The sequence below is a fragment of the Neovison vison genome, chromosome 11 (genome assembly GCF_020171115.1).
Source record: "Neovison vison isolate M4711 chromosome 11, ASM_NN_V1, whole genome shotgun sequence".
Classification (NCBI taxonomy): Eukaryota; Metazoa; Chordata; class Mammalia; order Carnivora; family Mustelidae; genus Neogale; species Neogale vison.
Genome location: NC_058101.1, coordinates 203,919,759 through 204,063,937, shown reverse-complemented (window position 1 = coordinate 204,063,937; position 144,179 = coordinate 203,919,759). Strand labels below are relative to the sequence as shown.

The 144,179-nt window shown below is 38.2% G+C and overlaps 1 non-coding gene across 1 annotated transcript; it reads left to right on the top strand.

Moving 5' to 3' along the window:
- Positions 1-36,246: 36,246 nt before the first annotated feature.
- On the top strand, positions 36,247-36,349 carry LOC122890755. Its single transcript, XR_006381180.1, has one exon. It is a non-coding gene; the product is annotated as a U6 spliceosomal RNA (small nuclear RNA).
- Positions 36,350-144,179: the final 107,830 nt, after the last annotated feature.

Below are 144,179 nucleotides of genomic sequence, written 5' to 3'. Positions count from 1 at the left end.
TCATACCACTCTGTATGTTAACTAACTGGAATTCAAACAAAAGTTTTTAAAAATAATTTCAATTCTTAGTCATAGGGTTGAATGTCTGTATTTATATTTAAATATCTATCTTCTGGGGCACCTGGGTGGCTCAGTGGGTTAAAGACTCTGCCTTTGGCTCAGGTCATGATCTCAGGGTCCTGGGATCGAGCCCCATATCGGGCTCTCTGCTCGGCGGGGAGCCTGCTTTCCCCCTCTTTCTGCCTGCCTCTCTGCCTACTTGTTATCTCTCTCTCTCTTTCACATAAATAAATAAAATCTTTTACATCTCATCCTCATGATACCTTTCCTGCATGCCTATTCTGTATCTCCAAATTTCCAATGAATATATTTACCAACATATTCCAGATAATCCTAAACTCAAAATGTGCTTCTCACATCTGCTTCTCTTTCTGTGTCCCTGTTCTACCATCCACCAGATTTTCCAGAACAGAAACCAAAGTTTATTTCCTCCATTTAATTTAACCCAAGTAAATACATCCAACTGGTGACAAAAACAGACCTCTGTCTCATGAATTTTTCTAATTTCTGTTTTCTCCTCTCCGAATTCCTTTTTAATTCACTAGATTTTGCTATGGTTTTCTATTATGCCCTCTCGTGCCTTTATCCCCCACCTGTTTCTCTTGTTATCATAATAAAAATTTTCTAAAATTCTGATGTGATTATATCACCCATTAACATGCAATAATTTGTACCTCAAAGAGCTCCCAGTAACTAGAAGAAAAATTAAAAGACCAAAGTGATTTACAAAAATATATATTATATGGGGAAACATGAGGTAATCATGTCACAGGTAAATTGGAAGAGAAAATTGCATAATATAAAAAGTAAAATTAATTTATATTTATGTAGAGACAGGACTCAAATTTGACTCTAAGCTTCCAGGTAGTGAAAAGAAGGAAAAGAATATCATATATAAGATTGAACCCTTTCTCATAAGGTATTTTTTTTTCCTTAAGAAGAAAGTAGGTGCTTATAATATGGCATCTTGAGAGAGATTTCTCCTGTGGATTCTCACAAAGCCGAAGTAATGTTATATAGTGGTCAGTGTCCTCAGAAACAACTCCACAATCAAATGCAATTTAATATGCCATAATGGCAATGTGAAATTCTCTCTAAAAACTGGGTACATGAGTTGTCAAAGAGCAGCATACATAACTTACTAGGTTCTCTGGTCTCTGGTAAACCAGTTTTATGCAGTGATAAAAATCCAATGTTTTTTAATTTACCATTTTGATAATTTAACTTAATATATATCCTGCAAGCAATACTCCATGTGTATTATCTAACTTTTGTTAACTTTAGGCAGCAGCACATTTTGGGTTGTGTTTTCTAACAAGTGCCTGTAATACCATTTTTTTATGGTTTTAATTAAGAACAGATCTATTGTCCTTGGTGTTGAACTTGAAGGGTGGTAAGATTTAAAAGGACATGAGTTCATTTTTTTTTAATTAAGAAGACAAATTGACTTGTATCTGAACAGATTACTTTTTAATTCCCTATAGAATTTATCAAAAGTGAGTACCCGAAGATAAGGTCAATATTTCCCTCAGAAACTAGTTTGGGTTTATGCCAACATCCTAATTGGTAAATATGTAAATTACCTAGGCCATAATATACAAAATATGAATAGAAGAAAGATATAACTATAATACCTTAAAGAATGTAATTAATAGTGACTTAGGCATGAAAGATCTAAAAGTTTATACATATTCTCCGTCAGTATCTATTTTTATGCAGGTGTATATTCTCCTTTGCTTCAAAACTTCTAAAAGTTGGCTCATCTAGTCTTGTCTATCCTTTCCTCTCTCCTATTTCCCCCTAAAGAAGAGTATGTTGACTTTACAGCAATAGGTATTCAAATTTACTCACATTCATAACAGAAGTGACATCTTCACAAAGATTAAACCCAGTATTCTGTGGTTCACAAAAGTTATTTTTGTGTTCATAAAAGACAGTTAGTAGCAAAATAAATACACGGCTACCAAGCTAGCCTGAAAGCACGACCAATAAATTTATTTGTATGAACTTCAGAGTAAATACTGGTACAGGTCTCCTTGACTTATCATGGAGTTGCAAGTATTCTAAGTTGGAAATTCTTATCAAGTACCTAACCTACCGAACTTAGCTTAGCCCAACTTAACCATGCTCAGAACAGTCACATTATCCTACAGCAGCGCAGAATCAGCTAACACAAAGCCTATTTGATAATAAAATGTTGAATTCCTTATGTAATATATGTATTCAAAGGATTATGCCGTGCACCGCTAGCCTGGGAAAAGGTCAAAATTCAGAATTCCAATTTCTACTTAATTCCAGTAGAATTCCAGTTTCTACTGAATGGGCATTGCTTTTTCACCATTACAACAGTGGACATCGTTAGCTGAACCATCCTGAGCCTAGGACCAGCTGTAGAAGGATGGCCAGACTGTTAGGAAGTTGCTCAGGTTGCCAGAGGACTGTGGAGTAATCTTTAGTTTCATGTCTTCTAGGGGAAAGAAGAGAAAAATAACTCCTTTTAAAAATGTGCCTAAATCTGCAATGTGGTCCTCTGAATGATTTTTGTTTCTGTGCATATTGATTATGAGGATGGCTGAAATCTCAAATCAACTTTGCTACTCTGAGCTAAAAATGATATTCCTAGATGTAATTTAAAGATTGCACCAATCTCCATGAAGGCTATAATTTAATTCAAAAGAATGCCCCTAACTTATTACTATATTTACTGGTTGGCAGATGAGTTCTTCAAGTACGTATTAGTCTTTGCTGAAAGGTGTCTAGCGCACACGTTGAAAATATCACTGGCTCGTCCATTGTCCTAAATCACCCTGTTTCTCTATGTCGAAGAACTCACTGTGGAACTAAGGCGAGCTCATTTCACCCTTCATACCCGCTGGAGTTTGCCTAACAGCTGCGTGTACTCATAGTCATTGGTGAGTCTGCAGTCCTTCGTTAAAATCTTTTAAGAGTGCACAAACCACACTCTGCTGCTAGCCGATTAGACGAAACTCATGCCGGACACTGCAAATAACTGATGGTTTGCAAATTACACCATGCAATGGGTCTCCTGCACATGTGGCTTTGTGTCCTGGGAGTGATTTTCAGCATCATTAGGCAGAGCACATCATTTCCCAAGTAACAAGGAATGAAGCACATACAGAAATTGACTTGGCATCTGTTACATAAACTTTCTGTTTTAGATTTGCAGAATTTATGTAACGTTGGAACAAAATAATACGCTGTAAACATATTTGTGGTGTCAATTCAATTTCCCTACAGTTTCATTCTACAGTGAACCCTGCCAAGGGTTTATCTGGCTGTTAACTTTTATGAACTGTTCTTTTTTTAATGCAAAAATATCTGTTCCTTATTTTTTAATTTATTGATTATTTTTAGCATTTTTCTTCTGCATAACAGATGCCAATATGAAATTTAGGAAGATTGTAAATCACTTAACATATTTGAAATCATTTTTACAAGTAGCTTTTGAAATATCCACAACTCTCCTACTCCAAAGTTAGTTTCAATGAAAACTATATAAAAAAACTATCATTTATATACATAGAAGTTTTAGGTACATAAAGATTTTATAGCTTTTCCTTAGTAAACCCATCTTAAAGCCACATTTACAGATTTGTTAAAGATTCTTTTAATCCTCAGTCACAGCTTGCATTTTTTAATCTTGTATCATGTCATGACAAAAGCATTCACTTCAAGTGTACAAAGGTATTCAATAATTCTGAAAATGAATAAAAGGAGTAAAAGTTTGAAAGTTTAAAACTGCTAAATAATAGAATGGTCATAGCTTTCTTATATTTATTTATATTATTTAGATTCTTCCTAAATAAACCACTAAAAATTCTGAAATATAAGCTAACTTTTTTTTGTTTTGTCTATTTCATAAACTAGCTATATGTTATATAAGTGATTTATATATTTAAGCTATGAATGAAAGGCTTCCAATGGTAATGCTTTGAAAATTCTCATTGTTCAGCTATTTCAAATACGAAAAGAAGAGTTTTTCACCATTACGAGAATAAATTCATTATCTTTTCTACTCACTGACTTAGGTGAACAGTTGGGAAATGATGAAGTAGACTTCTACATTACAGTCTATTTGCATAAGAGTTAATGGAATCAAAAGTCAAAAATACTGATGCTACTGTTGTCTTCGGGTAGAGAGATCAATTAAAACCTCAACATCATTTGAAAGAGATTGTTTTTATAACCTAAGAAGAGATCTTCAGAATCATTATAGTTAATGGGTGAATTCAGGTCATCTTTGTGGTCAGACTGTGTGCAGACTTCTTCTTTTTTTTTTTTTTAATTAAACTTTCAAGAACACTGTTTCTTAAAAAATGGTTCTAATATTACGACGTAAATTCAGGACCGCCACCAGCCCACACGGGCTGGATATGTTGGAACGAAGCAGCTCATCCTCTGGAGAAGGCAGCTTTGTGCAGGGGCCATGGCGTAACCAAGGATGTCAGGTGGTTTCGCTTCTCCTCCCCGGTGCAGCCGGCGCCCCTTGTTCAGGGAGCGGACTGCAGCAGTGTGTGCGGCACGTGGGCGGAACTGTCGCTTTCACGTACAGGAGGACACATCCTCATCTTTCACTATAATCATTTCCAATATCAGTGTAGTTGGAATCGACTTAATGAGTTACTGGGCAGTTACCGCCTCACGACCCAGAGCAGCAACTTTGGGTGGGACGGAGACGCTGCCAAAACATTTGGTGGCACTCTGATCCTTTCGGTATATCTTATTTGAACTTACAGTATTTTATGAGCAAATTGAGCTAGTAATCACATAGCATGAAATGTTATATAGAATATTAATATTTTCCTTTTTCTCTCTCTTTCCTTGGATTTACATGCTGTCATGTAAGAAATACATTTAAATGACATCCTGAAATATATATATTTAATATTATATATATATTTCATATGCTGTCATCCAAGAAATACATTTAAATGACATTCTTAAATATATATATCTCATATTATATATATTTCATGTATTATATACCATATATTTCATATATAGCCATTAGAGTATAGAAGGATGTCCAGAACTGCATTGGCCTATTTGAAATCTCTCTCTGAATTAGTTTAGTTTTCATGCAGATGGTTTTTTCCCCCAGCTGACTAATATTTGAGGGCAAACGTACCATGCAAATGTGTCTCAGCTTCAGGTGGCCGTAACTGAACCGATGAAGTATCATGAGAAAGGTTGTGTCTCCTGTGGGAGGGAAAAGGCTGTCAAAGTCTTGATGGTACTTCCTCGTCTTTTATAAAGATCCATTTCTCCCTTGCAAAATTATTGTAAAACAAGAAGTTGAAATCTGCTACTGAGAGGCCGGGCCTCTTCCCCCTGCAGAGCTGACAGCCGAAGGAGTCAAACCAAAACCCAACCAACCACGAACATCTCAGTGTGGGCCAGAAGGTCCAGACACTCTGGGTTCCTCCCTCGTGTTACTTCCCTGACTTACTTGGAGGCCGGTGAACACACAAGGCGGGGCGCTGATCGTTGCTGTCTGTCCTGGGCAGGATCAGAGCAAAAGCAGAGGGCTGCCTCCAACAGCTGCTCACCAGATCAGTGAGGTTACCTGGCATGGCCAGTCTCTCGGGGATGCCTGAGAGCCAGCGTCCTTTCGTCTCATGCTAATTCTGACTTATGCATATTTCAAATTAATACAAATCAAATCGGTGCTTTGCGTAGTTTTTCCTTTGAATCACATCGAAGTCTAAAACTGTTGCCCACGACAGCTCCCATGTATTTTTTGTAGAACCACCCCTCCCGACTATGCTGTTTTACTCTGTTCCTCGGACACCCAATCCTTGCATTTAGTCCTGCAGCAGGAAAAATGTACTGAAGTTGATGCTGAACACTCCTGGTGTAGGTATTGGGAGAAATCGGGACAAAGTCGGAGTATCAGATATAGCCTTTTCTTAGGAAGATATTCTGGGATTTCCTTCTTCCCTTTCCTTCTTTCTTTCTGGCTTGTGCTTGTGGGTGACCTTCCTTTCTGCAGCTGAGAGCTGAGAGATCCAACTGTGCCGCATCTCATTCGAGTTGGCATTTGAGGCCCCAGCAACATTCCCTGTTCATTCGGCTGCTCACAAGCTGTTATTAGTGAGTTTCCAGAGGTTCATGCCTCAACATAAACAACTCTTTTTCTCTCTCTTTCTTATCTCCCTCCTCTGCTGCCAGGGATTCTCACACAAAACCAAACCATCTTACTTTAGATTTGGGATCAGTTTCCATGCTTCCTGGAGCATTTTTCAGGGATTTTATCATATACTTTGCAAACCACTAATCTAGATTGTATCATTCTTATTTGCTTTTTTTAAAAATTCAGATATTTATAGATTCTTTTTTTAAAATTCCTGTATAGTTAACATACAATGTTCTATTAGTTTCATGTGTGCAACATGTACCATTCTTGCTTGAGCAGTTCAGTAACATCCCCTGTCACCGGCGATGTCTCAGCCACGCAGCAACCAGACACGCCCGCTAAGCTCTATTCACATGTACAATAGCAGGTGAGGCGCGTATCTCAAACTGAAATGCGTTGGCATTGCAGAAGAATGTAGTACAATGAGACTTGTATTCTTATTGTATTCTGGTTGTGTTCTTATTATATTCAGTGTCTAATTAAAACCTCCACATTTTTTTCTAAAATTACTTTCCTGCATCATATTCAAAAGTACATTTTGAATTAGTAAACATTTAGTTACTCAGCCTATAAAGAGCAAGGAATGTTTGTTAAGACAGTTTATATCTAATCTAAAATATTTGAAAATAAGTTTACAACTAATCCCATTAATAATTTGAAAAACAAAACCTTCATTTGTTCATCGTTGATTTTTAGGTACTTTTCATGGCCCAATATACTTAAAATGAAAAGAGTTTAAGAACGTGTGTGAGGTTTGAGTTTATGTGATTCCAGTCAACATTAACAAGCTTATTTTGGTTTTATTTTGCTTTCCGATTTATATCATGTGAGGATGCTTGTGGTTTAGGAGAACTATAAGTGCTTTCAAATTCTTTTAAAAATGTTTAATGAAATAGTCCCAGTTTAGTATCATTAATATTTAAACTATAAAAACGGAGTCTCATGAGAAGATAATCAAAGACTATAGCCACTTTAGGGAATCAACAAAAGAGCGTACTCTTGCCATGCTGCCCAGCGACAAGTTACAATTACAGTATTAATTTTATAGTTTGAACCAAATATAATTGTTCACAGAAATGCATGCTTTTATAGCAATGACTGCTGTAACAAAAGATACTGCCTTCTGAATCCCTCCCGTTTTCTTTCAAAGAGGCCTCTAAACAATAAGACCATTATCTGCATTTGTTTGCCTAACCATGAAGCTGGGTCTTGGATACCTGGATTATGAAATATTTTATTATAGTGCCATGGGCACTGTTGGTGTGGGCCATGTGGACTTCCAGGGCTTGAGCTCTATATTTGGCACTGCTTTGCTATAAATGGGAGAACTTCCGATTTTAAATTACAATCTCACCCTATTCCGATGCAATGAGACACTGAAGCCATACTTACTGAGCACGTGTTCCAGGCACTGTCCTAGGCATTAGGTGTAAAGCAGTGAACAAAGACAGACACAAATCCCATTTTTTATGGACCTTACAACTCATCTAGAGGACACAGACTACAAAACAACAAGTAAATAGATATTAAGTCTTTGGTCATCCTAAGGGCACACAGGGTGGTGTGACAGGGAGTGAGTGAAGGTGAGGCAGACAAAATTAAATAACGTAGTCATGAAAATTCTCTCTGAGCAGGAAGCAATTCGAGTTGAACCCTGACTGATGGCACAAAAGTGGGCACATCCTGACATGGGGAAGGGCTTTCCTCGCCATGCAAAACAAGGGCAAGGTGAGAATCAGCTTGGCTGTCTAGAGATGGAGAGAGAGCAGGTGTAGGGCAAGGTGACTGAGGGGCAGAGCAAAACAGGAGCCTGAAGGACAGGTGAGGGCCAGCCTTGTAGGTTTGAGGAGGAGTTCAGACTTTATTCTAATCAAAATAAATAGTATTGGAGGGCTTGGGGTAGCAGAGTGACGTGTTTTAATGTGCACTGTGAGCAACCACTTTGTGAACCACCTTGCAGACTCTTATAAATTTCCTAAATACTGTTCCACGCATCACGCTGTCTCTTCAGAAGACTGAAATGTCTCATCAGTTTCATCAGAATGAAATGACAATTGTCTACAGGTTTTCCAGCCCTTCCACCATGTGGAGGCAATCAACTCGCCAAACACAACTCTTACCAAACCCAAGTTCCCTTCCATTCCAACTCGTCTGCTCAGGATTTCCCAAACATACTGTGTTCTTTCTCACCCATCACAGCCCCTCCTCTGAACCACTCCATCCCTCGATTCTTCTTCCCAGACTCTTCCCATTCTTCCCTTATCGATCTGAACATTCATGTAACTGAGCACATCATTCTTAAATTGTTTTCTACTTTATGATCGATTTGACACTTTGTATCCTTATGTTTGGTATTGAGGACCAAGTCAATCAACCGAACTTTGCTGACTGGCAACTGTAATTGTATCTTTTTTCTTCTACCATCACAAGTACATAATTCTTAATGTAACAGAAGCTCTTAAATCCTTGAAATACTGTAATATGTCTCCTCTTTGATCAACATGTGATTATCTATCAAAACTTTTGATTTTTTTTGCTAAACTTTAAATGAATAGGCACTTTTCTGAGACGTCTAGTTGAGCTGGGGTACAGTCCTTGATAATGAAGTAGAATATGAAATTTTAAAAATATGTAGAGGGAAGGAGCCAATGGCCTTGAACTCACTGGCATAATTTTTCAGATTGCTGTTGAACAGTTCTGGAATGTTCAGTGTTGTTCTTTAGGGAAATAAAGAACAACTTCCATGAAGGGATCTGTTAATTTGTCTGAGATGGCTTCACCTCAAGCCCAAGAATTTTATAAATGAGTGGGATGAGTTCATTTTCCTCCTGGACATCTATTTGGAACAAAAAACAACCACTTGCTGGAGTTTAAAAATAAATCAACATGGTCAGCCATGGCCTTTTCCAGCATTTTCCATCAACCTTAAGTCAATGAAATAGATTTAATTAGCTTGTTTTGTTTCTAAATAAACTACGGGAGGGTCATCAACATTGATAGCTCTAATTCTTATGGAGTACAAAGAAAAATCAATTTTGCTGAGTAGAAAACCAAGAAGGGAATAGTTAGAATGGACTCAGACACCACTGAAATGTAAACTCTCTGGCACCAGATGTGGAACTGATAGCAGCTGAGTTTTTCTTTTTCAATTTTAGGGTTCTAGAACACTTGTTAGTGCATAGTCTATTGCCAGTTATTATACTATACAACTGGGAAAACTATGTTGATGTTTGGACTTCTAGTAAGTCTCCATGCTGTCCACTGAAATACAGTTTTTATATGCAATGTTTGGACTAGGTAAAGCATAAATCATCCCAGGAAGTAAAAATACCTTGTGACTCATGGTGTGATCATAGAAGGTTAATGCCTTTATATTTAGCTCAAATGTTTCTATTAATGAATCTCAAAATCACTTTAAACATGTAACTGAGAAGGGATCCCAGGCCATAATATACAAGAAACACACATGCACACAAACACACATATAAGAAAAAGAAAGTCATTAAATTTCCTGGTTCTTTAAATATTTCTTTTACTATTTCTGCTTAATAAAGAAAATTAAACATAAATCTAAGTGGGAGAAAAAGGAACGGGTTTATATGCTGTGACTGGAACCTGTTCTGTGTTCCACTAAACTGTTTCTACATGAAAATAAATGAAAGGAAAATCTCTTCTCCCACAAATGATCACTAATATTTTCTTCTTGCCTATCATCAGAAACAAGATGATGAAAAGCTGATAAATCATAGCTTCCAAATATTTCTTTAATTTTCATCCTCCTTCGGTCTTCTAAAGAAACTTGTGTCAAATGGGAGGAACATTATTCTTGACTGGAATCCAGATGTGAAATTGATGTTTATGAGAATGCCAGCCAAAAGTATAAGTGGTTTGATAAAATGAAGAAATAGGGTTTTTTTTTCCTTTTGAATTTAAATCTATACTTACTGTCTGTATTGTAGCATTTTAGGAGATGCAGATTTTAACCTAAAAATTTGTAGTTCTTATTTTGGCATTTAAAATAGATGACTAGTCCATGTCTGGCTATGTGAGACCTACCACAGCTCCATATCTCTTCTCGTCCTCTGTATGCTAATCTAAATCTTAGCAAGAATTTGGAACACTGCTGGAGGTTTTAAACCCAGAAAAGGTACCTGTTATTCTTGCAGCCAGTGAACCCAAGGATGAATCTGGAAGTAAGCTTATAGTTTTCCTTTTTGAAAATCCTGAAGTTGAGTAAAAGCCTTTCTTTCCTATATTCATAACTATTTTTTATTTATTTCCTGAAGACTAGAATTCTACAAGATAGTTTGAAATCTAACTGCTTTTCTTGGGAAATTCTGATGTCTCATACTATGAGCCATTAACCCCCTTCCTTGTGTTTTTCCTACATTTTCCTGGTTAATTCCTCATTGTAAATGCCTGAGTAGTGTCAAATGTTTTTTTTTCATTTTGTATCACCTAGAAGGGGAAAACTTTTGAAATATTATTTGGCTTTTCTGCACAGAGGGCTAAGGTGTTCAAAAGGCTATTAAGATAGAAGTAATGAGAGAAAAGGTTGTATATGCAAAGTGTACCAAAGTGAATGATCTGTCTCTCTTCTCTTAACATTGATATTTCAATTTACTTCAATCTAAAGTGACCCTAAATATATTTCAAGTGGGATATGCAACAAGATTTATAAATTTATAAGGGACTAATATATACTTTCTCACAACACAGTTAATCTATAAATCAATACCAAAAATTATCTCTAGGAAAACTCTGAATATTTGGAAATTAAGAAGTTTATATCTAGAGAACATATAGATCAAGGAAAATGTTATGAACAAAAGTTATTTTCTATTTAGAACTGAATATTAACAAAGGTAAATTATATTTAAAAATCTTGTGGAAAACAAATAAAGAAGAATATATAGGTATATTCATTTTCATAATGTTTATATTAAAAGGAGAAACACTAAAAATTAATGAGCCAATTATCCATCTTAAAGACATTATAAAATGAAAGCAGAGAAAACTCCAATAAAGTAGAAGCAGGAAATAATAAAGACATGAGAAGAAACTGGTGAAATAGAAAATAAGCCTGTAATAGGGAAGATATAAAAACAAAAGTTAATTCTTTAAAAAGAAAGTTAAATTGGCAAAACTTTGGTTTGCCTGATTAATTTAAAAATGATAGAAGGGACACAGAAACAATATTAAGAAAAGGGTGATGTAATTATTGATGCTATGGACCTTAAATAAATGGTGAGAGGTATTATAAAATTGCTTTTTGCCAATGATTTTGAAAATTTCAACAAATGGACAAACTGCCAAATTTTTTTTAAAAAAGATTTTATTTATTTATTCGACAGAGAGAGAGAGACAAAGCAAGAAAGGGAACATAAGCAGAGGGAGTCAGAGAGGGAGAAGCAGGCTTCTTGCGGAGCAGAGAGCCCCATGTGGGGCTTGATCCCAGGACCCTGGGATCATGACCTGAGCCAAAGGCAGATGCTTAACGACTGAACCACCCAGGCACCCCCCAAAATTTAAATTCTTAAAGAAAACAAATGGGAGGGAAATGCTTAAATGCTTAAATCCCTTGACTTTGTTTTAAAATAAAGAGGGGCACCTGGGTGGCGCATTTGAGTTAAGCACCCCACTCTTGGTTTCGGCTTGGATCCAAAGAATGAGCCCCAAGTCAGGCTCCACATTCAATGTGGGGTCTGCTTCGGATCCCCCCTCCCTCTCTCCCTCTGCCTTTCCCACTCATGCTCTCTCCCTAAAGAATAAACCTTTTTAAAAATAAAAAAATTTAAAAAAAAGAAATTAATCTTTTTACCTTTAGCCTTGAATTATATCCCTTTCCTTCTGCTCTTTAACTCTTTAACATCTCTGTCCCTACTGACTTTTTCCCACGGATATGCAAACTCCAGTCTTCCCTATCATTTAAAAAAAAAAACCCAAAACAAAGTTTCACTGACATCACTTTTCAAATTCCCACCCTGTCTTCCTTACAATCATAAATTTCTTAAAATATCTTCATCACATCATAATATAAACGTACTTTCTGTGAAACATATTTCACTGCCAGTGTTACTCATGTCAGTAAAAGTAACACAATTGACTCTGTGTCCCAAGACACAAGGTACGGTATTTTTCCCTCGTATCTCCCTTTTGCTGTTTTCTCTGTATCATTGACCAAGTCCACGACTAGTTCATTCAAATAGTTGTTCAGTTTGTCAACTTTCCTCCCTCATTTCTCACCTTGACTCCTGCCCCTGCATTGGAACCGGTCTCTCTGCTCCTAGTCATACTGTCCCTGTAACCAGTCTGTGTACTATCAAGCGTTGCCACTCCATGCAGAAACCTGTGTGGTTATCCAGCCACTGTCCCCATGTTAAAGTCCAGGTCCCACAACATGGCTTTCTAAATCTGTACTGTCTTAAAAAAAAACAAAAAGCAAAAAACAAAAAAACAACTGTGTATTTCTTTGGCCTTTTCTACCATCTCTCTCCACTTATAATTCAGAAATCTAGCAAAAGCCAGTATACTTTAGTTCTCTGGTTGTGCTTGCCTTTCTGTGTTTTCATGGTTACCTTTTTAGCATATGCACTCCTTGTGGATTTGATAAGCATTTTGCTTGTTTGGTGCAAAATAAAAAATCAGCTGCCTCTGCCTGAAACATGTATCTTTTCTCTTTTTTTTTTTTTGCTCCTCAAATTATAAACTCTACTCACCCTGCAAGTCAATCTGTCACATAAACAGAATTGTCTTCCTAAGTCTTCAGACAGATCAGGACTCCCACCCCCACTATCTGTTCTTATAACATCCGTACTCCTCTGTATTACATTTCATGTGTCACATTTTATTTACTGGATTTGTTTATACCTGTCTTCCCTGCATAAATGTCAGCTCAGACCAGGGTCTGTATTTACCTTATTTATGGTTGTTTACCAAATGTCTCACAAAGTGAGTACATATGTGTGTTAATGTGTGCCTTGAATGAATGAATACATGATTGAATGCATGATAAATGTCTTAGAGCTTGAAAGAGATAATGGGTCTTATCTTCTATGGTAATCACAAAATCTAAAAATAATACTTTCCTAAAATCTTAAGATAAAAATAAATTATACAAATGCTACCAGTGTCAAAATATAACAAAATCAAAAAAGATTTTTTTTGTCCTTTCTGTAATAATTTAACAAAACTAAATGAAGGCCTGTGGGATATGAATGGGGACTTTATTTCTGCCTCCCATCACAGGGTTGGCATTATTACTAATAATTTTTATTACTGTTTCAATTGCACTTCCATTGTTACCTCCATTTAATAATAGTGAAATTAGAAATTATTAAAAAATGAGTTCTTTCTTTTCAAATGTTTCTGGTTCCTGTACATTGCTTCTATTGTATGTGACCCTACAGAGTTATAATATTTTAATACCTTTGGTGACTTTCCACAGTTTGACGCAGCCATTCATTTACAGAGAGTCTCAAAGTATAATTTAAATTCTCTATGTCCTGCTTGTTTCTGGCAACATTAAGGAACAAACATCCTATTTTTCACTCGCTGACTCTTAAATGATACTGTCCATTCTTTTTTTCTCAGTTTTTAAATCATTTTAATTATTATTTTAATAAAAATTATATATATTGAGGATATATATCATGGTGTGTTAGATACATGTACATAGAGAAATGACCACTGCAATCAAACTAATCCGCATATCCATTTCCTCATCCCTGACAGCCTTAAAGCAAATAGAAAACAGGCAATAACTCCTCAAATTTTTTAATATTCTCTTCTTAGTATATTATTCCCTTTATTATTTATTAACTTGGCAACTATTTGTTGGGTGCTACTGTGCCATATGTTTGATAGAGTAAAGAGCACATTGATAATGTTTTATACATATTACAACTAGTGATTTAATTTTTTTAAAAGATTTTGTTTATTTATTTGACAGACAGAGATCACAAGTAGGCAGAGAGGCAGGCAGAGAGAGAGAAGGAAGCAGGTTCCCCGCTGAGCAGGGAGCCCGATGCAGGGCTCAATCCCACAACCAGAGCCGAAGGCAGAGGCTTTAACCCACTGAGCCACCCAGGCGCCCCTAGTGATGTAATTTTAAAGATAGAACCTTTGTGATTTTTTAAAAGTTTTTATTTTAATCACCCAGTGCTCACCATGTCAAGTGCACTCCTTAACCCCTTCATCTATTTCGTCGTCCCTCCCACCTGCCTCCCCTCTGGTTAAGGACCAGTTTGCTCGCGATAGTTAAGAGCCCATTTCTTGGTTTGCCTCTCTCTCTCTTTTTTCCCCTTTGCTCATTTGTTTTGTTTCTTAAACTCTGTGTAGGAGTGAAATCATATGGTATTTGGCTTTCTATGACTTACCTCACTTAGCGTTATACTCTCCAGCTCCATCCCTGTCATTGTAAATGGTATATTCCATTATGTCCTTTTGTTTCTTGTGGTTTTGATTTCAGCCATTCTGACAGGTGTGAGGTGGCATCTCACTATAGTTTTGCTTTGCATTTCCCTCATGACAAGTCGTGTTGGGCATCCTTTCTTGTGTCTGGTAGCCATCTGGATGTCTTCTTCTGAGAAATGACTGTTCATGTCTTCTGCCCATTTTTTAATTGGGTTATTTGTTTTTTGGGTGTAGAGTTTGTTAAGTTCTTCATATATTTTGTATACTAACCCTTCATCAGATATGTCATTTGCAAATATCTTCTCCCATTCCATAGGTTGCCTTTTAGCTTTGCTGATTAATTTCTTTCTGTGCATAGGCTTTTATTTTGATGTAGTCCCAAAACTTCATTTTTGCTTTTGTTTCCCATCCTGCAGGGGACCTGTCTAGAAAAATGTTGCTGTGGCCAATGTCAGAGAATTTCCTGCCTGTGGTCTCTTCTCAGATTTAATGGTTTCAGGTCTCACATTTAGGTCTGTATCCATTTTGAATTTATTTTTGTGTAAGGTGGAAGAAAGTAGTCCAGTCTATTTATTTTGCATGTTGCTGTCCAGTCTTCCTAACACCCTTTGTTCAAGAGGCTGTCTTTTTCCTGGTGGATATTCTTTCCTGTTTTGTCAAGGATTAGTTGACTGTATAATTGTGGGTTTATTTCTGGGCTTTCTATATGTTCCATTGATCCATGCGTCTATTCTTATGCCAGTGCCACACTCTCTTGATTATTACAGATTCGTAATAGAACTTGAAGTCTGGTATTGTGATGCCTCCAGCATTGCTTTTCCTTCTTGAGATTTGACTTTTTGTGGTCTTTTAAGATTCCATACAAATTTTAGGATTGTTTGTTCTTGTTCTGTGAAAAATGCTTTTTCAACAAAAATGTTGGCTTTTCTTTTTTCTTTTTTTTTTTTTTTAATGTTGGCTTTTCAATAGGGATTGTATTGAATGTGTAGATTGCTTTGGGTAGAATAGACATTTTAACAATATTTGTTCTTCTGGTCCATGAGTGTGGAATATCTTTCCATTTCGTTGTGTTGTCTTCAGTTTCTTTCATCTGCCGTCAGGTGGCAAATGTGCAATTTCCCACCTCTTTGGATAGGTTTATTCCTAGTACCTCATTGTTTTTGGTACAGTTACAAATGGGATTGTTTTAATTTCTCTTTCTGCTGCTTCATTATTGCTGTATAGAAATGCAACAGATTTCTGTAGGTTGATTTTATCCTGTGACTTAACTAAATTCATTTATCAGTCTAACAGTTTTGGGTGGATTTTTTCAGGTTTTCTACATAGAGTATCAGGTCATATGCAAATAGTGAAAGTTTTCCTTCTTCTTTACTAGTTTGGAATCCTTTTATTTCCTTTTGTTGTCCGATTGCTGTGGCTGGGACTTTCAGTACTATGTTGAATAACAGTGGTGAGAGTGAACATGCTTATCTTGTTCCTGACCTTAGGGGTCAGTTTTTCTTCATTGAGGGTGATGTTAGCTCTGGGTTTTCCATATAAGGCCTTTCTTATGTTTTCATTATATTCCCTCTAACCCTACTTTGCTGAGAGTTTTTATCTTGAATGGATGTTGTACTTTGTCAAATGCTTTTTCTACACCTATGAAAATGATCATATGGTTCTTATCCATTCTCTTATTGATATGAAGATCATATTTATTGATTTGTAAATATTGAACCCCCTTACAACCTGGGAATAAATCCCACTTGATTGTGGTAAGTGATTTTTTAAAAAATTATTTTTATTAGCATACAATATATTATTTGTCCCAGGAGTACAGGTCTGTGCATTATCAGTCTTACACATTTCTCAGCACTCACCATAGCACATACCCTCCTCGGTGTCCGTCACCCAGCCATCTTATCCCTACCCCCCTATGCCCCAGCAACCCTCAGTTTGTTTTGTGAGATTAAGAATCTCTAATGGTTTGTCTCCCTCCCAATCCCATCTTCTTTCATTGTTTCCTTCCTTACCTCCCACAACCTCCCACCCTGCCTCTCAAATTTCTCATATCAGAGAGATCATATGATAATTGTTTTTCTCTGATTGACTTATTTCACTCAGCATCATATCCTCTAGTTCCATCCATGTTGTTGCAAATGACAAGATTTCATTTCTTTTGATGGCTGCATATTATTCCATTGAATATATATACCACATCTTCTTTATCCATTCATCTGTTGATGGACATCTAGATTCTTTCTATAGTTTGGCTATTGTGGACATTGCTGCTATAAACATTTGGGTGCACGTGCCCCTTCAGATCACTACGTTTGTATCTTTAAGATAAATACTCAGTAGTGCAATTGCTGGGTCATAGCGTAGCTCTATTTTCAACTTTTTGAGGAACCTCCATTCTGTTTTCCAGAGTGGCTGCACCAGCTTGGATTCCCACCAACAGTGTAGGAAGGTTCCCCTTTCTCCACATCCTCGCCAACAGTAAGTGATGTTTTTCATGTATTGTTGGATTCAGTTTGCTAGAATTTTGTGGAGGATTTTGCATCTATGTTCATCAGGAGTATTGGCCTTCAGTTCTCTTTCTTATTGGAGTCTTTATCTATCTTTGGTATCAGTGTAATGCTGGCTTTACAGAATGGATTTGGAAGTGTTTCTTCCTTTCCTATTATTAGAATAGTTTGAGAAGAATAGGTATTAACCCTACTTTTAATGTGTGGTAAAACCCATGTGATTTTTAAAAAATTAGTTCAGCTAAGATGAAGTATAAACAAAATCCAACATGAAAAAAAAATTTACTAAGTAGAAACTTCTGACTTGTATGACTGGAATAGAAAATTGCATAATAGAGATACCTAAGGGAGTAACTACCTTGATTTAATGCTATTGGAACCTTCAGTGTTCAGCTGATGACCAACAGAACACATAGAGGTAGTCGTTGAAAAGAACACTAAGACTCACTTACCATTTTAAAGTCACATATTTGTTTTACATATAAGTATATAAAACACAAGTGTGAGATAATTAGTCTCATGCAGAAACTCAGAATGCTGACAGAAGTGCCTGGGTGGCTCAGTCAGTTAAGCGACTGAGTATTTCTGCTTAGGTCATATTTCAGGGTCATGAGAATGAGCCCCATGTCAGGCTCTATGCTGGGCATGGAGTCTGCTTGGGATTCTCTCTCTCCCTCTCCCTCTGCCTCTCCCCCACCTCTCTCTCAAAAATAAATAAATAAATAAATAAATATTTTATATATATATATAAATATATATATTTATATTATAAAATTATATATATATATATATATATGAAGAAAAATGGTGGAGTTAACACCAAGTTATTAAAAGAAAAAAATTCCTGTTATTTTCTATCCAAGGAGAAATAAAATGTTTCCCCACAACAGGACCTCATTTGGATGAGAGGTAAAAACTAGCAATTCCTGGGCTTTAACAGGAATTAAACTCTGAACGGGTTCAGAATTTTTCTAAGTGTAGATTTTCATTGTTCTCTTCCCTTTCCATGACTTGTAGAATACTCATAGAAACTTGAAAAAAATGTATTTCCCTCTTCATACTGCTTTCTACCATTGGCAGAGCGTGTTTATTTTCACATGTTTTAAATCAGTTAAATTCACGTGACAAGATCTGTTCAGCAATGACTTCCGATAAGTAGCTTTTTATGAGGCATTTTTGTAGACCAGTACTATTCATGATATTATCAAATCCTGAAAAACGGTATTCCCGGCAAAAGCTGAGCAGGAAGGCAACGGGCGTGATAGCAACAGCATGCTTATCAGGAGACTCTAGTGAGAAGAGTTGAGGAAACTGGAAAAATGTACGTTAGAGCTAATTATAAGGCTTCAAGGAAAACATTTCCGAGGTGTATGTGTGAATAAATATTTCCAGAGCTAATTTACATTAATCAGGAATGGGGAAGCATTTTCTCTCCTACAATATATTTATTTAATACCTGCATCTTCATCTGTCCTCATTAAGAACTATAATTTATTTATCCAGCCACCAGGGGCATTTTGTTTATTTTCAGTATTCTGTCAGTGATCATGGATCACACGTTTCTGTGTGCAGTTCCGGCGATTTCCTTACAACACATTCACTGATTTGTAATTGCTGGGTCACTGGACACTGCCACGTCACCGGGAGTCCTGGGAGCAGGTTGACAAGGCCTTGCTCATCAGTCTCAGACAGGCCCACTCTGCCACCTTAAGGTGGCGTTGAGTAAGGACCCCGCTGATGAAGGCTGGTCGGATGTCACTCACCCTCTCGCCTACTTTGACCACAGAAAAGCTGACTTTATAGAGCTTCCTGCTCAAACGCATCTCTGGGTGGTTGATCCACTCACTATTCCCGCTTTTTCCACAACGAAGATAATTAAAAATTAATATTAAAAATAGCTCAGATGATGATTATTTTCTGCTCACCTCACAAAAGAAAAAAAAAATCCTGACCTCAGGAGGGCTTTTAGTCCTATTTAAATTCATTTACAGTGGCTAGAACAGTTTCATATTCTTGAGGAAATATATTGAATTATTCATTTAGCAGTTTGTGTTTTTAGGTCTTGAGTAATGCTGGTTTCTATTTGAATGTATGTGAGTATTTGACTAGATTGTGGTATTGCCTACTTTGTCTGAAATATTCCTGTCTGGGGATAAATTGAGAAATTATTTAGAATATGGAATAATGGTGTGGCTGAACAAGTCAGTATTAAACAAAAGGTTTTTTTAAAAAATGGCCTATTTACCATCACTTCCAGATAATAGAATAAACACATAAGTTTGCCTTACCTTCCTCCTAAAAACATATCAAGTCGACTGTTAAAAATGTACAAATACGGGTCTAGACCGTATGATGATAAGTGAAACAAGTTATACAGAGAAAGGCAAACACAGTATGATTTCACTTCTACCCAGAGTTTAAAAGCAAAATAAAGAAAATAAAACAGAAACAGATCATAGAGAGAGGAAACTGTTGCTTCTGAGAGAGAAGAGGTTGGGGGGAGATGAAATACGTGAAGGGGGCTGAGAGGTAGAGACTCGTAGTTGTACAATACACAAGTCATGAGGCTGTAATGCGCAGTTTTGGGAAGATGGTCAGGGATGTTGGAATAACTTTGTGTGTGACCCTGGTAAGTGCACCTGTCGTGGGGATCATTTCATGGTGTATGAAAATATGGAATCACAATGAGGTACGCGTGAAACTAAGATATTGGATGTCAAGTATACTTGAAAATAGTAATAATACTTCAAGGTACACACAGGTGAGAACACAGAGCAAACGTAGTGGTGCCCTGGTAGTCCACACCTCTTTCCTCAAGCCAACGGGCTCACCCCCGGGCTGCGGCGAGTATCGCCTGCTTATTGGCTAGTCACTGTGCTTCTTACTGGGAAACAGCTTCTAAAATGAGCTATGAATCCATCAGCAGAAATTTGGCATAAAGGACCTTATTTCCATTGGTGGGTGGAGATCAGAGAGCCCACGACTGCAATCGTGCCGTCCTCCGTAGCGGACCGGGGTGGGGTAATGATGAAGGGGAGGGCACGGGCTCGGGCAACAGTCCTGCGCTGGAGAAGGATGAGGGGACAGATGACTGATTGGGTGGCTGTGATGGAGTGCCATCAATTCCGTGAAGAGAGATAATGACAGGCCCAGGATGATTCATCACCAACTAACAAAATCTGAAAGCCTAAGAGCCTCCTCGCCAGCACGGAAGGAAGCCCGACTTCCTGCAAACGGAGAGCCGAGGGAATGAAGCATTGGGCTCCAGACGAAATCGTCAGATTAAATCCTGCCATATTTACAACAGCGTCGGATGACTGGAAGGAGTCACAGGATTCCACAGAACTCATGTAAGGTTTTTAATCGAGACAAAGGACAGTAGGAGAAAGAGAATGCAAGCAAGCATCAGGCACAGGAAACTTCCATGCATAGCTGCTTGGGTCCTTCTTAGTCGCACAAGGTCATGCTTTGTCCTCTAAGGTTTGAGTGAAGGTGGTTCTGAGAGAGCCTCCTAAAAGTGTCCAGCAGGGCCCTCTGTTCCCTTACAGTCATCTAGCCAAATCAGGCTGCGTCGTCCACTCATGCCAAATATAAGCCATCAATAAACATACCAACCTGGGTCGTGCCAGGGAGTTCCAGACTTCTAACAGCATGTCCTAAGTCATTCATTAGCCTCTTGACTTATCTGGCCAAGAGTCTGGGCTCTTGTATTTCCAGATGTCCCCAGAGACAGGCATAGAACTGCCATAGTCCATCTGTAAAATCACTGTATCCTATAAAAATTCTTAACTCCAGCAAGTCTCCTATGCCAAAGTCAAATCCCTAACAGAACAGGAATGGGACCCTGAGAATTAAGAGGTGAATATCTTAGTAGATGCTCTTTAAAACCCCGAAATCCAGATGCCTCTAATCCCACTGTCTGGCAGACGTGCTCATTTCTCATTAGAAAAGAATGGCCACTAAATGAAGTCAGCGTCATGGCAGCCTGAGACATCTGTCATTTTTGTCCCCTTCAAAAAATTAACGTCAGCATCTGTTGATGACCAAAGTGCCTCTGTGGGACTTGAAGGACCCAAGGGATGCAGGAGCAGTCCTGCCTCTGCGTGTGTCAGGTAGCAGGCAGACAGATCTCCCCATGGGTTGCAGAGTCTGCGAATGGCCCCAGCCCCTCACAGCCATGGTCTGGGAGAATGCAGAATGCTAACTTGGCCAGACACCCCAGGATAGGAGGGTCTTTGGACAAGTCCAGGTTTCAGAGAAGCGCCCAGTATTCCACTGGAGAAAAAAATAAGTGAATGAATACAAGTTTCGAAGTATTTGAGAGGGTAAGAGGAACTTTGCCAGCATCACCCTTACCCTCAAGGCAGCACAGCTTGAGCTGGAGGAGGTTGTGAGTGAGTGCCTGGCTTCCCCAGCTAGGGACAGTTAGAAACTCCAGGAAAATCCAAAGCCATGTAAGAAAATCAGGTACACATGTAAGGCTGTTTAAAACATGTCATACTTTGAATAGTAATTGAAGGAATATAAGAAAAGATAATTATTTTTGACTTTGACTTAAGAACAGTCTCTTGGAGGTGACCCAGCAGTTAATGAGCTTGGACTTAAAATGAAGACAACGGAACCCCGCCATCTTCTGAAGCTCCGAGGAGGACAGCACTTACTACGCACCATCATTCAGATGCTATTTTGCTGGGTTTTCCACTTTGAAAATGAAGCTGTAGATAAACCATGAAGAAAGTACAGCTACAAATAGAAATAAATGCCACTAACTTGGTAATGTAAAAATAAAGAAAAAACTGACAAAATCTTGGAGGCATTTTTGGAGGAAGCGAGGAGACCAGAAAAGTATTGGCTAGAATGGAGAAATAGGGAGACAGGATTTAGATGAATTGCAATAAAGCACAGACGTTCAAATATATATATTTAAAGTTATGGCATGGAAAAACAAAGGACAGATAATAGCATAACAATCAGATACACCTGCCAGAAGGGGAAGGGGAGCTGTGGTGGGCAGTAAGAGAGGTCCCTTCGTGTAGCGGCGAGTCTGATGTTCAAAAGTGCGTGAGCACCAAACGACCACATGACTCACTCATGAGATTTTTAAGTAATTATATAAAATTCTTTAAATAACTCGTAACTGCCTGTGTTTAAAGTATTTTAATGATATCAACAAATTTGAGCAAACATTCCAAGCACAAATAATTCAATGCACTTTAGATGTCAGATTGAGACACTGGCTTGAAATTGGGGGGGACAAAGTAATTTTTTTGTGGTTGCATAAAATGTGTAGTTTTAATATTGCTAAAATCTGTGTTCTATAATTATGCTAATAAATATGATGGTAACTTGGTCATCCTAATCAGAGCATTAAACTCCTACAGGTGCTATCTGATCCATAAGTATATTTTTTTAAATCCAGTTCAGGATTTGGGAGATGGAAGGTTTTTTCTGATGTGTTGATGTGAGGTATTGTTAGACTGATGTATATTCAAAGCAGAGCTGAGCAGGTCTTTGAGAAGCTCATACCCTGGCTCTGTTCCTTCCCTTCTGTGTGATTTGGGCCAAGTAGGTCATCTCCTTTGACCTTAGTTTCCCTACCTGTAAAAACGGAATAATATCAGTTCTTCTTTGGTAGTGATTGTGACAATAAAATGAGCCAGTGAACCTAAAATTATTGGAAGCTTTCTTGACACATAATGAGCACGATTAGTGGGTTAGGATCATCATCCTAAAGAAGGAAAGAGACTTTAGGCGTCTAAGGTGGGAACACAATAAAGATATGGAGGGCAGTGGTCTGTGTTGTGGACCACTATAGTGGTGTCTCAGGTGAACTTTTCCCTCTGGATTCTAGTATGTATCAGAAAGAAAGACAGAAAGAAAAAGAGAGAGAGAGAGAGATAAGACACAGAGACGGACACAGGAATTTAAAAATTAAGAGTAATTTTTTCTAAAATCTGAAAAGAATGGAATAAAAATTATACCATTTTATGCCGCAGACTAGGAGAAGTAGCCATTCTCCATTCTGTCACCCAGCCCAATTAAAAGATTCATACAATGAAGCCACTAGATAGTGGCGATGGGATTCTGTGGTCTGTGGAGTGGCAAGACTACGTACCGGACAGGTCAGTTTGAAAGAACGTGATGTCCTACAAGCAGGACTGCATTTTGTGCAAAGGCACAAAGGGTGCCAGAGGGTAGATGTTCCCTTTCTCTGTCTTACCCATCCTCTAACCCCGTGGCTATCTCTCTGAAACAGGCACACTTTTTCTGGAAACTGATGGCCCAAAATGCACCAATTGCTCCAGAAACCACATGTTGGAATTTCTCCCCAAAGGACAGTTCTCCAGGTCCCCAAAGTAGCTCAGGAAACTTACAGGGTGAAATGTTTTCTTTTATCTGAGTTTATCAAGTTCCCTCTCTAAACTCATCCATGAGTTAAAATCCATGGCATCCAGCATATCTTAGGTTCTAATATCAGACAAGTCCAGAAAAGAAACCTCTGTACATCAGGGAGAGAGAAGTTGTGAGAATATTCCTGTGTGGTAGTTCTGTAGGTTTACTTCCAGAAAACGGTTGGTGATTCTAAACATTTTGTAACTACCAGAACCCCCAGCTTGCTGCCATATCACAATTAACTTCGATGATGTACTTTCTTTCACTACAAACTTCAAATGAAATTTAATAGTCAACTCAAATGTATTTCACTGATCAAGAAAACTAAGGTTAAATTAGCATGGATTTGGGTCACTCTCCAAGACAAGAGAGTTTTACATTTGTTTAAAATGCCCACATTTCAAATAAAACTCCAAATTTCCTTTTGCAGTTAGGTCCTGACTAAAAATGCAAAGCTCTTAAGCATAGAGACCATAAAATGTCCTTGTCTTAACCTTCCTTCAGAACTGCAATATAAACATTTCTTAAATTTATAAAACCATTGAGGATTTTTATTGGTCACTTTAGAAATATTTTCCTTATACCTGAAACTAACGTGACTCTATATGTTAACTAATTGGAATTAAAATAGAAATTTAACAAGCCAAAAAGAAAGAAAGAAAAAAGGTATTTTTCTTAATAATTAGAAGGAAATAAAGGTTTAGGAAATTTCAAAACAAATGACTTTAATTTAAATCCCATCTGATTATATTTACCAAATTCCCTGTTTAATCTCTTTCTATACCATGTGGATAAATTTTATCTTGAAAAATAAGTTTAGATAATAAATCCTGAATAACATCTAAGGAAAATTCCAAGTATACCTTTAAACAGGGAGCCAACTCTCTTGATTCGACCCTGAAATCAGCAAACTTTTATCTTTGAGATTAATATTTTAGACTAGACTAAAAGTGATCATTTCTTTTTTAAAGTTTCTTGCCAAATTACCAAGTCTGAGCTGTGCATAAGTAGAGCAGTGATACTGTAGTGAAAAGTAGGCTTAAATGGAATAGGATTCTCTCCCAGCTCACAAGCAATCTTTGGAGAGTTCAAGAATCTGTAACATTCTGTTCATGCAATCTTTTGGGAAAGCTTCCTGTCCTAGTTAAGTTTCAGCATATTGTTGTCATGCAGAAACCAGCTTTGACTCCCCTGTCACTGGGCAACCAAAGAACTGGCCATCTGGACTTCTGGTTTGATAAAAACTTTGAGGGAGCCAGAAAAATCCTGCCAAGTAAAAGAACATAGCTCAAAAGGAACTCGGAAGAATTCTCAAAGACATGTTACATTCGAACTTTGTTGTATAAACAACTTGGACTTCTCACACACTTAGACACACATGCTTAAGATTCCAATAGAAGGGCCTGGATTCAACAATGAAACGTGGTGATTTGGGAGACGTCCTATTCTGGGCACCGTTTTTCAGTGTGAAAGGGGAGCTATGAGTTGTTACACTGGGAGCACTGGAGGCTAGGACAGCCCCTGACAGATCCGATGGTGCAGTCATCCTGGTGATAATGAAAGGAGAAGTAAGAGATGTTCTTTTGGCTAAATAAATCCATGGAAGGATAAAAAGCATTGATGGCTGACTCGTGATTTCAGTCATAGATGCTCTTCCAAGTTACCTCTAAAAATAACACAATCCTATGAGCTAATAATTTCATCCATCATAAATTGTGACCCCTTTTCCAAACCTGAAAATGGCCTCAAAAGAAAATCACTGGCAAGAAGATTTATTTGGATCCCACTCGATGTGGTAGGACCTGATCCCCGCCAAATGGGTAATCACAAGTATAATCCTGACAACATGAACTGCACATTTCCAAAAGCAAAGTATTATCTCTAAACAGTTGAAAGCAAGTTAAATCTCAATATTCCCAAGGAACAAGTAATCCTGAACAAACTTTCAGACGTGTTATTATTTAGCATTTGGTGTCACTGCTATAGAATACTTGGAGGAACACAAAAATGATTTTTTAGTCTTCCACTCAAAGAATCCATGCAAGAAGGAGACTGAAATTTTCCCAAGAAGGGGATGGGTAAGGTCTTTGCTCTGTGAAGGATGTGGAAGAGTCCTGACCCAGCAAGGGAATGAAACCTCAGAGACTGACAGAGAGGAGGAGTAGCAGGATCCAAGGGGGCTTGAACTCATCCCCCTCCCTCTCCCCTCCAACAGCCGTCAGTTTGTCCTCTGTTTTTATAAGTTTAATGCTGCTTTTTGCTTACTCATTCATTTGTCTGGTCTCGTAGATTCCACATATGAGTGAAATTATATATTATTTGTTTTTTCTGACCTATTGCACTCCATTTAATACCATGTACTCCATGTAATATGTCATTGCAAATGACACAATCTCGTCCCCTTTTTATGGCTATATAATATTTGCATATGTGCTCATGTGTGTGTACACCACATCTTCCTCATCCCTTCATCTGTCAACAGACGCTTAGGTTGTTTACATGTCTTGACTATTGTAAATAGTGCTGCAGTAAACATAAGGGTGTATATATCTTTTTGAATTACTGTTCTTGTTTTCTTTGGATAAATACCCACCAGTGGTATTATGGGATTATATAGTATCTCTATTTTAATTTTTTGAGGAATCTCCATACTGTTTTCCACAGTGGCTGCACCATCCTGCACTCCCACCAACAGTCCTCAAGCATTTTTTTCTCCACATCCTTGCCAATACTTGTTATTTCTGTCTTTTTGGTTTTAGCTATTCAGACTGGTGGGAAGTGATAGCCCATCGTGGTTTTGATTTGCATATCCCTGATGATTAGACATGATATTTTTCAAGTGCTGAATGAAAAGAACCATCAATCCAGAATTCTGTATGAAACAAAAATGTCCTTTAAGAATAAGGGGAAATCAAGATGTTTTCAGATGAAGGAAAACTACCAACAGACCTACTCTAGAAGAATAGCTAATTAATCAATTAATTAGTTAATTGATTAAAAGAATAGCTAAAGAATTTATTAAAACAAAAAGTAAATGATAAGGAATCTAGGGCCGTCAGGAATTTTAAAAAGATAATAGGGTAAAAATGTGGATAAACACAAGAGATGTTTCTTTTCCTTGAGTTTTTAACTTATGTTTGATGGTTGAAACAAAAATTTAACACTGTCCGATGTGTTACTCAGTAACGTGTAGGGAATACTTAAGACATTTATATTATGAATGGGGGAAAGTAAGAGGATGTATAAGGAGGTGAAATTTCTCCCATACTTCACTCAAACTGGTACAACCATCCAGAACTTAATTGACAGTTCCTTAAAACAGCAAACATGCAGAACATATTATGCAGCAGTTACAGTATTTGACATATATTCCAGAGGAAAAAAAAAATTATGCTCATGTAAAAACCTCTACACAAGTGTTTGCAGCAGCTTTAATCTGCAATAGTCAAAACAGAATAATCCAAAATGCTTCATGACAGGTGAATGATCCCATGCACTGTGGTACAGCCGTACCACGGAATACTACTTAGCAGTAAAAGGAATGGAGTATTGATAACATGCAACAACTTGTCTGAATCTCAAGGGCATTATGCCGAGTGAAAAACAAAAGCCAATCATAAAATATCATAAGTTGTATATTTCAATGTAGGCAACATTTGCAGAGTGACAAAATTATCTATGTGGAGAAATCAGTTAGTAGCTGCCAGGGGTTAGGGCTTGTGGTGGGAGCTAGAAAGGGGTTAAGTGCGACTCTGAAGTGGTTACAGAAGGGAGATCTTTGTGAGGGAATAGGTGTATGTCTTTACTGAGGTGGTGGTTACACAAATCGGCCCAGTGGAACAGAACTACACAAGCATTGTGCTAATTTCCAACCCTGGTTTTTACATTGTTTGCCAGTTCCTTAAAGTGTGCCCATTGGGAGAAAATATACCTTCTCTGTACTATCTTTTCATCTTCCTGTAAATCTATAATAACTTCAAGATAAAATGTACAGGGGCGCCTGGGTGGCTTAGTGGGTTAAGCCTCTGCCTTTGGCTAAGGTCATGATCTCAGGTTCCTGAGATCAAACCCCTCATTGGGCTCTCTGCTCAGCAGGGAGCCTACTTCCCCCCCCCCCGCCTGCCTCTCTGCTGCTTGTGACCTCTCTCTCTGTCAAATAAATAAATAAAATATTTTTTAAAAATATATAAAAATGTATAAACAAATCCAGAAAGAGGGCTCCCTGGGGCAACTTCTTGCTGAATTTTATCTCAGAGTAGGAATGCATACATGCTCGCTGTTCTGTCAGCTCTTGATTACTGTGCATACTCTAGTATCTTTCACAACGATCCTACATTTCCCCCGATTGCTTATTTTGCACAATTTACCTTCCTTTTTGCTGCTTCACTCCTGTTAATGTAAGGTTCCTTCGACCCCTGCCAACTTTTAATTCTTTTTAGAAGATGAACATTTTGCTCATTTCTCTCTTCCAGCACAGAACATGTATTTTTCTAGTGTTTCAGTTAAGACAGAACAGTTTGGCCCAGTTTCCCTAACAGTACTAAGCCACTGGCTCTTTTTTAATATTGCCTCCATAAAGGAATTTTTAAAAAGATATTTATTTGTTTATTTATTTGAAAGTGAGAGCATGCATTTACAAGAGAGAAAGTATGGGGGGTGGGGGCAGATTGAGCAGGGAGCCCGATGTGGGGCTCAATTCCAGGACCCTGGGATCATGAGCTGAGCTGAAGGCAGATGCTTAGTGACTGAGTCACCCAGGAATCCCTCCATAAAAGCATTAAGAAAGAAACTGTATCTACGAATAGAACTACCCTATGATCCAGCAATTGCACTACTATGTATTTACCCAAAGGATACAAAAATATAGATTCAAAGGGGGACATGGACCCCAATGTTAGTAGCAGTATTATCAGTGATGACCAAACTATAGAGAAAGCCCAAATGTCCACTGACTATTGAATGGATAGAGAAGAAGAGGTATATGTACACACAACAGAATACTATGCAGCCATCAAAAATGAAATCTTGCTATTTGCAATGACGTGGATGAACTAGAGTTTTTTATGCTAACTGAAGTAAGTCAATCAGAGAAAGACAAATGCAGATATGATCTCACTCATATGTGGAATTTAGAAAACAGATAAACATATGGGAAGGGGGTTAAGAAAACAAGGAGAGAAGGAAACAAACCATAAGAGGATCTTTATATATAGAGAACAACCCGAGGGTTGATAGATGGGAGGTAGGGGGGATGGACTAGATAGGTGATAGGTATTAAGGAGAGTGCTTGTTGTGGTAAGCATTGGGTGCTGTATGGAAGTGATAGATCATTAAATTCTACTCCTGAAACAAATATTGCACTTTATGTTAACTAGCTAAAATTTAAAAAAAAATCCTGAACATAAGTTCACAAATATAGTCACATATTTTTTAAGAGGCCTTATGATTTTGGCTTTTACATTTAGATCTATATTTTATCAGTCATCAGTGTGTGTGTGTGTGTGAGTGTGGTGTGTGACTTGAAAAAGACGATCAAAGTACATTTTTGCAATATGGGCTATCCAGTCGTTCCGCACCATTCGTTGAAAAAACTTTCCTTCCCCCATAAAATCGCATTGACACCTTTAAATAAAAGAAAATAAAATAGATTTAAAAATTGTATCATTTAAATAGACTTGAATAGCATAAAAATCTTTAACATTAAATTTTTCCATTGTCTCTATATACCTGTAAATTAACCACTAATAATGTATGAACACACGTGTGTATATGTTTGTATTTATACATACACAGTTGTATGTATACAGAACACATATGCAAATTAATACAGATTAACGTGGCCTGCAGGGAAAATATAGTTCATTAACATTGAGGAAATATAAAGTAAAAGTGTTATCTGAATAATGATGCTAATCAAAAATGTACCTTATTTTGAAAGGTACATGTAGTAGGTCAGCATCCAAGATAGTCAAGCTCATGGCCAAGGGAAGAAAATAATATGCAAATTATTAGTTATCACTCTAACATGTCAAAATATTACTTCATGAGAACCAACTCCACAATTAGTTCTTAGCTCTCTACCAAAGAGAAAATCAAATCCCCTAAAAATTAAATTTCTAAAATTAAAGCCCTCCTAAACTTTTTCATATGGCATAGTTTCCTTAGTTGTCAGTAGTCCACTGAAAATACTGCTTTCGGGGAGGACAGTGCCAAGTGCATTGAACAGGAAGCCATACATCACTCATCATACCCACAACTTTAGTCATGATGGCAAGTTCTAATGCAATCATCTCAAAACGCTCTTTACTCTTTTTATGTTTTTTCCACAACTGTCTTGTCAGGAAAGATAAATGGGATTAATTTTAAATTTTTGGAATGATGTATTGTCTTTAGGATTGCTTTGGAAATCTCTTTGCCCCTAAATATCGAAGGTAATGTGAAGTAATTGGAGGTAATTTGACTAATGTGAAATATGACTGCATTCAGGGAAAAAAAAAAACAAAACCTTGAAAATATATCTTACCTGAATGGGTACAAACATTTCAATGATGATAATAGAGTTAAGTAATTATGTATATAGCTACAGTCATAAAGGAGAAATGCAGAAGAATGGGAAACCCCACACCATCTTAATAAAAACAGATGAGGACAGAACAGAGTGTAATACTTCATGGACATTTGTTTTGTTAATCAGCACATTCCAAAGAATATACCTCTGTCAAAAGAGGGCTGAATGAAACACAGGAAAATTGTAGGGTCTCCTGTCTGGCTCATTTGGAAGAGCATGTGACTCTTAATCTCAGGCCCCATGTTGGGTGCAGATCGCTTAAATAAATAAATAAATAGACTTTAAAAATACAAACACAAGAAAATTATATATGTGATATGTTTAAAAAAACCAACAACAATAGTGTTTTATAAAGTAAAATCACATCCATTCTTCCTATTTCAGACTCCCTGACCCAAAGAAAATAAAATAGATAGGAATCTAAATAGTTTACTCACTGGAAGTTCAAATTCACCAGTTTGCTGTGTCCAAGACAAAGAAATAATGGAGATACCATGAATGAGAACCTGTTTCTGCGTTCAAATTGCCAAGTACCTAGTTACCTGATAAATGAAGAAAAGAAATGCAGATAATCAAAAAACTGCTATAATTTCTCTGACATTTATGCCAATTCTCCCCAAATTAATGGTTTTTCTCTGTAGAGTGAGTTTTGACCAAATCCCAGTTCAAGTGTCTCTCGTGGATCTTGTATGTGTTTAAAAATTTATTTGTTCATATGGAAAATATTCTAAGATTTAAAATATATCTATTAGGGAATTCTATCTTGGGCTTACATACTAAGCCAAACTTGTCATTTCTAGAGGAGTATCTAACTTGGGAATTTTCTGCTTCAAACTATTCTATGTTTATTTACTGTTTTACTGGTCTGTGCAGAGCTCTGTAAGGACTCCGGAAACACCTGTATTCACACTGACCGCTGCTGTGAGCAGAGGGGAGATGAGAGAAGAGACAGGCGCTTCACTTTGAGTCTTCTCCCACGCTCTTTCTCTCCGCCCCTCTCTCCGTTTAGGGACAAGGGGGGCTGATGGCTAGAGGGACAGCACAGAAACAGATCGGAGTCAAGAAGAAACTCTCTGAGAACAATAGCTTTCAATTCATAGGCATGTATATGGATAATCTCCTAGAGTCACTGTCTTCATCTTAGAATCTTTTTTGTTTGTCTGTTTGTTTTTAAGTTTTTATTTTAATTCCCATTAAAATGTTATATTCGTTTCAGAGGTACTGATACTTAGAGTCTTATACTGTGTTCTAGAGAGAGAGTGTCTACCACTGAGGGAGGGTCAGGATTGCAGAAAGGCCTCCTGAGGTACAAGCACAGGGGGCGAAGGAATTTTAGGGTAGGGCATGAGAACTAGAACCGAATTTGTACGCCCTCGATCTCAAGCTCTGTTCATCCGTTCTGAAGAGAACGTTTAAAGGGATTGTAAATACTGGTCATTTTCCCTGAAAATGTCGTGCATCTATCAAAAGAAGTAACTGAAAAATGCACTAAAATATTGGTTACTTGCAACATACACTGAAAGTATGCGTGATATCATTAAAAATATTACTCAATTGTATTCAAAATATTTCTGTAGTACATAGTGTTCTTTAAACATTCTTTTAAGTACAGTTTTAAAGAAATCAATTTACCTGTCCACTTCTCAACGTCTTTCAAAATGTGCATGCTTCAACTCTGCACCATTGACTCTCTGACCCCTTCTCTTACTACCTGCATTTCTTCCCCTGAGCCACACCGTCTCTCTGCTTATTTCTCCAACATGCCACACATGCTCATGACTTAGGGTCTTGGCTTAGCTGTTCTGTGCATTTGGAACTCTCCTCCTAGAACGCCTCTCCTTTAAGTAGCTATTCAGTCATCACACACTCAGTAAGGTTTACCACTCGGTGTAGAAGTGCGGCCGTCCTCCCTCCAACGCCACCTTCTTGACCCACTGTCATGCCCTGCTCTACCTTTTTCCCCCCTTTTCCAATTTCACTCATCATTTACTTTTCTCCCTTATAAATATCTCATTCATTCGGTCTGTGTTTCTTTTTTCATCTCTGTTTTACCTCCTCCAGCTAAGTGGAAGCTCCGTGTGGAAGGGGTCTTTATGTCTCTTATTCACCGAGGTATCCCAGTTTTCCAGAATTCATGGTGCAGTGTAGGCACCTGTGATCAAAAAAGATTTACTGATTCAATGAGTGAGTGACTGAGTGACTCTCTCATTTATTCTGAATCTTACTCAAAATATTGGGATGTGTTAAGAAGGGAAATGATTTTCAATGAGAAACAAATCCTTTGCAGTTCAAGTTGTTTCAATTCTTTACTTTTGATAAAACCAAAGAACAATTAAAAAGACATTTACGAAAACAAGCTAAAGAATGCACAGGAGCATAGAGATTTTCCAGATTATTTTAGACCGAACAGGAGCAGAAATATTTAAGACCTCTGGCAAAGGAAAGAACATAGAAGGAAGCTATGGAGGACACTGGTAACCTGCTCACCAAATCCATTTCCCTTAAGGACACAGCTTGTTACTGAGACAATATCACTGAGCCCCAGCCAACTGAATGTTGGAGAAACTGATGTGCATTGCTTCCAGAACTAGTCCTTTAAAAACTCCTCCTTTGTGATTCTCTATGCCCATTGTCTAGCTAGTATTATCTTGAGTAATATAGGAATGTTCCTACTATGTTAAATAGGAAAAATTTTCTTTCAGGGACTAAAATGCTAGCATAGTGTAACATGAAGAATCCAGACAGAAGTCCGAGAATCCAGAAGATATAAAAGATGCTATTTCTTGCAATGCAAGATCACACACAGTGAAGATTTCAACTAATGTTTCTCATAGGCCTCCTCTCATCTTTAGAACTCGGCTGACATTTTTGTGATCAGAGCGAACGGCCGGATTATCTGAAAAACTTGCTTCAGAAAGAAATGAGACAGGAAATTCATGGTTGAAATGTGGAGGTCTTCATTGTACCACCATGGGACTATTTTTTAAAAGGATCTATGATTTTTTTTTTTGAAAATTCCTTCTTGAATTAGATTTGGCTTTCAGCAGACAATTGCTTACCTAAGCTCAGTCTCTAGCATTTAAGATTCTAATCATTTTATAAATCTAGTACACAAAGAAGCCCTCAATAATAATTTATTTTTAAGTTACAACAAGTTTTAACAAGACAAGTGACTAACAAATCTTCAGTTTAGTTAAAGTCTGTTAGACTCCAAAAACATTACCTTTATAAATCTGGTTCATCTGGAGCTTCAGAAGAGTTTTAAATGTATGAATTTTTTTTCTAAAAAGTCACCAATTCAAATATCCTAGAGCAGAAACATGAGTGAAACACAATTATTTATTTATTCATTTTAAAGATTTTATTTATTTGACAGAGAGATAGAGAGCACAAGTAGGCAGAGTGGCAGGCAGAGGTAGAGGGAGAAGCAGGCTCTCTACTAAGCAGGGAGCCTGATGTGGGACTTGATCCCAGGACTCTGGGATCATGACTTGAGCCAAAGGCAGCTGCTTAACCAACTGAGCCACCCAAGCGCCTCTGTAATTTATTTATTGTATTTATGTAATTAACATATTTACTTATACTTGCTGGTGTACAACTAGGAAATGGTCAAGAAGCTTATATATATTATCACATGCTTATGAGGAGGTTGAGATGATATTCTTAACTGACACTTCCACCTGGAGAATATCCTTGCCACCTAAAACAACAATATTCTCTTCAGAAAATTAAGGATGAATATTTTAAATATTGGCATGCAAGGCTTTGACACAGATCTGTCATTTTCCCATATTATATATCCCCATATTTGTTTTCTTTTTTATCATGTGAAAGGATAACTAATTCCATAAAGAAGTAATGGTTTACATCAGCAAAACAATAGTGAAAGAGAATGGCTCTGAATCTACAAGAATCTCTGCTTACAATGTCCCTCTTCCCTTCTAATCACTGTCACAAATTCAAATACTCCCACCTTTATAATCTCCCCTTTTTCCCTTCTTTACACATAATCACTCCTTCTTCTGTATTCCCTGAGAGGTTAGTTTGTACATCTAATTTAACATTAGATTACTAAATTATAATTATTTACTTAAATTTCTGACTTGTCTAACTAAATATGTGGAAATTAAAGAGCACACTGCTGAACAAACAGTAAGTCAAAGAAAAAATCAAAAGGGAGTAAAAAAAATTTCAAAACAAATAAGAATGGAAACACCACACATCAAAACCTATGAGATGCTACAAAAGCAGTTCCAAGAAGGAGGTTTATAGAGATAAAATCATATAGTAAGAAAATAGAACAGGGGCGCCTGGGTGGCTCAGTGGGTTAAAGCCTCTGCCTTCAGCTCAGGTCATAATCCCAGGGTCCTGGGATCGAGCCCCACATCAGGCTCTCTGCTCAGCGGGGAACCTGCTTCCCCCTCTCTCTCTTCCTGCCTCTCTGCCTACTTGTGATCTCTGTCTGTCAAATAAATAAATAAAATCTTTAAAGGAAAAAGAAAATAGAATAATCTCAAATAAACAATCTAACTTTATACCTCAAAGAATTAGAAAAGAGCAAAATAGGCCCAAAGTTAACAGAATAAGGGAAATAACAAAGATCGGAACAGAAATAAATGAAATAGACACTAGAAAGACAATAGAAAAGATCAACAAAACTAAGAGCTAGCTTTTCAAAAAGATAAACAAAATAGACCAGCTTTTAGCTAGCCTAAGAAAAATTAAAGAAGATTCATAACTAAAATAAAAAATGAAAGAGAAGACATTGCAACTGATACCAGAGATAGTCAAAGGGTCATAACAGACTAATATAAACAGCTGTGCTCCAACATTTGGATAACCTAGAAGAAATGGCCAAGATGGAATCATGAAGAAATAGAAAATATGAACAGATCAATAGTGAGTAAGGAGTTTGAATTATTAATCCAAAACAACACAAAAGCAGAAAACCCAGGAGCATAGGATTTCACTGCTAAATTCACCCAAATATTTAAAGAGCAATTAGTGCCAATCCTTCTCAAACTCTTCTAAAAAATTGAAGAGGAACAAACATTCACAAACTCCTTCTATGAGGCCAGCATTACTCTGATACCAAAACCAGATAAGGACACTACAAGAAAGGAAAGCAAACAATATCCCTGATGAAGAGATAGAAGAAAAATTCATCAAAATATTAGCAAAAAGCATTAAAAAATACATTGAAAAGATACACAAAGAAAGGTTTATCCCTGGGAGGCAAGAATAGTTCAATAAATGCAAATCAATAAATGTCACACACCTCATTAATAAACAAAAGATAATCATATGAACATCTCAATAGAAGCAGAAAAAGCATTTGACACAATGCAACATCCTCTTGGAATAAAAGCCCTCAACAAAATGGGAATAGAAGGAACATACCTTAACATAACAACAGCCATACTTGATGAGCCCACAACTAACACCACAGTCAGCGGTGAAAGATGGAAAGGTTTTCTTCTAGGGTCAGGAATAAGAGAAGCGTGCCCATTCTCCTTACTCTTATTCAGCATAGTCCTGGGAGTCCTGGCTAGGCAAATCAAACAAGAAAAAAAAAAAGAAAAAGTATCTAAATTAAAAAATAAGTCAAATTTATCTTTACAGACGATATGTTTTTATATACAAAAAATCTAAAGACTCCACCAGAAATCTATAAGTTCTAATTGACCAATTCAATAAAGCTGAAGGATACAAAACCAACATACTAAAGCCAGTTGCATTTTTATACACTAATAACAGAGTATTCTGAAAAGGGATAAAGAAAACTATCTCATTCACAATAGCATTAAAAACAATATAATACTTACAGCCAAATATAACCAAGAAAATGAAAGATCTGTAAACTGAAAACTGTAAGACTTTGATGAAAAAAAATCAAAGGTGACACAACAAATGGAAAGATATCCTATATTCATGGATAGAAAGAATATTGTTAAAATATTAAGTCATCTATACATTCAGTGCAATCCCTATCAAAATTTACGATACCATTAAAAAGAATACTATTAAAATTTGTAGAAACTCACCAAAGACTCTGAATAGCCAAAGCAATCCTGAGAAAGAACAAAGCTGGAGGCATCATCAAACTTCCTGATTTTAACTTATACCACAAACATACAGTGTGCTCACTTGTTCAACAAAAAGTATGCTTAAATTGGAATGACATGGAGAGAATTAGCATGGTCCTTGCACAAGCATGACACACAAATTCATTAAGTGTCCTGTACTATAAAGCTGTCATAATGAAAACAGTATGGTACTAGCTTAGAAGTAGACACAAAGACCGGTAGAACAGAATCTAGAGCAAACCCTCTCTTATGTGACCAACTAATATTTGACATGGAAGCCGAGAATATACAAGGAAAGGATCAAGGTTCTGAGAAAACTAATTAACTTCATTCAGAACCATGAAATTGGACCCCACCCTTGATCTGACCACCCCAAATCTCTAATTGAATTCCTTCTCCTCCACCATCCCTCCTGTGATATCTCATTACCCTGCCCTGCCCGTGGCAAGAATCTGTTGAGTCCTTTTAGCCAGAATCTTCCCTTATCCCTGATGTTTCTTCTACGTAATTTTCTCTATCCACTGACCCCAATCTACGTCTTGGGTATAAATCTCCATTTGTCCATGGTGTATTTAGAATTGAGCCCAGTTTTGAACTAGGTCTTTTTTCTCCTATTGCAATAGCTCCTGGATAAAATCTACTTTTACCACCTAAACTACTGTCCAGCCCTGATTTTCTTTAGTGGTAGATTAAAAGTAAAAAGATAGAAGGTGCCTGCATGGCTCAGTCAGTTAAGCATCTGCCATTGGCTCAGATCATGATCTCGGGGTCCTGTTGAATCCTGTTGAATCCCATGTCTGGATCCCTGTTCAATGGGGGAGTCTGCTTCTCCCTCTCCTGCTGCTGCTGCTGCTCTCTCTCTCTCTCTCTCTGTCAAAATAAATAAATAAATAAAATCTTTTAAAAAAAGGTAAAAAGATAGAAAATGTCATACTATGCAAATGCTAACCAAAAGGTAGTGAGGATATCTGTGTTAATATCAATTAACAAGTGACTTCAGAGCAAGGAAAATGATGAGAATTAAAAAATGATGAAAAGGTCAATCCGTCCATAATACACAACAATTTTTTTTTCCAATTTATTTATTTTCAGAAAAACAGTATTCATTATTTTTTCACCACACCCAGTGCTCCATGCAAGCTGTGCCCTCTATAATACCCACCACCTGGTACCCCAACCTCCCACCCCCCCCGCCACTTCAAACCCCTCAGATTGTTTTTCAGAGTCCATAGTCTCTCATGGTTCATCTCCCCTTCCAATTTACCCAAAAGCACATACCCTCCCCAATGTCCATAACCCTACCCCCCTTCTCCCAACCCCCCTCCCCCCAGCAACCCACAGTTTGTTTCATGAGATTAAGAGTCACTTATGGTTTGTCTCCCTCCCTATCCCATCTTGTTTCATGGATTCTTCTCCTACCCACTTAAGCCCCCATGTTGCATCACCACTTCCTCATATCAGGGAGATCATATGATAGTTGTCTTTCTCCGCTTGACTTATTTCGCTAAGCATGATACGCTCTAGTTCCATCCATGTTGTCGCAAATGGCAAGATTTCGTTTCTTTTGATGGCTGCATAGTATTCCATTGTGTATATATACCACTTCTTCTTTATCCATTCATCTGTTGATGGACATCTAGGTTCTTTCCATAGTTTGGCTATTGTGGACATTGCTGCTATAAACATTCGGGTGCACGTGCCCCTTTGGATCACTACGTTTGTATCTTTAGGGTAAATTCCCAGTAGTGCAATTGCTGGGTCATAGGGCAGTTCTATTTTCAACATTTTGAGGAACCTCCATGCTGTTTTCCAGAGTGGTTGCACCAGCTTGCATTCCCACCAACAGTGTAGGAGGGTTCCCCTTTCTCCGCATCCTCGCCAGCATCTGTCATTTCCTGACTTGTTGATTTTAGCCATTCTGACTGGTGTGGTGATATCTCATTGTGGTTTTGATTTGTATTTCCCTGATGCCGAGTGATATGGAGCACTTTTTCATGTGTCTGTTGGCCATCTGGATGTCTTCTTTACAGAAACGTCTGTTCATGTCCTCTGCCCATTTCTTGATTGGATTATTTGTTCTTTGGGTGTTGAGTTTGTTAAGTTCTTTATAGATTTTGGACACTAGTCCTTTATCTGATATATCGTTTGCAAATATCTTCTCCCATTCTGTCAGTTGTCTTTTGGTTTTGTTAACTGTTTCCTTTGCTGTGCAAAAGCTTTTGATTTTGATGAAATCCCAAAAGTTCATTTTTGCCCTTGCTTCCCTTGCCTTTGGCAATGTTCCTAGGAAGATGTTGCTGAGGCTGAGGTCGAAGAGGTTGCTGCCTGTGTTCTCCTCAAGGATTTTGATGGATTCCTTTCTCACATTGAGGTCCTTAATCCATTTTGAATCTATTTTTGTGTGTGGTGTAAGGAAATGGTCCAATTTCATTTTTCTGCACGTGGCTGTCCAATTTTCCCAACACCATTTATTGAAGAGGCTGTCTTTTTTCCATTGGACATTCTTTCCTGCTTTGTCGAAGATTAGTTGACCATAGAGTTGAGGGTCTATTTCTGGGCTCTCTATTCTGTTCCATTGGTCTATGTGTCTGTTTTTGTGCCAGTACCATGCTGTCTTGATGATGACAGCTTAATACACAACAATTTAAAATGTGTCTTCAGGGCGCCTGGGTGGCGCAGTGGGTTGGGCTGCTGCCTTCGGCTCAGGTCATGGTCTCGGGGTCCTGGGATCGAGTCCCGCATCAGGCTCTCTGCTCGGCGGGGAGCCTGCTTCCTCATCTCTCTCTCTCTCTGCCTGCCTCTCTGCCTACTTGTGATCTCTCTCTCTGTCAAATAGATAAATAAAATCTTTAAAAAAAATAAATAAAATAAAATAAAATGTGTCTTCATCTGAAAATGGAACTTCAAAATATATAAAGCAAAATCAGCTTGAACTGAAAAGAAAAACAGAAATATCCACAATGACAGTTGCTGACTTTAACGCTTCTTTCTTGGTAATTGATACAAAAGGTAAACAGACAGCAAGGACGTAGAATATATTTTAAACTTCGATACCAACAAAATCAAAAACTTCTGTTCTGCAAAGACATTAAGAGAATGAAAATCAATAGCCTGAGAGACAACCATTGCAAATCCCACACCTCACCAAACATTTGCATCCAAAAGATATAAATAGCTTTCAAACGTCAGTAATAAGAAAAAAAAAAAAAAGAGTTTTTAAAATGGGCAAATGATTTGACAGATAGTTCACAAAAGGCATATGAATGTCAAACAAGTACATGGAAAGATGCTTCACATCATTTGTCACAGGATTAAGCATAATAAGAGTGGCAGTGCATCCTCAAAATGAAATAATGTTCAGTTGGCTACACTCTTTAAGTATTAGAATAACAAAATATGGAAAACCAGGAGAAGCTCTATGTCTTGCAGTAAAAATATTTACAACTTTCCTTTCACTTCATGTTGTAAAAAGGATGGAAATAATAGGAATGTCTTGGAATGTCTCAGTCGGGTTTTGAAATGAAAATATGTGAAATATATCATTGTGCTTTCTCCTATTTTATGTGTGTTTGTTACTGATATATTATTACCATCGCCAAAATAAAGATAGAATACAGTCTTAAAATGAGAATATGTGAAATATTATATCATTGTGCTTTCTCCTATTTTTATATATGTTTGTTGCCGATATATCTTTACCACCTCCGAAATAAAGATGGAATAGGAAATAAAGTCAAACGTGCGTTTTTCTCTATGCTGTTGAATAAAGAAGAGTACATTTAATATAACACAGAGTATGCAAAATCCAGAATCTGAGAATTCTAATAATTCCCAAATATTTCTGCTATTTAGATATGCAGAACACTTTTGCTAGGGAGAATTCATTCTCAATGTCTGACTTGGTTTAGATATTACTAAAGAATTTTTTCATCTTTAACACTCCACACTGGTATCTTGTACAAGAAAAGACACTTCTAGATAGAGTGTACAGTAGGTAAAAAAAAAAAATCTACAATGTAATCATCAATACATAAAATAATTCTGATACTAAAAGAGTCACCTTGTCTGTAGCATATAATTATTAACAATAACTAATATTCAACACATATTTTAGGCACTTTGGCAGATGCATGAAATTAATTATCTTCATGAATCATTTGAACACATGTATCACATAGACATATTTTTGTTATATCAATTTTATCTATGATAAAACTGAGTTTAAAGAGTGCTACCCAGAGTCATACAATTAGTAGAAATAGGGCCGTGAGCCCCTAAATATATATACAGAATACTTACCATCATACTCCCACTAATAGCAAATGCTTAGTGAATAGTAGGATTTTTAAAATCATTTAATTGATTTATATTCATTTTTTAAAAATCACTACTAAAATATCATTTACTTGGGTAAAATTTGGAAAAATGATTGCAAGTATCTCTTGACAGCATTGTTTGTGACAGCAAATGTAACAGAAGGATTCTATTTAACGGGGAGTATCTTTTAGTTAATCTGCTGGTTGACCTCAGAAGATCTATGAGGAAGGCAGAAGCATTTCCAGAGGTTTCCAAGGAAACAAGTTCTTGATTAGAAAGAAAAGAATTAAGTTCTGCAGCTCTGGCAAGAGTAAAGACTGGAAATGTTATTAGAGGCATACCTCACTTTGTGGTGCTTTGCTTTATTACATTTGTTTTACAAATGTTTGTGGCAACCCTGCATGAAACAAGTCTATAGGCACAATGTTTCCAAAACCACTTGCTCCCTTCCTGTCTCTGTGTCACACTTTGGTAATTCTCACAATATTTCAAACTTTTTGATTATTACTACATTTCTTAAGCTGATCTGTGAGCAGTGATTACAAACTCTCTGAAAGCTCAAATGATGGTTAGCATTTTTTAGCAATAGAATATTTTGGTTGAAGTATGTATATTGGTTATTTTAGACATAGTGCTAGTGCACACTTAGTAGGACAGAGTGTAGTGTAAACATAACTTTTATATGCACTAGGAAACCAAAAATTTCATTTGATTTGTTTTATTACAATATTTGCTTTATTGCAGGGATCTGGAACCCAACCCTCAATATCCCCAATGTATACTTATAGTACGGTTACAAGATCACTTGATTCTTTGTTAAAAGTAATGAATTTTATATTTCCTTTTCTGCCTGCTTTCTTTCTATTTTTGTACTCGTTTTTGCTACATTAGAAAATACTGAAACATGTTTACAGATAAACTTTTATTATCTTAACATCTATTATACTGCCTTCCTTTCTAAATTTCCATTTTAAATGTCAGCCTAATACATTAATTTGAACCTATCTTTCATGGAGATGCAGGGAACACTTCTGAATCTTCTTCATAATTTTTTTAATGCAAACATTTCCACTCAGTGCTTTCACTGTTGTAAATGAGCTTACTGGAAGAAGAGCTCACTGGCTAATATCTAATTATAATGGCATAAATAGTACCAGTACCATAACCTCTGCTTCCCTGCAGCGGCTCACCAGGTATATTCTGTGACCTCTTGTCCACAGACAATGGGTCAGAGATTTGTAATAACTGCCATTAACTAAAAAGGATGGAGCTTTGTTTCTTAATCTCCTTTAGAATAAATGTCCTGATGTTAATTGCCTTACTTTTTTGCACTGGTTAATTTTCTGTCCTTTTCAAAGTATGGCAAAGTGAGGTTGCATCCTAGCAAAAAAAGTTTGTCTTCAGCAGAAGCCAGAAATTACTGGCTTAAACTGTTAAATATTTCATTACCTATTTTATTATCCTGGCTAGTTTACCATTTAGCATTGAATTTAGAGAAAATATCAAAAAACATGATCAAAATCCCCCTTTCTACAGTATGTGATATATTAAATATGGCTCCAGCGGGTTTCCTTCTGTATTATTCTCTTCGATCTCTGTGCCAAATAGGAAAATGAGAGATCTCACTCTGAGTTCTAAAAGTTGTCAAATATTAGCATCTTGAGATTTCTTCCTCCAACAAATCTAGTTTTCTCCCCTTGACATGCTTTCTCCTCATAAAAAAAAAAAAAAAATATCTACTTTCTGTTTGAAAATAGTGTCTGACTCGCGGCTTCTTATATGGCACCAACATGCTCTCTGCCCTTTTTACATCTAGAAATCTGGAAAGACATTCCCCAACCCCACATTGACACTTGCTTTTGAGGCTTCCAGAGTTCTTGCCTAATCCCAGGAAGCAAAAGAGCCAAAAGTGAGAATGTGGAGGAGAAAGAAGAATACTGACCACGGAATGCAGTTGAGGGCACAGCTCTGATTCTCAGCCAGCAAGACGTGAGGGCAGAGCCGAATCTGGAGTCTCAGACTAGTGCAGATTCCTTGTTTTCAGAATGACAAAGATCCCATCTCAGAACTCGTAAATGAGAATCCAGGAGAATTTTATTTAAAACTGTCCGTAGAAACCATTCTTTTTCTTGATTTCTGAGAGATTTCAACAAGCCTCACGTAGCCCGTGAGCAATTTAAACAGCAGTCTACACCACCGGTCTCCTCTAAACACCTCACCGAGCTAATCACTCCTACACCAAAAGTCAATGAATGACAGTGGTGCACTCTGCAAACATCTTTCAAACCAAGGGAAGAGAATTCAGTTTCAAAATAGTGTGAAATTAATTAATGGGATGGTGGGGGCATTTTTAATTGATTCAGTAATAAAGATAAAGCCAAATATTTATTTTAAGACCATGAAATATACATGAGCACCAGAAGAGCGACGACACCAAATTGGTCATTTAGAAATATTGTAGATATGGAATTTCTGGTTCTCGCATGAAGTCTTAGGTCACTACAACCCATTCCTTCTGCTGTATACAACAAAACTCTACACAAAACACAAAGGACCACCACCTGGGCACTCTGCACATTAAACATGACAAGTAGATTGTGGAGGGGACTCAACACTTAGAGAAGCAACTTTGCGACCTGGGTTTTCCATTTTCCCTGTGTCTTTACTTTGTTCCTGTTTTTCTGGCACCAGAAAAAGCAGATGCAGTAGAGGGAGAATCCTCCAGCAAATACAGCCACAGAAGAGGACTCCATAGTTCTATATATAAACCACCAAAGTCTCAGGCTCACAACTTGTGCATGTTGTGTGTACCCAACACAAATGCAGATGAGCACCCCAAAGGCTTTGAGAACTGAACTAATACTACAACAACAGTGTGCAAAGGGCATGATGAATTTGCAGTTCGCAGTCCAAACAAAAGTGAGTTGCTTGCTTGCTTGCACAAAATAATAATAAATAAAAAATTGAAAAGCTATCGGTATTTTACAAATAAGTGTAACAGAAGTCAGTGTCCATTCAACATATTCAAAATGTCCAGGTTCCACGTCAAAAACTATTTCACATACAAGAGCCAGAAAATGTGATCACTTCTCAAGGGAAAGGCAATTAACTGATTCCAAACTCAGGATGGCTCCAAAGCTGGAATGAATCAGAGAAATACAATAAAATAGAAGTTTTAGCTGTGCTCTAGCTGGGGACATATAAATATACTCAATTTAAAATGACTGGGAGATAGCAGGTCTCAGAAATAGAAAACATTTTCAAAAATGTATAAAAGTTATTACATTTTTTAAAAAATTTAGAATTGAAAAAAAATTCAGTATCTCAAAGTTTTTGAACTCTGGATGGAATCAAGAGCAAAATAGGAGATGATGAAGGGAGGTGAGGTGTTAGCACACTTGAAGATAAGAACAAATTTTCCAATCTAATTAACAAAGAGAAAAAATTGGAAAAATGCTTTAGGAATCTGTGGGACAACATCAAAAAGTCATGTATATATTATTGGAGTCTCAGAAAGAAAAGAGAAAGATATTGGAGCCGGAAAATTATTTGAAAAAATAGATCTTCAAAACATTGAAAGAAATGAATTAATAGATTTAGGAAACTCAGCAACACCAGAGAGGAAACAAACACAAATGCACACACACAAACATGCACCCAGGCCTACATAAGCAAAGTACTAAAAGACTAAGATAATGAAAAACATTTTGATGATTTATTCCTTTGCTATATGGAAACTTTTTATTTTGATGTCATCCCAATAGTTTTTTTTGTTTTTATTTCCCTTGCCTCAGGAGATTATCTAGAAAAATGTTGCTATAGCCCATGTCAGAGAGATCACTGCCTGTACTCTTTTTTAGGATTTTTATGGTTTCTGGGCTCACATTTAGGTCTTTAGTCTATTTAATCCATCTCACACTATCGGTGGAAATGCAAACTGGTGCAGCCACTCTGGAAAACAGTGTGGAGGTTCCTTAGAAAGCTGAAAACAGAGCTACCCTATGAGTAATCGCACTACCAAGTATTTACCCAAAAATACAAAAACACTAATCCAAAGGGATACATGTACCCCAGCCTAAGTATGGCAACAGCCCAAGTGCCCATTGATAGATGAATGGATAAAGAAGATGTGAGCTATACACAATGGGATATTATTTATCCATAAAAAAGCATGAAAACTTGCCATTTGCAAAGACGTGGGTGGAACTAGAATGTATCATGCTGAGCAAAATAAGTCAGTCGGAGAAAGATAAATACCATATGATTTCACTCATGTGGAATTTGAGAAACAAATGAGCAAAGGGAAAAAAGACAGAGACAAATCAAGAAATAGGCTCTTAATGGAGAACAAACTGATGGTAACCGGAAGGGAGGTGGCTTGGGGGGGTGGATGAAATAAGAGAGGAGGATGAAGGAAAGTGCTTGTTGTGATGAGCACGGGGTGCTGTAAAACCGAAACTAATAGAACACTGTATGTTAACATACTGGAATTAAAATTTTAAAAATCATGATTTAAAAAACCATGCTGAGAGCATAAAGGGAAAATGACACATTGAATATGGGCCACAGATTTCTCATCAGGAGCTCTGGAGGCCAAAACCCAGTAGTACACCTTTAAACTATGAAGGACAAGAACTGTCAACTAAAAACTCTACACCTACCCAAAGTTTCTTTCGGGAGTTAAAGTGAAGTAAAAGTATTCTCAGATAAAGAAAAACTGAGAGGATTAGAGTCAGAAGTTCTGCTTTACCAGAAATACTAAAGCAAAATTCTTCAGGCAGAAGGAAGTGATTCCGGGGACACACATGGGTCTTTAAGAATGCAGCAAGAATAAACAGAAATTGGGGTGCCTGGGTGGTTCAGTCAGTTAAACATCTGTCTTCAGAGCCGGTCATGATCTTGGGATAGAGTCCCACCTTGGGACCCCACATTGGGCTCCCTGCTCAGTGGGAAGTCAGCTTCTCCCTCTCTCTCTATCCCTCCCCCTCCCTCTGTCCCTCTACCTTCCCCTTTCTCCCTCCCCTTCTCCCCTTCTTCTCTCTGCCTTCCTCTGCCCCTCCTTCTCCCCCTGCTCATGCTCTTTCTCAAGTAAATCCATAAAATATTTTTTTTAAAAAGAACAAACAAATGATGATTAGGATAAAAATAAAGGACTGCTTTTCCTCTTAAGTTTTTAAGATATAGATATGACTGTTGAGAATAAAATATGATAATATTGGCATATAGGGGTTGAGTGTGTATCTGAGTGTTACGTATGACAACCATGACATAAAGGTCAGGTACTGTAAAGTGGACAATATAACCACAGGCTTTCTGCATTGTACCTGATGTCGTGCAGTACAGCAGTATGAACTCCAGGTAGGGGAGGGAGGCATACTGTAATTCCTAAAGAAACACTTCAAAATTGCAAAGAGATCTGACCATAAAAATAGTAGCCTAATTAAAAAAGAATATTTTTTGAAAATCAAATAATCCAAAAGAAGACAGGAAAAGGACACAGAGGAACAAAAGCATAATAAGACAAAGAGATAACAAAGAAGATGGTAAACCTAAACCCATCCGTACCAAAATCTACATTAAAAGTTAATTATTTAAACACTGTAATTAGAGTAGGTAAAGAAGGAAGACCTCAAAACACGTTGCTTAAAAGAGTCCAATTTTACATATAAAATCAATGAATGCTGAGTGAAATCAGTCAAGCAGAGAGAGTCAATTATCATATGGTTTCACTTATTTGTGGAGCATAACCAATAGCATGGAGGACAAGGGGCGTTAGAGAGGAATAGGGAATTTGGGTAAATTGGAAGGGGAGGTGAACCATGAGAGACTATGGACTCTGAAAAACAGTCTGAGGGGTTTGAAGTGGCGGGGGGGTGGGAGGTTGGGGTACCAGGTGGTGGGTATTATAGAGGGCACGGCTTGCATGGAGCACTGGGTGTGGTGAAAAAATAATGAATACTGTTTTTCTGAAAATAAATAAATTGGAAAAAAAATAAATAAAATAAAATACTAAAAAAAAAGATTAAGTACAAAAAAAAACAAAAAAATAAATAAAATCAATGAATGAAAATAAATGTATGAAAAAAACATATAGCCAAAAAATCAGCTAAAAATGACAACATGAATGCAAACTTAAATAGTCTTAAAGACCAGATTATAACCAGAGATAAAAAGAGACTTTCCATAATCATAGATGCACCTCATAACAGAGTTTAAAATACATCAAGGAATGGGAGACAGCTTGAATGTCTACTAAATGAAAAGTAGCCAATCTGAAAAGGCTCACTTATTCTCCGATTCCACCTGTATCACATTCTGGAAAAGGCAGAACTCTGGAGGCAGTGAAGAGATCCGGGGTTGCCGGGGTGGAGGGGTGAGGGGTGAACAGGAAGGACTCGGGGGATTTTAAAGCATTGGAGCTGCTCTGAATGGTTCTGCAGTGGTGGATAAAGGTCATTATACATTTGTCAAAACCTATAGAATGACAACAGCAAAAGTGAGCCATAATGTAAGCCATGAACTTTGGGTGATGATGTGCTAATGTTGGTTTATTGATTATACTAAATGTTCCATTGTGGTGTGGGATGTCCACAGTGGGGGAGGTTGTACATTTATTGAGAAGGGAGTATATGGGAATTCTCTGTACTTTCTGCTCAGGTTTGCTAAGAGCCTACAACTGCTCTTAAAAAAAAAAAAAAATGTCTATTTAAGCAAGTACAAGGATGGGGCGCCTGAGTGGCTCAGTTGATTAAGCTGTGGGACCCTGACTGCGGCTCAGGGAATGATCTCAGGGTCACGAGATGGAGCCCCACGTCTCTCCCCCTGCCCCCCCATTCCCTCTCTAAATAATAAAAAAAAATAAGATACAAGGAGTAAAATCATGAAATTTAGACAAAACAGTCAAATTTCTTGAAAAACTTTGAACAGAACAGGCAACAAGAAAAAGCATTACATCTTATTTGTTCCGTAGCTGTTAAAACGTAGTTAAAGAACAAGCCGGGCCCAGACGGCTTCAACAAAAGGAGAGGACAACACTGCTTTTAACAGAACAGTGTTGATCTTCAGAAATTCCTCACAAAATAGAAAATGTGGATAAACAACCCCCCGTATACTAACATGACTATTACAAGAAAGGAAAAGTAGAGACCAGTCTTCCTCATGAGCATAAACTAAAAGTTACTAGGTGAACACAATATTGGCAAATCAGACGCAGTCACATATAAAAACAGTAACACAACACGACAAAACGAAATTAATTTTGGCATGCAAGTTTGGTTTCAGTCTGAAAAGAAATCAGTACACCTTACTGAAGAATAAAAGAAGAAGAAAAAGAGAATTGAACAGGATTACTTCAACAGATGCAGAAAAAAAGTATTTAATAGAACTCAACACCTGTTCATGATAAAAATCCTAGAAAGCTACAAATAGAGATACAATTCCTTAATTGGATAAAGAGTGAATTTTAAAATAATCTTGGTCGATATAGCTCTTGAAGGGATAAAACCTGAAATCTTTCCTCCAGGGACTGAAACTGAGACAAAGTTGGGCACTATCACTCCTTCTATTCAGCCTTTTGCTGAAGGACTATCACATATAATAGAGCAAAATAAAAATTTAAAAAGCATAAAAATTATAATGCAATGAGTAAAATTGCCATTATTCACAGAGGATGTGATTGTGTACAAGAATATCCAAATGAATCTAGAAATCCACTTGTAGAATTAATGTGAGTTTAGCAATTTCACTTATTACAAGGTACAGATAAAAACCAATTCTTTCTATATGTTAGCAATGTAAAATACGAAAACCAAAACTCTAAAATAATTCCATTAACAATAGCATCAAAAAAGTCAAATTCATAAAAAAAATCCTAGCAAAACAAATGAGAAAATTTTTGAAGATCTAATTAAACGGAAGAATAGAACAAGTTAATGATTAAGAGGATTTGGTACTTTAAAATATCAATTTTCTTCTAATGTTCTCTAGATCCTATGTATTCCCAATAAAAATCCTGTTAAGTGTTCTATGATAAGCTGATTTTAAAATTTCCGTGGAGGGGTGCCTGGCCAGCTCAGTTAGTAGAGCATGCGACTTCTGATCTCCAGGCTGAGAGTTGGAGCCCCATGTTGGGGGCAGAGATTACTTAAAAAAATAAAATCTTTAAGGGCACCTGGGTGGCTCAGTGGGTTAAAGCCTCTGCCTGCAGCTCAGGTCATGATCTCAAGGTCCTAGGATTGAGCTCCGCATCGGGCTCTCTGCTCAGCGGGGAGCCTGCTTCCTCCTCTCTCTCTCTCTCTCCACCTATTTGTAATCTCTCTCTGACAAATGAATAAATAAAATCTTAAAAAAAAAATAAAATATTTAAAAATATAAAAATAAATAAATTGTATATGGAAAGTCAGAGTCAAGAATGATTTACTCACTCTTGATGATGAATAAAGTTGGAGGATCTCCCTACCTGGTATCAAAACTTACAAATCTACAGTGATAAGACAGTATGGCATTAGGGCAAGATTTGAGTAAAATGTGTAACTGGAACAAAATAGGAGGTTCAGAAACACATCCACACACACATGACCACCTGTCTTGTGAGCTAGGTAGCACTGGAGAGAGGACTTTTTTTTTTTTTTAAGATTTTATTTATTTATTTGAGAGAGAGAGTGAGAGAGCATGAGCGAGGAGAAGGTCAGAGGGAGAAGCAGACTCCCCATGGAGCTGGGAGCCTGATGCGGGACTCAATCCCGGGGTTCCGGGATCATGACCTGAGCCGAAGGCCGTTGTCCAACCAGCTGAGCCACACAGGTGCCCCAGTAGGGCATTTAAAAAAAAAAAAAATGGTGTTAGATAAGTTGAATATGTATAGTGGCGGGGGGTAGTAAACTTGACCCCTATTTCATGTCATAACTGAAAAAACTACTCCAGGTGATTCTAATCTTAAAAGTGTAAGGTAATAACAAAATGGTTGCTTGTAATAACATGGAAAGTAGAAAATATATTTAATAAATTGTTGTCTCTAAAAATATGTCCAAAAAAAGTGTAAGGTAAAGCATTAAAGTTTTAGAATAAGACACACAATAATATCTTTATTACTTTGGGACTTGTAAAGACTTTTTAAATAAGACACAAAACCCTAACCATAAAAAAGAAATCACCTATTGGAGTTCATTAAAATCATGACCCTATAGGTTCATCAAAAAACACCATTATGAGAGTAGAAATGTGTAAAGGAATACACCTCTCTTACCCATATATGTACCATCTGTATATTTATATGTATTACATACATGTCTATGCATATCCGAATATAGAAGGAACCTTCACAAAGACTGTTTAATAGACAAATGGACAGAAGATATGATGAACAGGTATTCACAAAGGAATGTACTCAAATGGCCAAACATGTTCAATATCATTAATCATTAAGGAAACACAAATTAAAACCACAATGAATACCACCGTATACACATGAGAACACTAAAATGAAACACATGCGTGTGATAGGAACAAGTGTGAGTGAAGATTTGAAGCAAAGAATCATCTTGCGTATTGCTCTGGGGCATCCGCATCTGCGAAATGTCTTGGGAAACTGACTTCCAGTTACCACCTCTCAGCTACTAGCTCTAACAATGATGCAACACTTTTACTCTTAGTACTGTACCCAAAAGATGTGTGTACATATCCCCAGCAGCTTTGTTTGTGATAACCATTTACATGGATGTCGAACCTCAAAAAATACTGTCGGGTGCTGGAAATCAGAGTGGTGATTTCTTTGGGGAGGAAGGTAATGACAGGAAGGGGCCTTGGGGAAGTGTTTGTGGTACCAGAATTTTCTATATGTGGTGCTGAGGGATGGTTATGCAAGTGCATTTCCTTAATAATTCATTTTAGATCTGTGCATTTTATGTGATTATACTTCAGTAATCAATGTTTGCTCAAAAAAATGAGATAGACCACTTAACATGATCCTTCAGGAATGAACATTTTAACTTACCAGTATTTACTTGAGAATACCACATGGTTCAGAACTCCAGCCCCACAGGCCTGAATGTAGAAGAGATCCGATTTTAAAGTAGTTTATAAACTAATTAGTAAATTACATAAATTCCAACTGATATTTTTCCAAAGAGGCTTAATCATTCTATGTGTACCTAGTTAACATGCAAAAGTAGAGCATTGTCATAGGTAAGTCTTATTAAGTCATGTTTGCCTCTTGTGTCTATAATTTTTTAAATTTAGAATAGGGAGAAGAAATAATTGAAAAATTCAATTATCATCATTACCCAACTGTCAACCTGGGAACATCCTTAATTCTCTAAAGTTACAGATACAATAATGGCTTGAGCTTGGGCGGGTCCATCTCTGCTGTGGAGGTGAGTGATCAGTAATCAACAGGCTCTGCCTTTGCTGGTTGTGGAGGCTGCTTTGATGTCTCACACCTCACAATTGCAATTTAGTAAGATCTTCTAAGAGCAGCATCTCAAACAGTCTTTTATTTCCATCTAACATAGAGATGCCTCATTTCCTCCATAATTTGTGTGGATGATGAAATTATCAATTACTTGGAAACTGATGAGTATTTCTGACTTGCCCAACATCAAGTGTATTGACTTTCCTTTGTCTGGTTAAGTTTTACTTAGTGCTCTCCCCACCATGATTTCAATTTTCCCAGACATATTAATCACATGAAAGATGTTTGCTGCCTTAAAAAATACCATCTAATAAAAGGTAGCTGTAAGCAGAGGACAGGAGGACCTAGCCATCTGCCTCCTGTGTTGTCTGTAAGTGTAGACTCAGTGCCACAATCTAGCTGACTTGTGCTTTACCAACATTGTAGTCAGGGAAGTCTTAAAATCTTCCTTTGGAAAGACACATTAACCTATTTTATATTTAAATGTTTGTAATTATATTTTTCAGATCTCTTTTAGAATTATTTTCAGACTACAGTTGGTATCAGTGAACAAAACAAGTTAATATCAATGCAGTATGAATTTAAGCAAAAGGAATACATAATTTTACAGATAATGGGACAAGAACATTCTAGGCTACTCAAACAACATGCAGAAAACCACACGGACTGTGCAGGAGTATGTCAGATTTCCTCAAAACAGACTGAGTGAGGCATGTAAGGGGAGATAAAGCTGAAAAGACAGAGGATGATCAGATCGTAAACAGACCTTTTAAGATACATGCATCGCATGCTCCGAGCAGCGGCTATCACCAAGGATCCAGGGGGAGCAGCAGGTAAAAGCAGTATGTTAGGACATGCAGGTCTGGTGGGATATTTGAAATGTGACAATGGAAGGATTTCCTGAATTACCACTGTGCCGATGCTCATCAGTGGAAAATGTTTCTTGCCAACCCATAATTCTCATCAGAGGTGCAGAAATGATGGGACTCTCAAGTTCAACCTATGCAGAACACACTTTTTACTCTCACATGCTTCTTCTGACAGTATTTTCTACTTCTTTTGATAATACTTTCATCCATGTTGCTATATATCTGGGGGGTTGATAGATCCACATAGAATGCATCTTTTGTCTGGTTTTTCTGCTTTACACATCCCTCCCCAGATTGGCTCCCACCGACCCCATTTCCATGGCATCCCATTACGCCAGGTGCCTCCTCACAGACACCTCCTGGTCTTCTCACTGACCTTCCTTCTTCCTTCTTCCAGTACCTTCTGTCTTCAATCTGTGCTCCACTCTGCTGCACCAAAATATTAAAAGTAAAAAATAAGTAAACAATAAAGTAATAAAATAGACAAAAGTTTGAGGCCGCCAATTTATTCATGTCATCATTTAAGTTCTTCAAGTTTCTCGAATGTAAAAGGCGAAGTTCATTCCTTTCACCTAAGACATAAGTAAGGTGATATTCAAAATATTTATTAAATAGTGCCAACTGGTCATAAGGTCTTTAGTGGTCTTACCCCACCTCCCCTTCAGCCTGTGCTTGGTTGCTTTTATATAACCACTTTGTGCTTCAACAACATAGATTCCATCCTGCTTTCATCCCTGGAAGGTCCAGAGCTTTAGAACTCATCCTGTGGCCCAACTTTAGTAACTATATGGTGTAGTGAAGCATGCATTTCAAAGCACAAATCTTCTTTTTAATATCTTACTATGCTACTTCTGTCCATTTGCCCTTAGTCAAAATAATAATCTGAAGTTGTACATACACATGTATTTCTATTTTGTATGTATCTATATATCTTATGATATATACATTATCTATCTCTGCTTAGGATATACTTAGGATATAAACATATGCAGGTAGGGGTGTGTGTGTGTGTGTGTGTGAGAGAGAGAGAGAGAGAGACAGAGAGACAGAGAGATGTTGGAGTGTCCCAAAATCCTGGAAGAAAGGATTTTTTATTTTTTTTAAAGATTTTACTTATTTATTTATTTGACAGAGATCACAAGTAGGCAGAGAGGCAGGCAGAGAGAGAGGAAGGGAAGCAGGCTTCACGCTGAGCAGAGAGCCCAATGTGGGGCTCCATTCCAGGACCCTGAGATCATGACCTAAGCCAAAGGCAGAGGCTTTAACCCACTGAGCCACCCAGGCGCCCCACAAAGGATTTTTTTAAAAAATCTATGTAGCAACCTATTTTGATAAGGTCAGTACTAATCATAACTTGAGTTACTCCAATTCCACATTTCTAGTGCATACCAGTGCTTGCATTTCTTTTAAAGAATGTGTTTATTTTAAAGATAAGATCACATCATTCCACCAAATAATATTTATGTCACACATAAGACAAATATGTAAAAAATGCACTTTATTGGATTTTAAGGTTTTTTTGTTTTCGTTGTTTTTTGTTTGTTTAAGAATGGTTATAATGGGGACACCTGGGGGGCTCAGTCGGTTAAGCATCCGCCTTCAGCTCAGGTCATGATCCCAGCCTGGGATCCAGCCCCACATAGGGCTCCCTGCACAGTGGGGGGCCTGTTTCCCCCTAGGCTTGCCACTCCCCCTGCTGTTCTCGGGCACTCTCTCTCAAATAAATAAATAAAATGTTTTTTAAGAAGAATGCTCATGATAACTTGCTACACAGAAGACAACAGGACCGAGTGGATGCGCTCGTCCTGAGCTCCTGTCCTCAAACCAAGGCTTGTCCCTAACCTAACTTTCAACCTGTCCCAAGATTGTCATTTTAAACTAGTAAATCTGGAACTTTCTGGTCAGCCCTAGTGAAGTAATCCACCTGATAGACCCCTTTGCTCCTCTAGAGAAAGGTGAGATCATCTTCTCTTGCCTCCTCCCTTTTGACCTCTACCTTTAAATTCGCCCATCCTTATACAGCTCTTTGGAGCTCCTCTCTCCTTCTGTCTGCTAGATGGGAAGCTGCGTGAATCAAGAATTAGTGAATAAGTCAGTTTGATCTTTAAATTCACTTGATTGCACTTTGTTTTTGAACAGACTTTTTCCTTCAATAATTAAAGTTGTTTCAAAAATATACTGGGCAGAGATGTTTTATATCTGACAAATATGTCAAAATTTGTTGTATTTTTCTTGTAAGATTAACAAGCTTGGTTTAAATACATAGCATGTATTTTTTCCTTTTTTAAAAATTTTAATTCCAGTATGGTTAACATACAATGTTACATTAGTTTCGGGTGTACAATACCATGATTCAGTAATCCTATATATGACTCAGTGCTTGTCATAGGGGTGCTCTTTAATTCCCAACAGCTGTTTCACCCATCCCCCTCACTCTTCATGCCTCTCATAACCATCTGTGTGTTCTCCACAGTTAAGAATCTATTAAGAGTCTATTTTTTGGTTGGTCTTTTTTTCCCCTTTGTTTATTTTGGTTTTTACATTTCCACATATGAGTGAAATCGTACGGAATTTGTCTTTCTCTGACTTATTTCACTTAACATTATATTCTCTAGACCAGTCCATGTTGTTGCAAATGGGAAAATTCCATTCATTTTTATGGATGAATAATAATTCATTACACACACACACACACACACACCACCTTCTTTATCCATTCATCTATTGATGGATGCTTGGGTTGCTTGATAACTTGACTATTGTAAATAATGCTGTAATAAACATAAGGGTATATATATATCCTTTTGAATTAGTGTTTTTGTATTCTTTGGCTAAAAAAATGATTACTGGATCATATGGTAGAACTGATCAATGACTTCAGTAATGTCACAAGACACAAAATCAATGTACAGAAATATATTGCATTTCTATACACCAATAATGAAGCAGCAGAAAGAGAAATCTTTAAAAAACAGCATATTTTTAAATAAAATATTAGCTTTTTAAGAGTCAAGTATCAGTCGGTGTTCAATTATGGAAGTAGAGCCTCCATTATGGAAATGTGGGATGGGGCTCAGTTATAAAAGTTGACCTCACCTAACTGTGGGAGAATCTGGGAAAGTGAGGACCAGGAGAGCAGTTAAAGAATCAAATACGTAGTCACCCACCAGTAATCTGAAAAGTTACAACATACACCCCAGCAAATGGGAGTGAGAAGGAAGGCCAGGAAGTTGGGAGGCCTATGGTGAGCCTGCCTCTGTGTTGTTGCCCCTCTGGTGGGCTGCTGCCGGGCCAGGGGCTGGTGGGCCAGGGGCTGGGGTTGGTCATGGGGCTGCCAGTCAGGAAGAAGACCTAGATGTGTGGTAGAGGAAGCGAGAACGGGCTGGGACCTCCCACGTCTGCAGCTGTCATCCCGTCTAACCGCAATGGCTTTACCAGAGATTAAAAATCTCCTGCTTCACTTCGACCCTCCCAAACTCACACAAATACCACTTTTGGCCGATTCTCATCCAGAACTACCGCGAAGGACCTTCCCTCCCCTTCCATTCAAATTCTCCCTCTTTTTTTCCTAAGATACCTATTATGTCAGTCATTTCCCCTAGCACCTGAGTTTACTTAAAATGAATATATCCCTCCAGCCTTCCTCCCAGATCTTCTCTCAAAACCGCTTTACTGCTGTTCTTTTGTGTTTGTGATGACCCGTCTCTCTGCATCCAGCATTTTCCGTAGAACTACCTTGCCCTGTGCTTATCTTTTCCGATATTACGTACTATGGAGATGGTGCCACACTATTTCTGTAACAGTGGGTCTTCATTCTATGCATCTGTCTAAAACATTTCTATTGCTGAAGCTGACAAATTGCCTGTAATCTGGAGGCTGAGACTTGATGGAGAAAGCTACGAAATCAGTTTGATGTTTTACTCAGGGTCTCAGCTCCTTCAGTCTCCTGGATTTTTCCTTTGTTAACCCACTCTTACAGACTAACAGAGACTAAGAACTTTCTTATAATGGCACAGAAAACAGCCCAAGTTTCGTGTGTGAATCTGTTCCTCTTTCCCCACAAATTCCGTGAGGGCAAAACAGGCAGATCTAGGTGGAACCTGTATATATAGTAAATTTGTATCAGAGTTGAGATTAAGAAACCATAATCCTTTATAATGGGATGCAAGCAAATAGGCCCAACATTTGCCCTGGAGGGAGGTGTTATCTTTATTATACTAATTTGCAAACAAACCAGCCCTCTGCTTCAGAGCAAAAGACTATCTCTATCCTCTAAGGCTGCTTGCTATACAAATATCACTGAAAAGATAATCGTGAACAAGAGCTGTAGTTATCACTTTAAAAAAAATACAAAGAGGTATACGTAAGCCAATAGTACAAATAAAATGGAATCCTGAACAAAACAAAGAAAGAAAAAGGAACAAAGAAAAGACAGTATAAATACAAAGCAAATATCAATATGGTAGACCTAAATCCAACCATGTCTGTGGTTCCTTGGTATCAGTGGAATTATAAATATGCCAGTTAAAAAGGGTATTAAAAAAACACAGCTATAAGGAATCCACATTGATCAGAAGAAGCATAGTAAAATAAGTGAGAGAGCTGTATCCTGCGAAACTAAGCATAAGAAACTTTGAGTGGCTAAACAAAAATCAGACAAAGTGATGTAAGAACATTTTATAATCATAAAGGGTCTAATTTGTCAAGAAGATGCAATAGTCCTAAATGGGTACACATTGAATATCAGAGCTTCAAAATACATGAAGCACAAACTGAAAAAAAAAAAAAACAAAAAAACAAAAACAAACAAACAAAAAACCCCCCACACAACAAACGAAAGATCCTGGATGTAGAAATCCTAAGAACTCTAGCAAAAGCCAGTAGAAATAAATAAATAAACAAACAAACAAATAAATAAATAAAGGTAAGCAAGTTCCCAGGATATAAGGTTACTACAAAACTGTATTGCATTCTAACACTAGCAGTCACTGTAGAGCTATAGTGATGTAGACAATGTGATACTTTTGTATGGATAGAAATATAGATTAATGGAACAGACTGGAACTCTCCTATGTGGCAAGCTGATTTTTGACAAGGATTCTAAGGTACTTTTTTGGGGAAGTTCTTTTTAAAAATAGGGGCAGAACAACTAGGTCTCCGGTTGGAAAAAAGATGAACCTCAACAATTATCTCCTACTTCACACAAAGATCAACATGGAGTCACCGTAGACATTATATATAAGGGCCAAATCTTTAAGACTCGGGGGAAAAAGCATGGAAGTCATCTTCAGAGTCCACTGTTTCTTAGAAGGAACACCAGGATTCCAAAATAAAAGGGAAAAAATGATAAGCTGGACTTTGTAAATTAAGATTTTCTGTTCCTCCAATACAGTGTTGACAAAATAAAGGTTTCTGCCACATATACAGGAGGATTAGGCAGGCTACGGAGTCCCAAGGTCTGCAGTCAGCAAGTTGAGACCCAGGGGGCTGATTCACGTCAATCTGAAGGCCTGAGAAGGGTTCTAGTCTGAAAGCCCGGGACTCAAGGTCCAAGAAGAGCTGATGCTTCAGTTCAGTCTGAAGGCAGGAAAAGAGGGGTGTCCCAGCTCAGCAGGCAGGCAGGAGGGGTGTGGCCTTGTCACTGGCATCATTTGAGGGAGGTTCAGCCTGTTTTCCCCTATCCAGCCCTTCAGTTGACTGGGTGAGAGCCATCCACAGCAAGGCAGGCCATCTGCTTTACTTAGTCTACCAATCCGTGTGTTAATCTCGTCCAAAAACATCCTCACAGACACACCAGAATAACAGGTGATCAGATACCCAGGCACTCCGCGGCCCAGTCAGGTTGACTCATAAACTAAACCAAGTGTCGTTGTTGAAGGGAATGCAGAACCACATTGGAAAAACGTTGGACAATTCCTTGTCAAGTTTAAGTCTACTTACCTTACAAGCTAGCAATGACACTCCTGTGCCTTTACCCGAGAGAAATGAAGATAGAGAACCACGCGAAAACTTGTGTGTAAGCAATCTTGATCTGCATTATTCTAATCTTTATTATTTCAAATGATGTATATGGTCAAAAGATATGACCAAACCCTATAAATGCTTGCACATAAGTGATGTTTATTTATAATAATAGAAAACTGAAAGTAATCCAAATGTCTATCAGTAAGCAAATGTCTAAAACATATTATATTAATATAATGGAATACTTCTCCACAGTAAACAGGAATGAACTGCTGAGGTACACAGCCACACAAACATCAGAAATCTTACAGAATGAAAAAAAAGCCGGTTACAAAAGATACACACTGTAGAATTCCCATTTAAATGAATCTCTAGAAAGATAAATATACAGTGACAGGAAACAGTAACAATTGCCTTTGCCTGGGGCTGAAGTGAGAAAATCATTTGGAAAAGACTGAGAAAACACGATTGGAATAATGTAAAGAGCCTACATCTTGATTTTGTAGTGGTTCCCAGGTGTATAAATCTGTCAAAACTCACCCAAATTTACCCTAGGTGAAATTCGGTACATTTTATTGTATGTAAATTATATCTCAGTAGAGTTGATTTAGAAAAAACGGAATGCACAAAAATATCAGGATTTAAGACTGATAAAATAGTAAATTGTTCTGAATGAAAACAAGACCCAGAGGCCTAAAATGATTGGTAGCAACGAAGAAAAAGGACTGTGATTTATTGCGTACCTACAAGGTATAAGGCATTCCGCTAAGCCCTAGAATGTGTTATTTTATTTTATGTTTTTAAATTAACCTAGAGTGTATTACTATTAATCCACTTTTCAGGTGAAGAAACTAATACTTAGGGAGTTGACATTTCTAGACAACATGCATGTTCGCACACCCAGTTAAGTGGTAACGTCAGGCCCCAGCTCCAGCCCTGTGGGACTCTAAACTATTGTTATATGCTTCTACAACCTTCATTACATTTCCTAAGGAACAGGAATAGAACCATCAAGAAAAAGAAAATCTGGGGCGCCTGGGTGGCTCAGTGGGTTAAAGCCTCTGCCTTCAGCTCAGGTCATGGTCTCGGGGTCCTGGGATCGAGTCCCGCATCGGGCTCTCTGCTCAGCAGGGAGCCTGCTTCCCTCTCTCTCTGCCTGCCTCTCTGCCTACTTGTGATCTCTGTCTGTCAAATAAATAAATAAAATGTTAAAAAAAAAATCTTAGAAGGATAGTATATTTAGAAACAACAGTGTACAATTGAGAAACTAAGATTACATTCCACATATTTTTGGTATTGCTTAAGTATTGCTAAGAGTTTGGAATCCTTTGCTAAACATTTGCTCCCTGTCTCAGCTGACACAAACAGATGAGACACACACAACACAAAGAAGTGGTGTAGTACAAACTCCAGACCTCAGAGTTCCAAAAGGAAAGTGATTTACCACAGAACCCACGAAAGTTGCCCATGGTTGACCAGCCTGCAGGTCACCAACAAGCCTCGATGCTACAGATGGTCCTCGAATTCCAGGGCAACGGTCTAAACCACAGTGAGCCTGAAGGTCAAGTTGGCCTGCTGCAGGAGCTCAACAGCAATTGATTCAGTGGTGGTTGTGTGGGGTCATGAACTGAACTAAACCCAAAGCCCTGAATTCCTTTGTTAACCCTGAAGCCGCCCCAACTTCCTGAAATTCCTTCAGATCAGTGAATTATCTAGAACCAAGGTTGACCTTCAGAGTTGTTTGGAACAGACCTGATTCTAAAATTAAGCATAACCTTGCTATTTTTTCCTCTATGTCTAACAGAATGGGTCTCACAGTGTTTTGTTGCTATTCAGAAGACTAAAAGTATATATACCTCTTGTTCTTCCATTCCATTAGTGTACTCTAAATAATTCCAAAATTAATTATCTCACTGATAACATAACATTAGAATATTGTGTGTCATAAACGTAGGTATCAGTTATTTGGCTTTAACAAAAAGCATTTAGACCTCTTTTACTGGACAACTCCTTGTTTAGTAATAATAGTAAAACATGAGGGTTTCTGAATTTTTAAAGTTTTTCTGTGAGGAAAAATCATTGCCCCTTCAGAAAAATTCTGGTTAAGATTCCAGTGGAAAAAAACACCCATTTTAAAACAGACTCATATTCAGATCTAATATTGGCTCTGAAGAAAATTCTTCCCTCAGATCTTTGAACACTGAAGTGCCCCATGGCTCAGGCCATAGTCCCTTCTGTTTACACTCACTCCGGATGAGATCATCTCCTCTCCTGCCTTCCAGGGCTGTCCGTAGGTGGACACCTCCCACATCCGTCATTGTCTTGTGTAGCCCCGCTGAACTGTATGTCCAACTGTTCATTTAACCTCTCCACCAGTTTCTGCAAATAAACATGATCTCACCAACCCCACCCAAGCGTACTCGTCTGTACTCTTCACCCCTCTGACTTGACTGCAACTCTGCCTTCCCCGTTACTCAGCACCCAACTCTCAGAGCGGTCTTTAATGCTTTGCTTTCTTCCAAACCCCCATCCAATGCATCAGCAAAAAAACTCTTTTATCTTTACCTTCAAAATATATCCAGAGCCCAGCCGTTCCCATCACTTGCTCTGCAACCATATTCCCTTGCCTGAATTCTTCAGAAGCCTTTGGTAGGGATTTCCTGCCTTTACCCAATGCCCCACTACAATATACTCTGCACAGAGCAGCCCTCTCTCCACTTAAAGCAAAAGTAAGATCCTGTCACTCTTCTGCTGAAACCATTTGAAGGCTCACCCAGTTCGGTCACTGCAAAAGCCCAAGCGATGCTAGTGGTAAAGAAGCCTTATCTGCTTGCCCTTCTTTGTCTCTCTTGTACCTTCTGTGTCTGCCCCTGCACCACTCTGCTTTCTCCTTTGCTTTTCCTCAGATACCCCATCCAAGCTCCCACCTTTGGACTTTCTCTAGCTATTTCTCTTGGCTAGAAAATTCTCCATATACCCGAATACCTAAAACCTTCACTTGCTCCAAGTCTGTCCCCAAAGGTGACCTACTCAATAAGGCCTAAACTGATCATTTATTAAAATTGTAAATCACAGTCCTGGCACACCTCATGTCCATTATCTTGCTTCATTGTTTTTTTTTCTTTACCACACATCTCCTTCTAAAACACTATGTCATCTTTCGTATTTGTTGCTTATTAGTGGTTTCCTACCCTGGAAGGTAAGCTTTACGTGAGCAGGTGTTTTTGTATCTTTCCGTCTCTGCTGTATCCAGTGAACTGAAGACAGTGCTTTCCATAAGATACATAGCTTATTGAATAAGTGAACAAATAAGGTATGAGATACAGAATTTCCACTCACTCGTTTGACAGATATTCTGAGGGCCAGCTCCGTGCCAGTCCCTGCAGTGGTCAGTAACATACAGAAGAAAGCAAAAGATCCATGTTCCCATGGAGCTCACTCACAGCCTATCGAGAAGGCAGTCACTTTAGAAATATTCATACAAAAAAGTGCCTACGTGAAAATTGAGAAAAGTGCTATAAGGGAAAATGACAATGTACCAGAAAGTAGTATAACAAAGAGAACTAGCTTAAATCGGACATTCAGGGAAGACCTCATTAAAGAAGGAATGTACCCAATGAAAATAGTAAGGCTAAATCCCTACAAAGGAAGTCCTAATAGCAGGAGCTCAATAGCAATTGAGCATATATATGTGTGTATGTGTGTGTGTGTGTGTGTATATAGAACTGTCCAAAATTGAGAAAGACTTAGAAATGGTCAGGACAGTTGGAACATAATGGATCAGAGAGCAGCACTAGATGTGACTGAAGAGGCCAGCAGGGACTAGATCACACCAGGCTTTGCTAGCTGCGAGAGCGTCTTGATTTTATCCAAAGTGCAAAGAGAAGACTTTGAAGAGAAGTAAGCAGAGTAACAATATAGTGATGTTTGGTGCTTTGCACAATTATGTTACCTGTTTTATGTTTTGGAATGATTTAGAAAAGAACAGAGTTAGGGGCACCTGGGTCAGTCAGTTGGTTAAGTGTCTGCCTACGCCTCAGGTCATGATCCAAGAGCCCTGGGATCCAGCCCCACATTGAGTTCCCTGCTCAGTGGGGAGTCGGCTGGCTTCTCCCTCTCCCTCTGCCCCTGCTTGTGCTTTCTCTCTCTTTCTCTCTCTCTCTCTCTCTCTAGTGCTGTCTCTCAAATAAACAAATAGAATATTAAACATAACAATAGAACACAGCAGATTAGAAGGAGGAAGTCCAGCCAGAATGCAGTGATACTAGTTCTAGTGAAAGATGACAGTGTGACATATAAATGTGACCAAGGTGGTGACAATGGAGAAGAAAATAATGAGATGGATATAAAGTACATTTTAAATTAAAATAGTCATGGGTTAGATGTAGAAACAGATATGGTTGCCTGGTTTCTATCATAAGTACATGAATGGATACGGGCAGATACAGATATCACAGTGAGAAACAGATAATACTAGAACATCACTGATTATCTTTGTATGGAGATTGGGATTAGGAAGGAGATGATAGAAAAAAATTAAGTCCATTGTTTGAATTTAATTAGGTTCACTTTTGTGATCATGCCATATTTTATACATTTTTCTTTTTCTTTTTTTTTTAAAGATTTTATTTATTTGGCAGAGAAAGATCACAAGTAGGCAGAGAGGCAGGCAGAGAGAGAAGAGGAAGCAGGCTCCCCGCTGAGCAGTGAGCCTGATGTGGGGCTCGATCCCAGGACCTTGGGATCATGACCTGAGCCAAAGGCAGAGGCTTAACCCACTGAGCCACCCAGGTGCCCCAATTTTTCCCCAAATTATCCCAGAAATCTCTGAAAGAGTGCCTGAGTCCCACGATTTTGCATGGAATGAACAGTGGGCTAGATACTTCAGACACAGAAAATTGATCAGACAGTGTGTGATATGCATAATTCTGAATCATCTTTGGTCCTTACACCAGCGAATGTATAGAGTCTGTCTTCCTCAGTTCTCATCTTCAAGGTCCCAGCTCAGAAAATACTCAGTCTGCTTCTCTCTCCTTTATTTTGACAGTTAGTTGTGATTTTCCTTGAGTCTGGGTAGAACAGGTGGGATCAGTGGAGGAACAAGGATTTGGCCCACAGCAAAGCTTGGGAAGGAATGTAAATACCCTGAGCCCTGAGAAAACAAAACCCACAGAAGAATGTCAACATAGATGAGTATCAATATGGCAGGCCTGGGCACAGGACAGGAGTACATATTCTAGAGGTCCAGATTTGGCAGGGGCCACGATCAGAAACAGTCAAAGTGTGCAGCTGCAAAAGGTGTCTACACTGCAGAAAAGCCCCAGGTAGAAGTGATGCTCAAGAGTTCAGATAAAGGTGTGACCTCAGAGCTCTGGAAAAACACCTTGAGAAGAGCATGAAGTTTGGGAAACTTGGATTGTAAAGAGATGTGTATGATGAAACCATCAAAATATCATCACAGAACAATTGCATCCCTAGTGATCGGTGCCCTTCTTGGACTGCTGGGTGAAACCAACAGATGTGCTCCAAACAAAGCTGATCCAGGCCAAAGGTGGTGAAGGGTGCAGACCGCTGCTCATGGTATCAGATGATTCCTTAGGTGAGCCTTCTCTTGCATCCATTCCTGGGTTGAGCACTTTCCCCTTGCTGTGCTCCATTGTTAAGCTTGACAACCCATAGACTGGCTGTCTTATCATTGTCACCTAGAGTTTTAAGACTCAACCAGATGAACAGGGAATATTTACCTTGCTCTTTTCTTACTTATAATCATAAAAGTTACCTAAAAGAATGACTATTGTATTCAAGGCCTTAAAGAGTCATTAGCTAGAAACTGATATAAATGTGAAAAACCTCCTATAGAGAAAAAAATGGAAAGACTGTAGATTTCCGTTTCAAATTCTAAGTGTCTATTTCTCATTGACTTTGCATGCCATCAAATCACTATGTCTAAGGCTGAGTGGAACCATTTAGGAAAAGTATCGTGTCTCATCGAAGCTGGGATGTATTTACAACACTGCATTATCACTGTGCTAAATAAGATAAGATCTTTTTTTTCATAGCTCAAGCTAGAAGTAGTCAAATTCTTCTACAAATTCCAAAGAACATTGCGTAATACCAGATACCATGAGCATACTTCAAAGCCAAGAGTGAATGATGTCTGGAATTTAGGTCCCTGCCAGTTTTACACATCTTGAAACAATACAGTTCATAGCAACATAGATATTAGCTGTCACAGTCTTTAAATGGCCATTTGGTACAAAAGGACCATGGCTTTCCCACACTCTTATTCCATCTCCAGTGTCTTGCTCTTGTGTGTGGTGGGCATATTGTCAACACATTTTCCTGTTTGCCAGACATTTTTTCTAAGGTAGTAACACGTGTTTTAATATAATAGTATTTATGGTTTTGTTTAACCACGTACAGGTGTTTTGTGCTAGGGGTACAAAATAATATTAAAATTAAGCAAATCAGGGGCACCCGGGTGGCTCAGTTGGTCAAGCATCTGACTCTTGACCTCAGTTCAGGTCTTGATCTCAGGGCCATGAATTCAAGCTCCATGTTGGGCTCCACACTGGGCGTGGAGCCTACTTTTAAAAAAAATAAGCAAAAACAAAGGCAAAGGAAAATAAATTAAAAGATTAAGATAAAGCTAGGAATGAGGGAAGTAAAAATGTAATACCCTGGAGTCCAGTACTCTTGGCTTTAGCATTTCTGGAAGCCAATGAGAATATGAGAGCATAATCAGTTGCATTATTTCTAAATATCTCCTTAGTGTTTATAAGATAAATATTTATATGATATCTATTAAGTGTTTATAAGATAAAAACAATAGTAACTGGGTCAGGCCTACCCGAGTATTCCCAGTACTGTGTCAGGAGGGATAACTTTCCCTTAGGTCCTCATGGATAGAGTCCTGCATAATGTAGTAAAGAATATTCTTAACAATATCCCCACAAGGATCACATTTACAAGAAGCCTACGAACTAGACTCTTTCCCCCGGGGCCCATTCCAATCTCTTTTCCATTCCTCAGGCAAAGCCATCTTTTAAAACTAAAATTTGCGGATGTTGCCCTGGTGCTTAAATTCCTCAAATGGTTTTCCATTGCTCTTGGAATAAAGATCAGAGTCCATAAGGTCACAATCAAGGTTCTTCATATTCTGGCCCTGATAGTTCTCAAAACTGCACCTCGGCTGAGTCGATTACAGCCCTGTTCCTTCTTTATAGGTCCTCTGAGACACAGGTGTCTCTGTTCCAAGACAGTTGTCTTGCTTCCTAACTCTACATAATTCATTCCTGTGACTTTTTTTTTTCTTTCAAGATTTTATTTATATTCAAGTTAGTTAACACAGAGTGTCTTATTAGTTTCAGGGGTAGAATTTAGTGAGTCGTCATTTGTATATAATACCCAGTGCTCAGTACATCAAATGCCCTCCTTAATGCCGATCAACCAACTACCCCATTCCCACCCCGCTGTGTCCCGAGCAGTAGCCCTCAGTTTGTTTCCTACAGTGAAAAGTCTCTTCCAGTTTAACTCCCTCTCTGTCATTTCTTTTTTTTTTTTTTCATTTATTTATTTTCAGCATAACAGTATCATTATTTTTTCACCACACCCAGTGCTCCATGCAATTCGTGCCCTCTATAATACCCACCACCTGGTACCCCGACCTCCCACCCCCACCACTTCAAACCCCTCAGATTGTTTTTCAGAGTCCATAGTCTCTCATGCTTCACCTCCCCTTCCAATTTACTCCAACCTCCTTTTCTCTAACTCCCCATGTCCTCCATGCTTTTTGTTATGCTCTCTGTCATTTCTTAATTAATGTCTGTCTCTACCCCGTAAGCTCCAGGAGACTGTGTTCCTTGTTTGGTTTTGTTAATAATTATTTTCCCTGGGCCAACCATATTTCTGGCTCAATAAGAATTTGAATGAATCATTGGGATGGATGAATGGATGGATGGATGGATGGATGGATAAAGAAATGCAATGAGTAACTTTTTTATCCTTCAGAACCAAATAGTATCAAATCAAAGTATAGTTTGAGGAGCATGGTTGGGTCCAATCAAGGCCATTCAAGCACATGACTTTGATATTGTAACTTAAGGATAGATTTTCTTTTTTTTTTTTTTTTTTTACTAGAAAAGGTGATTTATTGTTATAGATATTGACATGACATAAGTGATTTATTGTAAGGATTAGAACTGAAAGCAATTTTAGAAGCTGATAGAAAAATCTATATAGAGCTGCAAATAGTCTGAGACCAATGTCTCCATAGATCAGAGTAGCTGACAGCCAGGAAGAAAAGTTAGACATTAGTGGGCATGAGCTAGCACAAACTAGTCCATATAATTGAAATTAAAATAACATAAGCTGTCTGACTCTGGCTGGGAGCTGAGATAGAGTCAATCATTTGCTTATTGATTTTTTAAGGATAGATTTTAAAACCAATAGAAAAGGATGAAACCCACATCTGTCAGTCAATCCTCTGAAAATATTTTGATCATAAACAAAATTTTAATAGATGTTGAGCAACTATAAATTTAGAGTATAATTTCTAACATGTTTTAAATGTATTAACATAAAATATTACAATGTTTTAACATGTGTTAAATATTAAATGTTAGGTTCTGACAATCTCCTAACTTGGGTGATTATCTATGACTCTCCGTTGAGTCATTGAAAAATATCACTATGTCAAGACACTTCGATTTAAATGTCCCATCTGTAATATGGGGCTGGGGGCAAGATTTCCTAAACAGGATTCGATGAGGTTATGTTTCCAAAGCGGGGCTCATTATTTCAGAGGACATGTGAAAGGAAATAATAAGTAGTGATTATCTAAATGACAGAAGTCTCCTTCCAGCTGCATTGGCACAAATCCTTTCAGAAGTAGAATTTTATCAAGTGAATAATCTCAATTTATGTTAACAGAAGTATGTATTATAGTGACCTAAGGGCAAATTTAACCTGAAAAAATTTATTGTTCCATGTTTGGTTTCAACCTCAAAGTGCCTTTTCCTGGAAATCTTATCAACTGTTCTCAACGGTTTATGAATTATTATTCTTATAAGAGGAAAAAAAAAGTCGACATCTGTAACTCTTGCCACTTTTGGTGGCTTGAGAAAAGTACAAAAACAGTTGAACTCATTTCCAATTAACTTAAAAAGTCAAGGGATGGTTCAAAAAAAAAAAAAGGAAGAAGGTACTTCATATATTGCACACAGTAGGGATTCAATGAAAGAATTCTGGGTTTAGTGTAACTGATTTGTGTGGTTTGCATATGTTAGACCGTAAAGATGTCTCAGAGGTTGAAGCTTAATAGACCTACCATACCTTCCACAGCCTAAATTGCTTCTTGAGGTAGGACTACATAAACATGTCACAAAGCATGACACTGGAGGGAGAGATTGATTTAAGAAACTGTAGCTTTGTCCTGGGTTATCAAGGTTTCTGCATGATCTTGCAAAACAAGGGGGGAAAATTACAGGAAAATTACCTTATATAACCATAAACTTTCTGACTCATGGTGAAGTACAGAGAAGGCATAAAAATAAAAGAAGAAAATAGGAGGGAATCAGAAAATGACTAGGAAGAAGTAATTTTTGCCAAGAACTACAAAAGGAGAAGCACACACTTCCAGGGTTCTTTCTGCTGGTTTGTTTACAAACAGCAGAACCATTTTAAGAAACATTTATTTGTCTCTATTGTCTTCCTGCGTACTCTCTGTGCTTTCTACATCCTGTCTCTGTCAACACCCCTGAGAACTGGGATCCTGCTCCCCTGGACTAATGGTTGGTGAGTAGAGAAGGAAGTTCAGAGGTGACCAGAGTCCTCCTGTTCTACGACTCTGCCATCCCTCTGTCAGAAATTGCATGGTTCGGGATTTTTCCCTACCTTCAAGCTAGCAAGCTAACGTGTGACTGTTTCATGGGTTCCAGCGGAAGACACAAGACTTCTGGGTTAGTGACCAAAGCCTTAATGACTCACAGCAGAAGCATCCAGAGCTTCATGTTGGTTTCTGTGGGTTCTCATGCCGGCCCTGTTCCACAAGGACCTTGCAAAGACCACATCATGAAGCCTGCACACGTACGGGCTGTGTTCCCAAAGAGGAAAACTGATTTTATAGTAAGAGCAGGCAGGCTGGCTCTGTGTCTAGGAGGAAACATCTCCTCATCCCTCAATGTCACTACAAATACAATCCTGAGGGATGGCCCTGGTAGAGAGCAGTCGGGACTCTGCTTTTCTTGCAAGTCCAAGGAGTCCATTCAGGGACACTCAGCCAACGGCAGGTTGCTTCTCCCAACACTACGGCCAAGACCCAGTCCTGCCACTCGGAGGGCTCAGCTACTCTTCGGGTCACACCTCAGGCCCTAAATCATACTGGCTGCTTGTAAACCCCAGTTTTACCAGTCATTAACTTCAAATATGTTATTTAGCTATTTTCTGCCTCAGCTTCTCCGTCAATGATTAGGACAATCCTAAAGCCACTTGATAGGATTAAATGAGTTAACATGCATACTGCGCTTAGAACAGTCCCTGATACATGCTGAGGTCTATTTCCATTTCAGTATGTGTTTTGCTTCTAACTTTGCAGTTACCCTTTGGATAGTTTCATGGTTTCTCATTCAAATTCCTCAAATAGGATTTCATGGGAAAACCATAAGCGATGACTTTTAACTTCTCTCCCATGTGTCTAGGATGCTAGCTATCTACCTTCCTTGGAAGAATTAAGAAAATGGTGACATGAATTAGTTTCAATGTTCTATACTTCAGATTAGAATCCCAGTCTTAAAAGTTAATTATTGGGGCACCTGGGGGGCTCAGTCCCTTGAGCAACCAACTTGGGTTGGGTCATGATCTCAGGGTGCTGGGATGGAGCCCTGAGTGAGGCACAGCATCTGCTTAAGGTTCTCTCTCTCCTTCTCCCTCTGCCCCTCCTTCTGCTCATGCTCTTTATCTCTCTCTAAAAAATAAATCTTTTAAGAAAACAAAGTGAATTGTCTTTGCCCCTTAATGGATAGACCTCACTCTAGGCTATGACATCTATCCCTGTCCAGCCCCTAGGGGACCACACCTTCTCTAGTCAGTGGCCTGTCTCTTGATGAGGGAATAGCTTGGTGCTGTTCGTCTCTGCAGCCTGTCCCATTCATCACTGTGTGGCTAGGCCTACCACCAGGTCTGACACCGGTCGATACAGCAAAATGACTTATTTAACCAGTCGATGAAGGGTGTGGCAAGGACCATCGCTGACAGCTTATCCCTCCTTCCCCAGCTCTATCTTTTGACTCATAGTATGAATGACTTTAAAGGACAGCTCTTTTATCTCTTTTACTTAGTGCTATAAAAGGTAAACCAGAAGACTTGGCATATTAACTGGAGAGAAATACAGTCCCCAAGATCATTTATTTTAGAATACCCTTAGCTAACCTTTGCAACATGGCTGACTGAAGATATTTTATACATGTCTGTGAGATTATGGAAAATATGTTCCAGGCACATTGCTTTCTGATGATAAAGATTAGAAAATCTAGGAAAATAGAGCGTTGACAGATCCTAGGTGGTTTCCTTCCAATATCATATATCTACCATAGACTTTCAGGAAACCCTGGATCCCATTCAGCTCAGATTTGGATGTCCTGACATGAGACCCATACGCTTTAAATATCAGGCTGTCAGAAGGCAGAATTCCATTCCATTGTACAGGTTTTGGCACTTGACGAATTACTGGTCCTGGGAGCTATCCCACTTCCAGCTGAGGCTGGCCATAGGCTGTCTGAAAATAACTTAAAATATTTCCTCAAAAAAGAGATTTTTAAGGTATTTGAACACTGATAAATTCCAGTTGAGACCCCAGAACTCTGACTACATTAATTTCATCTTGGAAAAGTTTAGGACATTTTATTCTATGTCAACAATAATTATTACAGAAAATATAGTTAAATTCCTAAGCAAATCATTACCAAAAAAAATTCTTAGAGAGCATTTCTGAGCTCAGTGCTGAACTAGTGGGTATATGGGAAGTTCAAATATATTTGACCTGCCTTCAAGGAGCTTAACTCAGAAGTCTCCCCCCCCTCCACCATACCCACCCATATCTCTTCCCTACAACCATTTGGCTAGAAATTCTACCCTTTCCTAAAGAAGGTTTACTTTGATTATAGATCAAATTTAAAAAGAAGGGAAAGTCACTCAGCAAACTAACCAATCACATGTTTCAAAATAACCAAGTTACTCCTTAAAATTATTTTGGAATTTTATTGGATTCCTACCTAATTTAATTGCAAACCCAAACTATGTTTCTTCATTACATTTCTGAAATTAGTTGTGGTAATTGTATGGTCATTTCTGCAGGTTAGTTTTATTTCTCCAAGTCCCTATGTAGTCCAAAACTGTTTTGGCTTTCTTTTCGTCTTTTAAATTCTTATGTATTGCAAACCCAAACTGCACTGCTATAAAACTGAACTTTGCTTTCTCCTGCCTAAAAATACCTTCTGACCAAAAAACATTGTTCTGTAGCAGTATGCTTATATATAATTTCCCCAACTACTAGGTCCATTAAATATAAATTTACTTTGTTTTTCAGTTTCATGACCCAAGGAAATGAAATGCATTCCCCAAAGCTCTCATGATCTTGGATTAAAGGAAAGGAAACTGAACTAATTAACTTGTTCACACAGGACTTCTTCAAACAAATAAACTATGTGAGCTCCTAATTGTAGAAATCCCGCTGTAGAGTCTGCTATGGATGTAAATTGAAAGATCTGTCCGAGGCCCAGCTGCCACCATTCCTGCTGCCGTTACCATGGCCACTGGCCAGGGAGGAGTCAGGAGGAAAATCAATAGTTTTACAGTATTTGTTGCTAGTTTCCCAGAAGCTCTTTTTTTTTTTTTTTCCTTGCTGAACAGATTTTATTTAAAAAAATTTTTTTTGAGTATAGTTGACACACGATGTTAAATTCGTTTCAGGTGTACAACATAGTGATGTGATAGCTTCATATGTTATGCTCACCATAAGCGTGACTCCCAGCTGTCACCGTACAACGCTGTTCCGATGTCATGGACTGTATCCCTTATGCTCTGCCTTTTATTTCTGAGACTTATTTATTCCACAACCAAGCCTGTACCCCCACTCCCCTTCACTGATTTCGCCCATCACTTCACTCCCTTCCGACGACCGTAAGTTTGTTCTCTCTACGTACAGCCCCAGTTCTGCTTTTTTGTTGGTTGACTCATTTGTTTCTGTAGATTCCACATAGGAGTGAAATCTGCCTTTCTCAATCAGACTTATTTTACTTAGTGTAATACCCTCTGGGTCCCTCCATGATGTTGCAAATGGCACGGCCTTATCCTTTCTTCATGCTGCAAAATACTCTGTTCTGCTTCTGTGAGTACGTGGGGTGTTTGTGTGGTTTGTGTGTCGTAGGTCGTGCATGTACACCACATCTTCCTTATCCGTTCATTGTCAGTGCGTACTTGGGGTCGCTTCCATATCTTGACTATTGTAAATAAAGCTGCAATAGCAGAGGGCTGCTCATTTTGAATTTGTGTTTTTGTCTTCCTTGGGCAAGCACCAGCCCAGAAGCTCCCTTTTATGCACACCTCCACTGCCAACCGTGTAAACAGGGAGCAGGCAATCTGCATTGAACACCCTCATCGGCTCTTCTTCTATCGTGTTATAAAAATCTGAGCAAGGCTAAAGTTTGGAGATTATTCCATCATGATTCACATAAGGAAATTTAAACTAACAAATGTTGTAAATTATCCAAGATTAAAACTAGCAATGACTTGTATGGACTAAAATGCATTTTTTTACATTAATACAAAAAGGTATGATGTACATTCGCCAGTTGGTTTTTCCTGATTTTAAATAGCGTGAACTTCAAAGTACATTTCCTTTCTAATATTTTGTATGTTGCACCTCCTAGAGTTTACTAAGAGAGTTAGGTTGTCTGACATAAATTCCTTCCTCTTTTCCTTTCTACCTTCCCCTCTCTTCCTTTCTACCTCCTTCCTACCTCCTACCTCTACCTACCTTCCTACCTCTCTTCCTTTCTCATTTTCCATCCTTCCATTCTCATTTTCTTCCTCCCCTCCTTGTATCCATCTTTCCTTCTTTCCACCTACAAACAACAAGCTGTGAAAATGTTCCAAGCACTGCATGTATCACTAGAAATTTGCCAAAAATAAATTTTCCAAAAAAATTTTTTTGCCCTCAAAAAAGAACAGGCAGATATCCAAAGTACTAAGGTCTTCTGCCGTAACAGGTATAGCTACAGTTAATATTCTTTCACACAGAAATTCTATATGTTCTTCGGTTCAAAATAAAATTACACATCCAGTTAGGTACTTTCCTTTTGCTATATAGGGCAGTTAGTTTTTACTGCAAAAAAATTAATGTGAAAGTAGAAAAGTAATGGAAAACACTTTAAATAGCTGACTTTGCAGAACATTACATCATAACTTGATTAATTCACCTAGTTAACATTTAACTGTCTTAAGAGAAATATTTTTCTTGTTTACAGCCCAGATTTCTTCCTTCCCCCAAGCTTAATTTAATGCAAAAACTCCCACTGATATAATTGTTAATGCTTGAGAATTTTTGTTTCTGTTCACAAAGCATGAGATAATTTTTATGTGCTGTGTACTATATATGTTGAAGCAGCAATAACATTTCTCATGGCCTTGCAAAAATAAAACTAAACCAGCGTGGTGATTTCAACAGCAAAAATCCTAGATTTAATTAATAACAAAGAACTACTCTTCCAAAGATTAAGTGAAGATTTTATTTAAGTCCAACTCAGCAAAGAAAATTGGGTTCTTAATTGTTATTTGGTATCTGTCATGTAGACTCCTAATGACTTCATTTTATTATCTGGTAGCAAAATTTTACTGAAAGCAATTTTCTGATTGACTTGCATTCTATGGCATATGAATTATTAAAAAATAAAAGTTAATTAATCAGACTTTATTGTAACCCACACTGTGCATATTGCAATCTCTGGCAGCAACGTCTATGTAATAAGATGTTTCCCACAGACTGTTTCAAACAGCCCAGCTTTTATATATGGGAAGCATGCTACTTCATAAAAGATAAAGATTCCTTTTCATGATGAAAACCAAGGCTTAGTAAGTTTGAAAGTTTTTGACAACCTCAAATTTATGAATTGTAATAACCAATGAAAGGTTCATTTTTTGTAGAGGAGTTGGAATGCAGACTATATCTTCCTGACAAAGAACATCATCAACTCACTTAAAAATTCATATCTACAATTAACTGATATTAACTGATATTTACTGAGCATCTACTCTATACAAGGTTTTTTCTGTCTTTAGGACTCCTAAAACTTGTTCCTTTCAGAGGATCATTTGAAATTAAAGAGGAGAGCATGCTTACCTTTAAATAATGGTGCTATGGTTAGATGAAACAAAGAAATAAAATACTGAAATGTAAAAAGTAATAAGAAACATGAGGATAGTTTTTTTTTAAAGTTTTAAATTTTCTATATTTGAAAATTCTATCTTCTCTCTTTTACAGACCAACATTACATTTGTGGGTTTTAGTTAAGAAATAAAAGATGAGAAAGGATCAGCTTTTTTAGCTAAAGTTGCCTTTCCACCAATAGAGTTCTCACAAATAAGTAAATAGCATTCATTCATCTAGATCTCTTCCCTGAGATACCTCGCATGTTGCGAGCTTCATTTTCTCTCTTCAATAAGAGAGCAGCCCTCAGGAAAAAAATAGCTTATATACTCAAGATGTAAACAAAAACCACATATTCATTTAAGAATACACACACACTCACACACACACACACGGGCACCTGGGTGGCTCAGTCAGTTAAGTGTCCAGCTCATGACTTTGGCTCAGGTCATGATTTCATAAGTCCTGGGATGGAGCCCCAAACTTGAGATTCTCTCTCTTCCTCTCCCTCTGCCCCTGCTTGAGGTTGCACGAGCTGACTCTCTCGAATAAATAAATAAATCTATAAAAAAAAACTCATTTAAAAAAACATTCACATATGTCAATTTCATATTTTTGTTTAGGGGAATAAAAGCATCATCTTTGTGTACATTTTGTTTACCTTTGGATACTTTGTATCATTTTTACCATGATCTGAGTATTGCTCTTGGTGCTTTACATATATTATTTTGCCTTTTTTTCACAAATACAGTATACAATTAATAATCATCCTCACTTAGACAGAAAAACAATGTATGCTTTCTAAGATATATGGGGGCGCCTGGGTGGCTCAGTCAGTTAAGCCTCTGCCTTCAGCTCAGGCCATGATCCATGCGTCCTGGGATTGAGTCCGGCATCGGGCTCCCTGCTGGTGGGGAGCCTGCTTCTCCCCCTCCCTCTGCCTCTCCCATGCTCATGCTTGCTTTTGCTCTCTCTCAAATAAATAAAATCTTTAAAAATAGTAATTAAAGGGACGCCTGGCTGGTGCAGTTGGTTAAACGACTGCCTCCGGCTCAGGGCGTGATCCTGGAGTCCCGGGATCGAGTCCCACATCAGGCTCCCAGCTCCATGGGGAGTCTGCTTCGCTCTCTGACCTTCTCCTCGCTCATTCTCTCTCTCACTGTCTCTCTCTCTCAAATAAATAAAATAAAATCTTTTAAAAAAAATAAAAAAATAAAAAAAATTAAAAAAATAAAAATAGTAATTAAAAAACTCAACTTTTATAAAAAAAAATAAGATATATGTGTTTAGAAACAGTCTTGATGTTACAAATGGTTCAGATGTGTGTGTTTGCATGAGTGCGTATATGTGTGTATTGATTGTGGGTGTACAGGTGCTGGTTATAATAGTGTTTCAATTTTTCAATATTCTGACATTTTTCTTGGTGAAGATTTTGAGAAAGAAATGACAGATGTGAGCATTACCTAAGTCCTATTCCCTTTCCTTCCCACCGGCAGTATATAAAAGTTCGGGTTTGTCAGTATAATGGGTTTTAAGAGGCATTTCACTGCGGCTGTGATTGCACAGCCCTGCTCACAGTGCATGTGGGCATATGTTTATGGGTTTTGGAGGTTTGGGAAAATAAATTAGAATAGTCACTTATTGAGGACAATCTGTCACTTATATTAAAACTTCCCATTTTCATGTCCTGTGTCTAAGCAGTTCTCCCTCTCGGTATTTACCCTATGAAAAAGAAAATTTTAATTCATGCCACACAGAGGTATGAGCCCTGGATGCTCCCCGGAGCAGTCTTTGTAACAGAGAAACACTGGAGAATCCACATCACTGTCATTAGGAATAGTATGGCAAAAGAAGAACACCCAATTGTGAATTCAGATGTATAAGCGTGTTCCATAATTGTGGTAAAGACTGAAAGCCGAAGACAAAATGTAACATATACTCCACGTGTTAAAGAACATCTAAATAGGAGTCAGCCATCTCCCTTGAGGGCTTCTAGAGAAGGGTCCACAACAACCCTTAATGCCTTTACAACTGTGGCCATACTCTCCATCCTATTCTAGGGCTATCCCTAGTTGATATATATATATGATGTTTAAGCAAATGGAGATAAGTTATCCTATCAGGAGAACAGCATTTTGGTCAATAGCTTTGTTTCCTCACAGTGATTAGAAGAGAGAGATTTCGCAAGCTCCCCAGTCCCCGGGAGGCACAGAAGATGGATGTGCACGCAGTCTCCCTGCAGCTGGCCATGGATGGTATATTGGGATTAACAGCTTGGCCAGGACGGCTACAGCATGGGAGGGAGAGAGGCGATCCCAGAAGGAGGCTTGTGAAGGTCAAGGGGGTGTGCATGAACACCACACCAAGGTGAAAGCTGTCAGGAACATGACGCTCAGCATGGGGTCCGTGTACAGGGAGGATAAAGCAGGGCAAGGAACCAAGAAGGGAAGAACAACGTCAGCCAGTTGGGTTAAGAGGTGTTTGCTCTTTTCCCTGCTCCTTCTCCCTCCTCAAAAACACAAGAGGAGCTGGCACTCAGTGAAAGTGGAAAAAACGAAGCAAGTGCAGACTTGGTTTCCATATAAAATATGGAATATTTAAACCATATAAAACAAGGTTTCCAACTTTAAGATCTTAAGGAAACTTTTATATTGGGATAGGCAGACTCTCCTGGCTGACCCCTTGAATTTTGTATTTGGCAATGGTTTTAGACCAATATACTCCACTGGGTTCGTGTCAAACTGGGTGCAGCTTGGTTAATGTCACACATTAACCTATACCACCCTGAGAGGCCCAGGACCTTGATCGCACCTCACCTCTGTCTTCAAAGTCGTGAAAGTAACACACATCTCAGAAGGGAAGACAAGGTATACTTACCTACCATATTTAATTCTGCATGTATTATAGTTTTCTGATACTGCGTCACAACTTTGTTTTTAAAAAATTGGCTTGCATAAATAAAAGCCTCTGAACTGGGAGCAAGAAATTCTCTCTTTTAATTCTAGTCATATACCTTTGAGGAAAAGCTATTTAAACTTCTTGGCCTTATAATCCTTATCTTTAAAGATTAAGATTTGTCTAGATCTGTTCTTCTTAAATTCTCTGAATTTAAGAAACCACTATGAAAATCATTTGAGCCTTTATCATTACAGTCTCAAAAAACTGTGACCCTGCTCACAAGAAGGGATATTCAGATACACAAGCTGATAAAATTTTGTATATTTGAACAGGCTGTGGGCTCTGAAGCTGATCCCAGTAAAGAACCCTTAGACGATCTGCTGGATTTTTCTCATCTTGAATTCTTCAAAAAATTCATACCTTTTGAATCAATCAAAGAGCTTTTTAGGAGGAAAAAAAAAAGTTTTCCATGTAATCTCGACATGGGGTAGCAAATCATTGAATAAAAGGGTATGATGAGCCCTAATCTTAAGTTATGAGGTTTCCATGGTCTAAGAACTGATGTAAAATAAAGTCTGTTTCCAATGATCGTTGAGATCAAGAGATGGTAAAATTTTTTGTTGATAGTGAAAAGTTATCTAGACCACGTAGACCATTGCAAGACTGAGCTCTGCCATCATAGTATAAAGTAGCTATTGACAACATGTAAACACATGAGGATGGCTGTGTTCCAATAAAACTTTATTTACAAAAATAAAGCAATGGGTGAGGTTTGGCCCAGAGGCTGCTGGCCTGGTTTGATGGTCAAGTTATCTTTAAACTTCTCATTCATTTTACCTAGCATTCTTATTAATATTTTGCCCTAAAATTGAAGTACAACAGTAGTAGTCTAATTTATTTTTTTAAATTTCTTTTCAGCATAACAAAATTCATTGTTTTTGCATCACACCCAGTGCTCTATGCACTACGTGCCCTCCCCAATACCCACCACCTGGCTTCCCCAACCTCCCACCCCTCGCCCCTTCAAAACCCTCAGATTGTTTTTCAGAGTCCATAGTCTCTCATGGTAAACCTCCCCTCCCAATTTCCCTCAACTCCCTTCTCCTCTCCATCTCCCTACGTCCTCCATGCTACTTGTTATGCTCCACAAATAAGTGAAACCATATGATAATTGACTCTCTCTGCTTGACTTATTTCACTCAGCATAATCTCTTCCAGTCCGGTCCATGTTGCTACAAAAGTTGGGTATTCATCCTTTCTGATGGAGGCATAATACTCCATAGTGTATATGGACCACATCTTCCTTATCCATTCGTCCATTGAAGGGCATCCTGGTTCTTTCCACAGTTTGGCGACCGTGGCCATTGCTTCTATAAACATTGGGGTACAGATGGCCCTTCTTTTCACTACTCTGTATCTTTGGGGTAAATACCAAGTAGTGCAATTGCAGGGTCATATGGAAGCTCTATTTTTAATTCTGTTCTCCAAAGTGGCTACACCAACTTGCATTCCCACCAACAGTGTAAGAGGGTTCCCCTTTCTCCACATCCTCTCCAACACATGTTTTTTCCTGTCTTGCTAATTTTGGCCATTCTAACTGGTGTAAGGTGGTATCTCAATGTGGTTTTAATTTGAATCTCCCTGATGGCTAGTGATGAACATTTTTTCATGTGTTTGATATCCATAAAATCTATCTATGAAAGACCCACAGCAAATATCATCCTCAATGGGAAAAAGCTTGCAGACTACCCATTGAGATCAGGAACACAACAAGGATGCCCACTCTCAGCACTCTTGTTCAACATAGTATTAGAAGTCCTAGCAACAGCAATCAGACAACAAAGAGAAATAAAAGGTATCCAAATTGGCAATGAAGAAATCAAACTCTCTCTCTTTGCAGATGACATGATACTTTATATGGAAAACCCAAAAGACTCCACCCCCAAACTACTAGAACTCATACAGCAATTCAGTAAGGTGGCAGAATATAAAGTCAATGTACAGAAATCAGTGGCTTTCTTATACACTAACAATGAAAATACAGAAAGGGAAATTAGAGAATTGATTCCATTTACTATAGCACCAAGAACCATAAGATACCCGGGAATAAACCTAACCAAAGAGGTAAAGGATCTGTACTCGAGAAACTACAGAACACTCATGAAATAAACCAAAGAAGACACAAAAAGATGGAAGACCATTCCATGCTCATGGATCAGAACAATAAACATTGTTAAAATATCTATACTACTTAGAGCAATCTATACTTTTAATGCCATTCCGATCAAGATTCCACTGGTATTTTTCAAAGAGCTGGAGCAAATAATCCTAAAGTTTGTATGGAATCAGAAGAGACCCCAAATCGCTAAGGAAATGTTGAAAAACAAAAAACTTGGCGGCCTCACGTTATCTGATTTCAAGCTTTACTACAAAGCTGTGATCACCAAGACAGCATGGTACTGACATAAAAACAGACACATAAACCAGTGGAACAGAGTAGAGAGCCCAGATATGAACCCTCAACTCTATGGGCAAATAATCTTTGACAAACCAGGAAAAAATATACAGTGGAAAAAAGACAGTCTCTTCAATAAATGGTGCTGGGAAAACTGGACAGCTATATGTAGAAGAATGAAACTCGACCATTTTCTTACACCATACACAAAGATAAACTCGAAATGGATAAAAGACCTCAACGTGAGACAGGAATCCATCAGAATCCTAGAGGAGAACATAGGCAGTAATCTTTTCGATATCAGCCACAGCAACTTCTTTCAAGATATGTCTCCAAAGGCAAAGGAAACAAAAGCGAAAATGAACTTTTGGGACTTCATCAAGATCAAAAGCTTCTGCACAGCAAAGGAAACAGTCAACAAAACAAAGAGGCAACCCACAGAATGGGAGAAGATATTTGCAAATGACAGTACAGACAAAAGGTTGATATCCAGGATCTATAAAGAACTTCTCAAACTTAACACACACAGAACAGATAATCATATCAAAAAGTAGTCTAATTTATTTTTGTTCTAATATTGAGGTATAATAATATACTTAGTCTAAATTCATTATCTATAGGTATAATATCTATAGCCTAAATTCACAATACAAGATATAGTTGAGAAAGCATACTAAAAAGAATACCCTCTTACTAAAAAATTTATTGTGCTTTTTAGATGTATTAGAGCTACAGATTCCAAGAATTTAGTGATTTTTTGGTATAATATTGCATCCAAATTTCTTTTATTCTCTGTTTCATGAAAGTATGTTAGGATATAGCTTTACTAACAGACATTACTCACGTAAGAAAAACTGACATTAAGAGTTAACATGTTCCTCTCCATTTGGTTCATCTAGACTCATAATTTTTAAAAAATAGGTAGTCAGTGAAAATTTTACAGTCAGTCATACTAGTACTTGTGGCATATGTTCTAGTGATTAGACCTTTCAAAGTGGTAAAAAGTACTTTCAACAGCTTAAGGGATAAAATAATCATTCCAGGTAACTTTTCTTTGTTTAAAATACTTTCCTTGGGCAAAGGGTAGATGATAAATGCGAGCAAAATTTTAAACATCTAGCATTAAAAATCCCACCCAATGCCATGGTAACTGGATTAGAGCTGGTAGCTGGTAGTTATTTATTTGGTTCTGAGCCTGACTTTTCATTGTGTAGACAAACTTAATTTTTCATAATTCTGTCATTAACAAACACTGCATTTTCCTGAGAGTAAAGATAAATGACAGTGAAAATTATTTTCGGAAGAAAATCTTTTCAGAAGAAAATCTTTTCAGAAGACTTCACAGATTTAAAACATCATTCTGGTGCATGAAAAATCCAAGATTCATATCTCTGGGTTAAAGAGCTAAGATAAGCACCTTTACAACATCAATTAATTATTTTTATTTGCTATTTTATCTTGAGATAAAGATTTTGAGTGCTAATTGAAACTTCAGTCCAGTTGCTGCCAAAGAAAGCTAAAACCTTAAATCTTCCTTTTTTAATATATAGTGTTTTGTAGTAGTAATTTAAATAATGTCTTATGTAAGGTGACTTAGATGAGTAAAAATACCCTTCATCCGTAGGTATTTTATATTCAGTATTATTTTTCCAGATCTCACAAATCTGCTAAGAACTTTCCACTCCTTTTTTTTTTTTTTTTTTTTTCCTGTTCTCTCTTCAAGAATTTAAACGGATATTTTTCCGGGATCTTTCTCCAAAGCCCTAAATTTTATGATAAATCATCTCTTTTCCTGTTTCTTTCAAGTCCCTGATTTTCTTTATTTCTCTCTTCGTTACACTGTGCACCTTTGTTGCTCTCTGCAATATTGATTAGAAATGAAAAGTAAACAAAAAGTAATACAGCTACCAGAGAAATATATTGGTCTGCAATCTTGACTTCTGTTTGCTTTATTATTTCTTTTGTAAATGATCCTAATATTTCTTCCTCCCTTTCAGGTTTAGCTAATTCACCATTTCTTATTCTCCAACCTGTGAAAGCTCATTACTGGGTTTCTGAGATTAGCAGTTTCTCTGTATTCTACTAAAAAATACTTCTTATTAACTTTTTGGTGTTCGGCCGGTTTTACATATGGTTGCCTCACATTTGTTTTTATTACAAGAGAATGATTTATAGCTAGACATTCAAGGAAGCAATCAATGGCCATGTGTTCATATATTTTCAGTTTATCTTTAATATTAAAAAATAATTTGACCCCACCATCATCCTCACAGGGTATACAAGATCAAACCTATGGACAGCCATGTTTAACATTCTAACTGGCCTTCAGAGGGACACAGCAAGTCATACCATGGATTGCACTCCACTTAGAATTTCTTCTTGTAGAAGAGTTTCTCTGTTGAAACAGGAAAAGAACGCACATCTCTGTACATTCGTGTATCAGGTTATTTCATATACAGTCCCATTTTGTATTTCCATCTCGCCTTCCCTGTTTTACACGTAACAATGTTGAAGCCAAGAATTTAAGTAATCTTCCCAAAGTCATAAGAGCTCTAGGTAGTGGATCTCTGATTCAAGTCCTTATAGGTCTGCCTTTGAAATACCACCTTGGATGAAATATGTCTCTGCCTCCTTAAAGAGAAAATGTATATGGCCCTGTAGGAAAGAGGTCTCAACACCCTTCTTTATCTTTGGGGGACTTAAAGATAAACAGAGTTCATGTTTTCTCACAGTTTTCTCACTCCCTCCCCCAAACCACCCAACATCATAATCTTAGATATTGAGATTGTTAATCTAAGGAGCCTTCATTGCACACCCTCCTGCTACTGATAATGGTGTAAAATGTGGAGGAAACGTAAAGAAGAAATACGGGCTCTAACCCCCAAAAGTTAAATTTCCATTTGCTACTTCCCCTCTCCTTAAGACTTCTGTTTCTTCATCTGTAAAATGAGTAAAATCATGTACCTTCATCTGTAAAATGAGTAAAATCATGTACCTCGTTTTACTGACGAGGGAACTGAGGCATGAGAAGTTAGGTGGCTTTCCCCAAGGTCATGTAGCCAATCAGTGACAGAATCGTGATTCCAACCCAGTTATCTGGTTTCAGTGCGCATGCGCGCGCAGCAGCTCTGTCCCGCTGTCTGAGTGATCCGTAGACATCACCTGGGAAAGCCGTGTGACCTTATCTTCTTTCAGTTTCCGTACAGGTGGGGGATAAGCTCTGTTGTTTCTCCATTTGTGAATCTTAGAGCTTTTGGTGCCACTGTTAGAAAACTATGTCAAATGCCTTATGTGTTAGTATAGGAAAACACAAGGACCTAGAAAACTACTCTGTCTCTTTAACCAGGTTTAAAACGAAATAAGTAACTCTGATTTCTCAGAGCTATTTTGAGAAGCAAATCAGATAACATAATCCTATAATGGTTTGGGCACAGGATAGATGCTTAACAAATTTTATATGCTATATAAAAAGAAACGCGGAGGTATTTTTACATTTCCTGCTGGGAGAGATCTGTTCGTATCTTTCAAGAATGAGAGAGAAAATAGACTTCTTGTTCTAAATTTGAAATGGTTTGTTAAATCTCATTAAAAGTAAATCTTACCCTGCACTGATGTAACAGGGTATGGATCTCGTTTACTGCTCTCCCCTTCCCCCACGCTCCCCACCCCCCCAGTCCAGAATTCAGGGCCTGGGTCATTGTACATGGTTGAGTATAAGAGGGTAAGGAATACATTTGTGATGGTGAGCAAAATTACAAATCAATTAATATTTTTATTTCTAATTTGATTTTGGAGGACAAAAGCCGAAAAGAACGTTCCAGGAAAAAGGAAATAAAAGTTTATGCCCATAAAATCCTTAGTGTAAAATGTGCTATATAAAATGCGAGGCATTTTCTCGAGTATAACCGTATTTATTCTTTTTATAACAACCCTTATAAACACTGTCAGTGGACACTGAATTAGGCTTTCTCTAGGACTTGGGAATAAGCAAAACCACCTTGCCCCTGACAGGTTAACTATGAAACCTGCACATAAAGGATGACTGTGGAACTACTCACAGTCATCCGCCAGATCTCTGGGTCTAACCCGCTGCGGAGAGGACAGCTGAGTGAGAAGGGGGAGCGGTGCGCAGAACTGCAAACAGGCATAACTTCTGCCTAACGCACACGTACCCAGTGCCAAGCAGTATGCTGGGTACTTTTCATTCTTTTTCCAACACTGCAAGAAAGTGTCAGAGTTGGAACTTAACGCTCGGTCTGCTGACACTGACGTGGATGCTACTGAAAACCCCGCCACAATGTCAGCTCCTGACCTACCACTGTCTGGGGGAGGAGGGTGCTTATTGCCGCCACAAGAGTTCTAAGGAATATCTGCTACTTTTTTTCTTTTTCCAACCAACATCTAAATTCTGTTCCTGGGCTTGGAATATCCATATGGCATGTGTCTTGGTAGGAGGCTTAGCCAGCTGGAAGCACTTATCAGACCTAGAATCCAGAGCTAAGGAAGCAGAGAAGCAGAAGCAATAGAGACACTGTTGTGACTCTAAAACACGGCTATAGCACGAGGTAAGGGACCCAGTGTTGGAGGTGCACTGGTGGCCCCAGTGACCAGCACCAGCTATAGCCATAGGCAGCATAATTCTGTTCATGGATTTCCCCTATCGTGGCTTTAGCACAGCCTTACTTTATTCTTGTTCATTTTCTGATTCTGGCCCCCAGTCCTTGTAAGATCCTATGAGTTAACCAACAGCCATTCAGTAAATTCTTTTCCTGCTTCTACTGGAGCGCTGCCCAACACAAGCATCATAGTTAGCATAGCTCAAGGAACCGCTATAGGGATTGGATTGAGTTGTTTTGACCTCGTCCACTAAAAACTTAGTCAGAAATTCACTCAACTTGTTCTTCTCACCAAGCAAATGTTTCATCGTGATTTGGTCTTAGTCAATCGGTAAAGAATGAACTAGTCGTGCTCACGTGAGAATCCTTATTCACCAGAATGGTTCTGCTCGTCGTGTGGGATACGCTGGTCTTCTGACGTTTTTAGAGTGCCGGGAGTTGGGTTAGCATGAATCTGTTTTTAAAAACTAGATTCAGGGGCGCCTGGGTGGCTCAGTGGGTTAAAGCCTCTGTCTTTGGCTCAGGTCATGATCCCAGGGTCCTGGGATCCAGCCCTGCGTCGGGTTCTCTGCTCGGCAGGGAGCCTGCTTCCTCCTCTCTCTCTGCCCGCCTCTCTGCCTACTTGTGATCTCTGTCTGTCAAATAAATAAATAAAATCTTTTAAAAAAATAAATAAAAAATAAAACCTAGATTCACTCTACTAAGCCAATAACTCATGTACCCAAGGGCCAGAATGAAAAGATTTTGATGAATTCAGCTATGTCCAATAATATAGCCTATTATGGGGAAAAATCTGCTCATTTTCCAGCACTGCTGTTGGCTCAGGCTTGCCTTTCTCCAAATTTTTCCATCATGTAAATAAATACAGACTTACGTAGAAAAAATATCTGACAATAGAAGTGTCCCCAAAAATGATATTTGGGAAAGTTTCAAAATTCAATTTGCATATGGCACCAGTATTGGAAATATTCCAAATTGTTAACAGTATCAGGAAATTCCAAGATGAAAATTTATTTAAAAACAAATGGAAGAATATAGGATGGAGAAGTAATCTCTGAATTCTGCCTGAAGGTATACAGAGCCAGAGGCAGAATACAAAATCATTTCTGAGAGATCCATGGTTAAAAGTGGAGAGGATTCCCTTAGCAGATTACAAAGCAAGAATAATCTGAGGACAATACTGGCAGACAGAGTTCAGCCCAAGGTTTTCAAAGAGACACGAGTAGAAAAAGGAGCTCCAGGGCAAACATCATAGCTAAGTCTTTATCGGTTACCAGAAACAGGGTATCCAGCTGGTGAACCTGAGAGTCAGTGGGCAGATGAAATGGAAATAGTACATCAGGAGACCCTGGAGGTGAAGGGCCAAGCTTGGAACTTGGACCAGAACTATGAGACAATGGATTTTAAGCAAAGGGGATGGAAAGAAGATGGGTTTTGTAGCTTCCATCGAGCTTAACTATAGTGTTTGTAAAATTTGAGATTTTAATATCATGTATACACCCAATGCCTCAGATCCTTCTTAGGAAAAAAAAAAAAAAAGACTAAAAAAAAATTCTGCCCAGCAAAAGAAACAGTTAACAAAATGAAAGGCAGCCTATGAAATGGGAGAAATATCTAGAAACCACGTATCTTGCTAAGGGCTTATTCACACAACTTGATAACAACAAAAAAAAGGAAATAATCCAATTTAGAAATGGGCAAAGACCTGAATAGATATGTTTCCAAAGAAAATATTCAAGGAATGCCTGGGTGGCTCATTCGCTTAAGTGTCTGCCTTTGGCTCGGGTCATGACTCCAGTGTCCTGGGATCAAGTCCCACATCAGGCTCCTTGCTTATCAGGGATCCTGCTTCTACCTCTGCCTGCTGCTCCCCCTGTTTGTGTTCTGTCTCTCTCTCTCTGAAAAAAAAAAATTTCAAATGGCTAATGGGTACATGAAAAAGTGCTCAATATCACTAATCATGAGAGAAATGCAAATCAAAAGCACAATGGGCTATAACCTCACACCTGTTAATATAGCTATCCTCAAAAAGACAAGAAATGACAAGTACTGGCCAGGATAGGAAGAAAAGGAAACTCTTGTGTACTGATGGTGGGAATGTAAATTGTTTGTAGCCACTATGGAAAACAGTAGGAAGGTTCCTCAAAAAGTTAAAAATGAAACTACAGGGCGCCTGGGTGGCTCAGTGGGTTAAAGCCTCTGCCTTCAGCTCAGGTCATGATCCTAGGGTCGTCAGCAGGGGGCCTGCTTCCTCCTCTCTCTCTGCCTGCCTCTCTGCCTACTTGTGATCTCTCTCTCTCTCTGTCAAATAAATAAAATCTTAAAAAAAATTAAAAATAAAACTACAATATGATCCAATGCATATATTTGAAGGGAACAAAATCACTGTCTCAAAGAGATATCTGTTCCCCCCATGTTCATAGCAGCATTATTTACTATAGCCAAGGGTTGAATAACTTGTGTCTATCAATAGTTGAATAAAGAAAATGTGTGTGTGTGTATATATATATATATATACACACCCACCATATGTATATATATACACATACACACACACACACACACTTATATATACATATATATACACTCCCACCATATGTATGCGTATATATATATATATACATGCATTAAAATGTTTATACATTACAATGAAATATAATTCAGACATAAAAAAGAAGGAAGTCCTGACCTTTGAGACTACATGGAGGAATCTTGAGGACATTATGCTAAATGAAATAAGTAAGAGAGAGAAAGACAAATTATGTATGATCTACTTACGTGTGAATTCTAAAAAACAAAAAAATTAAAATTAAAAAAAAATCTGAACTCATAAAAAAAGAATAAATTGGTGGCTTCCAGTGCAGGAGATTGGAAGGTAGTGGCCAGAGCATCCTGGAAATGCAAATTTCCAGGTATAAGATGAAAAAATTCTGGGGATGTAACGTACATCATGGTGACTAAAATTAATAATACTGTATTGTATATTTGAAAATTTTTAAAAGAGTATATCTTAAAAATTCTCATCACAATAACAAAAAATTATAATTACCTGAGGTGACGGATACATTAACTAACTTTATTGTGATGATGATTGGCAATATATACATATATTAAATCATTCCATTAAAAATTTACACAATATTGTATGTCAATTACATCTTAATAAACCTGGAAAAAATTAAATTGCAATGACAACAAAATAAAGAAATAAAATCCCTTGAGATTTTTTTTTGTTCAAATTGACTGAAAATGCATGGTATTTTTTGACTATTTCTGTTTGAAAGTGTTGAAATTTGAGATGCATTAAATAATCTGTTTGTTCAATCTCTAAATGAAAGCAGTCAAACTGGTAATATGAATTCTCAGGTCCCCAAATAAGATTTTATGCATCCAGCTTTTGTGCTGTAAATGCTATATTAAAACCATTTTTGTAGCTTATCTTTTGTCCATGTTAAAAGGATATCAGGGGCTTCATTCTTTGATTGAATTTCTGCTGAGAAACTAGTTATTTTTTTACCCATCCCAGAATCAAGAAAACTTTGAGTTTCAGCTAAGGCTGATCTTATGTGTTGTGCTTTATTATTCAAAACAACCGAAAAAGACAGCCCCGTATTTTATATCAGTACCTTTAACAATGTATGAGGTTGTGCTCATATGGTATTGTCACACGATTTTAAGACATCATCCATCTTTAAGAATCGTCCTCCTAAATCTATACCAGTGTTCTCAGGTCACTGCAAAACATACATTTTCAGATTCACAGCATCTTAAAAGCTTCCAAGAGTTTAAGGTTTGAAAGCTTTTAAAATGGTTTATTGATCTAATGCGCCTGTTGGGAAAGTCTAATTTATGTTTCCCAGTTATGATCCCATTGTCTGTAGTAATCTATATTCCTCTGTCTGTTGTAATCTATATTCTTCCAAAGTTTGACAGCTTTATTTTCCACCATACTTAGTACCTTCACCTACTCCATCATTTCAGACATAATCTACATAGCTAAAACCCAAAAAATCAATTAAAAGGGGAGAGAGGCACATTATATACAAAAGTATAATTATTTCTTTTATTCTCTGTTTTAACAAAAGTAGATGCTAACATAAATTTTCTACTGAAACATTGCGTCAATAGGGAAACCTCTCTTATTGCAACTAACCAAATTTTCCTAAAATCTAAATAGCTAACTGACACTGAATTTAGCTTCAGATAAAAAGAACTGAACTGTTTGAATAACTTATTTTATTTCAAAAAAATTGACATATGAAAACGAGTTGTGCCCCATTACTCCCAGGGAATAAAGAGCCATTGTCAAGGTGTATCTTAGTGTCAATGAATCCCCTCTGAGTAATGGCAGCTTTTCTGATTTTACCTCTCAGTGTTTTAGTTACTGTATCCAGTAACTAAATATAATGTAATGCATTAAATATGTAATAGAAAATTTATAAACATTTTATGTCACTTAAACAAGACATAGCAATAGATAATACCTACATAATTAACTACCCCATCTACATGAATTAGATAAAGACAGAAATAAGTGACAAGGCAGAGTTTGCAAACCAATAATAATATGGTGTCAGAGTTAACTGTATTTCTTTATCCAGACTCTTTGTCACAGGGTCTCCACACAATGTTCTAGAATCTCTTTCTCACCATTTATCCTTAAGAGATGTCTGTCACCACTGACATGAAGCACACATAATACACTCGTGAAATATCACGCCCCACTGGAAGTGTTAAAATGCTGATTGCTTTATCAAGTCTTACGCTTCTCTTTAAGCTCCATTTAACACGCATCTCATGACTTACATTTATTTTATTTATGTTTCTGTAGCGGTTGTTTGTCTTTCATTTGACTCTTAGCTCTCTGAGAGGACATTGACTTTTGCGCACTGTTAGGCTCGTAATGCTACATGGTAACTGACACGGACTGGGCTCCCATGAGTGACTTTTGATTGAACAGTCAAAAGGGACATATGTTTGTCAGACGTTTCTCGTGGGTCTGTTGTGAAGCCAGCCCAGTAGCATTCCAGAACCTCTGGAATACACCAAGAAAGAAAAAGCATAAGAAAACAAGAGGATGTGGGTTTATGATTTTGTGATACTGCCCAGCTGTATGATAATTCACTGTTGCTGCTCCCAAACTTCCTCCCCACCAGTGGTTACTATCTCTGCCATCCTACTAATCCCGGCTTTCAAACTGGCTTTAGCAAAGAAATCCTCATCAGTGCTCTCTGGTGGGTTAGTGCTGGAGCTGAAATGTACTTTTCATCCTTGTATTACTCCTTCTCTGTCTTCGGTTATTGTCGGAGTTGGGGGGAACATGTTCTTCCTACTACATAAAACAGCTGCTATGATTCAGAGACAAAGACAGCAATAAACTAAAATGCAGCCCAAATATTGTTGGAAGTCGTATAGACGTGTCAGAAGTTTTACACAAATTTTAGAACATTTTTCATCATGTGGAAGTTGGATAAAAATGTTGATGTTACTCGTATTTCTAGGCTAATGTGTAAAGTATATTAATCTTGAAACGTATAAAGAAATACTTTTGGGGGGAATTATAAAGAAAAGATGCACAAGAAAAATAAGTATCATTGGTAATGACTCTTTGGGAAACTAATGTGTTGGGAGAGAAAATGGGTGACCACTAATGACTTGGTTTCTTTACCTGGAATTTTAACAGGATTCCAGAGTACAGGTACAGAAAAAACACCGCAGGTGAAATTTATTCATGGCTCAATTCAAAAGAAAGCAATTACAATCAATTATTTAAAACCCAGAATTTTAAGGACATCATCCCTGTGGCTAGTTGTAGTTTTTGTTTATCTGTTTGTTTATTTGCTTGCTTGCTAATTTATAGATGAATGACAAAACTGTGGTATTTTGGAGAAGAACCAGGAAACCATTCTGTGCTACATAGAGCCTTATTGGTTCTCTCCATCATTCAGTAACTGGATTGTTCAATTTTCCAGCATATATTTATTGAATTCTTAACATTTGAAGAGCTTAAAATAAGTTGAACATTTTGCATTTACAGAAAGATACTGTCCCCAAACTGTAATGATTTGGGTAAAAATGACTATCAAGAATAAGATGCTAAGCAGAACATTTTGAGACCATAATCATATTTAATAAACTTCTCTAAGAAAAAGTGACATTTCACAGTGAGACTGTAACATTATTTTTAGAATAACAGTTTGTATTAAAAACTAAAGCTTCCATCATTAAATATTACTTTTTGCTGAAAATAATATGTTGTTGCCTTAAGACTCTCTTACATCCATATTTGAAAGTTGGAAACAGAATTTCTTAGCTTTTTTAAAAGACTTTCCAAGATGTCTTAACACCTGCAACCAAGATTAGAGTTTCCAAGCACTATTTTCCCAAAAAAATAGTAGTCTGAATCTTGGCTTAAAAGTATAAAAATTCAATGACTTTTGATCATTTTTTAAAAACATTAATTTATAAGAGGAAAAGAGAAATTAAAAAGCTCAATTTAAATTAAAAATTTTACATAATTGAAAAATTGAAAACCAAGGATATTTTCATAAGTCATTTTATTTAATTAAATCTTATATATTGTTTTAGCTTGATAGTCATTAAACTCAAATAATAAAATAAACCAAATTAAGAAATAGACTTGAATTTTCAAAATAATAAAGTATATTCAATCATCTTACGCTCACTAAAAATAATGCATTAATTGTGGTAGTGAGAGCAAAGAAGTGTTTGTACTGTTAATAAAAAATTAAATTTTATATTTATTTTACCTTTTAATATTTCTGAAGTTGTGAATATTTTTTTAAAAATACATAATATGTTATATTACCACATGTACATAATTTTTTATAAATAGTTATATATTGGGAGTACTTTCTGAAAAATGGTACTGGTAAGGGTGAGGAATCAAAAAATTTGAAATATCAATTCCAAATAAGCATGTCCTGTGTGTGTAATAGTGGATCCTGTCTGAGAGTTGAGATAGAGAGCAGGGGTAGAGCCTCAGAAATTACCCACCAATTCTTCTAACCTCCGTCCTCCCAAATCCACAGCAAACTGTTTAGGTGCCATGCTTCTAATTGTCACATTATCAGGTCAGTGTGGGATTCTCCATGGTATAAAGCAGAACAGAGAGCAGGAAGAACCAGCAACTGCCTGGAATAGGGACCCCAGCCTTTTTATTATTAGTATTCCACTTCTCAGTCTATGTGATCAGATGCCCTCCTGAAAAGGGAATTAACTGACACTGAGACAGATTCTTTCCGCCTCTTGGCAGAGCAAGAATACAACTTGAAGAGAAAAAAGCCTTCAGAGCTCCATGCCCAAAGCTAGGAAAATTTAGAAACTCCAGAAAGGTCTGGGCATGCAGCAAAATAGGGATTCTTTCACAGAAGCACTAGAAAAACAAGGATCTTGGCAAGATGATTGTGTCAAATTATGTGGAGAAGGAAAGCGAGAGTCCAGAGAGCATCTACACACCTCTGCCTACCACCCCAGCCGGGGGAGACTTCAAGAGGCTTTGGGAGCAAAAGAACTAGACGAAGGGGCACATCACCTGATTTTCTCCCCTCGCGCCCACTTTTTCTCCACCCATACTTAAAATGCTTTATGGGAGAGATTAACCAAACCCTTTCTTTTTTTTTTTTTTAAAGATTTTATTTATTTATTTGACAGAGATCACAAGTAGGCAGAGAGGCAGGCAGAGAGAAGAGGAAGCAGGCTCCCTGCTGAGCAGAGAGCCCGATGTGGGACTCGATCCCAGGACCCTAAGATCATGACCTGAGCTGAAGGCAGCGGCTTAACCACTGAGCCACCCAGGCACCCAACCAAACTCTTTCTTGAAATAAATTTCTAGTCCTTGTGCAACTGAGGCAGATGAGGGAATATTTAGAACAGACAAAGCAAATGGCTTTCCCCCACCCAATCCATAGGAAGCCTATGGACGAGCCAGTGCAGCAGAAGCAGGTCCAGATGGAGAAACCATGGAGTCTGTCTCCCTGGTCGCTCTCTCAGCAGAGCTGAATTCACATCCCAAGAGGCTGAGGAAAAGGGGAGGAGGAGGAGGAAGAGGAACATACTATGGTGACCATGGAATTGAATTACTGAAGAGATTTCACCAATTTACTGAATGATTCTAGTCTACCCCCACAGCAAGAGTCTAGAATAGTGATGAGAAAATATCAGCCCATCAATCTTCTGCACAAAACACAAAAACTGATTTCAGAATAAAAGATTAGCTCCCTGTTGCTTCACCATAGTGAACAAACATTAACCTTTGATTTTTAATTAAAACTAGTGTGAATTTTCTCACCAACATAATTCTAGTCAATTATATAGGTAACATACTGCAGAAAAGCTGTTTTTACTTTATGAGAGAGATGTGTTGTATAATTATTTTGTTTTTCTAAATCAGCACTAATTTTTTTTTTAAACATTTGGTCAACATCTAGAACCCAGTTCTTGACTTCTAAGTACCATTCTCAAATAAAAGGAACCAGCTATTTCGAGAAATGACAGATTCCATGGCTGGACAGGGAAAAGTTCAAGATGAACCTGAGCTATCTTCTGCTGGCAGAAGTCAGTTAAGTGTTCAAAAAGTCTGGAAGCCTATCAAAAGGAAGGAGAGCCCACTGGCAGGAGTTCCCAATGGCTAAGGAAGGAATCATTTGAGTAACAAATAGATTATTACTTTTAGAATAAAATATATATCCCTGAGTCCATATCTATGTAAATATTCAGTTGAATAAATGGGGAGAAGGAACAATTCTTCCTCATAGAAAAACATTCAACTAATAAGTGTGAAAGGAATGAGGGAAGTACAAAATCACTGTTAGGCAGGGGCGCCTTGTTAGCTCAGTTGGTGGAGCATGTGATTCTTGGCCTCAGGGCCACGAGTTCAAGCCCTATGTTGGCTGTGGAACTCACTTAGAAAAAAAAAAAGTCGTTAAAAAAAAAAAAGAAATCACCATTAGGCAAATATGATATTAATGACTGTTGGAGAGAAAATCCACTAATATATGCTAAAAATCAGTGGATAAAAATGTTAGGGAATATAGAATATTACCATAGCCTCAAAGAAGTTTCCCCCAAATACCAATCAAGTATGAAGGAAAAATATCAGTTTTATAATGGAGAAACCCAGTAGACACCATCCTATTTGAATAGTCCTAGTCGATTTCACCAGTAATGAGACATACCAAGACCATGTATTCCCTGAGAGCGACTCCAAGTCCCTTCTGCCTTGTTTTTGGTAAAAAATACACAACAAAAATCTGGTCACGAGAAAACATCAGACAAACCCAAAATGAGACATTCCGCAAAATAACTGACATTTCACCAAGAAACAGACTCTTAACGCTAGAGAACAAACTGGTGGTTACCAGAGGGGAGGGGCTGGAAAGGTGAGTGAAATAGGTGGTGGGGGTTAAGGAGGGCACCTGTCACCATGAGCACGGGGTGACGTGCCAAGCCTGAATCACTACGGTACACACCTGAAACGAGCCTGACACCGTATGCTACCTATATGGAACTGAAAATTTAAACAATAACTGATGTGTTCTTATCAAAAGTGCTAACGACATGAAAGACCAGGAAAGAACAAAAAAGCTGTCACAGATGGGAGAATAGTAGATAACACAGGAAAATGCCATGTAGGGTCCTGGATTAAATTCTAGAGCAGAAAAAGAACATTGGGGAAAACTGGTAAAATCCTACTAAGATGTGCAGTTTAATATTGTATCGTTGTTACTATCTTGGGTTTTGATAGTTGTGCTGTGATTACGTACGCCGTAAACATCAGGGGAAGCTGAGTGAGGGGTACGTGAGAACTCGTCACAATTTGCAGATTTCCTGTAAGTGTAAAACTATTTCAAATTAAAAAGTTGCTGGGTGCCTGGGTGGTTCAGTGGGTTAAAGCCTCTGCCTTTGGCTTAGGTCATAATCCCAGGATCTGGGGATCCAGCCCCACATCAGGCTTCCTGCTGAGTGGGGAACCTGCTTTCTCCTCTCTCTCTGCCCGCCTCTCTGCCTGCTTGTGCTCTCTGTCTGTCAAATAAATGAATAAATAGATCATAAAAAATTTTTTTAAATTAAAAGTTGCTTTTTAAAGGGTGCTTGTCACTTGTTGTGGCATTTATAGCCAATCTGTATAAAGAGAATTTATCATGATAAAAAGCAATTTAATTAAGTACTATGGAGAGAATAGAGAAATGAAGAGCATTTCAAAAGTGATTTAGCAATGCCTTGAATAATGCAAATTGTACATGGAAGCCAACAGCTGAAGTGCTTCTAGAATAATCTCAATAGAAGAATAAATGTTGACCATTTTACTAGAGCAGTAGATATGTAACCATCCATGTGTATAAAAAAGTGAAAAAATTAATAAAGATAGCTGATGTTTATTGAATCTTATTTGTCAGGCACATTAAATCTCCTAGCAACTGATGAATTAAATACCCGATCTGACCTCTTCAGACAGCTGAATCCCTTCCACAAGGTTACACAGCTAACAAGAAGCAGGGCTGTGATTTTAAAGCAAACCGATGATGCTCTAAGCCAGCACACTCGACCATGAACCTACACGATACACCTTGAGTCTCTCTGCTCCATGTCTATTCTGTGGCAGAAATGTTAGGCTTGCATTTTACCACTTGAGGCGATGACTTGATGAAAACCAAGCCGGCATCCAAGACTGGAGGAAGGCCTTCGGTTTGTGGCTGCCGAGCAGCTTATGTCTTTGAGAAGCAGGGAATGATCACAATCTTGAGTTCACGGTCACCATACACTAACCTACTCAGCTAAATCAGTGAGAGTGCGCTGATGTCACAGGTGGGCTGTGATGGCCTCTCAACCCCTCTGAGCAGTGGGGCCCTGCCTGGGAGTCGCAGACTCAATCCAGTATCAGAGGGTACCATGCTGAGCCACAGTCATACAGCAGAGGAAGAAGTCCCAGACACCCGCAGTGGCCCCTCAGCGACTTGGTTTTGCGTTTCATACTGTGTTATGGGGAGCTTTGTTCTGCACCCTATATAAACTCCTCACAGTCCGCATCTCCAGTCCCCTAAAGGTCTAAGAGTGGGGAGGTTTCCCTAAAGGCAGCCCATAACTTCAGTCTTGTATTTCAACCCAAACACATCATTCATGAACGAGGAGTTTAAGGCAACTACCTGGTTCTCACCACTACAAAAAACAGCTTATAAAAATAAAAAAGAAGAGAACAAAGTTTCCTATGGAAGAGCTGTATCTTGTTCTACTACTACTGGCAACCTTGGCTCTCTTAGGGGTCAGCTTTGCTGACTATGCCTAACCATGTTAGATAATAGTATCTTTTAAAATCTGAAATTCTGACATATGTTTCAAATTTATAAAATGAAAAGTAAGAGGGGTTTTCCAGTCCACAACATGTTGGGATGGGGAGGAAGAATTTAACATGAATACTTAGCCAAAAGTGATCGGAACATTCCTAACCCACTGAACTAGAAAATCTTGAAAGGGCTAGCTTCTAAGTTATGCGGTACCTACTGGTGACAGCCAGACTGGAGAAGTCATAAGAAAACTAAGCCAAATGTTAATTCCCTAATATTCCCACCATTTAGGTCTCTGATGGGGGGAGTGAAAAGGGTCATATCTGACTATTGAGGGACTTTTTTCCTAGCAGTTTCTGCCAAAGCTTGAAATAACAGTCACATGATTTCTGGTCAACATAATGAACTTCTGTGAACCTCAAAAAAACATTGCAAGTTCACTTCAGTTTGGTGATCTAACCGAAAGTGACTTTTAAATAGGAAATTTGAATTTTAAATTAATTTTATTTTAATGACCAGTGTGGTATAATTTTAATTTAACGACCAGTGTAGTGTATTTCCGTAGACTTTTAAGAAAGTCTGTGTATGATAGATGAAGAACTGAGAGTCTGAGTTAATTTGACAAACATATATTTTCTTCAGCTTTTATTTGATCAGTTGTAAAGGTACCTGGCAAATCCCCCCCTCCACCCCTGTGACTCCAGAACCTTCCAGAATCTTTGACTCAGTGCTAATTAGCTCAGTGCCTCTGGGAAAGTCACTTAACATCCTTTGGCCTCTGGCTTGTTATCTGCAAAACGAGTGTTTGTGAGTAGATCAATTCTAATACAGAGTTCAGTTCTGAAAAAAAAAAAAAGATTCTAAATTTAAATTTTATATTTAGGAAAAACAGATACTGACAATTTAGGGTTTATGGGAATGTACTCTTTCAGAATGTTTTATAAGTTTTGAAGTACAGCTTTGTTTCTCTTTTATCTCAAGCGGTTAAAAAAGAATTCTACAGATAACTGGAGAGTGGTGTTAATCAGTTTACCCACATCAGTAATTGCTGAAAGAAAAATAAGTTTGAATGTCAAGCTGGAATCTGGTACCTCCAGGTCATATTGACTGTTTTATTTATTTCTGGCAGCCCAGTTTTGTACCATTCTGTGCAAATAAAAAGATCTTTTCCTAAGGGTATTTTTTGAACACTAAACTCATGATTAATGACTTTGTCCTGAGACTAACAAGAAAAGAAGAGGTAGAGAAAGTATTTTATTTATGATTGGACTGCAAAGTGTTACTCATTAGATATGCCTTCTAAAATTGTCTCACCACATTTCATCAAACTAGTCTACATATGAAAGTCTTTGCCTTTCCTTCCTCTCCTTGTCCATTTTTTTCTATAATCCTCTATCTGAATTGTCTAGGAAAACACAAACCTGTGATTAGACCTACTGTTCATCAATTCAGAGCACCTGATTCTCTCCTTACGTATGACAGACTCTAACCACAGTGGCCTGAAAGTTTTGGTCTGAAAGGGAGGGACTTTAGCATGTGGCTCCGATCAATATTTATATTTATTCATTACAGGATTGTAAACCAGACTTTTTTTCTTTTCACATCTGCTGATTCAGAAGAGTGAGATGCTTTCATTGTCTTTGTAAGCTCTGAAGAAACAAGATATTCCCAGCTGTTTACTTGAACGAGTGGTTCCTGATTAGCATAATCATTTCTTAAATATCACTTTTCAATCTTGGGCTAAAGAGAGCAAGTCGGCTTCATTCAAACTTTCCCTAAGCAATGGGGCCGTGTTGCTGTTGTTCAACCAAACTCAGAGCCTCGTGTAACTGGTCTGCAGATTGCGTAGGTCACGGAGAGCTATTAACTTGGCTGGCCACAAGATCCCAGCGTCCTGGGATCAAACCCCACATCAGGCTCCCTGCTTGGCAGGAAGCCTACTTCTCCCTCCCCCACTCCCCCTGCTTGTGTGTCTCTCTTGCTGTGCCTCTCTGTGTCAAATAAATAAATGAGATCTTAAAAAAAAAAAAGGTCTATGTAAAAAAATGTTTGGGTCATAAATCGTCTCCTAGCCGTATATGAGAAACAGTTACACATTTTTAATTCTTTAAAAAAAATCTAATCCAAAAAAAATCTAATTCATTCTATAATTAGTCAAATATGAAATTGAAGGCAACACCATCTGTGGGAGGAACAGCAGGTCAGGCTTGTTGAGGGCCGATGGGAGTGAGCCAGAGCCACCAGCGAGGTGTACAGTTTGGGTGAGCTGCGGTGGAGAAGCAAGAACCCAGCACATTCCCACACGGGCCATTTCATTTTCCTTCCTGAGGCTTCCATCCCCAGGTCCTTCTCCATGTGGATCCTGACAATGCCTGTTACATGATTATGAAATTAAAGTTATGTCTTCTATAAAATAAAGTCAAAGATTATGACCTCAAAGTTTGATGTGTCACAAGATGTGTGACCGGGCGCATTCAGCAATAACCAGCCAAGGGCTGGGAACCCCAAAGGATGCGAGCTGTGTTGCATGACAGGGAGTCTGGGCTTTGGAAGTGATTTTGTAATTATTTGTTGTTGGTCTCTAGAGAGCGTGTTTCATGTATTTCTTCCTTTTTACCCAGAATGTCATTGAGCCTGAGTGGTGAGAACAGTGGCGCTGTGGGAAGCGGGTTTGTTCAGTTTTCACTGGAATTTGAGCAGTCTCGATAAGCAGTTTGCCTATAAGCTGTTCATATAAAAACACACCACTCCACAGTAGCGATTTTTCCATGGCTGTGAGACGTGGCGGCATACTGACCATCAAAAACCAATGCGTAGACTAATAACAAATGTTCTCCCAAGAGATGTCTTTCTGAGATTTCCCCACACCTGCCTTTATATTAGAGCACCAGGAAAACAAAACAAAACAAAACAAAACACAGACAGTGAGTCAATTATCAATGCTTGAAATTTAAAAAAAAAAAAAAAAACTTGGGTCTATGATATAGAAAAATCAGGTAAAATGTAGAGCAGGATGATACTTTGGATTTGAGTTGGCAGGAAAACCCCGAGGTCATTACTGATCAGTCATTGATACGGAGTCCTGGAGGGCTGGGGCTGTGCCTGGCTTCCCATCTGTCATTCTCAGTCCTTGATATTAGAAACGGGGGTATCAGATTTGACTCTTGTTACTTTCTCTCTACATCCTCAATCATCGATTCCAACTTCACCTTCCAACTATTTCTCACTTGTGATTCCCCCCCCGCCCCGCTCCGGATCTCTGAATGCTATATTTGCTCAGGCGCCATCATCACGTAACTGGACTACTGCAACGGTCTTGTTACTCCTCTTTCTGTCTAGAATCTTGTCTCTCTCAATTTCATCTTCCAAACAGGCACTACATGACAAATAAAATGCAAATGTCACACTGTCAGTGTATCCTTGGCTGAGACTCTTGCTTGAGGGCACATACGCTGGTCCCTGTCTTTGTCTTTTGCTACTCTGCCTCCCAAACATCAACCAAGCCCAAGTCAAAATCTTGTCTGGTTACTGTAACTGCTTCTTCACTCTTCTTGCATCACTTACCTCTCACCTAGTTCCCGCCTTCTATGGCCAGAAGGATCTTTTATTTTATTTTATTTATTTTTTTAAAGATTTTATTTATTTATCTGACAGAGCGAGAGATCACAAGTAGGCAGAGAGGCAGGCAGAGAGAGAGGGGGAAGCAGGCTCCCCACTAAGCAGAAAGCCTGATGCGGGGCTCCATCCCAGGACCCTGAGATCATGACCCGAGCCAAAGGCAGAGACTTAACCCACTGAGCCACCCAGGTGCCCCCAGAAGGATCTTTTAAAACTGCAAATCTAATCATGTCATTTCCAAAATCTAGAATTTAGCAAAAGCTTCTGAGCAAATCTAGGGTGAAGGGAAAACTCCTGACCTGGCTCTTGAGACACTGTGGCCATCTGTCCCCTTCTCCCTCCCTGCACGTCCCCCTGCAGAATATTCTACTTGCCCCACTGGCTGCCTACTTCCTCTCTGTTGTTAAATGCTCCTTATCCCTCAGGGCTCAACTTCAGCATCGGTTTCTTAGAGTGGCAGTCCCTGACCCTCGTAACCAGGTGAGATTATTTCCCCTGCATGACCGTAGCATCCCTCCTAGCACACATCTCACTTGTAATTACTTGTTTAATGTCTGTGACTTCCTCAGAAAAGCTCTCCCTAATGCCCTGAACAAGGCGAAGTGTCGGTATTTAACATTCTCTTAGGCCCTCGTACTTCTCCTTAGCATGCAACACAGTCCAGTAATTATTTGTCGAGTTGAATGGAAAACACAGCTCTAGTCCTCAAGGAACCATGAGGTTTGACTCTAGCAGGACCTACATCCTCCTAGAGAACGTGCTCTCGGGTTTGAAGTCCCAGCTCAGCCGTGAGCAACTCGTGGAGCCTTTGCTGACCAAACTGTACATGACTCCCAAGCTAGATTAGAGCCCTGTTCTCTGCACTCACACAGTACCTAGTGTGCATTTCTGTCGCTGTACTCACCAGGAATGTGGTACGGTTTCACACAGTAGTTTCTCCGAAATGAGGGGTGATGCCTTTTTCATGGTGTGTTTCAGGGGTATTGGGGCCCACACACATGCGCACTCCATGAATATTTATCAAATGACTGGATGGACAGTTTCATGGGACATGGGAATTAGATGACCGCTTGTTTTTACGGAGCGTAGGAATGAGCAGAGATGAGAGGCATCTCAGCAGCAAACATGTGTGGACTAAAGAGTGAGGGCCGTCTTGGGTGCCCCCCCGCAATTTCCACCCTGGGCTTTGACATTTTATGGGCACAACCCTGACTTGACAGAAATTGTTCTGGAGATCCTTATAAAATCAGTGATCAAAAGATAAATTAAACCGATTTATTAAAAAAATCAGCAACATCTCTTTTAGTCCCAAATTTGTACACTGAGAATTATAGCCACGAGACACATATACTTGTGTGGGAGTGACATAGAATCACAGTCCGCCCAGGACGTCGTGCTCTATCTCCTGTGCCTCTGTTGCTGGATGAGCAAAAGGGACTTTGCAAATGTGATTATGGTGAGGATCTTGAGATGGGGAGATTATCCTGGATTATCTGGGCAGGCCTAGTGTAATCACGAGGATTCTTGTGAAGGGGAGGCAAGAGTGTCAGAGTCAGAGAGATTGGAAGGCTCAGTGCTGCTGGCTTTGAATATGGAGGAGTGGGCCTGGCTCCCAGAAAGGCAAGTGACTTCTTTGTTCTTGAAGAGGGAAGGAAATGAATTCTCCCTGCAAACTTCCGGAAAGAACACAGCCTTGCTAATACTTTAATTATAGCCCAGAGAGAATTCTGACTTATAGGAATATAAGTGTGCGCTGTTTTACGCAGGTAAATCAGTGGTCATGTGTTACAGCAGCAATAAGAAACGTGTGTGTGAGTGATATGTGTTTGTGTGTACTTGTTGTCCAGAGCTCCAACGCTGTTGCTTTTGTCTCGCTTAAGAGTCTAAATGGGGGGGGCGCCTGGGTGGCTCAGCAGGTCAGCGGGTGAAGCATCTGCCTTCAGCTCAGGTCATGATCCCGGGATTCTGGGATCAAACCCCGCATCAGGCTCTCTGCTCAGTCTGCTTCTCCCTCTCCCCCTGCAGCACCCCCTGTACATGCGCGTGCACGCTCTCTCCCTCTCGCTCTCTCTCAAATAAGTAAATATAACCTTTAAGTAAAAAAAAAGTCTAAAGGAAGACACAGATAATAATGAACTATACACAGATGATTACATACTCACAAATGGGGTATTAAGGAGAAGGATGTCCACTTAACCCTTAATACCCATGTTTTCCTTGTTAAGGATGAAGGACTTGACATATACACACACCCTTTTTCCAATGGATCCAAAATTATACAGACATAGTTATCTGCCTATATTTCAGGAGATTTGATTTTGTATCATGTATATAAATTCAAAAAATAACTCTCTGGAAGAGAAAAGTAAGATCCTGGGAGTTTTTAAACACACCCCCTGATTTCTGACTACATCTTCCTTACATCTATATTAGCAATGCACAAGTGGAGAGGATTCAGACATGTTTTATTAAAGCAAAAAAGTTAATGATAGAGATGTCAAAAGTAAACTTCTAAACCTAGTAAAATCTTAGGAGATTTTAGTAATTTGGACTATTTCAGTCTCAAAGATGGAACAGCACCCAAATCCCCACATATTTTCCCCCTATTTTAGAATTCTGTGCTGATGAATACAATTAATCTCCTTTCGGTCCAAGATGTTTTACTTTTAAGTAGTCAAAATGTTTGTGCTTATGTCTTTTACAAGACTTTAAAAAAATAGACTCCTTCCCCTCCTTTACTCATTTCAACAGAACTGTTTCAAAAACAATTACATTGGTTAAGTGTTTCCCCATTATATCTAAATCATCATGATTGCTTTTATTGTCAAAAATAAAACCACCTCCCTCACTGCCAACCAGTCATATTCTTCCAGGAAAAGATCACCCCCAAATTCTGCTAATTAGATAGTGCATATTAAAGATAACAAAACAATATTGATATAGCCATCAGTTGGCATACTCAAAAAAAAATTGAAATTATACATAAAATCACAACCAATCTGTACTGCTTAATCATGGGTTGTGGGTTGTTGTTGTTTTTCCTGGCACAATTGATTCTTTGTTGCATAACAAGAAATGTGCAGAAAATTCATTTGAACCATTTATCATAGCTTCCCTCAAGTATTATTTTTTAATATGCTCTTCCAGGAGAATATGTGGTGAAGACCACAGAAGACAAATATTCAAAGTGGGTTTTTTAAAATAGTTTTCTTGAAAAAGGGATTAGCATTGGAAATATGCATCTTTTAAAAATATGTTGATATTTTAGGTCAGAAAGTCTGAGATTAATCTTATTTTCCCCCAAGAGTTTATGATAAAAAGATAACTATCTTGATAATTTTTCTGGTTTGACAAGAATTGGATTTACATTCCAAAATTATGTTAAGGAAGAAATGCCCTTTAAAGAATTTAATCTAGAGAAATAAATGGAAAAACTGAAACTCAACAGTTGATTTAATTCAAGATAGATACATGTAATCTTCCTTCTCTTAAGGATAGGACCACTTAATAGATCTCAGATGTCTTATAATACCCATTTATAATGACTATATTCAGTAGTAGTATTAAGATTTCAGTTATGCCCATGGTATTCTAAAGAAACTCTAAAAATTTTAACATTTCATAGATGAAGAATATTTCAGCATTCCCTAAAAGTCTTAAATGCATTCTGTACCAAATATGGCTGAGAAATTCTTGATATAAAATACCGATTAGATATTTTTACTACAGGACTTATCAATTAGCCTTAAAAATGTTAATGAGTATAGTACATTTCCCAAAAAAGTTAAGATGTAGCATGCAGTGCTTCCTCATCTAGGAATATCAGTCCTGGTTCTCTTCACCCTATAATCCTGACCTCCTGCTGCAGGTAAGGGGTCTAAGTTGAAATGAAGTTACTCCCAAGTATACCCAAATTCTTTAGGAGAATCTGTTAGTTTTGTTCTCTCTTCTTACCAAGAACCCTAGAAGCTGAGGATATTCATTGAATTGAATTTTGTATTTAAACTGAAATTAACTTTGATGATTTATGGACTTACCAGCATTCATTCATCCTTATGAAGATTGAATCCCTATTTTTAGAGGTACACTTCTGCTCTAATCACCTTATTCACCCTACCAGTGAGAGAGGATTCCCACCCTTGGGTTATGGGGATGGCTGAAGACATGACACACAACACTGGACAGAGGAGCTTGGCATTTCTTAGTCACATATCGTCACAGCCATCTGGAGAAGGACATGGCCGGCCACATAAGACCACATGGAGGTTGCACAGAGAACCAAGTGCCCAGAGACAGGAGGAGGCAGGCTTTGTAGCCTCAGGGGGGTAGTGTGCCCTTTCATTTCTTGCAGGGGGATGTGATTAGTTCATTTGAATAATTCCACAGGCTGGTAGGGATCTAAAACCCACCCCTCGGGGATAAGCAAGAACTGTACTCGGTCCCCTTGAAAAGAAGTGTTGATTGGCTGGGGGCCTTCCCTACACAAGACCCCAGGGAAGGGGTCTTGAGGGGTCAGCTATTCCAGGCCCACCTGGTTTCAGACGTCAGGGAGCACATCATGTCACATGCTATTTTAGACTTTACACCCCTCCCTCTTTCACCCCCACCTGGTGCATGTGGTTTAGGTAAGTTCTATCCAGTCCCTACTATCAGATAAGGGAGCCTGACCTAGGTTTGCGTTTACACGGCCCCATCCACGGAGATTAATGAGGATTGAGTTTATTGCCCCACTCATGCCAATGTAAGCCCAGCTAAGGAGTTTTGAATGGGGAGGAAAGAAATGTGCTGTTTTCTATGCAGCCGCTAGCCATGAGAGTGGTGGGAGCCGGTTGCTCTCAGGGGCCACGGTGCAGGGTCTGATAAGCAAGCCAACAGGGACAAAACAGGCCGAGAAATGGCAACAGATAGTCTTCCCTCCTCACCTGATCTGGATCCAGTCATGCCTGATGCCTTTCTTTCTCTGGTCTTTCTCGGCATGTGAAACATCCCTTCTCCATTTTACGATTGAGGTGATTTGAGTTGAATTTTGTCACTTACATTTTTAATAGCTCTGACTGATACATGAACTATATTGAATGATGCCTGTCAGCCATGCTGAATGATTTTGGTAAGGACCACTTCTGCGAAGTTACCTCAGGCGGTATTCTGGAACTTGGCAATTTCTTCCTTCATGACCTAAACTAAATCACGGCTCTCTTTCAAAGTCACTTCAGTGGATAACTCTTCATGTACTGTTATTGTTATCCAAGATGGATCAGCGTTTCTGCTACTATATGGTAAGCGATCTTTGATGGCCATGTGCACAAAAATAAGAACACAATGAAAAAGAAATGAAGGATAATTATTATCATGGCATGAGTCTATTTTAGAAGACAGAAATTGATTTGGTCAATTCAGAGTCAATCTATCTCAATCTATTTATAATTTGAATAAATATTACAAAACCTTTTAAAGAACCCTCATCTCAATGATAGGAAATTAGAAATTAATTTTTAAACTCAGAGCAAGCAGTAGGCACGTTTTGTTAATAAAGAAGAAAGACGGTGCTCTAAGAGGGGAGGGCAAATAAATGTGATGATTATGGCTCAATGAGTATCTTTGAAACATAAGGAAATCAAATGGTAGAACTTGTGCCTCTTAACTTTTAATATTTTCTTAAGGAAAACGTTAGGGGAAATATCAATAGAATTTACACACTCTTTGATATTTTCATCCAGATAAATCCTGCAACCCATCACCACTCAGCAGTGATTTGCAGCAGCCAAGCTGCTGTTAACATTTACACTTGCTTGATGAGAAAATGCTGAAATACTCAGAAGTACACTTATTAAGTAAGAGAAATGACAGTGCACACCGCCTGTCTCCAAATGTTGACAAGGGACACAGAAGTAAAGGAAGCAAGTGCTTTCGAAAAGCTAAGTCACCCATGAAAAGAGAAGGAAGCCAGCTTTTTAATGTTTTTTGACTCATCCTCATCGATGACTCTTTATCTGTCACGACTATGTTTTCTAAATATAAAAGGAAAAATATGCTATTGGAAAGTGATGGAGAGGAATTTGAATGTAGAGTCACATCATCTGTGAGCTCTATGATTGGCCAATAAGATGCTTCAGCACGTGAATTAGTCACGCATGCCCATTTGCCTCTGGTGACTGTGGGCACGGAGGCAGTCATGTAAGTAATGTATTTATCTGCTAATTTAGACACTTAGTTGAAGGATATAAGAGAATTTTGCAGGAAGGCATTAATGCTACTTGGAAATACTTTTTCAAGGCACTGGAATATTTGCAATAAATATAGCATATAAAACTTTCTAAATACATTTGAAGTAGCAGAAGACTAATTCATTATAGCACTATAAGAGTGGATCAAGGTGGAGAGGAGTGTGGTTTCTTTAAAGTGCTACCTATAGGCATAAGTTGTATACTTCATGGGATCCCAGGAGCTGTAGTACAGGGGGAAGGACGGGAATGTTCCAAATGTGCTTTTGCTGGGCTGTGTTTGTGTTTTTTTCACTTGCTGCATTGGAGACCCAGAAGGTGGAGGTTTAACAGGCTGAAAGGGAAAAGACGCGGCATATGGAATTCCTTGCTAATGCCGTGGGAAGTCCATCTCCCATCAACCAAGCTTTGAGTGGTTGTTTTGTCCCTTTACAAGCTAGAATTTCATAAAATATACTAACCCTATTTCCCTTCCCTATTTCCCTTTGAGTACAGATGTTAGTCTGGTGTAGTATCCAGTAGACATATTCTTAAAAATCCTCTGGTTTCATGAGTTTTTAAGGCAGTACTTGTAAGATAATATGTGAAGATACACCTTCTGTATGAAGCATGGCTGGATTGTTTCAAGGGTAGAGCCGATGGGTAGAGCCGTTTATGGGTTGGCTTGCTATGTTTTTATTACAACATACATGCAGTATAAAAGAGGCAACATTTAAGAGTAACACTGTGTTTCTTCAGTCTCTCGGAAGATGATTTCATTTTATGTTTTTGTTGTGGATAAGATTGGCACATTTAATTTTTTATGTCAATATTTCTCTTGGATTAACTTTTATATTTTTCTCAAGTCAGGCTATTGTCAACTTGGAATCAGAGCCAAGAATCTTTCCATGTTTAAGTGTAGATCAGTATTACCATGGTACAAATGGCTTCCACCAAGCATAGTTATGTTGAAGCTGTAGATAAAGGCGTATGCCAGATCTATGGATTTGCAAGGGCACCCTCTGCCTAATCATCCGCGCATTGCTTTTGTTTCTTAGGTCTCATAATATAGAGAACAGAGCCAAATTCTCTTCAAAATCAAAGGTAGATAACTGAGACATGAGGCCAGTTACATGTCATACCATGATATTTCCTAACCACTCAGTACATTTGAAATGATAATAGTATTGGCAGTAGTAAATGAATTTTTAAGAAAACATCCACCGGTGGGCCACGATGAAAAAGTTATATGACAGTATTGAATATTGTGATTACAAATGAGAAAACACAGCAAAGTTACTAAACTCAAAACACATGGAAAATATCATTGGCTATGCATTGTTCCTGCTACATTTTGGACCATCAAAGATAGAAAGTGCAAGACAATACTGAAGATATTCTAAGAATCAGAAAGTCCATTAATTTCATCACCCACCAAGTGTCACCTCCAGATGGGTGACTTCTCTGAATGAATCACCCAGGAGTAAGCTTTCTGTGAACTCACTGTCAACTTCAAAGGTGGATTTTCATTTTCATTTCTACAATCCATCCCTGGATTCTGCCTCAAGACTGCAGCATCCAGACCTGTTTAAGATTCTAGCCTACCTCCTAACTCTGTGGGTTTCAAACTCAATCCTGGGACATCAACCCTTGCCTTAGTTACCAGCCTATTTGGTCTGCTGGACATAATTCAGACTTGAAGGATCTCACAGTATCACATAAGCCAATTCCTAAATCAGTCCATCAACCAATCACTCATTCTCTCTCTCTCACTCACTCAATCTGTTCTCACTGTCATAACAAAATGTCTTAACTGGGTGGCTTAAACAACAGAAATTTACTTCCTACAGTGCCAGAGTCTGGGAAGTCCAAGATCAAGGTTCTAGAAAGGTTCTCCTGGGGAAGACTTTCTGGCTTGTAGATAGATGGTACCTACACTCAATGCCCTCACTTGGAGAGAGGAAGAGAAAGCAGACTCTCAGGTGTCTCTTCTTTTAAGGGCACTAATCCCATCTTGAGGACCCTACCCTCGTGACCTCCCTAAAACCCAGTAAACTTCCCAAATCCCCATCTCCAAATAGTATCATATTGGGGGTTAGGGCTTCATCATATGAATTTGGGAGGGACGCAGTTCAGTCTGTAGTGTTTATCAATCTCTTTATCATCTGTCTGTCTACAGATTCATACCCCATTGGTTCTGTGTCTCTGTAGAAAACCGATGGAGCATCCTGGCATCTAACGTCCAAATGGCTCCCTCTGACCAAACCCTATTTTCAGGTCCCTCACAGCTCACTGCCATTTCAGTTCTTCCTCATGTGCAGGGAGACCTCTTGATTCATACAAACCAACAGGCCCCTCTTAGCTTCAGTTTCAACTCAGCTGAACACTTGATGCCACCTTTGTAATTTCCTCAGAAGCCATCTCTCGTGTAGAGGCGCCCGGGAGGTGCAGTCGGTTGATCTTCCCACTCTTGGTTTCAGCTCAGGTCCTGATCTCAGGCTCCTGAGACTGAGCCCCATGTTGGGCTCTGAGTTCAGTGTGGAGCCTGCTTCAGATTCCCTCTCCCTCTGTTCCTCCCACACATGCGCTCCTGCTCTCTCCCCCTCTCTCAAATAATAAATAAATCTTTTTAAAAAGAAAGAAAGAAAGGAAGGAAAGGAAGCCATCCCTTGTGTTACCTATCTTTAATCATGGAGGTTACCAATGGCCTTCATTTGCCCTGCTGATCAATACTTTTCTCACCTAAGATCTTTGTGTCTTTTGACTCTACTAATTCAGTGGGTGACTCTGTGTACCTTGCCATCTTGTTTGCTGCACACATGAGGAATATGTCAGGATGACTTTTACCACGGGAAGGTCACAGGTCTCTCCATTTTATTTTACTTGGTATCTGGTCAGTAGTAAACGCTCACTGAACAAATAAGCCCTCTCACAAAGAAAAATTTTCTGCTGGCTGATGATGGCCATTAAATGATGGGAAGATATGGGTTATTGACATTAACATAGAAAATGGAGGACACATTGAGACAGAGGAATTGAGTTCACAGTAACAATCCTTTAATCTTCAATGAGTGGCAGCAAAAAGTTCAGTCAGCCCACAGGCATGATGGTGCAGAGATGCTGTCCCCTCCATTCTGTCCTGCAAATGAAGCAAAAGATGTGTGAGCTTTCCTGTAGAATAAATCTTGTAGTTAAAGTACCGTCTCATGGTCTTTAAAATACATTCTCAATGAACATGATGTCCAGAGACACAGGCCGGTCAGAGGAAAGCATCCCTGACAGGCACAGCAGGCCTCAGTTGGGCTTCTGATTCTAACTAATTTGCTGTGTTTTCTAAGGGAAGTTAGTTAACTTCCGTAAAATTCAATGTCATTACTTGTGAAGGGATTGGATATGATCATTTCTAAGGTCTCTGAGAGCTCTAAATTTCTATTCTAGTCTAATGAGATTTAAATTTTTAAAGGCCTTACTTCTTACTTTTTTAAAAATGTAAAATTACCAGGCAGCACTTTCCCTTGCCAAAAAGAAGCTACTTTGTCAGCATTTCAGGATGCTTAGGCATAAACCTTTATGTCCTCTACCACAAAAAATTGGTAATTTTGCAGTCATTTTACTGCTTTTAGTCTTCCTAAAGTCTATGTCATACTATTTGTTATTTTAGTGAGACTAGTAATGAACAATATAAACTAAATCTTTAGAATTGGAATATATTTTGCCTGGTTTTTTTTTTCCTCGTAAATGGGATGTTACAGTATTTTATGCCAGATTATCGTATCAAACTCAAAACAATGCAACTGCAGTTATAGGATATCTGCTAACATCTTGTATTTATAAAAGCAATTTAAACTTATGCTGAGAATGATGTTCATTCACTTATAATTCACTTTACCATTTTAAGATTCTCAGATGAAGATTGTCATACTAGCACTGTTAATATATGGTACATTTCAGCGTTTCCTGTTCAATTTATAGCATAACATACTATAAAAAATTCTCAATACAAATAAGAGTATTTCCAATCCTTAATCAACAGTTATTACAAGCAATATTTAATGTGGACATATTAGGTGAGTATGTTGAAATTAACATTTTGCAAACCAGTAACCATAGCAGAATATGAAATAACACATAAAATGAACTAAAATTAATTTTTCTTTTATTTTTTTCCCACCTGTCAAATAAAGAGATTAAGTTAGTTGACTCAAGATGAACATTTTTTGACTCCATGAGGAGTCACTATCACGCATTAATTACCCTGGGTAATTAATGCGTGATAGTGGGGTTTAAGGAATTCCCTGAAAGTGTCACAGGTGAAGAAATAGACAGGGAGTACAGCTTAGATAGGTCCTGATTCATGTTTTGTTTAAATGATAGAGTTAAAATGAAAATTAAAACTCTACATTCATAGTCCTGTGTTTTAACTACTAGCTAAAGGTGGCTATTAAAATTTAATTTTAAATAGATTTAAATTAGATAAAATTTAAAATTCATCTCTTTAGTCTCACTAAACACATTTCAAGTGCCCAGTAGCCATATGTGGCTACTGCATTAAATAGTTCAGATATGGAACATTTCTATCCTAACAGAAAGTTCTGTTGGTCAGCAGTGAGTCTGAATAATAATAAAAATGGGGACAGAGAAATTCAATGCCTATTTGATTGTCATATGGACTGCATCTTGCTTACGATAGAAATTACTTTTGACTTTATTTTAAAAGATATAATGAAATATGTTTGCCAAAGAAATAAGAATAAGATCTGTATTCTTCTCCATGAATGCAGAGAAAAAAAGAAGGCAGTGGAGAATTATCACCCCAAATAAAAGTCGCAAAAGGAGAAAAATTATGGGAGAAATGGTGTACATGTTAAAATTGGATTCAGCTACAGAAAACATACACGCACACCAACACACACTACACATATTGATTTACATAAGGAAGGTGTTTATTTTGTGCTCATGTTAATCACATAAATGTCCAAAAAAGTCCAGAACTGGTATGGTCACACGATTGGGTGCTATCCTGAGAGACCATCCAACTCCCCATTCAGCCATCCCTAGGGTATGGTCTTCATCCTCATGGTCCAAGGAGGCATCCATATACTGGGCACAGTGATGATGGAAGGGACAGAGAAGAGGAAAGGGCATCCCCAACTGTATTCTAAGGGAGACTGGATATACATTATATCCCATTGGCCAAAATTTAGTCACATACTCACACTTATCTCCAGAATGACTAAGACACATAATATTTATTCCAGTCAGCCTTGTGCCACGCAAGAAGTCCATTCACTCAGAAGAAATGGAGAAGAGATACTTAACATTGACATGGATAATCAACACAAAATGAATGTTTTTTATAAAGCCTAAGATATATCAGTAATTAGAATAAATATTAATGGATTAAATTTTTGTATGAAAAGACAAAAATTGTGACTATATTTTCTAATCTAACTATAAGCTCCTTGCAAGAAATATGCATAGAAAAAAAACATACAGAAAAGGTGAAAATGAACAAATGGGAAAACTATACTTTGCAAATAATGATTAAAAGAAAGATATTCTAGTGATATGAAAATTAGACAAAATAATATTAAAGGCAAAAGGCATTAATGGGGATCAAAGAAACACAGAATCCTCCATGAAACAGAAAAAATATGAGCTTGCATGTCCCTAAGCACACAGCCTCAAAATCCATAAATAAAAACAAAGATTTATTAACAGAATTTATAATCCCACAGTAAGAGTGGAGAGTTTTCATACAACGGTAACAGAAACTGATTAAACAAAAAAAAGGTTTATGTTCAAAAATGTCTGTTCTGTACATGTATAGACATCCTGCGTACAAGAAACATTAAATATGTCTTCTTTCATTTGACCAGTTTTCCCACCGATGTCCTTAATCTGTGTAGTGTCCAGTTCAGGAGACCACACTTAGTCATCATTGCTCCACAGTCTTCAGTCTGTGCTGGTTTCTCAGCCTTTCCTTGTCTTTCATGAACACCACACTATGGGAGAGTGCCAGTTAGTTATTTTATAGCATATCTCTCAGTATCGTCTGATATTTTCTCATAATCAGATAGAGTTTATGCATTTTTGGCAAGAATACCAGCTACACTGTGCCCCTTTCAGTACATCCCGTCAGGGAGAACATAATGCCCATATGTCTTATTACTGTGGGTGTTAACTTCAATCACTAGCTTACTCTGCTGTCTGCTTTATCCCCCATAAAAACCATAACCAAAAAAAAAAAATAATTAGTTTTATAGGAAGCTGTTCTCAAGTCCTCAAAAAGCAAATAATTTGTACTCACTTGAAATTCAAAGTAGACAAAGACAATACATAAACAGGGATCATTTTAGATAAAGCTCCTTTGTGAATATAGAGAAATTCTAAATAAAATATTATTAAGTTGAATTCAGTATTTTATATCTATATACATATATATTTTTTAATATCTATTTAAGTAATACCTGCATCTAGTGTGGGCTCAAACTCACTGATGACCCCAAGATCAAAAGTCACATGCTCCACCAGCCACCCAGGTACCCAGTATGTATATATTTTTAAATATGTGACAACTAATAGTCTACTTCCCATAATTTTAAGGATGTTTCAACATAAAAAATGGGTTAATTGAATAAACTATATTAATTGATTAAAGGAGAGATCTTTTTACTTCAGTAGATAATAAAATAGCATGTGCTAAAATCAATGTACATTCATGACAAAAGCAAAGAAAAATTTAGCAAACTCAGAATAAAAGAGTACTCTACCTGAGCTGATAAAAGTCATTATCTCAAAAATCACCATAGATACGGGCAAAAAAATTTAGATTTCCATTGGGATAGGAACAGGGCAAAGATGTTCTCTACTGCCATTTCTCCAAATGGATATGGAAAATAAACCATGCATATGAAACTTAAAAAGAAAGAGACAAATCTGCCTTTAATTGCAGGCAATATTATTTTCACACTGAAAAATCAAGAATCTGCATACTACTTGAATTAATGAGCTCATCAAATTTCCTAGATAAAAAATCAGCATATGACTCAATAATATCCTGATAACAAGCAATTAGAAATAAAAAGAAGTAAGATTACATGAGCCATGACAGCCACTATATCTATTAGATGCTATTCAATGCTATTTCTGGTATCTTGGAAAGGTGTATCAAATGCATATTTTGGTCAAAGAGCAAGTGCCCTAATGTTAAAATCAATATATAACCACAGTGGAGACAAAGCCAAATATGACCACCACAGATGAACTCCTAGAATACAAGAATAAATCTGAAACTTGATGAAAAATATAAATTTTACTACAGTTTCATTATTTAAAAGGTGTGTTGTCAGAATTATTTTTTTAAATTTCATAGCACAAGAAATATTATTTCTTGATAATTTCATCTGCTAGAATGTTTGGGCATTCATTCTGATCATAGTTGCTTCAGGAGAAAAAGTCCTTAAAGTGAGTTAAATACCTAAAATTTAGAGTTCTTTGTTTCCTTCAATTTTTGGATATTGTACACTGCACAATTGCACAAAGATTAGAATTATCACATAATTTCTAACATTCTGCATTGTGTTATTTAAATTGTATAAACCACTCAGTTCAAAAAGTATTGAACACTATTTCTTATGTAGCTAACAAACTGTTAATATTCAGATTTCATTATCAGATTCTAGTTTAATTCTCAAATTTATTGTTTTGCATATTTAACTATTCAAAAGTTTATAACAGTGTTTTCATGATATTAACATTTTAGTCATTATTAGTTGCTGCAGCATTCTACTTTTGCAATAATAAACATTTTCATTTCAAAATAACAGATTTTCACCACAAAAACAACATAAGGAGAATTTTTGCTCTGAATAGCATCTAGAATATTTACACATATTTGTAAATGAACATCCAGATATTCACAATAAATCCAAATAACATGTCTTCTTTGTATTACTGATGTTGAAACTTTGTTTAAATATGAAAGAAACCCTGGGATCACAAAATTACTGATCGTACTCAAGTTCAGGGATGCTAGAAATTACACTGAAGTTGGACTGCAGCTACTTAATGTTCTAAAGACCAAGGTTGAAGCCACACTAAATATCTGGTTTGGTCCAAATATCAGAGCCAAACAAAATCTCCGTACAATTCTAACAGCTAGGAATAAATCTAGCAGAAATTATAATACTGTGTTGAATAATATAAATAAAGACTTGTGTAAATGGCACTAAATCATGCTCGTGGTTGAAAGTTACAATATTATAAAAATAAAATTCTTTCAAAATAATTACTAATTTCAACTCAATTCCAAGTGAAATTCCAATTTTTTTTCATAAAACTTGACAGTCTTATCCTGAAATTCACATGGAAGGGCAATGAAACAGAATTAAACTTAAAAAAGAACAATGGGGGCACCTGAGTGGCTCAGTGGGTTAAAGCCTCTGCCTTCAGCTCAGGTCCTGATCCCAGGGTCCTGGAATGGAGCCCCTCCTGCTCAGCGGGAGCCTGCTTCCCCATCTCTCTCTGCCTGCCTCTCTGCCTACTTGTGATCTCGGTCTGTCAAATAAATAAATAAAATCTTAAAAAAAAATAAAAATAAAAAAGAACAATTGAGAAGACAAAACAGACCCATGTATGTTTAGAAACTTGATAACATGACTGAAGGGGTATTAAAAATAAGTGAAGAGGGTGTTCATCAATAAATTTACTATGAGAACAAATTTTGTCATACATAATTAAAATAAGAGATATACCTAATGTTTCATTCTAAATGAATCAAAGACCAACTCCAAAAAACTTTTCAAAGAAGGCATACTAGAATACCTTTACGGCAACAAGGATAGGAAAAGAGTTCTTAAACATGATTCAAAAGCTTGGGGCACTTGGGTGGCTCAGTTGGTTAAGCATCTGACTATTCATTTTGGCTGAGGTCATGATCTCAGGGTGTGAGATTGAGCCCCAAGACGGGCTCTGCAGTGGGTGTGGAACATGCTTAAGATTCTCTCTCCCTCTGCCTCTCTCCCCCACCTCTCTCTCTCTCTAAAAATATAAAATAAAAAATAAAAAAAACCCGCATGATTCAGAAGTTCAGAACATAAAAGGGAATATCAGTGAATTTGAATACATTAAATTTTTAACCCTTCAACTATTGAGACCATACAGGAATGAAAAAAAAAACAGTTACCATTTGGGAAAGACTATTGCAAGCCATGTATGTAACTGACAGTGATTAGTTGTGAGAATATGTAAAGGGCTCCTACTAATTAATAAGAAAATAGTCAAACAGCCAAAAAAGTGAGAAAAGGATACAAATATATAATCCAGTGACAAACTAATGTCCAAAAAATGTATGAAAAGATACTCCAACTCATTTCTAAGTGGGGGAATAAAAAACGGTAGTAAAGGGACGCCTGGGTGGCGCAGTTGGTTGGACGACTGCCTCCGGCTCAGGGCGTGATCCTGGAGTCCCGGGATCGAGTCCCACATCAGGCTCCCAGCTCCATGGGGAGTCTGCTTCGCTCTCTGACCTTCTCCTCGCTCATGCTCTCTCTCACTGTCTCTCTCTCTCAAATAAATAAATAAAATCTTTAAAAAAAAAAAAAAAGAGCACCAAGAGCATCTGTTAAAAAAAAAAGAAACGGTAGTAAAATATTACTTCATACGCATCAGACTGACAAGTCAAATATTTGATATCAACCATTAATGAAGTAGTGAGAAAGTAGGGAACTTTTATACACCGCCCAAAGCGTAGTTATACAGATAACCAGGAGGGCAGCAGGGAAGTATCCTAGTCAAGTTGTAGATCTGCACAACAATTCCATGTTTAGGTATATATTCTTCCAGAGAAACCTTAGCACATGTGGCAAGCAGACATATGGTGGGACATTCATGTTCATAAAAAATCAGACACGGGCCTAAATGCTCATCATATAAAATGTGTTATCTCCCTCAAAAGCATAACATACTGTCCTTAAAAATGAATGAACTAGGGATACATGTGTTAACATGGTGAAAAGTCAAAAATAGAATAGTGAAAAATAAAGGCAAGCTAAATAGTGATATTCACAGTCTCAGATTATTTGTATAAATAGCTGGAGATACACAAAACATTCCATAGTGCTCATGCATAAATCTTTGTGCTGTGATAGTTTAAGTGTGTACATGAAATTTACAAATATCTACTTGGGGGGATATGAATGGCGGGAAGGGAAGCCATCTTGAAAGAGTAGCCAAAACATGCCAGTTCTTAATCTAATCTTTTTTTTTTTTTTTAATGTAAATCTATGAAGTTGTTAAAGATTTGATAGAGCTCAGCAATATTTTCTTATGGGATGATTTTATTGTTTCCATACTTTTCTATGTATCTCAAAAAATTTGCTGATAGAAAGGGAGGTTGTACCATGTGCCTTGAACAAAAAAAAAAATTGATCCAGAACTAATGTAGCTGTTATAGAAAACACAGGTGCAAGAAAAAAATATGTAAGATAAAAAAGTAAAATAAGATAAAAGGAACTGTAGCAAGCACTGCACAGTTTTCCTTCAATACAGCTATAAAATGCCACCTTCGATTAATAAAGGAGGACACACAGGAGTGACATACAGCTCATTGCGTTATGATCTTATCAGCAAAGAGGAGGTAAAGTCATTTCTGTTGTATGTTCAGGAAAAAAAAAAATCCTATCAAAAATAAAGGCCTCTTGCCCCAAATTAAAATAACAAGACCACGGTGTGGCTAACAGCAAAGATGAGAAAGCGATTCCTCTGAAATTTGCAAACTGCCAAAATTGTGTATGATGGTAGAGTCATATGCACTTAAGACACATAGACTTTATTTTTTAAGAGTAGAAATTAGAAGTTAAAATTGATTTATTCTGCGAAGAGCATGATGTTTTAGATAAATAATCTTGAGTCATTGAAATGGCTGATCACGAAGATTTTCATTTACCAAAGTCATTTGTTTTGCAGGTAACTATGATCGTTTTCTCCAGACTTTCAATGGCGTAAGTTCCAATATGAGCTTGTGCCAACCTCTCCTCTATTTATAAATCTCATGTACCCTTTTGCTACTTAGCATCACGAATACCTATTTGTAAACAAAATGGTGATACATGATGATAGCCAAAGGGCAGAGCTTTACCTGGACAGAGATTCATCATTTTTTAATGTAGCACAGCTTGAAGCGTGCAGTGCCATCAAGCACTCGGAAAGGTTCTTGCCAGAGATTGATGACCTGAACAATTACTGAAACTTAATACATAGCATCAACAGCTCAGGCAGATATCGCACACAACAGACGTACGACTTTCATTCTTGCTCACACTTATCTTTGACCGGGTTATATCAATAGTTTGACCAGAGAACATGTTAGAGAGAACTCCTGTCTTATTCTGTATTCCTAGTTACATGCTCTTAAGATTTGGTATTAGCAAATGCCACTGCAAAAATAATTCCCTTGAGGGACGCCTGGGTGGCTCAGTTGGTTGGACGACTGCCTTCGGCTCAGGGCGTGATCCTGGAGTCCCGGGATCGAGTCCCACATCAGGCTCCCAGCTCCATGGGGAGTCTGCTTCGCTCTCTGACCTTCTCCTCGCTCATGCTCTCTCTCACTCTCTCTCTCTCTCAAATAAATAAATAAAAAATCTTTAAAAAAAAAAAAATAATTCCCTTGAACAGACACCCAGAGGCAGGGTTGCTGGATCATGCGGTAGTTCTGTTTTTAATGTCTTGAGGAACCTCCATACTGTTTTCCGAAGCGGCTGCGCTGTTTTACATTCCTCACCAATAGTGTGGCAAGGGTTCCAATTTCTCCACATCATCCAGTTGAAATCAGGTTCTCAGAGAGGTACCTGCACTGCCATGTTCATTGCAGCATTATTTGCAATAACCAAGGCAGGGAAACAACCTCAATGGCCATTGACAGATGGCTGGTAAGTAAAACGTGGCATATACCTGCAATGGAGTATCGGTTAGTCTGAAAGAAGGAAATCCTGCAGTATGCAACGACATGGATGAAACTAGGCGACCTGAAGCTAAATGAGATTGGCCAGTCACGGCAGGACAGATAGGGCACAATTCAACTTCTATGAGATGCTAGAATACTCCGGTTCGTCGAAGCAGTGGGGAGAAGACTGGTTGCCGGTTAAGGAAAACATGGAGCTGTTCAGCCGCTATGATGTTGATTTGTGTTGGGTACTTCAGAATTTGTTAAGAGGGTAGGTCTCGTTTTCTTATCGCAATTTCAAAAATCATTCACCTGTAAATCAACTATAAAATATTATGTAAAAAATATGTGGGTATATTGAGACGATATTTTATTGATTATATGACACATGGAACATCCCAAATGGAAATCTAGGAAGAAAATAACATGATCCTGGTCATGTATGTATTTAATGTCAAACATATCCCCCAAAAGCCATGATATATTTAATTTAGGCCACCTCTAATATACATCTATGAGACACATGTGTCAAAGAACATCATTTTCTGGGTTTCCTCGGTTTTTTCCCTCCAGAAAATTCTTTGTTTCCTAAAATTAATATTTTATTAGTTTGTTTGATGAAAATATATTTTGCCGGAACATGCCTCTATTTGGAGTAAAAAAGATTTTTCTATGTGTACAATTTAGCCAACTTCAATAATTTCACTGAGAAGTATTAGAAGTGATGGCACGATCCTTGTGAACATAGCGTTATAAAGACACAGTTTCTGTAATACTTCAGAAGTGGCCGAGTTGTCAGTGTGAACACCATGGTTGATTCGCACTCAGTTCATAACTTACTATTTACATCGTTTTTAAAGCTCCTTGACTGTACATAAAATTCAAAACTACAGTTGAATAAAATACAAATCAGTGAGTGATTTTCTAAATTTAAGTTTTGTTGTGAACATTACCAGCCATGGCAGGCCATTAACAAGGTTCTTTCTTTATTAGTGAATTAATGATAGAAGGACAACCAGTGTAAACTATTCTGCAGGCAGGCCGATAATGAAAACATAGTTAAAGCAGTAAAGCTTGCCAACTACTGATGGGACTCAGGAGAAATTCCTTAACAGATGTTTCCCTGAGCAAATATATACTTTGCCTACTCTGATTATGATGGTCTTGAGAATTCGTGATTTGATTCAACATTCAGCAGCTCTTCAGCAGGCTCATAAAAATATGATTTTTACAAAGAGTATATTCTATTTCTTTCCCCAAGAACCAACACATAACATATTTATGGTCCTCAGTCCCATATGGTGAAGCGGTGGTCCAACAGCATTGTTTATAACCTATAATTAAGATTGTGTCAGTATTTTATTATGAAGGAAAGGAAGCAAAGCCGTTTTGTTTTGTTTTGTTTGTTTTCCTTTTATAAGCTTCTTTTAGCTGAGCACCCACTGGCTGCATTGGGGGGTTCTTATCCACCAAGAATCTGTTCCAAGACCCCCAGGGGAAGTCTGAAACGGCAGACAGGACCCAAACCTGTATATACCCATGTTTTTTCCTGTCTATGCATACCTGTGATAAAATTGCTTATAAATAAGCACAGTAAGAGATTAACAACAATAATAATATAATAGAATGATGACAGTATACTTTAATAAAATCTATGTCAATGTGGTCTCTCTCTCTCTCTCAAATATCTTGTACTCACCCTTCAACTTGTGATGACGCGAGATGATAAAATGCCAGGTGATGAGATGCGGTGAAGGTGAATAATGCAGGCGTTGTGACTTGACATTAGGTTTCTTTTTGACCTTCTTGATGCTAAGTCAGGAGGATGGCCTGTTTCTGGACCATAGTTGACCACAGGCAAAGGAAACTGCGGGAAACAGAAAGGAGGAGACTGACGAGGACTGTCATCTCTGACCTCCGTTTGCCACCCCATAAGCATTTCTGATGTGTTGCTCTTGATTGAATGATTTGTGAACAAACAGTTTTAAGAGGGTTCTTTTTTTGTTTTGGTTGTTTTTTGTTGTTGTTGTTTGGTTTTGGTTTTTTTTTTTTTGGAAAACTGGGAGACTGCTCCTGGCAGTCCAAACTTTCAGGTGCACGCCTACCTTATAATATTCTGGAGACTTCTTTCTGGAATGAGCAATAGCAGGAGAAGGTGGTGGTTCCTAATAGCAAAAAACTCCAAAGCATACAGGGAGTGGCGGGGGGGGTGTCACAATTCTTGGATCCCATTATGATGCCTGTCACTGGCATCTCTGTGGTTTTAATAGTATCTAGTTGTGTGTATCAAAGCCCTAACTATTTTAACTTCTCTTTTTAAAACATCTTCCATTTTCTAGTTCTTCTGTAGTTGGGTGGGAAATATAAAAATTTGCACTTACTTGTTGTGTGACCTCGGGCGGTCCATTTAATTGCCCCTCAACTTTAAACCTCCTGAGTATCCTCATGTGAAAAATCTCGATTTCATCAGCCTGTGCGAGGATCCAGCTGGATAACCCACGCCAGCATTAAACACGGTGCCCGGGGCACAACGGTCACACCCTCTCCACCCTTCCCTTCTATGGTTCCAACTCAGTTATTACCGTCGGCTCCCTTTTCTCTCATTGCCTGAAATAATCCTTAGGTGTCTAACTTTCTACCCCAAACTAATATTTTTTAAACATTCTATACTCTTTTTTATTCAAACACAAGTGACAAATTAACCAAATCAATGATGACTGCTGTAGTGGTTTAATTAGTAGTAGTAATTAATAATAAAGTAGTAGATTAATGCTAATAATAAAATATTATTGAAATACTTTAAATAAATGAATTTAAAAAATAAAATAAAAAAGCTAATATTAATAATAAAGTAGTAGATTAATAAAGTACCCTTTAGGCTCCATGAAGGGGAAAGTCCATGTCTGTTTTATTAACAGAGTGCCTTGTGCCCAGTGTAGAGATATGTGCTTCATTAAAATACTGGCCTTTAGAGCTATTAGTTATGCTATTATGTGCAGTTACACAGAGACTTAAGTGAAAGTATTTGCAAAGCTGTGAATTTGGTTTCTGCTGTGGTTGGTAAGTGAAAAAGACAAACTTGCTCTGGAATTATTGTATTTTAACAGCTTTTACATAACTGATTATTAAAACTAGCATTAACTCACAGTCTCAACATAAGGTTTTAAGCTAACATCAGAAAACATGCGTCATTGCTGTACACTAAGCAAGATGCCGGGACACAGTGAATGGAAGGGAACCAAAAACCCATAGAAATCCAGAGACAAGGAAGAGTTCAGTACACCTCTCTATACCCTCTCTCCCTGGCCTGAAAATATTAATTACATTTAATGCCTCTTATGCACTTGTTCCCACCACCCTTAATTTATATTTGCAGAATTTCTGGTACTTGAGGAATATCTCCTATCCAACTCCATGTAAAAGTAGTATCGCATCTGTGCATAATAAAAAAAAAAAAACCTGGTAGCTGGTTCTAATATTAGTTCCCACTTATCTTTGAACTATTCTGTATTTCTTAGGTCACCTTAAAAAATGAATGAACTGGGGCACCTGGTGGCTCAGTTGTTAAGCATCTTCCTTGGGCTCAGGTCATGATCCCATGGTCCTGGGATCCAACCCTGCGTCAGGCTTCCTGCTTCTCCTTCTCACATTTCCCCTGCTTATGTTCCCTCTTGCTGTATCTCTTTCTGTCAAATAAATAAATAAATTTTTTTAAAAAGTGAATGAACAATCCCCTGTATAATTTGGTCAGAGCCCAGTGATCATTTGGCTGTATCAAAAATTTACCAGGGCACCTGGGTGGCTCAGTGGGTTAAAGCCTCTGCCTTCGGCTCAGGTCATGATCCCAGGGGCCTGGGATCGAGCGTGGGATGGAGCTCTCTGCTGAGCGGGGAGCCTGCTTCCTCCTCTCTCTCTGCCTGCGTCTCTGCCTACTTGTGATCTCTGTCTGTCAGATAAGTAAAATCTTTAAAAAAAAATTTACCAATGGTAAATTAACTAGCAAGACTGCCTTTCGATAGAATCGCTAGCACATATTCTAGACTGTATCTGTAGGGTTCTTTTCATTTGCATTCTCAAATCTGGCAGGTGGCAATTCAATAATACAGCCTTTAAAAAAAAAAAAAGGCACTTATGCCTTTTTTTTTTTTTAACCACAACCTAAATATTTTCGAATGTCCTGATAGGGAAGAACATTCAAATCTTTGAAGGATTTCCCTGACTTATCAAGAGATAATTCCCAGGTGCCACCCTCCGTTACCAACTGTAACATTCTCAGAGTTTGAAAGCTGCTGGAATCATTAACTGACTCTGCATTGTGCCATATCTCTTGCTGTCTAACCTGTCACCCCCCTACTCTCTGCAGTAATTCCCTGCTTTAGCGGCTCCTTCTCAGAAACGCCTGTGAGATCTCCCCTTCCAGGTCTCCTCCTGCTGCTGGACAGGCTGCTATTTTCCCATCGCCCTCCAGGGGGCGCTGGCGGACCGTGAGCCTGCCCTGGATGCTAAGCTCTGAGCTCCCTCCCGCCGCCGGTCTCCCCACAGCCCGGGAAGAGAAATATTCTTTGTTAGACCAAGAGCCCCTGCTTTTAACCAGTGTTACAGGCCGTGGTGTTTACTCCTGATTCGAAAAGACAACCTGTTTATATGAATGAGCTACAAACACTGAGCAACCTAAAAGTAGCTGTGTTCTTTTCCTAGGTGGTGGTTTTGCGAAGAATACGCATGATCTGGGCAAACCTGTTGGTTTCAGCAGTTCACTGTACAGGTCAGTGTAAGTACTTTTTAAAATGCTGGCATTTTTGCCTTTTAATTCATTGCATTTAAAATATAGGTGAAATAGTAAGCCTGAATCCGTCTGTTAATGTATTAATGTATGTATTAATACTTATAATAGTTACATTTTGTCTGTCATTGCAATCAGGACTCCTTATAACAAATATCATCTAAATATCTAAGTATACTAATGTTACTTAATTCACACATAACGTCCAATGAGCACTGGATGGCTTTGTAAAAGTTACCTGTGGTAACTTTTATCAACAATAGAGTGAAGCACTTAACAGTATCTCTGCCACACATCTTCTCCTTTATTTCATAACAACACGCAAAGATCTCATAAATTTGCTTTTTGTACATATTGTATTTATGTTAAAATATACTTTATTTCAAAAATGGTTGTAAATAGGTGTCCTGCATTCAGGAGCATTTTCCACATGGTGTCTGCGATACAAGTGAGCTAGCTCAAATAACGAAGAAAACACCTGTTAAAAGGAATAAATAATCCTGTCAAAAAATGTGCTACTAATCATCATGGCTATTTATTGCTGTGAAAGTATAAAAAGCAGAATGAGTGATATTTATAAAACATAGATAGGATCATGTCACATCCCTGCTAGAAACTTCCATTGGCTTCCTCGTGTAATGAAGACGGCATGCAAATGTTCGCACAGTCTAAGAGACCCAGCAAGGTGTGGGCCCTCCCTGTCCAACCTCCCAGTGGAATGATCTACTTTCCTTTTCCCTGTCCTGCTCCCAGCTCCTAAGGGCACAGCACAATGCCTTTCTCTCACTTCGGTAAATAGCAGACAGTGTGCCTGCCCCGCACTGGGCCTCGCACACGGCTCCCCTTAGCCTTCCTGGCTCTAAGCCTGGCTGACTGCTCCGCTGCTTTCAGATACCAGCCGAGATGTCATTTTCTCAGAGTGCTGCCCTGGCTCTTCTTCCAGCACTTTCATACATGCCCTCTGCTGTTCCTCCACAGCACTTGTCATATTTGCAAGGTTTTTTTTTTTTTCCATTTTATTTTATTTTCTTTCTTTTCAGTGCTCCAGAATTCATTGTTTAGGCACCACACCCAGTGCTCCATCTAATATATACCCCACCAGGCTCACCTAACCCTCCACCTCCCTAAATCCTAAGTTTGTTTCTCAGAGTCCACAGTCTCTCATGGTTTGTCTCCCCATCCGATTTCCCCCAACTCACTTCTCCTCTCCATCTCACAATGTCCTCCATGTTATTCCTTATGCTCCTCAAGTAAGTGAAACCATATGATAATTGACTCTCTCTGCTTGACTTATTTCACTCAGCATAATCTCCTCCAGTCCTGTCCATGTTCATACAAAAGTTGGGTATTCATCCTTTCTGAGGGAGGCATCATACTCCATAGTGTATTTATGGACCACATCTTCCTTATCCATTCATCCGTTGAAGGGCATCTTGGTTCTTTCCACAGTTTAGCGACCGTGGCCATTGCTGCTATGAACATTAGGGTACAGATGGTCCTTCTTTTCTTTTCACTACATCAGTATCTTTGGGGTAAATACCCAGTAGTGCAATTGCAGGGTCATAGGGTAGCTCTTTTTTTTAAATTTCTTCAGGAATCTCCACACTGTTTTCCAAAGTGGCCGCACCAACTTGCATTCTCACCAACAGTGTGATGGTTTCCCTTTCTCCACATCCTCTCCAACACACGTAGTTTACTATCTTGTTAATTTTGGCCATTCTAACTGGTGTAAGGTGGTATCTCAGTGTGGTTTTAATTTGAATCTCCTTGATGGCTAATGATGATAAACATTTTTTCATGAGTCTGTTAGTCATTTGTATGTCTTCTTTGGAGACATGTCTGTTCATGTCTCCTGCCTATTTTTTGACGTGATTATCTGTTTCATGTGTGTTGAGTTTGAGGAGTTCTTTATAGATCTTGGACACCAGCCCTTTGTCTATAGTATCATTTGCGAATACCTTCTCCCACTCTGTGGGTCGCTTCTTTGTCTTGTTGATTGTTTCCTTTACTGTGCAGAAGCTTTGATCTTGATGAAGTCCCAGAAGTTCATTTTTGCTTTTGTTTCCTTTGCCTTTGGAGACATGTCTTGAAAGAAGTTGCTGTGACCGATGTCAAATAGGTTACTGCCTATGTTCTCCTCTAGGATTTTGATAGATTCCTGGCTCACATTGAGGTCTTTTATCCATTTCGAGTTTATCTTTATGTACGGTGTAAGAAAATGGTCGAGTTTCATTCCTCTACATGTAGCCGTCCAATTCATATTTGTAAGTTTTGATAAGCATTGTGTGATTATGTGTCTTTCATTTCAACTAAAGTTGGAGTAAGGACCATAGCTTACTGGTTAATAACATGGCTTCTAAAGAACAGCTTTGTAGGTTCTTGATCCAAGCTGTGTCGGTTAGAGCTTTGGCTTTGCAGACTTCATTTTCTCATATGTAAATGTATAGAAGATTCAGTAAGTATGTGTGTGTGTGTGTGTGTGTGTGGTGTGTGTATGATATATATGTGTGTATATCAAGTACAAAAAGTGCACAGTAATTACTATGTAAGTAATGTGGAATGGTTTTTCTTTGTTATTGTGTATCTAATAGCTACCAAAAAATAAGCCCTCAAAAAATATTCACTACTGGGGTGTCTGGGTGGCTCAGTTGGTTAAGTATCCAACTCTTGGTTTGGGCTTAGGTCATGATCTCAGGGTGTGATGGAGCCCCTCATTGGGCTCCCCCCACAGTTGGGAGTCTGCTTGAGATTCTCTCTCTCCCTCTGCTCACCCCCCCTTGCAGGCTCTCTCTCTTTCTCAAATATATAACTCTTTTGAAAAAATATTCACTATCTAAATTAGTGAATGAAAATCTTATCCTTGTCCTTGTAGAAAACTGTATGCCAAATGAAAGAACTGTTCTAGCTGTGTGGAACATGGATCTTAATTTTCCTGAGCGTTGTTGAGTAACAGTGAGGATGAGAGCTAAGAGGGACAGGGGATTCCTGTGATGGACATTTGACATCACTTTCCATTCTACTTTGCTGCTCTCTTCTGTACTCCAGAGTTTAGGAAAAAATCTGGTACACAGTAAAGTTATGATCTGTGTAGCTATTTAATTCATTTATTCATCTTCTTTTGGGTACCTCCTATGGTCTAGGCATTATGCTAACTCTTGGGGATAAAGAAGAGAACAACATAAACAAACCTTCCTGCCTTTATGGAACATGTTGTTAGTCAGAATGGGAATTTGGGGGCTTATCTTGAACTCTTGGTGGATTTCTAAAGTAAATGTGATGAGATATCTTGAACCCTCTCCCTTACCCTGGAAACCTTCAAACCTGTTCATTCGAGGTCCCCTGAGCAAGTCTGCAACTTGAGAGCATCACTGGGATCTGCAAGTACCACGTAGAGAGCCTCACTAAATCAAATGAATCATTTTCCAAAGTGTACACCATAGTAATGGTGTTGTGTTAACATCCATGTTAATGGATATTATTCATAAGGCACCTTCCATGAACAAATGTATATAGAGAACCACGGTTTAAGAACTTTTAAAATCATTTTTACTGTGGCTTTTCTTGCTTTGTTTCAGTGTGAACTCTGGGATCTCACCAATATATCTGCCTAAATATCAGTTCACACTTTTCCTACTGGGTGCAATTGGGAAAATTACTAAACCTTTCTATGCTTTAGTTTCCACATCTATAAAATGGTGATAACAACAGTTATTATCTCATAAAACTGTTAAGGGTTGAAATAAGTACGTTATATAGTTGATGCCTTTGACACATGGTGAGTACTCAATGTTAATTTTGTTATTGTTCTTCTTGTCTTATGCCTCCTGATGAACCAAGAAAGTCTTTATTCCCAGAATTGATCTCTATAGAAAACACTTGGGAGATACTGAACTTCATCAGGACGTCAGGCAAACTGAAAATGCCAACGATGTTCTTCCTGGCAACTTTGAGAAACACCATCGGTCAACAGGCACAGTCAAATCAGCTTTTGTGAGACAGGCAAGTGGATGAGAACCAACCATCCATGCCATAGAGGAATGTTGAGGGCCATCACAGTCATGAGAAAATCTTGTTGCAACCCAGGTGACCTTCATGACATTACAATGAAATGTAATTACACGTGTTCTGTGTGGCACATGGTGGACAGACTAGCTCTATTTTTTTTTTTTCTAATTTATTTTATTTTATTTTTTTTTCTAATTTATTTTTTTTTTATTTTTTTTTCCCAATTTATTTATTTTCAGAAAAACAGTATTCATTATTTTTTCACCACACCCAGTGCTCCATGCAAGCTGTGCCCTCTATAATACCCACCACCTGGTACCCCAACCTCCCACCCCCCCGCCACTTCAAACCCCTCAGACTGTTTTTCAGAGTCCATAGTCTCTCATGGTTCACCTCCCCTTCCAATTTACCCAAATTCCCTACTACTCTCTAACGCCCCTTGTCCTCCATGCTATTGGTTATGCTCCACAAATGAGACTAGCTCTATTTTAAGTTAAGAGCTCTAATATTACCAGTAACATCTCTTAGGTTTTCTCAAGTAATGTAAATATAAAAACAAGAAATGCAGATAGAATATTGTCACTACGAATGCCATGTAACCCAAAGCTATTCTCCATGTATGACTGATAAATTTATAATGAATGCCCTACATATAAATACCATATAAGGCAATTTATTCTATTGCCTATAAGTCATTTAAATTCTTTACCCAGAAAGTCCCATACTCTCAACTTAAACCTTCAAATGTATCACCAAACACTGTAATATAAAAGACAATCTTCCAGACAGAAAAGATGTAGATAGTTTAATGTCTTTAATCTTCTTACTTTCTCTTCCAAATCGCTGCACTAAGGGCAATAGCCAGGAGGAGAAAAGGGTCAGGGGAATAAACAATTTTGAGAATGAAAGTCAGATGAGGAATCAGGAATCCATAAACACAGATACATTGCAAATCAGGGCAACAGATGTAAAAATTCAATAATAGTAGAGGTGGGGGCTTGGTTATGTGTGTTCGTACAGTTTGCAAAGCAGGCACAGATTGATAATTGCACCTGGTTTAACTGCTATCCACCCTACTTCGCCTGTATGGTGCGGGCCTATGAAAGTCCTTGGGTACACTTGAGCTTTGACTCTCCAGACACCAAAATACCTCACATGTATCAAGGTACTTTGTATCCAGATAGGAAGTACATCTTCTGTGGCTGAGGAAAGATCTTGATGGACTGTGCCTAGAGATGTGTGGGCCTCGTCATGATTCGTGATTGCCTGTGATTTCTTTCTGCTCTTCACATCCTTTATGCTTGTTAAAGCCTTGCATGAGTGTTTCCTCTGGATACTTGTCCTTTCAAATATGCAACCCAGCAGCATCTTTGCACCACCTTAACTGAAGCATTGGTTTTCAATGCTAATTTCAAGATTCAAATAATCACGTTTGGTTCTCGTGATTCTGTAGCTTCATCTTATTAGAAGCACAGGTTGTAGTTCTCTGCTCTGTAGACCTGCATTCTAGTATAACAAAAATCAGATATCTCTTCTGCTTTGCTTCAGTGATATTTGTGTATGTGTCATATTCTGAACCAGTGTGTAGTCGGGTCATATTCTGATTGCGGTGATATCAGAAATAAGTATTTTCAGTCAATTAGAAAAATACCATGTGAAATGACATTTAAAATTTTGTGCCATCTATCTCTTAAGGTTATCCCTTCCACTAAAGATTAATCTACATCATTCAGAGAAATTTGGAGAATGGAGTGAAACTTCTAGATTTTCTTGATAAGAAGGGAAGATGTTATATTGACCCCCGAACAGAAGCTGACGACTTCCGAGCAGCCGGAGAGTTTTGCCTTGGGAAGGCGTTCTTAAGCGTCAGCTTCTCCTAAACAAAAATCCAGCTAATAATTGAAAACTTGGCTCTAACATACCACCTTATTTTCTCTATTCCCTGATGGAGGAGATCCTTCTCATATCAAAGTTTGGAGAACAAATATGCTTAGTCCAGAATTACAAAGGTTACTCTGTTAACTAGTAAAAGTTTGCAAGCATAAGTTAAAATGTGAAATGCAACAAAATAATTTACCACAAAATGGAAACCTTCAAAGAAGATCTCAAATAAAAAGAAAGGTACTTTTTAAGAAGTTCTTTTCTCTCATCTTTGTCTTTTTTCCCCTTTCATTGAATTTCAAGTAATGAGTAAGTCCTTGCCTCGAAGAGCTAAACAAGTATAAATAAAACAAACACAAGGAAAGTTGGCTTATGTATATGCACCTCTTAATCAGACAGCGTTGCAAGCCGGCTGAGCTTTCTCCTGTGGTTTCCATGTGGTCGATACTTTTCATGCTGTGTACCAGCATTTGCCTTTCAGTGGACTCTTCCACAATAAAATGAATCCCCAAAGCTTCCAAGCCAATTAGCCTACTGTTACAGTTTTCATTTCTTTTTCCTATGATTTTCTACTTCAGTTAAAAACGCAGTCACGGATAACAGCAACAACATAAAAAGGTATGCTCACAACTGTATCAACAAATACACAACTCGCCATTCTGTTAGTTAGCATCTAAGACTATGACATATGCTTAATACACTCCGTTTAACCCCGTCACCTCAGTGAGAAGGTAAGACTCTCCTTTATTCGGGGTGGGGGTGGACTGGGTCTTCCATATCATTTTGTTAAAAAATCAGCTTGTTCTTGCTGCGCCCAAGCTGTGGATATGTTAATGAGTCATATGCAATTACTGTTTAATTAACTTTAATATATCAAAGCTTTATTAGGAAAGAAAAATGCATTAAATATAAGACTAAATATCAAAATCACTACAGTCAGAAGCTAGATGCCATTTATTTTCATGATTTAAGAATATTAAATATAGGAGGAAAGTAAGTGTCATAGACTTCAGCCCAAGGAAGCCAGAATCATCCATTTTATGAGTTTCGTGAAGTATGATTTATAAGTACACAGTGTGAGATCTGAGTCAAGTATTTACTGCTTACAGCTCTCATTAAAAATAGATAAATGGGGTTGATTGCACCTGAGTCTAAGTGTGGCAGTTCTCACCAGTGAGCCACGCTAAATCTCGTGGGTGTCTTGTTCAAACTAGATTTCACCGTTTCATTGAGAATTGGAAAAGCTGAAAATAGCATTTACCCTTCGCAGCGCTGGTTCTGGATGCAAAGTAGGCGCCTCGGATTAAAGGCTCTGGAATGGGGTTTGCGAAGTGCAAACGAGGCAGAGGACATTTTCTCGTTCCTTTTGATGTTTTCCTGGCTAACGAGGTCATGGAAATTTGGAGATTTTCTGCCTTGTTAATTGTTCTTTTTCCTATCGGATTCGTTTTGATGGGGAGTCCTTTCAGAGGCAGCAGTGGCATTGGCCCTTAGTACCTTACGGAAGCCCTGGATCTTGCACCGCGCTCACTTCCGGTGACGTCAGCACAGGGCGCCCTGCAGAGCTGGTCTCCTCGTAGACGTCATTTCTGGGGCGGGACTAGCATCCATCCCTCCAGTTTTCCTTAATGGAAGCCTGTGACTCTGTCTTTCTTCTCTTCCTCTTTAAAAAAAAAAAAAAAAAAAAAAAAATTTTTTTTTTTTTTTTTTGGACTAAATCCTGCGTTTACATTGAGTCCTGACTGATACAGTCTCTAATACTAGAAGTAGCCAGGCCTGGCTGGGAGTGAAGAAGGAGAGTTCCCAAAGCTCCCCCCAAACTGGAAACCACCGGTCCTTGCACAGTGACCTATTTAGCCTCTTGAAATAAAGTGCCTACTAAGGGGGCGTCTGGGCAGATCAGGTGATTGCTGTGATGGACGATGGCGATAAGGAAGAATACAGACCTATAGCTATTTCTCGTGCCACTGCAGAGTTTCAAGGAGAGCGGAAAAAATAGAGGACGTCTGGGTTTTAAGTTCTCAGCAGGAGACATGGTTGGAAAATTAAGGAACCTCTAGCATGATCTCTTGCAGCCACAACACTGACATGTCAAGCCAGAAAGCAGTCAGTTTCTTTAATTATCTAAATCAAACATAAATTGAATGGAAATCTTCATCGTGTCTCTTATGTCAAAGCTTGAGTGTTTATTAAGAGAAAGTAGAATTCTGAAGACAATTTAGTGGGTTCAGATGAACCCAACTACTCTATGTCCCTAAAGACCAGAGACTATCTCTTTACCAGCGGAAATAGTTCTTCCTTCCGTCTGATGATACAAACCAGAGTTGTTTGGGGACCCTGCGATACCTTCCTCTCTCAAAGGATGGCGGTACCCTTCCCCAGCCCTGCCTGTACTGGGCCTCGTAGACAGTATCCATTTGACACGAGTTGGCTCGCAGCTTGTCTCAGGGAGACAAATACAGAGGCTAACATGGAAGGCATTATATTGCATATCAAAATAGATCCAAGATTTGGCTCATATGTGAGTAGCAGAAAGCTAAGGAATTTGTATGAGAATGGTTCTAAGAGAGGCTAACAAGGGAAAAAGAAATATAATAATAGATCAAGCCAACTTGATCTTTATATGATCATTATACCAAGTATAATCATCAATGGATGCTAGAACTAGGGGGATAGATTCCGATAAGGTGCAAAATATTAGTCTGATCTTCAGTTATCCTTCTAATCATTTCTTAAATGCAAAGGGAAAAATAGTTAACTATTCAGTGGAGAAATGACAATACTTCGACAGGGTGATAAAGATGTGGATAGACCTTGTGTGCCTACTATCCATTTGATACCCTGAGGAGGACATCATCACAGTATCCTGTGTGTCATACTCTGGCTGGGAATACGTAACCTCAGTCTAAAAAATGAGGAATCAAACAAACTGAAAGAGAGGAACACTGTATTCTGTTTTTTTGAAAAGGGGGTTAGGATTGTATTCTGCATAAAGGCTAATGTAACAAAAGACAAAGAAAAGTCTTAGAAATGTACCAGATTAAATGAGCCTAAAAAGACTTAACCACTAAGTGCCATACCGAATCCTAGAGTATTTATACTGGAGAACAAGCAAATTCAGTAAAGGGCATTATTGGGTTGGGATGACGAGATTAGAATATAGATGGCAAATGAAACAAAAGTATCGAATTAATGTTGAATTTACTAAAGGTAAGAACCGTACAGCTGTTACATGAGAATACGTCTTTCTTCTTAGAAAATAAGTCATTTAGCAGTAAATGACCAAGGGATATGCAACGTACTCCCAAATGTTGAGACCAAATCCAAATGAGAGAGCAAATAGGGCCCATTGTTCACGACAAAGGAACCCGGGGAGGGGCGTATTGTTGATCTCTGCAGATGCTTGCTTTTGCGCCTTTGCTATAAATTGGAAATTATTTCCAAATGAAGTATTTTTTTTTTAAGATTTTATTTATTCATCAGAGAGAGAGCGAGCACGGGCAGAGAGAATGGCAGGCAGAGTCAGAGGGAGGAGCAGGCTCCCTGCCGAGCAAGGAACCCGATGTGGGACTCGATCCCAGGACGCTGGGATCATGACCTGAGCCGAAGGCAGCTGCTTAACCAGCTGAGCCACCCAGGCGTCCCGAAGTATTTTGAAATATGGTTTTTATTAAAAGATTTTCACCGCACCTTGATAGATGCTATAATGATGGCTGTTTCTAGTAGGAGGCTAGGCAGGAAGGTGGAAAATCTTATCGCAGAAATAAGTTCCCTGATTTCCATGTGGATGGTTGCGTCCCGCACTGGGAAAGACTAAACAGTGAACTGCAGGAAACAAGGTGCTCGTGGTTATAAAAACAGGCAGCCGGGACAGAAAGGTCATCAGAATAAATCGCCCTAGAGGGAGCTGTAGTAGTTGTTAATTAGCCATGGTATCTCTTGGACTAAAGTCAGGCTGACTATGAGAATTTAACTTGATTGAGACAAACAAACACACTCTAGTGTTATCAGCAGAAGCCTGACTGTGACATTATAGAGCCAGCGAAGACCACTCCATGTAATTCCTTGTCATAAATCATTTCTCAAGACCAAGGGTCCCTCAAATAAGGAGTAAGAATCTCTGAAGAAAAGAGACTGAGATTGCTAATCTTTTCCAAAAAGGGTTAGGGCCACTTCGCATGAGACTGGAAAAGGAAATTCACAGACCTTTTAGGTCCGAGCAGGGATGGACTTATTTCTGAGTTTGGACTGATACATGGGGTTTTTAGGTCCCCAGTGCACTGTACCTCTATCTTTCCTGCCTACACTCAGAGTCACTGGAGATTTAGACAATCAAAAGAAATTAAATATATTTGCAATACTGGTAAATATATTGGAGAAGTTTTGTCAGATACAGTCAAGTAGGTCTGATAATACCTCAATCTCCAGGTCCCTAACCATGGACCTAGCCAGGTCCCGATTTGGTGCATAACATAACCTCCACTCTAACATACACCTTGTGACATCAGAGTGGCCTAATGAACAGCCTCTTTGAAGACCCTTACCTTAGTGTCTTAAAGTCTGAGACTAAACCATGTCGCCAATTTTATGACCTGCTTGGCCATTTAACCCTTCATCTGCGAGTCACTGAGAGGAAAACTTGTCCCAGTTTGGCAGTTTAACCATTGGAATGTTCACTGAATTGAGAAACAAGCTACAGAATCGATAGTAGGACAACAAATATGCAATATTTACCTGTGGAAGGTTTCAAATTCTATTTCGTTTTCAGACCAGGGAATATGTGAGGAGTTATGAATCATGTCAAAGACATAAAGGGATTACTATAATGCAAATTTTGTTCCAGCCTAACAGCTGTGCAGAAAATTTTTCATAATAATGATTGCATTTAATTATATAAAGAGCAGTAAAGTCTCCTCATTTTATCTCCTATTTTATCTCAATAATGAAGCCATGATTCTAAGATAATCCTGGCCTTTCTCTGCCAAGGCCAGCATGTGAGTAACAGTGAATTCAATTCCCAGTCGTAGCTGTCCTCAGAGGATAAAAAGAATAATTTTTCACATACATTGTAAAGATGAAAAATATTACCTTAAGACATATTTTTAACACATTCTAAAATATATAGATTTATCGACAAGTGTACAAAATGAATTAGCCCCTGAGACATCTCTAGAATTAACTATAACACCTTCAACAAAAATTAAGTAATAGGGACAAGCGTCTCTTTTTTTAATTAAAAACCAGTGATTTGTTATATTTTCTAGTACCCATGCCTGTTTGTGTGAGAGTCAGCCATGGTTCTAACACCTCGTATCTTCTCTCTTCATTTGTTTCTGGGCACATCAGTAGTTTTGTGAAAATAATTAGGGAGCCCAGCTCTGCCATGTAAACTGGAGTCTTGAGGTTAATTAAAATGGAATGAATGGTGCACATTTGTGGCCCACCAATAAAGGCTGGTGGTCAGGTACGCAGAATTCTGTCGTCTGGTGCGAACACAAGCCAAAGAAGATAGCATCGTAAATTGACTGGGGACCTTCACGTTCAGTCTTCAACTGACATTGACATTTGTCACGTTATACCCGTGGAGTCTGTAGTTGTATGTACTAAACTACCTGATACACAGTATTCAAACATTTCCAGACTATTTCTGTGCGTTCCTAATATGTGGTGAACTACTTTTCCTCTGTTTTTAAAAGAGAAATTGATAGACACATTTTTAAATAGGCTCGCTCAGTTCACTGAGAATGTTAGATGTCAGCCAGCCTAATTAATGGGCTACCTCTGACAAAATTGCATTTTCAAAATGTAATTATTTCCAAAAGCAATTCAAAAAAATGGTGATGATGCCAGAACTAAACAAACAAAACCCAAAAAACGGTTAGAATGGCCTCCTTCTGGGAGAGAGTAGAATTAGGAGATCTGGGTTTAGAGTCAGAATCCGTTTCTTTGCAGGACAGTGACGTGAGCAAATCTCTTAAACTTTATGAGCCCCTGTTTTTTAACTATCAAATGGGCACAAAAAGCAATACCTGTGACTTCATGGAGTTTTTATGAGGATACCGTAAGTAATATGAGGACACTTTATACTGTAAAGCACTATTACATTAGAATTTTATTGTAGGAAATGTACCCCTTTCTTCTTTTAGATAAGTAAGTTTTCCATTCTCAATTTGTTTTATGAAAGCAGCTTAGTGGGGAGCAACTTTGTAAAGTTGTGTCTTTACAAATTCAGAAAGTATGGACCCCTACCAGGTAGTTAGAATTTTGCAATAATGGACAGAAATAGAAATAATAATAATAGAATTTTGCAAAAATGGACAGAAATAGCATAAAATTTTATAGGTGATCTAACCAGTACCAGAAGGTAATACAAGCCAGAGATGGAATGTCCATCCAAAGTATTATTCATAGATACATAGGCAGATATAATAGATAAATAAGATATGCAACAACTGAGAAAAAATCTCAATCGAAAGTTAATTGAAAAGTTTCAGGAAACTAAATGAATGTTACTTTGTCGCAGGATTACAGTAGTTAACAGAGCTAATGCAGAGCTACTAGAAGTCTGAAAAGCATTACTCTGCCTGTGAGCCCCACGAGATTTCCTTCGTGGCCTCAAAATGCAGTTGCCAAGTTGGGATGTCAGAACAAAGAAATAGGGTAAGATTATTATCTTAACATTGTTATTATCATAATGTTGTATTTTTATCCATTTTATCCATTCTGAAACAGGCATTGAGGGAAGAACTTGGGGGATCTTAATGAAATTCAAGAGCGTGAACTTCACCTCATGGATTTGTAACATCTTTATTGAGAGGTCAATGGCTTTTCCCCTCTGAATCCCTAGTCTGTTGTCTTCTGAACCACAGGTGATAGAGTGTGGTGCATGCATTCTGTCTTCACACAGAGCATGCACAAAAACACATAAACACTCACACACTTCTTTACACACACAGCTACTTCTTAATCGGATGGGAAAATTAAATTATTTCCCATTGTTGAATCTACTCTGCTCTCCAAATGGCTACATTTCTCATACAAATCTAGGACTAAATGGTTACTTCCAAGATTACGCAATACCAGGTTACATCAGTCCTTGTCTGGATAATATCATCATTTCATTCATGACTCCAAGTCATTTGAAAAAGCTCCTCATGCCAAACAAACTTAATAACTTAATCTAGCTCATTACCATAACAGATTAAAAACTTGAAGAGGATCAGTTAGAATATTTTGGCAGCAGGAAGCAGAGTACACAGTTAACATTGGCTAAACCATAAAGCCACGATCTTATACCATGTGAGAAGACTGAAGGTCGGTGGTTCAGAGGTCAGTTGTGCAGCCGGTCAGTGATAACATCTTAGTTATCACTGACGTCAGTGGTATCATCAGCAGTTATCACTCAGTATCACTTAGCCCGTCAGTGATAACATCAGCACAGCTATCAACAGTTTGGTCTTCCCTTCGTAGTGAAAGGAAGACTGCCAAAGATCCAGAATATGTCTGCACATAACCAAGTTCCCAAGGAACAAAGTGGGAACACACTTGTATATTCCTTTCTATATGTTTCCTATTTTTTTTTAAGATTTTATTTATTTATTTGACAGACAGAGATCACAAGTAGGCAGAGAGGCATGCAGAGAGAGAGGAGGAAGCAGGCTCCCTGCTGAGCAGAGAGTCCGAGGGACTCGATCCCAGGACCCTGAGATCATGACCTGAGCCGAAGGCAGCGGCTTAACCCACTGAGCCACCCAGGCGCCCCTATATGTTTCCTTTTAAAAGAGGAGTAAAATCCTCCCCAGATAGCTTTCTGGACTTTCCCCTTCAGTTTCATCTTCCAGGAGTTATTTATATGTCTGTGCAGACAAGTCACTGGTAAAGACAAATGGAATGGCTGAGACAGGCTTTGACCTACCACATTTCATCCCTAGAGGTAGGTACAATGTAAGCCAAACAGAATAGGAGTTCTGTTAACAAGAGTAAAGGAGAATGACTTTGAAGAGGCAGTTTCCAGGGTCTACCTCCCTGGGTAGCCTAACTCTACAAATTGGTCTGAGTTCTGACCAAAGAATATGTTAAAAAAAAAATGTGTATATTTAAAAGTAAAGCTGGGTCTGCAAATAGTAAATATTTTAGGCTTTGTGGGTCATATAGTCTCTGTCACACATGCTTCATTGTTATTTTTACAAGCCCTTTAAAAATGTGAAAAGGCATTCTTAGCTTGTAGGGCATACAAGAACAGGCCATGGGCCAGATTTGACTCTAGTGTGCTGACCCCTGGATGGACACATGGTGTGCATGGTTGAATTGTCTTTCATTCAGTTAGTTGACAAAATTTACTGAGGGTTTGATATTGTCAGTCATCAACTAAGTTTTGAGGATACAATTGTGAATGATAGACTGTAGCCGTTAATAAAGTTCCTAATCTAGTAAGATGTCCCAGATAAACAAACCTCAAATTTTAATGTATCTTCATTTCCCTAAAGTGAATATTCTTTAGAATATAAATTTTACATACGACTGCCTTCGGCTCAGGGCGTGATCCTGGAGTCCCGGAATCGAGTCCCACATCGGGCTCCCAGCTCCATGGGAAGTCTGCTTCGCTCTCTGACCTTCTCCTCGCTCATGCTCTCTCTCACTGTCTCTCTCTCTCTCAAATAAATAAATAAAAAATCTTAAAAAAAAAAAAAAGAATATAAATTTTACATAGATAAAAATAATCAAAAAATCAGTTATGAACTTATTAATTAAACTGAGGAAATCGTACTTCCTAAGGAATTACCCATATTTGAAGCATTTATGTCCTACCTACAAGGAATGTATGAAAGATGCAAAGCAGGTAAATTGTAGCAGAATATATCTCCCCAAAATATGCCGCGTTGGCATATTGGTTATTTTGAGCTGAAAGCAGTGAGAAGCAAAAAACAGGGAGAGGCTTTCTCTGAACTCCTTTATCTGCCTTAATACAGATCCTCCAGAGAGAACCACGTGTCATAAATCCCTCTGCTGGGAGCATCATCAACCAGGGAAGAGTGATTCTTGTCACAGGAGAGGAGCCCAGAAGTCGACCCCACACTCAGATACACTTTGTCACAAACTATCTCACCCCCCATCTGTTCTTCCAAGGGCCCATTCATCTTCCTAAAAACAATTTCCTGCCCCCTAAGAGGCCTGCCTCCACTTCCCTTTCTCTCTTAGAATGGTGCTGAAGGCTGATTTCCAAACCACCTCAGAAGATTGCTCATTTTCCTTGGCACCTCCCGTGCGTATTTGAGGTGTACGTGTTAATCAGATGCCTATTTGTTTTACTTTTGTTACGGCATCTTTTATGATGGGGGAGCCTCAGCTAAGAACTCTAAAGGGTAGAGGGAAAATTATTTTTCCTCTCCTCCATGATCAAAACAGTAAACAAATGTCCAAAAGTACTGATTGAGTTGCTGGTCCGGTGCTAAATTCCTATTACACACACACACACACACACACACACACACACGTATACTGAGGGCTAATAGCACAGATTTAGGAAGTGTGGAATCAGTAATTTTAATAATTACCTTAATAATTACCTTTTGACAAATTAAAATAATAATTTGTCAAAAGAAAAAAGTTCATATGCTGAATGTAATAGAAGCCAAGATTGGCCACTGTAAGTAAATGTAAGCCAGTTCTTAATGTAAGATATTAACATCTTATTACTGAGATTTCAGTACTTCTAGAGGGATTTCTTAAAAATACTACAGAAAATAAACATCTCTTAGGAAAGAAAAAAAAAAGAAAACATTTAATCTGAGTCAATCTGACTGGGGCTGCGTTTGGAGAGTTTTTTAGCCTGATTTGAAAAGTCTTCACCAGTGTCACCTAGAGTACCTGTTTGTATTTGAGAGACATTCTCCATCCACTGCCTCGAGGCCACCAGAGGATCATTGGGTTGCTTGTTCTTTTCTTTCTTTTTCATGTTGACTAAAGAGGAGCATCTAAGCGGTGCTTCTAAGCAAAACGGAACAAAACAACAACAACAAAAAATCACCAAGGCATTTCTGAAAAGAATAAAATTGTCCTTTGGAAAACTGAAATTGCATTTGGGAACCGCGCGTTCTATCTTTAAATGTAGTCAACAAAATTGTTGCTTTCTTAGAAATGGTTTGTTGGGGATGAAAGAGCATGCTTTCTACCCGACAAAGCCCCCAGAGGAAGTTTCCACGACCATTTCTTTTCCTTGGACCTTAGAAATTAGAGCCTGCGGATAACATACTTGCCTAAGCAGCACAAAAATGTTCCTAACTTCTTGGAACTTCTGAACAGTTGTGGGAAATCGTAGCCCACCAAACTCCCTGGGGAGCGCCCCAGAATGTTTACGGGGACCCTAATCCTCTACAGACGCACAGTAAAAGTTTGTGGCAAGTTTCTCAGTTGGCCTTCCTGGTGTTTTTGTGCTGAGGAAGTTTATGGCTGTTTTACGATCCTAAACATCATAAAACTGCTAGAGACAGTGTATGAAGTATTCATAATAAAATCTTCTGAAAGAAACGTGACAAGATAGGTCAGCTCGAAAAACCTGCACAGCTTTAATGATTTGTGAATAGAGGCAGCCTGGAGTAATTGAAAAGATAATGGCTCTTCAGTCAGAAGATCTGGCTTTAGTCTTAGCGCTACCACTTTATCTTTCTGGTGACCTTGTAAAATATTCCTTAATTAACCTGTCTGATCCTTTCTTTCCTCATCTGTCTAATGGGGATAATGCCATGAGCTTCAAACGTGATCATGCTTTCATCCATGCTCTCATTTATTTGAGTCAGGCATTATGTGTCAGGCTCTAAGCTAGGGGCTTAGACAATCTACCCAGAGTCCTGCCTTAGGAAAGCAGAAGTCCTGGAAAACGAAAGCAATTGCTACATGCTGGTTACTGTCATCAGAAGAAAGATGGAAGTTGCAGGTGTATAGCAATAATCGAGTCCGTTTCCAGTGATGAATATCAAAAATTACTCAACATTGAACTTATGAAGAGAAAAATGCATATATGAACCCAATGAGAGGTTTTTTTTTAAATATATGAGGGCTCTCAGATAAAGCAAATACCTAGGAGGTGATAGAGAAATTAATTTGGTTCCTCATCAGTCCTTTTCAGTTTGGGTTACTGATATTAGTGTAAAGCCACAGTTAAGATGCTGGTTTTATTGAATAAAAATTTTGATGCTGGTTATGTTTGAATATGGCTTTAAAAAACCAATGCAGAATTTCAGGTATGCATCAAGTTAGACTGCTGTTACGGTGTATTAAAAAAAAATTCAAGGAGACTTAACAAAAGTTAGTCATCATATACCAAATATGTTTTAAGTATTTCTACCAAAAAATAAAAGGATGCTATTCATCTCCTAAACCAATGTAGAGCTGAGGCATTGTTAAGTCCTCATTTAAATCCTAGAAGTTATTTTAAAAAAAAAAAAATGTATAATACAGAACCCATTATCAATGTTAAACTTCCTGTTTTAAAAAACTATTATGGAATTTCAAAATTAAATTTGATCCTAAAGATAGCTTTTAGATCAGGAAATGAACAGAGAAGTGAAATTTTTGCGTAAATTCACATAGCTTTTGAATGGTGAATTTGGGATCTGAATGGGAACACATGTTAATCTATGTGCTCTTTCCATAAAAGGTTTCTTTTAGTTTATAAATAAATACCATAATATAGAAAAGAATGTGAAAATAGTGAGCACAATGAAAGAAATGACCAAAGGGTGCTGTTCTTCATGAAGAATAATAATGAAACACCACATTTTTATAACAATCTTCATTCATTCATTTGCTACATGAATGTAGCATCTCTGTACATTCAGTAGTCATCTCTATACATTCAGAAATAAAGAAGGCACACCTCCAACTTTTTAGGATCAGGAGATAGGCACACAGTTGGGTTATATATAAAGACTTTTAAAACCTTTAAAGGCGGTTCCGAGGTCCAAGGAAAAGCAAAAGCCGTGCTCTGCTCTCTACCTGTGGTTACTCTGGAAAAAGGTAGAACACGTTGAGTCAGGACACAGCACAGAACTGGGGAAGCTGAATTTGTTGATCCTGGCCAAGGAGGAGAAGCCGAACTGAGTAAAGTCAAGGCTGGCAGCCTTGACTTCCTTGTCTGTAAAGTGGTATGAATACTATCTCGTAAGGTGCTAAAAGAACTTGAATAGAGATTATCGTGATGGCAATAGTCATAAAACATTTGCAGTCATTCTAATACAGCAAAATGCCTCAGTAATAACCAGAATGCAGATGGAAGATGGTCGGTGATCGGCACATATCCTCCCCAGTGGGCTGGCACGAGTCTGTCTCCTTGGCTCACCCCCTGCCTGCTCTGCTCCGCCTCGTCTTACATGGTTGAATCTTTGATCCGTTTATACCATTATGGGAAGTTTCTATTTTACTATTGAAAACTACTTACTAATTGTTTATACATTATTCCACGCACTCCCTTTGTTTCATCCTTTCAACTCTATGAAGTGCAGAATTCTTACCGTCTCCTAGAGCGTCAGAGACATCATGTAGTTAGCCCAAAATCATGGAGGTCCTAAGTGAGTATGGCCAGAATTCAAATCTAGGGAGTCAGACTCCAGAGGTTCTATTGGTGTAGTTCAGAGCTTGCAAACCAAGGCCCACCGACCGAATCCCATCCACTGCCTGTTTCTTTCTTTCTTTCTTTTTTTTTAAAGATTTTATTAATTTACCTGACAGAGATCTACAAGCAGACAGAGAGGCAGGCAGAGAGAGAGGAGGAAGCAGGCTGCCTGTATTTGAATGCCAATACATGTTTATTTCATATAATTTCTCCTCTGAGGTTGTCTGCTAAATATTTTACCTTAAAGATAGTAATTTCCAGTCCCATTTCAATTGTCTCCAAATGCTTTAGGTTAAAATTGCAGGGTGTTAAAAAAAAAAAAAAAAACCCTTCTTTATGAACTTTCTGTCTTTCTAAAACCCTTCACCTGTTTCACCAAGTTCTTCACATCCTCTGCCACCCATCACCTCTGGAGAGTCCCAGTGTTTTCAAGGTACCCACTCATTGTCCATTGTCCTCATCACCACTAGAGCCTTTCTTAGACCCTCAGGTTTCCTTTCTCTTTTCCTGACTCTGTGACACAACTTACTTTTGAGTGCCCAGCTGTCCTCAAGTCTACACCATTCAGCGTGACAGGGATTTGGGATCCCCAGGGAGTGAGGGTCCTGGCTTCCTCTAACTGCCATGCTATCTAAAGGAAGCTCTCAGGCTGTATGAGTGTCCTCACACAGCCTGAGAGCAAACCCATCAATATCCTACCATATTTTCCCCAAGACCGGGAACAACTCTTCATGAGAGACTGGGCTGTGGACAACCAGCTCCCGAGGTTTGAGGAGGGGAGGTCTTGGAGGGAGGCAAGATACAAGGCAAAGACTATGGAAAGTTCAACAAAATACATTCCAGGTATTGATGGGGTTCCCTGGAGAATGAGGGTCATGAGGCTGTTTCTCTCAGAATGACTTCTGAACGGTTTCCCGTCAGGCAAGCTTCACAGGATCTCCGTCCATTCAGGTTACCCTGTGTTCTAACTGGGAGAACAACAGGAAAAAACTGTGGGAGCGGGAGGGCCAGTAATGTTCTGATTAAAGGAATTTATACTGAGTACAAATATAATCAAATGCTTTTAGAATTATTCTATTTTCAAAAGGAAGTATTTATGCACAAATGGGTGTCTAAGTGATAGCCTATGTGAGGGATCTATCTCTGAGTGGAGGCTCTCCTCCCTTGAGACTCTTCTGCTTTCGCAGAATGTGGCTGGTCCTTCCCACAGCCACTATTTGACATATAAAATCCTTGTTGATGGAAGACTTTTTTTTTTTTTTAGAAGATACTAAAAGGAGGCTTGAAGAATCAAAATGTGAAGGGAAAGGGAAGGGAAAGAGAAATTTAATTGTCATTGAGTGTTTGGAGTGTCATGGAGTAGAATGAAAAGAAGTAAACAGGTATTTATATTGAGGGAAAAATAATACAAAAAGAAATAAGCTTAAATCACAAAAGAAATTGATGTAAAGTAGAAAAATAAACCTTCCTAATGCCAGTGCAAGAATTCCCCAAATTGTGAAGAAATGGATTGATTGTCTTTACCTGCTTATTAGTTTTTTTTTTAATAGATGTATTTATTTATTAGAGAGAAAGCGAGAGAGAGAAGGGGGAGCAACAGAGGGAGAAGGAGAGAATCTCAAGCAGATTCCACTGAGTGCAGAGCCTAACGCAGGGCTCGATCTCACAACCCTGAGATCATGATCTGAGCTGAAATCAAGAACTGATGCTTATCCATGAGCCACCCAAGCACCCCTGTCTTTACCTGCCTGTTTTGATTCACATAAGATCTTCTCTGCAACCCTCCATCAGTATATGAATTACACATATTTTGAGTGATAATAAGAGTATGTGATATAACATAATTTCCATGGCATGCTTTATTAATTACATTCCTGTGACCAGAATCAACGGTGAATGGAATAGTTCTTCTTTTTTTCATAATATATTATATATCTATGGTCAGTTTTATATATTTATACTCAGTCTAAGCCCCTTCTTTCTTGTGCTCTTTTGATATCAACAGGTTTCTTCACTCAGCCTGGGCCTCCGGCTCTGTCTTCTTCTGTGTCCAACTCAGGGGTGCCTTTCTGGGTCCTTCCCTTTCCTTTCATTTTGAGATGGGCAGTTTGACTGTCTCCGGCTACCTTGTTCAGGATCTACTCAGTCCTTCCTTGTGGTTAATTCTAATGCATGCTGATTTTCTTTCAAGTGGGTAAAAATGGTATGATTATATGATTTTAAAATATACAAAGAACGTGAAGTTTAATTTCCATGTATATTATAGACAGCGGTTGATATTTTACTTTTTCTTTACATTTAGTTTTGTTTTCTTTCTTTTTTTTTTCATGCAAGCCTCTTCTCCTCCACTTGGTCTTTTTCTTTCAAAAATACATTTAAATCTGCTTTTATATTTTATTTTAGTCTCTGTTAGCTTTTATTACATAGCTGATCCCTTTTTTTCCCTACTAACCATGTAATTATAGGGAAGTACAGGCAGCAAAATAGTACATTATTAAATAATTGTCCTTGTCATCAGTGCCTGAATATCAAGACAGTGGGAGGCTAATGGAAAATGCTTTGCAAAGTTACGAACATGTTGTGTATCTCAAGGTACCAGGTGGGAAATGTGGGTTAAAGGCCAGAGAGCATCGTTTAGGAAACTGGAGATGAGTGCTACATCTGTGGGCTTTGGTCTGTGACATAAACATTTTTCATTGCTAAAGAACAGTTCGAAGGTTGAGTAATTCTTTGCAATAACTACTGTAAAGAAGAAAACATGCAAAAAAGATTTTTGAGACTCCTTTTCAAAGTTATAATGAAGCTTAAAATCATTACAGGCAGAATTATTAGGAATAAGAAATTCATGGCACCTGTGAACCAGAAGGCACAGTAAGATTCTGTAGCAGTCACAATGTGCAAACATTCAGGTTCTTACTGAATCGTCATTGAAGTGAGCTGGAGAATCAAGCCTGAGCAAGTATAGACTCAGAGAAGATAAACACGCTACAGAAAAGCCATCTGCAATCGTGAAATGCTGAGGGGAAATGCACGATTCTGAAACCTACTCGGGAAATAGATGTGCAGGTAGTGGCCCTCCAAAATAATGCCAGAGGACAACGAGACTGATGTGAAGGAGCATGAAAATCTCAAAAGCCCTTGAACAACAGGAGAAAGCACATGTCCAATATAGCAGCACACTAGAAAATGCCAAAAGAAAAAAGAAGCGTTCTGAGCGAGGATAGACCGTTAGAAGATCTGTCATGACGATGGAGAACTCGCTTCTAGAGTAAGGAAGCAAAATAGTGACGTAAGTATGTATGGAGAAATAAACCACATTAAACAAGAATATGATGTAATTTTAGTTCCTCTACATTAAAAGAGCATGGTATGTAATATACCTTGAAGAAGATAATAAACCTTAATCCTAAACCCTGATGCATTTAAGTACCTTCTCTTGCCTTAGGAAATCATCTGCTCTTCCTCACGCACGGTGCCCACTCATGTCTCTGGCAGGTGTGGGTCCTTTAGGTGAAACTGAATTCACCAATGAGGGTTGGGTTTCGGGACCTCTCGGTGAAATACGATGACAGTTCTCAAAGGACAATACGCTTACTGTAGCTGAAAGATAATTAAGGAAGGACCCACATGCAAGTTCAGTTTCGATCTTTTACCAGCTTTTTGGACTTTGGACAGCTAACCTAAATTTTTTCAGCATCCCTGTCTTCCTCTACAAAGTATGTGCGCTAATTATCCCTTTGGCAGGATAACTTAAGAATGCAATATCAAACACAGACTGCTGTCCCCGAAACTGGTAAATAGGAGCCTTCTCTTTTTCCTCCAAATCTTGAAGTTTCTGGCAAACCTTGAACTCAGCGATGTCCTTGCGGAGTCTCATGATCAAGAAAGCAGTACCTACAAATGCGCATGTTGAGGAAATCCATTAATGATGAAAAAACAGACCGAAAAAGTAGTGGTGTCACTTTCTCACCAGATTCCTCTGGGGAACATGCACAGTATAAAAAGCTGTAGGTAGCCGGCAGCAGCGGATAGTGGTGCTTGTAATCGGAGATGAGCTAAGTGTGAACGAAATCTCGCTAACAATTTGGAAGCAGAAATAGGACAGTAAACATTATGCACAGAACAATGTCATGCCCCCATGGACACTCAAAAATATGGGATGGTGATTATGACAGTGATGAATGGGACCAGGCCCCTCAAGCAGTGTCTGGAGCCATTAGTGAAAAGCTGTGCACTTAGGACAGGGAAGCTGTTGCCTTCTCGGCCCTGATGGCGTCCCTCTTCACACACCGGGTTACAGGGCAGTGTTTTAAGAAGGGGAGGGCTTCAAGAAGACAGGAAATTGCATGTTTTGTGACCCCAATAAAATGCTGACCGCCCGTCACGAAACAAACTTTCAATTTCTGCCCTCAAAGTTGATTTACATTTTTCGTTCCTCTTCAGTGCTCTGTCTTTGGGATACTCGATTTCCCCAAGGTAGGGGGAAATGGTTGTTGAGTTGTTTGTGTAGAGCCATCAGCTTACAGATGTAGCTTGGACGTTGCTTTAACTAACTATCTGAGGTAAGGTCGAGAGAGTCTTTATTTTCCAATAAGGTATTGATTAGGAGAAAATAGGGGAAAGGTACAGAAATAAATGGGACAAGAAGAATGGAGATGCACATCTCTGTTTTTCCGTCATCTTTTCTACAAGAGGCACATG